The following is a 125622-nucleotide window of genomic DNA, read 5'->3' as shown; positions in this document are numbered from 1 at the left end:
CATGCCTCTGTGTTCTATATAGGTATAGTCGCATTTGTCATCTTTACTTATGATTATTCAGTTTGGGTTACTTTGGGAGGAAAACGAAAATAAAGGTGTCAGACCACCAATTAAAAATCCCTATCTGTTAAACCGAATCTTGCAATTTTCACAGCTATCTGAATATTTTACCTTAAGTTTAACTTCAAGGAAACCAGAATTGTACATGTATCACCTTTCTACATGCCAATTTTCAACCAATGTTTAAAGTCTTATATGAAATTTCTGATCTTGAAAATACAGGTACTACCAAAATAACTCCCGGTTTTCTGGAAATCTTAAATTAGTGTACTATGTAGCGCATTAATCCAGAATTTTTAACGCAAACTCATAGACAAGTGAATTTTAACTCAAAATGGTCTTAATATATTTCCCTTTCACCAGAAGTTTCATTTCTGCATATTTGTTGTTAGTTTAAGTAAACAATGACATCAAAAGTACTATTTTGTGTCAGAGTTCAATATACTGTCGAGACTGTTTTTTCTCATCACAATTATGTAGAAATAGTGGTGAGCAACAATAATCAACAGTTTTCACACTTGTTTTAACTGGTCGGCAGATATCCAAACTCAAACACCTGATTTTCGTTTTGAAGATCGTCGTCATGACTGTTTTAATATTCATTTTCAAAATCCTGTAGTATTTTTTCAATTTAAGCAATCAAGTTCATTCTCCTAGAAGTTACATACTTTCCGTCATATTTACTGTTGTCCCATTGAAAAGTCGCCGGTTGAAATTTTAACATTGCAAAATCTGGTCAAAGGGACGTAATTCGTACAAAACGTCGCAATATTTCGCGGAATCCGCTAGACGGCGTTCATTTACTGTTACTTGACCTTAATTAAAGGCCAACACAAATATGAAGTTGAAGAGCATTTTAAATGGAAAATTTCAAAACGTGAACTGTATCATAATATTTGTGCTGTCATTGGAACCATAAGTAAATGGCAAATTTGAATCTCAGTGAAACATTAATACTGATCAACGCAGATTGGTCTTGATTACTAAAAAAATAGTTGAATAGAAAATTTGAAAATCATAAAGAATCCCTGAGAACAGATGAATTTAATGTACACTGCAGTCATTACAGACTTTTCAATGGTCACTCTCAATATAGTGAGCAGAATTGCACAGCCCACTTGTATATAAGTTACCATAAATTTACTATAAAATGGGTCCCTGTTTACCGGTGTAATTTGAAATTGAAAGCTTCCAGTCAGAGCTGTGACATAAACCAGTAAGAATCAGCATAGGTCAAAAATTAACAATGATTTTATTCAAATGAGCGTTATAAAATCAAATATAACAAAAACAAATTTTAAACTAGATGCAATACCGCATACTGGGCACATTGAAATTGCAGGTTCCACACTGACTGTAGTGTATGTAAAAATAATTATTAGTATTACATATGGTGTAGCATTCTCCTGTTTTCATTGGATCACGTGTTTCAAAGGTTATTTTATGTATCCGAAGCTTCAAGTAAATTGACGCTATTTTTCTATTTATATGTATATTGACAGTCAATATAAAAAAATTTGAGCAGACGAAAAGACAATTTACATTTTTATCAGAAGGGGACATCAAGAATTTTATGTTAAATGCAGACGCTTAGAATACAAGAAAGATAACGCACCAAGCTATAAAGTTGTTAAAAACAAAGAATATTGATATTTCAAATAACAGGTTAAAATTCTTGCAAAATAAAATTTAGAAATATACAAAAAAAAAATCAGTAGATAACTCTTTGGTCAGATTGACTGCATATTTATACAGGGAAAACTGGAATCAATATACCAAAAACCTCATATTATAAAAATGTTTTATTTGAAACGTTTTTCCAACATTGTGTGTCATTCTTTAGAGTTCTTCGTTTAAATATATGCTAGTCAAGAGGGATTAGATCAAAGTGTAAAGTACAACAGTGTGGTGTATTTCCTCAATGGACCAGGCTCTAAATTTATTCAGACTTATTTTTATGCCCCACCTACAATAGTAGAGGGGCATTATGTTTTCTGGTCTGTGGCTCCGTTCGTTCGTCCGTCCGTTCGGTCGTCCGTTCGTTCGTTCGTTTGTCCGCAGGTTAAAGTTTTTGGTCAAGGTAGTTTTTGATGAAGCTGAAGTCCAATCAACTAGAAACTCAGTACACTTGTTGCTTATGATATGATCTTTCTAATTTTAAAGCCAAATTAGACTTTTGATCCCAATTTCACGGTCAACTGAACATAGAAAATGAAAATGGGAGTTTCAGGTTAAAGTTTTTGGTCAAGGTAGTTTTTGATGAAGCTGAAGTCCAATCAACTAGAAACTCAGTACACTTGTTGCTTATGATATGATCTTTCTAATTTTAAAGCCAAATAAGACTTTTGACCCCAATTTCACGGTCAACTGAACATAGAAAATGAAAATGGGAGTTTCAGGTTAAAGTTTTTGGTCAATGTAGTTTTTGATGAAGCTGAAGTCCAATCAACTTGAAACTTAGTACATTTGCTGCTTATGATATTATGATCTTTCAAATTTTAAATCAAAATTAGACTTTTGACCCAATTTTACGGTCAATGGAACATGGAAAATGATAGTGCCAGTGGGGCATCCGTGTACTTTGGACACATTCTTGTTTTTAAATTATTGTGGGGCCAAAACAAGTTATAGCTAATCATACATGTAATACAAACCTGGGGTAAAATAAATTGGCATTTCTTACGAATAGATTTTGTTTTATTACATAAAACGACTGAAACAATTTGTTTTGGAGCATTTATAGTTCGTTTAATTTATCTTTTTCCCGGATTATAAATAAAGGTCCGTCCTTCTGATGTGATATGAGGTCTATCAGGTTTTAATTGTCCAATAAAAACATTCATTTGAAGTTTGCAATTATAGCATTGGTTCCTTTTTCAGAAGGATATGACATAAACAAATTAATACACGATTTTTTTTAGTACTTCTTAATAAATAAAAAGGTAAATGCACACGCAAAAATACAATTTTCAAAAATATTGAAATATTGTAATGCAATTAAAGTGTGACTTTGAAAACTATAAAACTAGATGTTGGTGTACGTCAGTGAAACAGCAACCGAACAACGCAAAGAACTAAAAATCATCTACAGGTAGGGACACAGTACAAGACAGTTTTTACTGCTGAAGTTTAGCTCTTTTGATTAAGTTATCTTATTATTTTAATTGACTTTAAAAAATAATTTACCTCATGAATGTTATTCCAGAAAATATATCTGAGATTCTTTCACATTTAAAAAAGATGTCATGTCTTGTTTCATAACGGCCATCAGCACAATGCTTTGACAACTACACCACGTTTAACCTAACAATTTTATTTAATTATGACATCAGTACTGACATCAACATACAAGTACATACTTCCTTTATTTTCATGGTACATTCAACCTATACCAACCATTTTGAAATTCATATATAAAATTGTAGGGGGGAATGTAGATATAGGTTGAATAATATATGCAACAGATTAAGTGTTATGAAATTATCAATTGATTAGGGGCTAATCAATTAGCAACCAGTTTAAACTTAGCGTTTAATACTGAAGCCTTTCAGGGCCATTCTAGTCTACTTTTTTACAATTTGATATTACAAATTATTGATTTGATATGACAAACTATTAATTTGATATAACAAAAAGGGCCCCAAATATAACTAGTGTATAACGACAACTACTGTTTATCAGATTCCTGACTTAAGACAGGTGCAAACATTTGCAGCGGGATTAAACATGTTTTTAAGAAGGAAAAACATTTTTTATCCTTGCATGTCCTTATATTCCTAGAACACTAACATCTCAATGGAACTTTTCGTTTCGCTTTGTCTTGAAAATATGCAATATATTTGATCAAATAGACCCCCTTTTCTCTTTTATATTTGTTTGTTCTAAAGCACCAGGTCCCATATGCGAACTTAAAAAACAAGTACCGAATATTGTCCCAAATAAAAGGGAAAGGGGGATGGTTGGTTATAGAAACATTAAACCTATAAATTGAGTTTTGAAAATGCATTATATATTTGTTTCTGGATGTCAGATGAACAATCAACTAATACACGACATGCGCCAGTTCGGGTTATTCAACTTTTAACTCATCATTATTATGATAAAAGCACACTATTTGTAGAGAAATTTACAATTAGTTTTGTTATATCAAATTGATAAATTGTTATATCATTTTAATTTACATATTTTTTCAATACCTCCGAGTAAAAATAATGCCATTTTATGTAGCATATTTACCTGACGATATGGTGATAATTATCGGTCTTTAGTCGGATCTGAAAATGTACTTGTGATTTGTAAGTATAAGGGTATTTAAAAAAAAAATAAACAACCAAATGTCGAAATGTTCAGGACTTAATTAAATCTGTATTTGGGTAAGATGATGCAAGTATACGATTTTTATTGCGTCTAACACTTTGAGAAGCGAATAATATTTTACTGCTTTATTAAAATATTGTGTAAAAATGTTAATTTTGAGCTATGGAAGTCAAGTGATTCACAAGTGGCTCGAGCATTTTTCTGAGAAAGTTTTACAAAATTTTAAAGAAATATTTTTACAGTCGGTTAGCTTTTATTCGTCTTCACTATCCTATAGATTAACAACTTTTGGTTATATTTATAATTTAGAATCTCCATTGAAGGTTGAGCACAAATGCAAAGTTAATTAAAAACCAATTGTTCAGAAAACAATTGAAGGTCTTTCCACCAAAAACAATGTATTTAAATATGAAAGTAGTAAAGTTAAGTTTAAAATGTCATTTCAATTGTCAAATGATAGCTTATTGTACGCTGATTCCAAAAACATATGGTTTCTATAAAATATTTTTTAAATAAGGGAGATGGTTTGTTACTTCCGGTTTGAAAAATGTTACTTCCGATAATATTTGAATATTTACTTGACACTGATTCCAAAGATATCTGGTTTTATATACTTTTAGATTAATAAAGAACAAACAATTGCTACTTCCGCTTTACACATGGTCACTTTCGGTTATTTTTTTAAGGTTAAATGGTTTAATACCTTTTGCAAAAAGTCTCATGGCTGTATCATGTATACATATGAGGTAAAAGCAAAGGTCAAAAACTAGAACTTCAAATTAAGCTATGACCATGAGATCAATTTCAAGGTCATAAACCAAGGACCTCAAATCAAAAGACCATAGGTCTTAATTAAGATTGGTTAATGAGTTATATCACCATACGCATATTTTTAAATACAAGAGGGGAGAAAACTACCTTTTACGTTCAACGTACCATTGTAATCAAAATTATCGTGTTACGACATGTCGCAACTTACAATTTAGTAAACATAATTTGTTGATATTTTATACGGTTTTTGGGAATAAGTGAAAATAATCCAAATTCAAAAATTAGAATATGACCGTGACCTTTGACCTTGATCTAAATTTCCTTTTTTGGACTAAGGACCTCAAATCAAAACATCCTAGGTCTCTATCACTTATGGTTTACAAGATAGAAATGCATATCACTTATATTAAATGCATAAGGGGAAATAACTCTCATATGGAGTGTTTATGTCGCTTCGGTCGAAATAGGACAAATCATGCGAAAGATTTAACGAGCAAATTTGTCAAATAAATTTATCGCAAGACAAAATTAGGCAGAAGAAAAAAAATAAAAATAAAAAAACAATTGTTCAGAGATTAATTGAAGGTCTTCCCACCAAAAACAATATGTTCTTATATGAAAGTTGTAAAATTAAGTTTAAAATGTCATTTCAATCGTTAAATGATAGCTTAGTATACGCTGATTTCAAAAATATATGGTTTCTTTACTTTTTTTTTTTTAGATAATGCAGATGATTTGTTACTTCCGGTTTGAAAAATATTCATTCCGATAATAATTAAATATTTACTTGACACTGATTCCAAAGATATCTGGTTTTATATACTTTTATATTAATAATGTACCAAAACTAGCTACTTCCGGTTTACACAAGGTCACTTCCGGTTGTTTTATTCAAGGTTAAATGGTTTGATACCTTTTGCCAAAAGTCTCATGGCTTTATCATGTATACATGTGAAGTAAAAGCAAAGATCAAAATCTAGAACGTCAAATTAAGCTATGACCTTGAGATCAATTTCAAGGTCATAAACCAAGAACCTCAAATCAAAAGACCATAGCTCTTAATCATATTTGGTTAATCAGTTATATCACCATACGCATATTTTTAAATGCAAGAGGGGAGAAAACTCACATTTACGTTCAAAGTACCCTTGCAATCAAAATTTACATGATTCTACTTGTCGCAACTAACAATTTAGAAGCAATAATTTGTCAAAATCTCATACGGTTTATGGAAATGAGTGGAAATAAGAAAAATAAGAATATAACCTTGACCTTTGACCTTGACCTAATTTTCCTATTTTTGGACCAAGGACCTCAAATCAAAAGATCCTAGGTGTCTATCACTTATGGTTTACAAGATAGAAATGCATATCACTTATATCAAATGCATAAGGGGAAATAACTCTCATATGGAGTGTTCATATTGCTTCAGTCAAAACAGGACAAATCATGCAAATGATGTAACGAGCAATTTTGTAAAATAAATTTGTCGTAATTTTTTACGGTTGCGAAGGAGTTGTGCACACAAAGAAAACAGTGTTTGGGAAGATAACTCCTACAAAGAAAAGTATTCGGTTGTGCAGGGTAAATTTCAAAAGCGCATAAACTGTTTGATATCATATACCAAATATCTAAGCGACATATTGCAAAACAAATATTTATCGCATAAACAAAATTAGGCGGAAGAAAAAAAAATAAAAAAAAAAAATAATCAGAAGAAAAACAATAGGTCTTTCCAAAGAAAAGTAGAAAGACTTAAATATAAATCAATTGTTTTAAAACAATTGTTGGCGGTCTTCCCCCCCCCCCAAAAAAAAAAAAAAACCAACATGATTGATTGATTGATTGTTTGATTGATTGATTGATTGATTGATTGATTGATTGACTTATTACACACGTGAGGTAGGGTAGCTTGAAACAAGCAAACACGAAACAAATGAGATATTGCACACGAATTAAACACAAGGGACCACAACATGCATGTAATAGTTGGTTGGTTGTCGGTTAAACACATGGACAACGCGAAAAGGGAATTGAGAGTCAAGTGCTCGTGTTTAAAAACGGAACAAGTAAAATAGGCATTGAGAGCCTAGTGTCCGTGTTTAAACACTAGAGAACCGGCAGCCTCTAGGAACACGTAAAATAGGCATTAAGATCCTAGTGTCCGTGTTTAAACACTTGAGACCTAGCCTCTAGGAACACGTAAAATAGGCATTGAGAGCCTAATGTCCGTGTTTAAACACTAGAGACCCAGCCTCTAGGAACACGTAAAATAGGCATTGAGAGCCTAGTGTCTGTGTTTAAACAGTAGAGACCCAACCTCTAGGAACACGTAAAAAAGGCATTGAGAGCCTAGTGTCCGTGTTTAAACACTAGAGACTCAGTCTCTAGGAACACGTAAAATAGGCATTGAGAGCCTGGTGTCCGTGCTTAAACACTAGAGACCCAGCCTCTAGGAACACGTAAAATAGTCATTAAGATCCTAGTGTCCGTGTTCAAACACTAGAGACTCAGCCTCTAGGAACACGTGAAAACGGCACTGAGAGCCTAGTGTCCGTGTTTAAACACTAGAGACACAGCCTCTAGGAACACGTAAAATAGGCAGTGAGAGCCTATAGATAGTGTCCGTTTTTAAACACTTGAGATCCAGCATCTAGGATTACGCGAAAACTGGTCTTTGAAATATTTTAGTTCTATTAAAATTGTGACATTTGTAGGAACATGCAAGGATATATACACGCTTACAAAAAGAAATCCTTGCATCTTCCTTTATAAAAGTGTTTTTTAAGTAGGCTTTCCAGAACGTGTGTCGTGTCTTATTTACTTATTGATCTTATTGTGTGTGCATTGTATTCAATTTTATATTTAAAGGAAATCGGACCTGACCTGCATGGTTTTAAATGTACGTGCACATTTTATTTTTTTTCGAAAAGGGGAGACCCCTATTTCATTTAAGGTAGTACCGGATGCAGCGATTGTGACGTCACGTGCACCAAGCAGATATGCTCAGAGAGATAGTTTATTTTAATCCTTTGCAGAGAGAGACGAGGTTTATTTTAATCCTTTGCAGAGAGAGACGAGGTCCTGACCACACCTATGTATAAAGAATGTGCAAACGGATTTAATTTTCTTTCTTTACAGGTCATTGATGTCGGATCATGCATGCTTTTTTCGTTTACATATTTACAGGTACACACGACAGATTTATTTTAAAATTTAAATGCATGTTTGATTCTAGGATTTTACTACTATTTACGAACTTTGGAGGGAATTCTATGTCATAGATTTGAATTTCTCAACCTAGATTAGGACGTCAGGCAGACTGCACGTGATTTATACTGCTAACGGAAAATATAAATATATTTTCTCGATTTATTTTGCAGGTAAACTTTTGTCCAATCGCTGACCAGTGGTCGACTCATTCATTGCATGCACACAAAAAATAATGCTGGTGCTATAGTACTTTAACAAATTTGTTTCGATTATTTTTCAGAAATACATGTACATGGTTTGGAGCAGATATTTTTTTAAAGCAATAGATTTGTATTTCAGAAAGAAACTTATTCAATAAAAGAGAAGGATTAGCATTTTTATAATAAAATAGAAATGGGATTTCTAAAAAAAAAAGGGGGAAGCGGTGGTGGGGTTGGGAGGGGCTAGATTGGTGGTTGTGGGCATTGGATGATTTATAAAGATAAATTGCATGAACGCATCATGAGAGCTGTAAAGTTTGAAGCTATAATTAGTCAATCTGTTCATTTTTTCATTTCAGTGGCACGAAATTCGCCTAAATACTTTGCGTATAATTTCGACATTTTTTCTCGACTACGTTTATGTCATGACTAATATTTTGCTCACATTTTAAAAATTTTACTCCTAACTTTTTTCTGAGTAAAAGCAGTTTGAAGTGAAAGTTAAAATTTAAAACATGACCTTGACCTTTGAATCTCAGAAGAAAACCAATAATGGTCTTTTCACGGAAAAGTGGAAAGACCTAATAATCAGAAGAAAAACAATAGGTCTTTCCACAGAAAAGTGGAAAGACCGAATAATAATAATAATCAGAAGAAAACCAATAAGTCCACAGAAAAGTGGCCACTGAAAAGTGGAAAGACTTAATAAAAACCAATTGTTCAGTGATTCTGAACAATTGAAGATCTTTTCACCAATAACAATATGTTTTGATATGAAAACATTGAAATTCAGTTTAAATGTCAATGTTTATGGCTTGATGATGTATAAATATGAAAGTGTAACGGAAGAACTCAACATGTAGATGATGAATCAAACTTGGAGCTGTTAATGACAATTTAACAAAAAGCTACCAAAGTCTCTACTCCAAGGAAAATTATTCATCTTAATGGTCCTAAATGGAAGGCCTCTCCTACAGCAAAAATCCTCATAGACATATGTCAAAATACATACAGAGAATGGTGTGAGAATGGCAAACCAGAGGGCCAACTGAAACACAAAAAAATCAAAACTCAAAAGGAACTTCGTCGACAGTTACGAATGGAAAAAAACCTGGATCGACAAGACCTGTACAACCAGATTATAGAAAACCCGTCTACAGAACTATTCCATAGTCTCATCAAGAGGAATATAGGGGAAGTTCAGCGGTCAAAACACCCTGGCTAAACATAGACAATTCCGAAGTAAATGATCAAGTTAAGCAACGTGGATGCTTCATGAAATACTTTGAAGACCTAGCAGTACCGAAGGATAAAGGGTATGACGAAAAATACCTCGAGCTTTGTACTATAAGACATAAACTTATTTCTGAGATCTGTTCCAACAGTACAGATACTTTTGTACCATTTACTGAGAATGAGATCCAGAGCGGTATTAATCACCTACACATATACTGGTAAAGCAATAGACGAATTCGATATATGTGCCGAACAACTGAAGGCAGCAGGAGACATTTTAGTGCCAATTAAAACCAATGCATTTAACTCAATACTTAGTAATGGTGCCTTCCCTGATGCTTTAAAGTCTGGAATCCTAACACCAATTCTGAAGAAATTAAAAGATCCTTCCATTTTGGATAATTATAGAGGTATAACGGTAACTCCGGTCTTCACTAAGTTATTTGAATGTGTATTACTACCAAAAATTGAACAACATTTTGATAATGATCAAAGTCCGCTTCAGTTTGTGTTCACAGAAGGCCTATCTATGCTACTAGCAGCATTAATTATCTCAGAAGCAAAATGTGAGAGCAAACTTACTCCTCTGACACCGTTATGTCTTATTACAGTTGACAGTATGAAGGCTTTTGATGTTGTCAGTCATATTATCGTTCTTGACAAATTGTACGAAACAGGGGTGCACCCTAAGATATGGACTATCGTAAAAGACCTATATAATGGTATGACTTCTAAAGTAAGATGGGCTGGTGGAATTAGTGACAACTTTAAAATTCTTCAAGGAGCGAGACAAGGTGGGATTTGTCGCAATTGTTATACAAAATTTATAATAACAATCTGCTAATGAAATTAGAAATGGCAAGACTTGGATTTAGAATAGGTAACATTTATATGGATTGTCCAACATGTGCCGACGATATTGCTCTTCTCTCAAGAGATACTAATGAACTACAATGTATGCTATCAACTTTACATAGACATTCTTTACAAGATAGAGTTACAATTCATCCCACAAAGACAAAAGCAGTGGTATTCAGCAAATCAAATAGTATAAAATCTTCACTGTCCTGGAAACCAGGAGACGCGGACATATCGCCAACCAACCAAGAAGTACATCTTGGTATTCTTAGGTCAGAACTGAAAGAAAATGTATTAAATATAGAGGATCGTATCAGTTTATCTAGAAGGACAATGTATGCCTTACTTAATACAGGCCTCCACGGATCAAATGGTATCAATCCTATTGTCTCTTACAAAATATATCAGTATTACATCATACCGAAGTTATATATGGTTTGGAAGTTCCCCCTCTGAATAACTCTCAATTAGACATCTTGAAAAGATTTCATATCTCAAATCTGCGACGATTTCAATCTTTGCCCACACGTACGGCAACATGTATAGTCTATTTACTATTGGGTGCACTACCGATAGATGCAGAGATACACAAGAGGCATCTTAGTCTTCTCCATAACATTCTCACCTGTAATAACACAACAATACGAAATCTTCTGCTCAGACAACGTGCAGTAAATGGTGATAACTGTGAGTTTTTTTGGTAGAATTCAAGAAATTCTTGAACTGTATGAGTTACCAGATATTGATTCTCTATTACTGGAACAACCATCAAACTTAGCATTTAAATATCAGTGTAAATGTGCTATCCAGAAGACATGGACAAACTTACTCAAAGCTGAAATTGACAATAAATCAACTCTTAAATATATAAATGTAAATGCACTGTCTATTGGTACTTGGCATACATTATGGAAGTCCCTCCGTTCAATGGTATCAGAAGTGAAGATGGGCATCACAAAAGCTAGGATGCTGACTGGCACATTTATGTCACAAGCAACCAGATATAAATTTGAAATTGAAAACGCTGATCACATTTGACAGCTATGTGCGATATATTCAGAGGATATTAAACATATTTTGTTAGAATGTCCAGCTCTTCATAGTGTAAGACAGTTATACTACAGCCGGTTGAAATTATAAGTTATTCATGCAATTGGGGAAAAGAAATGGCTTGAATTCTTTGGAAACCACGAATCTATATTGCTTCTGATTTTGGACTGCTCAAATTTTAGTGTAAATTTTAATATCGATCAAATAACAGTCATTACAAAAATATCTACCGAATTGTGTCATCAGCTATATATTAAAAGACTTAAACTGTTGGAAGGACTCAAAATAACATCAACAATTACCAAAGGGACAAGTTCATTAAATGTGTAATATTTCTAAGTGATCAGTAACTTTAAAACATAAATATTATTTGTCTTAATATATACATATCAGTGATTGAGGTGATGGCAAGGTAGTCTGCTTCTTTTTTATATAAACTTTACTTATAGTGTTGAGACCAGCTTTAGTAGTATAGGTCGTGTATACATGTACATATTTCCCTGAGAGGACCTATGGATTACTTGTGTATATAGTGTATATATGTTTAAAGTGCTAAACAAGAAATTCTTGGTGTTCCTAAATGGAAGTATAATACATACAGAAGAAGAAGAATATATATTTGGACTAGGACTATACATTACACACACACACAATTTGACAAAAGTGCATGGTGCAATTTGTTTAATGATGCAAAAGGTTATAAAGAACTGATGGAGGAATTAATTGTGGTCCGTGGCCAAGTATGTGGAATCTAGACGCTACCGTGTTTTTATCTCCAAATTGAAGAGTTCAAGTGCTACCATTGGTCAAGAATAATGTATTCGGAATGGGCGTGCTTTTTATCTTCCGATAGATGGCGTAACATTTTTATCACAAATGTTGGCTCAATCCGCCAAGGGTGAAGAGAGCGCGGGGAGTGGATCGTAACCCTTGGCTAGCGAAGATGTCCTTTCTCAAGCCCCTTCTCTACTTTCTCCCGCTCCCTCTCTAACTGTCTCCCTTTTAACTGTCCACGCTCTCTTATATCTGACAATGAAGCATAAACGTTACAAGCTGAATTAGTGCACCATTCCCAGAGCATGATTCTGTATATTTTTTTCGCAGTTATCATGAGGTACGACCAAGAAATTGTATAAAATGTCCCAAAATTGCGATATTGTTAGATCCCCTTTTGACCTTTGACCACAGATTTTAAAAATCTGCATCACTTTGGCATTCTACGACACATTTTAATAAAGGGTATTATATTTATATTCAAAATAAGATCGAAATTACCCCTGAGTTATTTCGGACTATTTTTTTTTTAAATTACCTTACTTGTCACCGTTCTATCACACATCATTGGGATTTGAACAAAATATGTGTAAATGAATTCCGCATTCGATTTTTAAATGATAACTTTTTATTTGGAAATCTAACATTGACGTCATACACAAAACGATACCACTTCATTTGAACTAATACAATAGAAATATACAGCAGTATTTGTTAAGATCATTTATTTAAGATGATGATCCCCCTCTCTCTCTCCCCACCCCATACAACCGAAAAAGTTTGAATGACAAAGTATCATTGATTTAAAATGTTTATAATATTCATACATTTCTATTTCTTTGTATATAATATGCCTGATAATGTGTTACAGCAACTGATATCACCCCTAGATTTTGGTGAGGTTCGTGTTGCTTATTCTTAGGTTTTCTATATTGTGTCGTGTGAACTTTTGTTTGTCTGTTTGTCTTTTTTCATATTTAGCCATGACGTTGTCAGTTTATTTTCCAATTATGAGTTTGGATAATTATAGAGGTATAACGGTAACTCCGGTCTTCACTAAGTTATTTGAATGTGTATTACTATCAAAAATTGAACAACATTTTGATAATGATCAAAGTCCGCTTCAGTTTGTGTTCACAGAAGGCCTATCTATGCTACTAGCAGCATTAATTATCTCAGAAGCAAAATGTGAGAGCAAACTTACTCCTCTGACACCGTTATGTCTTATTACAGTTGACAGTATGAAGGCTTTTGATGTTGTCAGTCATATTATCGTTCTTGACAAATTGTACGAAACAGGGGTGCACCCTAAGATATGGACTATCGTAAAAGACCTATATAATGGTATGACTTCTAAAGTAAGATGGGCTGGTGGAATTAGTGACAACTTTAAAATTCTTCAAGGAGTGAGACAAGGTGGGATTTGTCGCAATTGTTATACAAAATTTATAATAACAATCTGCTAATGAAATTAGAAATGGCAAGACTTGGATTTAGAATAGGTAACATTTATATGGATTGTCCAACATGTGCCGACGATATTGCTCTTCTCTCAAGAGATACTAATGAACTACAATGTATGCTATCAACTTTACATAGACATTCTTTACAAGATAGAGTTACAATTCATCCCACAAAGACAAAAGCAGTGGTATTCAGCAAATCAAATAGTATAAAATCTTCACTGTCCTGGAAACCAGGAGACGCGGACATATCGCCAACCAACCAAGCAGTACATCTTGGTATTCTTAGGTCAGAACTGAAAGAAAATGTATTAAATATAGAGGATCGTATCAGTTTATCTAGAAGGACAATGTATGCCTTACTTAATACAGGCCTCCACGGATCAAATGGTATCAATCCTATTGTCTCTTACAAAATATATCAGTATTACATCATACCGAAGTTATATATGGTTTGGAAGTTCCCCCTCTGAATAACTCTCAATTAGACATCTTGAAAAGATTTCATATCTCAAATCTGCGACGATTTCAATCTTTGCCCACACGTACGGCAACATGTATAGTCTATTTACTATTGGGTGCACTACCGATAGATGCAGAGATACACAAGAGGCATCTTAGTCTTCTCCATAACATTCTCACCTGTAATAACACAACAATACGAAATCTTCTGCTCAGACAACGTGCAGTAAATGGTGATAACTGTGAGTTTTTTTGGTAGAATTCAAGAAATTCTTGAACTGTATGAGTTACCAGATATTGATTCTCTATTACTGGAACAACCATCAAACTTAGCATTTAAATATCAGTGTAAATGTGCTATCCAGAAGACATGGACAAACTTACTCAAAGCTGAAATTGACAATAAATCAACTCTTAAATATATAAATGTAAATGCACTGTCTATTGGTACTTGGCATACATTATGGAAGTCCCTCCGTTCAATGGTATCAGAAGTGAAGATGGGCATCACAAAAGCTAGGATGCTGACTGGCACATTTATGTCACAAGCAACCAGATATAAATTTGAAATTGAAAACGCTGATCACATTTGACAGCTATGTGCGATATATTCAGAGGATATTAAACATATTTTGTTAGAATGTCCAGCTCTTCATAGTGTAAGACAGTTATACTACAGCCGGTTGAAATTATAAGTTATTCATGCAATTGGGGAAAAGAAATGGCTTGAATTCTTTGGAAACCACGAATCTATATTGCTTCTGATTTTGGACTGCTCAAATTTTAGTGTAAATTTTAATATCGATCAAATAACAGTCATTACAAAAATATCTACCGAATTGTGTCATCAGCTATATATTAAAAGACTTAAACTGTTGGAAGGACTCAAAATAACATCAACAATTACCAAAGGGACAAGTTCATCAAATGTGTAATATTTCTAAGTGATCAGTAACTTTAAAACATAAATATTATTTGTCTTAATATATACATATCAGTGATTGAGGTGATGGCAAGGTAGTCTGCTTCTTTTTTATATAAACTTTACTTATAGTGTTGAGACCAGCTTTAGTAGTATAGGTCGTGTATACATGTACATATTTCCCTGAGAGGACCTATGGATTACTTGTGTATATAGTGTATATATGTTTAAAGTGCTAAACAAGAAATTCTTGGTGTTCCTAAATGGAAGTATAATACATACAGAAGAAGAAGAATATATATTTGGACTAGGACTATACATTACACACACACACAATTTGACAAAAGTGCATGGTGCAATTTGTTTAATGATGCAAAAGGTTATAAAGAACTGATGGAGGAATTAATTGTGGTCCGTGGCCAAGTATGTGGAATCTAGACGCTACCGTGTTTTTATCTCCAAATTGAAGAGTTCAAGTGCTACCATTGGTCAAGAATAATGTATTCGGAATGGGCGTGCTTTTTATCTTCCGATAGATGGCGTAACATTTTTATCACAAATGTTGGCTCAATCCGCCAAGGGTGAAGAGAGCGCGGGGAGTGGATCGTAACCCTTGGCTAGCGAAGATGTCCTTTCTCAAGCCCCTTCTCTACTTTCTCCCGCTCCCTCTCTAACTGTCTCCCTTTTAACTGTCCACGCTCTCTTATATCTGACAATGAAGCATAAACGTTACAAGCTGAATTAGTGCACCATTCCCAGAGCATGATTCTGTATATTTTTTTCGCAGTTATCATGAGGTACGACCAAGAAATTGTATAAAATGTCCCAAAATTGCGATATTGTTAGATCCCCTTTTGACCTTTGACCACAGATTTTAAAAATCTGCATCACTTTGGCATTCTACGACACATTTTAATAAAGGGTATTATATTTATATTCAAAATAAGATCGAAATTACCCCTGAGTTATTTCGGACTATTTTTTTTTTTAATTACCTTACTTGTCACCGTTCTATCACACATCATTGGGATTTGAACAAAATATGTGTAAATGAATTCCGCATTCGATTTTTAAATGATAACTTTTTATTTGGAAATCTAACATTGACGTCATACACAAAACGATACCACTTCATTTGAACTAATACAATAGAAATATACAGCAGTATTTGTTAAGATCATTTATTTAAGATGATGATCCCCCTCTCTCTCTCCCCACCCCATACAACCGAAAAAGTTTGAATGACAAAGTATCATTGATTTAAAATGTTTATAATATTCATACATTTCTATTTCTTTGTATATAATATGCCTGATAATGTGTTACAGCAACTGATATCACCCCTAGATTTTGGTGAGGTTCGTGTTGCTTATTCTTAGGTTTTCTATATTGTGTCGTGTGAACTTTTGTTTGTCTGTTTGTCTTTTTTCATATTTAGCCATGACGTTGTCAGTTTATTTTCCAATTATGAGTTTGACTGTCCTTTCCTGTTGGAAGGACTCAAAATAACATCAACAATTACCAAAGGGACAAGTTCATCAAATGTGTAATATTTCTAAGTGATCAGTAACTTTAAAACATAAATATTATTTGTCTTAATATATACATATCAGTGATTGAGGTGATGGCAAGGTAGTCTGCTTCTTTTTTATATAAACTTTACTTATAGTGTTGAGACCAGCTTTAGTAGTATAGGTCGTGTATACATGTACATATTTCCCTGAGAGGACCTATGGATTACTTGTGTATATAGTGTATATATGTTTAAAGTGCTAAACAAGAAATTCTTGGTGTTCCTAAATGGAAGTATAATACATACAGAAGAAGAAGAATATATATTTGGACTAGGACTATACATTACACACACACACAATTTGACAAAAGTGCATGGTGTCAAACTCATAATTGGAAAATAAACTGGCAGTCCCTCTGGTATCAGTTTTTTTCAGTATGTTATGTTGTGACTCAGTTCATACGACGGATGCAGTTTACATGTTACAATTATCTTTTTTTGTATATCTTTTTTATTTTAATCTCATGCTGCTTTATTGAAAATTTGAACATTTGTTAGTATGATACAGAAAGTATTGGTATCGTCAAATATATGCATATTTAATAGCACTGGTTAAGAAATTGTTAGTATTCTAAATTCTTATATATACATTTTTATATTATCATGTATCCATTGTTTCCATATCATTGTTCAATTAAGAGAGACCTACGTTTTAGAGGGAAAGAAAAAACAGATAAAAAGAACCAAATAAGTAAAAAAAAAAAAAGAAAAAAGAGCAAATTATATATAAAAAAGAAATTCCAAAACTGAAATTGGTATTTTTGGCAGTAGTATATTGTTCAAAACTAAAATGTGTATGAAAATACAACATTTAACACATTTGAGAAAGGATGGTTTTCTGTTGTTAACTTTTTACAAGTATAAACAGATAGTAGTAAGCATACGTGTGGTTGTTAGCACAAACATTTAAATAAGAAAAAAAACAAAAAAAAAACAATAAACAACATCTTACAATTTAAAAAAAATATAAAACATATATGGTGGTGTGGAGAAGACAATATACACTGTATCATTACGTAATGATAAGTTGTTTTATTATAGATAATTTCAGTAAAGGAAACCAGGGGTCCCAGCAGAGATTGGCTATGTGAAGAGGCTTAATTCACAAAAATAAATTCTTTTCTAGTATTCTATTTTTTCTCAGTTAATTGTTGAGACCTGAAAAATTTACTTCTTTCTTCTTTCTATAAATTGAAAAAAAAACCTTTTTCCCTTAGTTTTCAAAATAAATTATATCCATGTGTAACCGGACTTATTATTTGTGTTTGAGTATAAACGCAGTCACCGAGCTTTAACACACTATGTACACAGCTATCATGGTTAATTTAGCCTTATCTTACTATGCACAAAGCCATCAAAGCTTATATAATTATTAATCATAAGATGTATTAAAAAAATGAATCAATAACTAAAGTTTGGATTAGATTTCCCATTAATATCGTATTTGCTTGCTCGCTTTCTCGATGAATCACTACAACTGTAAACAACAATACACAATTGTAGAAATATAACTCCACACAAAGTTCCAACTACAATCCAGAAATTCTGCTTAGTGTAAAAATCTGGAAAAAAAAATAAACATGTATAAAAGTAATGTCATGATTAAAAAAAATACAGCACGAATAGGATGGAAATGTAACCAAAATATTTTAGTTTGCCTTGTCACATGGATACTAGCTAATAATTTTAGTTTCCCTTGTCACATGTATACTAGTTAATAACTTTAGTTTGCCTTGTCACACGGATACTAGTTAATAATTTTAGTTTGCCTTGTCACACGAATACTAGATAATAATTTTAGTTTGCCTTGTCATACGGAAACTAGTTAATAATTTTCAAGATGTTGCTGGAGTTTTATTTTCAAATTTAAACATTTCGGTGTATTCTCCTCTCGATTTTCCTGTCTCAGATTCACATATACTGCTCGGAGGATTGGTCGAAGACAAGTTTAGAATTGGCAAGAACTTAGCTTGATTACAAAAGAAAATGATTATTATATCCTAAAGTAAACGTTCCTAAATAATATTCGAATTGCATTTTATTTATTTGACCATTTGTTTAAAAATCATATTTAGTTTCGGCTTCCGCTATTTTAAGAAATCATTCACTAACTCTTTTTTTCAAAATTATGTGCTATTTTGTGTGATCATGAGATTTCAATCTACACAGAAACCATTCCTGAATACCCTATCGTACGAATAATGCCAGTCGTTACATTCCACCAATCTCCGACTTATCACCGATTACTACATTAACCCTCGATAGGCTAAAGGCCGCTATAAGAGAAATTAGAATTATTCGAGTCACCTTTTGCCAATCGAAAAAAAATCGACAACAAAGATAATCTTCAATAGTTTCAAACAAAATAATGAATATTTCAACCAAGATCATCCTGACCATTGCGCACTTGATTTATGAACAGTTTTAACTATAAAAAGAAGATTTAAAGTAAACGTCTGTAAGGACGCAATTGAACGGTCAACAAACATACAACTATAGAGGTCAAAATACGTTCCAGAGGAAAAGGCCTTTGCAATATGTCACAGAGACTATCCAAAGTATCCTTATAGAATAAACCTAATAAGGGGGATACCTTTTTATGTTAACGTGTTTTGGACCCTTTCAAGGTGTTGTTAACTGTTATCTTAGATAAATTAAAGCTGTTAACTGTTATCAGCCCACTGTGTTAACTGTTATCAGCATTTTTGCATTTTTGTTAACTGTTTGTGCCATGTGTTGTTATCATGTTAACGAACCCGCTATTGCCAACCCTCTAATAATACGAACTAAAGAAAATCTCTATCTGAAGACAGCCACCTGATATCTCGATCTGTGGACAAAAATGTATAAAAAAATCTGTTTCATTCAAAGCACTTGACTACATTATTAAATAGATAACTGCCATGTCGCCATCATTCGATGTTAGATTGTAAGACTGCACGTTATTCAACATGCACTGTCAGCATTCTGTGATAAGATGCTTAACTTCTGTGTTTTGGTGTCTTATAAGCGGGTATATGTATTGTAGAGTGACATCTACCTTTTATATGTCCACTGACCAAGGTTAAGAGGGAGATGCATGAATACAAGTCTAGATTAATCGCGTCACATGTCATTCTGAGTTTTCTAAATCAAGAACTTGTTAATGATTGACTTGTTCTTTTACGGTATTTTGGCAAAATCAAAGTTCTATACTTGGTTGTGATAAAATTGCTTGACCTGCTTTGTTTAAACTCTTTCGGTTTTATACTTAAAACACGTTTGTTATGATTTTCAAAACTTTCATTAACATTATCGTAATGTCCATATCAGAATAGATTTATCTATTTCAAGCGTTCTATTGATAATAGTTTGTTATTGCATCATTGAAGTATACATCGGTTCATGAAAATGATACTTACCACCATTAGTCGTTCCTGTTTCTTGATTGATGGGAAATTTGGATGTCGTTAATGAAGGGGTTGTTGTTGTAGATGGTGGTGGTTCGTTGTCAGTATAACTATGACAATTAGGAAATCCCGTGGGTGGTGAAGGGTGATGAGGAAACGATTCATTAATAAGCATGGCCATTCCATCATTCGCATGAAGTTGAATATGACAATGTAAGAACCAAACCCCAGGATTATCTGCTTTTATACGGGTTATCACATAACCTCCACTTGGAACAATTATTGTATCCTTCCTTACTGGCTTAAGTAATTCCAATCCTGGCACATTTCCGTTAGCCCATGCTGGATTACTCCATGTAGCATTGTTGCACCAACTGTTGGCACGATCAGTTCCTCCTCTACAATCGATATCATAATTTCCCTCTAGTTTTAATCCTGTTCTGTTGTTATGGTTAGCATATCCCATTTTAAGGACATAAAACGTATGCCCATGCATATGAATTGGATGGGCCCAGCCAGTTCCCTGTCCCATATTTAGAAAAATCATTTGGACTGTATCACCATGATTTATAGATAAAGAATGCGTACAAAAACAATGTTTCTGTTCGCCACAATCTGCTTCCTCACATGGAAAGTTGGCATAATCAGGATCAGCCAAAACATTCTTTGTTGGAAATACGAACCTTCGTCCATTGATAGTACTAGGAAAAGACTTAATTCCGGGAAAAGCAAAGTTTAAAAAATATTCTTTGAATTTTCCTTGATGAACAGGTGGAGCCGGGTCAGTATCAGATTTTAGTTTTAAACTACCAATAGGTAAACAATCGGTAAAATAGTCTTCTGGGTAATATGGAAAGAAACAATTTACAACAACACATCGGTCATCAGCTGTACACTGCCGAGGAACAGACGTTGGTTGGGCATTTTGATTGGCGCCATGATACTGAAGTATAGCTTCCGCTGTCGTGTTGCGGTTTATTTCGAGAGTTTTAGCTCTAATGTAATAGTTCTCCACGGTTTGGTTAGCAGTAATGACGAAATCGTATCGTTCTCCGGCATTTATAACAAATGCATTTGCTATCTGTGGTTCAATATCAAACCCGTCGGTGGCTACCATTGTTAACGGGTGGTTATCTACAGAAATAGACCAAGGAAATAACTGTCCTGCTGCTATTACCCGGAACCGGTACTGTTGGCCTTGTTCTACCGTGAACACCTCAAGTGGAGCCTCATTATGACTATTTTCATTAGAATAATATCTTCCACGTCCATTAATAAGACCACTTTGCGCTTTTATATTACTAAAAAATTGACCGTCAAGTGACTGAGAGCTTTGGAATTTTTTTCTGTTTTCATAAAATCCAAACACCATTTTTGCATCTTCCAAATCTGCGTCAAAGTCATGATTCCATTCCTGTATAGTCATTATATGTTCCTTCATTTCCAAACTTGTTCTCTCACGAACAATCAACGCACCAATCAATCCCTTTGCTCTTTGAGTCCCAACGTGAGAATGATACCAGTAAGTTCCTTTGAGTGATGCAACAAATCTGTAGACAAACGTTTGGCCAGGCGATATTGGGCACTGTGTTAAAAAGGGTACTCCATCCATATACGGACTTCCCTTTTGAGTGATTCCATGCCAATGAATTGTAACCTCTTCCGATTTAAGGTGATTTGTTACGTGAACAATGATTGTTTGCCCTTCGTATACAATAATAGGCGGACCTGGTAATGTACCGTTCGCCACAACAACCAAACGAGAATCCTCCCATCCATCTGCTGTAATAACATCATTTATGGGTATAGGGTTTGATTCATTTACATTAATCACGTCGTATTTATACAGCCTCCCTTCTGCTGAGTATACAGCGACCTTCTTATGCATCATTGTCAGACGATGAGATACCAATAAAGATGTTTCACATGTTTCAGCTGACTTTTCACATTCATAACTGTTAGCACCATGAATTAAAAAGACTGCACAAATGGAGAGAAACCTCAACATTGCAGAATATCTAGAAAATACAAAGATAAGGTTATAAATATCACAGCCATACAATTTGAGCTAGTTGTAAAAACAGTGCACTTAGAGAAGGCAACTGCACAGCAAGGTACTGAGCATCTGAGATTAACTCAAATTGTTTCATGTTAGCTCATTCTCTATTAATTGGGGTTGATTCCTTTTTGTCAACTTTTTATGTATTTAGCCATTTGTTTTAGCATGGCTTTATATTTCCTCGTACAATCTAATGATATTCTGATTGTCATTTTGGGTTTGCACGTTCGAAATGAATAAACAGCCCCCCCTAAATGTTCGAACTAGATAATTAGTCCTCCTGAAACTGTATATTATATATTCTTTTCGTTTGCTAATGTATATTATAATTGTTTTTCGTTTTTCACTGTATAGTATACTTGTTTTTCGTTTTTTGTACAAAAATCATTCCATTGGTTTTTTTCTCTCGTTAGCATTGTAATTGTTTGAATTACATTTCGAGATCTTAATGTCAGGCTATTTAGTATGCGAAATGGGTTTTAATAATTGTTGGAAGCCGTACGGCGATCTATAGTCGCTAACAACTAAGTCAAATTGGTGCCTGGTACATAGTTGTCTCATTGGCAAACAAACCACATCTCCTTTTTTTTTCTTTTAAATTTCTTGGAGTCCCTATCGGATTTCACGAATTTGGGTGGGAGTCAATAAACAGATTTATGGATAGACAAAGAATTGCATACTACGCTAGATTAAAAAAACCTGCCCAATTATCGGCTGATTAAATTATCCTAGATGAAAATGTATCTGTTAAATGTAATGAATGGAAATGTATAGAAAATATCGTAACTATTTTACAGACTGCGGGTCTTAACCATTATGCAAATGGAAACATAAACGTCAATATCTTTAATAAATTTTATGGTAACGAAACGACCAATATTCAACTATGTAATATTTTAGGAAAGAGTAGCCTAAACTTGTACCAATCATTTGTAATTGTTAGTCGTAAGCAGCCGTATCTATCAAATGTTGACGACTTCCGCTTAACAGAGCTAAAATATTTGGCAAGAACGAATTGTCTGCCTAATGCAACGCTTCAACGAATGAATCTGACAACAAATAATGAGTGTCAGCTATGTTCCTCAAATGCGATTGAGAATATCTTTCTCGTAATGTTAGATCGTACTTTTTTCTTGGCAATCAGGAAAAGAATAAGTACTAACATACAAGCGTGTTTCGAGAATTTAAAAATGGAGATCTGTTTTTCAGAGTTGCCACCCTTATCACAAATACAGTTCATGATAGGTGATCTGGGCTACTTGTATTCTCCAGGCTTAGGTAATAGTTTAGATAAGATCGTTAAACATACCCTGTAGACGTAATGAATGAACATTCTTTTCAAATCGATAAGATTTCCAATGTATAATATCTCGAACTGTGTGAGTTTTAAGTTTTAAGTTTAAATTTTTCAATCTTTTATGGATGAAAGATTTCAAAATATTTATGCATATGAAATAACCAATGTTATGTACTTTTACGAAATAGTCAATTTATGATGACATTTTAACGTTAATGTATTTATAAGAATTTTAAAGCCTTTTGTAAGTATCTTATACCATTTTTACTACAATCATATAATGTTGTTTGTAAATACTAGGATGTTCATTTTTGATGACGCAGGTGTCAGTACCCCGCTGGCGCTTGCCCCCGTTGTAAAGGGGTAGTTTCACAATAATATATATGTTTTATGTACACAGTCATGTATCATCATCATTGATGGCGATCCGATGGATACATCTGTTGTAGGGTTGTCACTGACTCAGACGTACTTATGAATATAATTATTTTCTGTGACTGTATCTTACATTAATTTGTAGGATCCTTTACTAAAGATAATTTAGCTGATCTGTAACAATAACATCTTCATGCCTTATATATCATGTCTTGCAGTACGCCGCTAGATTAAAACTGACGTGGAAAGGTAACACACGGCCAGCGAAAACTCTATTTTAGTAGAGCCCAGGTGGTCGTGCGGTCTAGCGGGACGGCTGCAGTGCAGGCGATTTGGTGTCACGATATCACAGTAGCATGGGTTCAAATCCCGGCGAGGGAAGAACCAAAAATTTGCGAAAGCAAATTTACAGATCTAACATTGTTGGGTTGATTTTTAGACGAGTTGTATATATATATATGATCCGTTCATCCTATATTGACTGTTACAATTCAAGAGTCTATCTTAAAATAAGTGTACTTTTTCATAAAAAAATAGTGTACTTTTTATATGGCATTGCAAATACCGATTCGATCCCTAACATCACTGAAGAGACATTTATTGTCGAAATCCGGATCTGGTGTACTAAAAACATATTGACACCTTATGTTTGTGGCATAACATCGTGTCCACAAGTACATTTTTTTCTGTTTAGTATTAAATTTATATTGAGATCAATTTTATTACATCTTGTGATCAATTTTATTTGGCAATCGCCAATGGCAGTCAGCAGGGTTAAAGAACATCAGTTGTTCTACCTGTTAGTCAAATGCGTTTTGTTTAAATATACTTTTTCACTTTTTTGGTCTTTTGGGAAATGTTTTTTGTGCTGTTTTTAGACCCTTCTACAATGTAATTTGTTTTACATGCACACGTATATATATATATATATATATGTGTGTGTGTAAAAGAAATGGTCTTCAGTTGTAGGTAGGATACGTTGAATGTCGTGGTTTTAAATTGTATTAATTCTGTTCCTATGACTGAATCTGACATTACTTATTAAAAGACTTTAAATTTGTTGTATACAGAAAACTATGGAATATTCTTTAAAAAAAATGTTTCCATGTATTTTGTCATTCACTTTTTGATCATCATCCGGTTTGGTCAATTAGACTTTTTACCTCTCAATATGCATGGTCAACAAATTAGATGTTTGCCTAAGATATCTTGTTGGTTAAAATAGTATGAGTTTAAGCATTGCCCTTTTGCATATAAAGAATACTGAATTTCTTAAAAGCTATGAATTTCATCAGTTCTTTGCAGTTTTTGACGATGTTTTTACCAAATTTAGCTTTTTTCACCAAAAATCAGTTAATTTCATATTTGTTTTCGATGAATTTGTTTTGATCTGGTTATCTTTTTATTAAGATTTGCATTTTTCCATTTTGAAATGATTTATAAACAGTTAAAACTCCAAATAGGTGTGCATAAAAATGCATAATATTTCCTAATTTGCGTATGTGAAAATGTAACCTTTTTCCAATTTGGTTTGGTTTCATGAGGTTTGCGGAAAAATTGCCTACCAAAGTGACCGAAAATTTGTGGACTGAAACACAGCCATGAACACCCAGACTCTCGACTGTGACAAAAAAAATACCGGGCTTTTTATTTAACTAGTAATGGGATTTTTTTTTTAATCTGATCATATATTATAGATATTTTCTCCTACCTATTCACATATCATTTAGCAGAAATAACTGAAATATTCCAGTGTACAACATGCTGAAAGCATTTATTTTTCGATATATAAGTGTTATTATTTTTTTCAGGTGGCAGCCAAAGAAATCCTATGACATAAAAGAAAGCATAATAGATTGCGACCGAAACAACAGAAGAGCCCATATTGAATTTTATACGTCCGTCAAATGTCCAGCGTCAGTCTGTTCGTTCGTCCGTTCGTCCGTCTGTCCGGCGTAAACATGTCGCACCGTAACTTGAGAACAACTTATCCAAATTTCAAGAAACTTAACATAGTTGCTTCTTATGATGGTCAAACGATCTGTATACTTTTTTGTGAAAATCAGATTAAACCTCTTTGAGTTACGGGACTTTGTAACTAAAACAGAGGGGTGTTTTTTTCATATGTTGAGGGGATATATCTCCACCCTTAATGCTATGGTTATTGTTACCATAAGGCAGCTGTGGCTTTTCATATTTTCAGCATATTGTCTTCTCAACTTAGACCTCTAAATACTACGATACTAGGTCATAGCAAGGTTACTTTAAAAATCTTTGGTTATAGGACGACCGGGCGGCTGGAATATGTCACATTTTTCTGCTACTTGTTAGGTAGTAGAAAATATCAGAAATATATAATAGGTTAAAAGAATATTCTATCACTTGTAGCTCTTCATCTTTTATATAGGCGTTGGATTTCAAATATTTTGGCCACGAGCATTAATGAAGAGACATGTTTTGTCGAAATGAGCATCTGCTGCAGTAAAATTGGTACCGTAAATGTTATTCTTAAATAAAGAGCTCGGTATTTTTTTTCACAGCCACAAGTTTTGGTGTTCACAATTTCCCCCCCTTCATCTCTTTGGTAGTAAATTTTTCAACACACCTCATAAAACCAAACCAAAATGGGTAAAAGTGTGTACGCAAATTTGAAATGTTTATTCATTTGTAGAATCTTAATTATACGAAAAGGTTAGGGTACCGGAACCCCATGGTCACCCTTATCAAGAGTATTGAAATGCACCCCTCCCTTTTGTGTTTCCGTTGTGTCGTTTGTTTCCCTTATATTTGAGTGTGAATTCACATTACTATAAGACGTGTTATGGCACTTTTTTTTTATCCCAAATTCATGTATTTGGTTTTGATGTTATATTTGTTATTCTCATCGGATTTTTTCTAATGTAAATGCTAAGTCCGTTTCTGTGTTTGACATTTTAATGTTGTTTCGTTGTTCTTCTCTCATATTTAATGCGTTTCCCTCTTTTATTTTTGTTATCCCGATTTTGTTTTTTGTCCATACATTTACGAGTTTTGAACAGCGGTATACTACTGTTGCCTTTATTTGACCCGAAGCTGTCTAGCTAAGGTATAACGTTAGATAAAATCGTAAAATTAATATAGAAAAGTAAAGATTGATCAACTTTCAGCAAGGATTTGTTTACTTCGTTTAAAAGATCATTATGCTTTTAACAATGGTTTCATTTTAAACATATGCCGATCTGGCTCTCAGCCACTAGTTGTAATGGGTACGGGATATGGGTTACACATTTTGCATTGTACCTGTCAACATGATTTGCAAAGATGTGCTCTAAGTAAACCATCTAAAACAAACAGGTTGCTGTCATGATAACTAAAATTTGGCGAAAAGAATATAGACCATCTTTTTGTTTTTGTCTTGTATGTTATTAAGTTTTTGTTTACTTATTTTTAGGAGGAACCAATCTGTTTGTGTCGCCTATCTTGTCGACACCAAGTCTTTGCAACTCAAATGCAACATTAGAGTCAATTAATTCATTCATCTTGAAAGGGATTCCCGAAGGTCCGCAAAAAGATTTCCTTCACGTCCTTTTTTTCTCATTACAATCGATTTTGCGGATGAATTTCTCGGTATATTTTCGCCGCTTTTATATAATTGTCTTATGGTATGATGAAATGGGTTTGATATGGTGAAATGGTATTATGATAACATGATAAAATGGCCTTATGATATGCATGGTGGAATGGTATTATGGTATGATGAAATGGTCTTATGATATGGTGGAATGGTCTTATGATGTGACATGGTATTATGGTATGACGAAATTGTTTAACATTACAAGTGTAATCAAATAGTTTACTGGTATATAGAAGACACCTCGTGATATAAGAACTGTTAGCTATGATTGTATAGTATGCAAAATTTCTTTTTAATATACTGTGGTGACAAAATAGTATGGACAAGTTGCTCCATATTTTATTAAGATAGTATAACATGTATAAAATGTATAAAATGTATAAAATGTATCTTTATGACCTAGCACTATCACATAATAGTTCAGTTTAATGACAAATGTATGAAAATGTAGCTCCATGTTATCTCAAGATGTCTTCATAGTATGAATTATCATCTTCATAACAAAGTGAAATGACAGAATAGTATGAAAAGGCAGCTCCATGTTGTATCAAAGTGTCTGTATAGTATATAAATGTATCTTAGTGGGTAATTTAGTTAAATATATGTTTTGAGATAGGAAATCCAATAACTGGAAATGAAAATAAATCTTGGTTATTGGTTGTTAAAACTTTCGAATTGGGATATAAATAGAAAATACTATCTGATGTTTATCTTTTAAAAGAAGTCCTATAGTAATAAGTATTAAAAAAAATGTAATTCTTGTGTAAAATATGTCAGATATGTACAGAAATATTGTGAAAATTGAAATAAAAGCTCGGTTTTTCATGATTATTCATGGTTAAAACTCTTAACAGACATACTTTATTATCTTATGTTTATATGCATATGTATTCCTCTTGTTATGGATATCATTAAAAACCAATTTGTTGTGTGAAATATTTTGATTTACGAACTAATTACAAAAGAGAATATGTCCATATTACATGGATACCCCACCGCACTATCATTTTCTATATCCAGTGGACATTGAAATTGGGGTCAAAACTGTCATTTGGCATATTAAAATTAGAAAGATCATATCACAAGGATCATGTGTACTAAGGTTCAAGTTGATTGGACTTCAACATCATCAAAAAAAAACCTTCATCAAAAACTACCTTGATCGAAAACTGTAATAGAAGCAGGACAGACGGACGAACGAATGAACGGACGCACCGACTGAAAAACAAAATACCCCCGGCTAAGTGAGGGCATAACAAATAGAAATTTAAAAATCTTGGTTACTCCCAGCTTGAATTTTAAAAACGAAAAATTGAGAATGGAAGTAGGAAATGTGTCAAAGAGAAGACAAGGCACCTATAATAGCAAGTAAAACCGGCACATAAAGGTGGGCTTCGGCTGACCCCCTTAATTATTGTATACACTAGTTCAGTGAAATGGAAACCAGTCTTGAAACTCAAATACATACAAATGAACCAAAATTGTCAACAACAACAAACATAAATGCAAGACAAACTAAGGCTAGAGGTTCTTGACTTGGGATACATGCAATAATGTGGCTGGGAGAAAAAACATGTTGTGTGAGAACTCAACCCGCTCAGAGTTTCTCTGGATAATGAAGAATAATTAAACACACAGTAAAACTCAGTTTTAAAGAGGTGCATTTTGTGGAAGTTTAAAATTTCTATCTTATGTAACAGTTATGTATTTATAGTAATTTGTAGGTATGCTAAACAAACAAAAAATAATTGTGTTAAAAAATAACTGTGAATAAGTTTGGTTACTGCCTTTGATTTTGTCATGGTAATTGCTGGAAGAGTTATTTTTCTAGTGTCATTGCATCGTCATTTATTCAAGTCCTTTTTTGTGTATTTTTTCATATGCTGTTTTTTTTAACATTTGAACTGCATAAAGTCACAGCTAAACACAGACCAATTTTACTTAGCAAGCTTTATCAATATCCAGGTTTAATTTTAGATAAGTAAGCTTTCTATTTTTTGGAACATACACTAGTTCACTGAACTAGCATGAAATGTAGATATTGTTTCAGGCAAGTTCAAGGGAAGCTTTGTCAATTTGATTCTAATTTTACCTCATTAGCTTGAAGAGTATTTGTACCAAAAAGTTTGGTATTGAAAATGAGATAAGCCGAATGTTGTATGAATTGATTGGATCACTTCTTGGAGGAAGTGTTAATAGAAACAGCGCCTTTTGTGTGAATCATGTAAACCTGTATGTGGTGGTCTGAAACATTAATCAAAGGATGATGACAAAGAACTAACATGGGTTGTCTGCTATGAAATATTATTGGCAAAGATGTATATGTTTATCAAGAAAAGCAATAAAAGTTCCTTCTTTAAGATATCTCGTTGAATTAATTTAATAAAAGGAAATCAGTTCTAGCTTAAAGAACTGTAAAAAAGTGGGCGACTTATGGCCAAAGACAGTCCTGTCTAATCTGAAATTTTTGTAAGTTGTTTATGTTGCAATCTAATTGTCTTCAAATGCCTCGAATCTCTCTTTAGTCATAATTACCATGATATTTTGTAAAATCTCCCCACTTTAAAAGCATAAGAAGATGTTGTATGATTGGCAATGACAAAAATGTCCACAAGAAAGAACGATGATGAGGGTGTGAATGTTAACAACTATAATAGCTCATCGTTAAAATACAAAACTGTTAAGACAATGAATGGAAAAATAAATATGACAGACAGCAAACAGTAGCCACAATGTAATAAAGGGCAACTTACTTGTGATAACCATGTTTGCGAGCACTCTGACAACCCTCTCATAATCAGGAACAGTTGTGAAATAGCAAACAACACATAAGTGCAAATTGTAAAACTCAGTTGGAAAGGGCTCAACTAAAAAAGGTCAGCACAGAGTCTATAATAAACCGTTTGAATGGTTTTACACTAGTAATTTTGGGGCCCTTTATAGCTTGTTGTTCGGTGTGAGCCAAGGCTCCGTGTTGAAGGCCGTACTTTAACCTATAATGGTTTACTTTTTAAATTGTTATTTGGATGGAGAGTTGTCTCATTGGCACTCACACCACATCTTCCTATATCCAATTAACAAAATGACACTGAGTTCCAATAGCTAGTCGATGCTAATTACAGTTGATAAATAAATACTCTTGGCACCGACAGAAAATATAAATCAGTACACATCTGATTAGAAACCAGAGAAAAAATAGGTTCAGTGTTATTATCATTTATATCATATTGATGTTTTAGGAGACGACTTTCCTGGTACGTAACTTGTTCCCTTGTGTGTTTAGTGTTACAGCCAAAGCTTTACTTATATGGTGTGTAAGTACTGAGATAATCGATTATTGCATCAGTAGTTATTTGCTTCAGGAGCCTGGAATTTTCATTTGTGAAAAAATATTTTACATACAATCATTTAACACTCATCATTCTTTTTGTTCTGAAAAACATTGTTCGATTCTATATATCTAAACATGGTTGTTCAAGAAGAAGAAAAAAATGTTGTTTTTTTTAAATTGTGGTAAAAAAATTTGAATTTTAAAAATGAAGTCTTGTAAAAAATATTTGAATGGTCAAAATCTTGTGCTTCATGAACACCTCCCCCAACTAAAATTAAAAACACCGGGGTATATTTCTTTCATTAACCTAGTAATGTTATAGGTTATATACCATCACTATTGTGGAGAATCAGATCTTTGAATTGTAAAATAGCAAAACACAATCTCGGTCTATATCTTTATTTAAATATACAAATTTGAGGCAGGAAAGTGATGCATTTGTAATATTATTCCCTGGAATTGAGATACTTATGCATTGTATTGTATTACTTGAACTGTTTTAAAAAATACAGAACATTTTTTGTATATTTGTTTTCTTCAACTTTGGCAAATAAGGGGAAGCATTCATATAACCTTACTTTTTCTACAAAATGTTTTCATGAATTAAACCACTTTCCGCAAAATATTTTTTTGTATAGTTTTAGTGTGTTGTTCAGAGATACACGTAGTAACAGACTTGTTTTTTTTAGAGAAAAACCTTGTGCTATAATTAGTTGCATGTTGTTCACTAAATTGACTAGACTAAGTTACAAGTTACAAGTTAAGAATTCTGACCCCGTTGGCTTTCCAAACTTGTCGGGTAACTAACATAAACATTATAATACAATGATTATTGTGAAACAATTTTTTTGTGAGATACCTGATTATAAGAAAAATTCTCACGTCAGTACAGATGGATGGATAAAAAGAACAATCGATGTAATTAAACAATTTTATCACGCTTAAAAGTTTGTTTTTATTGCAAAAAATATCGGTTGAGAGATAAACAAATTTCCCTTGGCTTACGGATCTGGAAATTTGTTAACCTCTCAACTAGTATTGTTGGAAAATACCCTCTTTTATGCATGATATATTTGTATAATAAGACAAAATAAATAGAGTTCTGCTATATAAGTAAACAAAACATTTTAAAAAAATGCCTACCTTTTTCAATAACGGCCCACTTTAAATTGAACTCTTTTAAAAATGTATTTGATACTTAATAAACTAGTTTTTAAATATAAGTGTGTTAATGTTGATATCTCGACTGAGACGTTAAAGGAATAAAACACCCACCAAGGTTATATATGTTCCACATTACGAACATTTCTTTGTTATATAGCCGATTTAAAGGGTCTTATTATGTTCCCCGAGAATAAAGATCGTGCAAGAATACCCAACGGTGGTTAAATATTAGGATTGGATCGTGAAAGCTCTGGTATAAGATCGTGAATTCCACAGGTGTAATTAGGTTTATCGAGATAATTGGTGGTGAAAAAATACCTAACGGTGGTCAAGCATTGCGTTTGGATAGTGAAAGATCTGGAACTGGGTCGTGAATTCTACCTTAAAATATGTGGAAAAATCGCTGAATTTTCAAAACGCGGAACAAATCCGAAAAAAAGCGAAATACATGTCTATGGGTTACATTAAAAAAACGCTTTTTGTTCCTTTAATGGTCACATTCCAATAGATCATGAAACTTCATCTTTGGTGTGTCCGATAGTACAAGGAAATATAAGTATGCTCTTCCCTCGAAACCGTTCACTTTTTTCCATCAAACTTGATCGTGAACGATCTAGCAACGCTTTTTTTTTATCGTGAAAGACAATGCATGACCAGACTTACTAATTAGAAAACAATATATTGTTTACCAATTAATATACTTGCAACTGATGGAAGCGTGCAACTATTCTAATAAGAACGAACATTTATTTCTAACTTTCAAGTTTTTTTTTTCTAAATTCAATATTTTACCTCGATAATTAATACAAATAACTAAAAACGTGTCTAAATAAGTTGATTTCCGAAAAAAAGGACTTCTTCTCCGAGTGTAAATTGTCGAAAAAATGTATTCATGTATCCACCTTTGTAAATATAATTATGCATGTGTACGGATTTTTTTTGTAAGGGTTGTTACCTTTTATTCCTTTCTACTTCGTACTTTGTTGTGCCTTTTTTGTTCGGGCGTCACTGATGCATCTTTTTAAGACTGACCTCACGTTCGTCGTACAACGTTTTAATCCTGGTATCATTTATATCTACATATCTTTATGAATTATGATTAGGTTCTTTTTAGAGTTTTTTTTGGCATTCTTAAAACTTCTGAAAATAAGATATTCTTCAAAGCCAAATTTTTCTGTAGACTACTGGATTGATTTAAGTAACTTCAGGAAATTCTTAAAATTTGAGAAGTTTTATGTATAAGATGTTCCAATAAAGGTGGTGTATTATTCTCAATAAAATATACGAACCTTAGGCATAAGTTGCATGCCACTAGGCTTCACTAATTCATCTGTAAAACATCTACCATTATTTCATCCAAAAAACTAAATATAAAGATATGATAGATAAAGCAAATGCATCCTGATTATAAAGCAAGCCGAGTTCTTAGATTTATTTTGCGATTGTATGTGCAATTTGCATTCGATATCCGGTTTACAGAAACTGGGATTTGCAATAGGATTATGAAACCATGATTAGCACTTCAAAGAAAACAAATAAAAAATCAAGCCTTAACATGTAAATTCAAATATTAGCTGTATGTATGAAGTCAAATGTAGTATACTGCTGTTCAACAGTCATAAATCGAAGAAGAGAAAACAAATCCGGGTAACAAACCAAAACTGAGGGAAACACATCAACTATAAGAGGAAACCAATGGGTCAACCGAAACACTGAACTGCAATGAAAACAAACGCCAACATACCTAGAAACGGACTATATGATAACAACTGCCATATTTCTGAATTTGTACACGACGTTTAAAACAAATGGTATTGGTAGGCAGAACCTGTTATTATGTCTAGTCATACATTTTGCTTATATGACAATGTTAAAAATACTGCTTTGATGACAAAATTATCTGAGAGGAATAAAAAAAACTTAGAAATGAAGACAAGGATATTCAGGACAGGGATTGTATAAATAAGTAATATGATTGCACATTAGTCATTACGACATGTAAACCACATAATTACAATTGCCAACTCCCATAAATTAACGCCAGTATGCTAGGAGATCACAATCGAATTATAATCTGTGTGTCACTCAAATGTACCAACTTTTTTCATATAACTTTGTAAGCGATGAAAATCAATAATTTAGGGGGGAGCCTTATTGTCACCATACAGATATGTCAATACTAATATAAATGCATACCAAATATTGACAAAGTCATATGAAAAACGTATCGTATTTCTATAAGAAAAAATCGCACTGGAAAAGTTTTTATATTAGAACATATCGCCATTCTATTAAAATAAGGTCACATTTATATGAGGAAAAAATGCATTTTTAACGAAACTAAAGGGTATTATGGCGTTCATTAGCAATTCTTATGTCTTGATGACGTCATGGACAAAGTATTTTGGCACCTCAAACTTCTATATCGTACTCATAAGTTTAATTCATTGCGAAAGCATACTACTCGTACATGCTTAACATACTTCTGATAAGATGTTAAATATACAATTGTATATATATCGTCACATTTGTCCTGTATTCGGTTATTACTTTCATTATTTGTAATTTGAACTGATCAAACTATGTAAACAGCTTTCATGGTTAATTTTGTCTGATCCTAAAATAAACATAGCTATCATGGTTCATGTGACATGATCATACTATGTACACAGGTATCATGGTTAATGTGAACTGATTCTAATATGTACACATAGCATAATCTTACTATGAACATAGTAATCATCATGGATAAATTAGCCCTGATCCACCATTGTACATAGCTATTCATACAACAAAGGTTGATTTCTTCGCGTGCAAGTTCTATTCGCGCATCTTTCGGGTTAAAGAACAAACACGTTGACATAAATTCCGTATTAGATTTTAAAAAAAGATAAATTAAGATTGTTTTAAACTACCATCGACGTACAGCGTTTTATGCTAAGATCATAACTTTGAATTGACAATAAACATTCCCCTTTTCCATGTTTTCCAACGGCAAAACACAATAAAATTGATTAAAAATATTCCATAGGATTCACATTCTATTCTTATTTATTTAACATGTTTGAAAATTTGTCTACACTCCAGTTGCTGTAGCAGCTTTTCAGTGTAGTATGGTGTGGGTAAGGTCATACGAGGATTCAATTTGGATCATTGTAAATAGTCCGTTGATCTATAAATAAGTTAATTGTTGAAGTTTGGATTAGATTTCCCATTCATATTGTATTTTTGTTCTCGCATCCTCGATGAATCACTACATTTGTATACAACAATACACAGTTGTAGAAATATAACTCCACACAAACTACCAACTACAATCCAGAAATTCTTCTTAGTGTAAAAATCTGGAAAAAATAAACATGTATAATAATGGTTTTGTCATTATAAAAAAACACATATGCAAAATAGCACGACTTCTTTTCTGTTTCTGTGTAAATATGATTGAAATGTAACAATAAACTCATCATAGATACCAGGACTAAATTTTGTAAATACGCCAGACGCGCATTTCGTCTACAAAAGACCCATCAGTGACGCTAGAATCCAAAAAAGTTAAAAAGGCCAAATAAAGTACAAAGTTGAGAGCATTGAGGACCGAAATTCTTAAAAGTTTTGCCAAATACAGCTAAGGTAATCTATGCCTGAGGTAGAAAAGCCTTAATATTTCAAAAAATACAAAACTTTATTTTAAGTTGTCTTATATAAGGAGGAGATAGATAGAAAATTAAATTACGATACCAACACCATAAATAATTGGTGTTTGAACAAAAAAATGGTTACAAATCCTTGAAAAACTACATCTATGTTGATTGGAACAAATAAAAAATGATAGGAAATTATTTTAATATATCATTACAAGATGGCACAATCACATCCGTTGAAATGCAGAAACTCTAGGTTTTTACCAAAATTTGGACTGGAAATTTCAAATTTACTATGTAAGTAAAAACGTAAGTTTTCGTATCGCACTGCTATCTATAATCAAGAATTTTTTGGATATAAGAAGAAGAAAGCTGTTTTATAATGCTTATACTCTGCCCATTTTGGATTTATTTTTGTTGCTCAGTATGGGGAAATTGTTATGAAGATGGATATAAAAAAACCTTAAAATTCAGACAGGAGCACCGATTACTCAAAGCAACTCTATTGTTAACCTACACAGTAGAAATATAAGGTCATTTGCAAATAATAACTAAGCTGTTGTGCGACAAAACACTAATCCAAAGAAGAAATATTTCGCATATAGATCCTCAATATTTTAAAATAAAATATCAAAGGAATAAAACGTTGAGAAAATCGGCAAATGATTTATAATAACTCACTCATATATTTAAAAAAAAATATGAATTTAAATTTCTCTTGTTCTACAGACAATGTATAGTTTGCATGTATATTGCATCTACATGATATGTTTAAATTGTACGGTCAATGTAGATAGTTGAATGCTAACTGAGTCACCATCTTTATATAAAGTCATAACTTACTTACTTACTTACTATATACAAATACTAATTAATAATTTTCAAAATGTCGCTTGAGCTTTATGATTTAAAGTTATAATGCCGCAGAAAACTTTTTAGTTTCAATGTCATATGTTAGTTTAAGAAGAATTTAATAATGTAAAATTACAAGATATATATTACAATGTTACTTAACGTTCAAATGTGGGATTCGGAAACAAGTTATACAAATCATATGTTGACAGACACTATCCCTGTAAACCCTATATCTTACTCTTTTTATTAATTCCAACAAATGCTGATGGGTTGTTGTCTAAGATACGTTATAAGTCTCAATAGAAGCAACACTTCGGAATCGTTTTAATTTTTTGTAATGTGTTATTGCATAGAGAGCTATTGATTAAACTTATTCGTAGCATATGCCATATCGAAAAATATCATGTGAATGATATCGTATACGAAAATACATTTCTGTTTGATTAAAAATTATAATTAATAATAATTTGTAATTGTAAAAACAATGCAAATAAAGAAGCAAACTGTACACCAAATTACTGATTTTTCTATCAATTGGGATTGAAATTCTTTTTTCTACTTTTCTAAATTTATCCAATTTTTTTTTATCTTATCATGTTTTATATTTCCTTGTACAATCTATTGATATTTTGATTGTCATTTGTAATGCACCTTTTAACTTGAAGGTGGGTTTTTGCAAGTTTGAAATAGATCAAAAGTCGAAAAATATTCAGATTTACTGAACATTAACATTAAACAGCAAATGAGATAAGTGTATATGAGTAAAGCATCAGTTTTATTTTGGATAGAATGCTGCAGAACACTTTTTAGTGTCAAAGTCATACGTTAGTTTAAACAGTATTTATTAATGAAAAATTACAAGATATATATTACAATGTTACTTAACGTTCAAATATGGGATCCGGAAATAAGTTACACAAATCATATGTTGACAGACACTATCCATGTAAACCCTAAATCTTACTCTTTTTCTTAGTTCCAACAAATGTTGAAGGGCTGTTGTCTAAGTTATGTTTGAAGTCTCAATAGAAACCACACTTCGGAATCGTTTTATTTGTTTGTAATGTGTTTATGTATAGAGAGCTGTTGATTAAACTTATTAGTAGCATATTTCATATCGAAAAATATCATGTGAATGATATCGTATACGAAAATACATTTCTGTTTAATTTAAAATTATGATTAATAATAATTTGTAATTGCATCACTGAATTAAACGTTGATATATGCATATGGAACTTACCATCAACAGTGATTCTCGGTTCTTGGTTAAAAGGAAATTTGGATGTCATTGATGAAAGGGTTGTTGTTGCAGATGATGGTGGTTCGTTGTCAGTATAACTATGGCAATTAGGAAATCCCGCGGGCGGTGATGGGTGATGAGGAAACGATTCATTAATAAGCATGGCCATTCCATCATTTGCGTGAAGTTCAATGTGACAATGTAAGAACCAAACGCCAGGATTATCAGCTTTTATACGAGTTATAACATAACCTCCACTTGGAACAATAATTGTATCCTTCCTTACTGGCTTAAGTAATTCCAATCCTGGCACATTTCCGTTAGCCCACGCGGTATTACTCCATGTAGCATTGTTGCACCAACTATTGGCACGATCAGTTCCTCCTCTACAATCGATATCAGAATTTCCCTCTACTTTTAATCCTGTTTTGTTATCATATTTAGCATATCCCATTTTAAGGACATAAAACGTATGCCCATGCATATGAATTGGATGAGCCCAGCCAGTTCCCTGTCCCATATTTAGAAAAATCATTTGGACTGTATCACCACGGTTAATAGATAAAGAATGCGTACAAGAACAATGTTTTTGTTCGCCACAATCTGCTTTATCACAAGGAAAGTTGGCATCTTCAGGATCAGCCAAAACATTTTTTGTTGGGAATATAAACCTTCTTCCATTGATAGTACTAGGAAAATACTTCTTTCCGGGAAAAGCAAAGTTTAAAAAATATTCTTTGAATTTTCCTTGATGCACAGGTGGAGCCGGGTCAGTATCAGATTTTAGTTTCAAACTACCAATAGGTAAACAATCGGTAAAATAGTCTTCTGGGTAATATAGAAAGAAACAATTTACAACAACACATCGATTGTCAGCTGTACACTGCCGAGGAACAGACGTAGGTTGGACATTTTGATCGGCGCCATGATACTGAAGTATAGCTTCCGCTGTCGTGTTGCGGTTTATTTCGAGAGTTTTGGCTCTAATGTAATAGTTCTCCACTGTTTGGTTAGCAGTAATGACGAAATCGTATCGTTCTCCGGCATTTATAATAAATGCATCTGCCATCTGTGGTTCAATATCAAACCCGTCGGTTGCTACCATTGTTAACGGGTGGTTATCTACAGAAATAGACCAAGGAAATAACTGTCCTGCTGCTATCACCCGGAACCGGTACTGTTGGCCTTGTTCTACCGTGAACACCTCAAGTGGAGCCTCATTATGACTATTTTCATCAGTATAATATCTTCCGCGTCCATTAATAAGACCACTTTGCGCTTTTATATTACTAAAAAATTGACCGTCAAGTGACTGAGAGCTTTGAAATTTTTTTCTGTTTTCATAAAATCCAAATACCATTTTTGCATCTTCCAAATCTGCATCGAAGTCATGATTCCATTCCTGTATAGTCATTATATGTTCCTTCATATCCAAACTTGATTTCTCACGGACAATCAAGGCACCAATCAATCCCTTTGCTCTTTGGGCCCCAACGTGAGAATGATACCAGTAAGTTCCTTTATGTGATGCAACAAATCTGTAGACAAACGTTTGGCCAGGCGATATTGGGCACTGTGTTAAAAAGGGTACTCCATCCATATACGGACTTCCCTTTTGAGTGATTCCATGCCAATGAATTGTAACCTCTTCCGACTTAAGGTGATTTGTAACGTGAACAATGATTGTTTGCCCTTCGTATACAATAATAGGCGGACCCGGTAATGTATCGTTCGCCACAACAACCAAACGAGAATCCTCCCACCCATCTGCTGTAATAACATCATTTATGGGTAAAGGGTTTGATTCATTTGCATTAGTCACGTCGTATTTATACAGCCTCCCTGCTGCTGAGTATACAGCGACTCTTTTATGCATCATTGTCAGACGATGAGATACCAATAGAGATGTTTCACATGTTTCAGCTGACTTTTCACATTCATAACTGTTAGCACCATGAATTAAAAAGACTGCACAAATGGAGAGAGACCTCAACATTGCAGAATATCTAGAAAATACAAATATAAGGTTTACAAATATCACAGCCATTCTATTTGAGCTTTTGTAACAGCAGTGCACTTAGAGAAGGAAACTGCACACTAAATATTTTCATGTCAGCGCATTTTTCTATTAATTCGGGTTGAAATTCTTTTTTTCAATTTTTTGTGTATTTAGCCATTTTGTTTTTATCTTAGCATGGCTTTTTGTTTGCTCGTTTAATCTATTATTAATTCTGATTGTCATTTTTAATGCACCTCTCAACCTTGAAGGTGGGGTTTTGCAAGTTTGAAATAGACCAATTTTCGTCTCCCTAAGAATAAGAATGTCGAAAAATACTTAGATTCACTAAAAATTTACATTAATCAACAAATGAGCTTGCGTATGAGTAAAATATCAGTATTGTTTTGGACACAATGCTGCAAAAAACAATATTATTTTGTTAAGTTTTTTTATGCATCTTGGTTAACAACAGTCATGCCAACACTAGTTGATGTATCCCATCTGGTCTGTACGGAAAAAAAGATGTTATCCAGTATTTTAATTTAACCCATGTAATGATTAAGCGACAAATTTGAATAAAATGTTTAACACCGCACAATTCTATAGTTATATGCCTGTCTCAAGTCAGAAGCCTGTACTTTAATTGCTGTCAATTTAGGGCCTGGTGGATTGTTGTCTAATTGGCAATCAAACCATATTTCCTTATTTATTATGTTTTTGTTCCAATACATAAAATGGCGACTGTTACTGTTGATCCTGTTTCATTACATTTTTGTCATTTGAACATTGAACATGGATTTTGGACGGAAACAAACTTGCAGTTTTTTTGTTTTTTCACGTTGCTTTTCTTTGATCTCTCAATTTTTTTCATTTTTCCCTGCCTCCCTTCACCCTGTCCTCCCACTGTTAATTTAACTAAAACATAAAACATCACATAGAGCCACGATCAATGAATAAAAATGTTAGTCGTCTGACCAGTGCATTGAGTGATCGGAGGGCTTTCGCGTGTTTGGGCAATTAGTAACAGTAATATGAATGTTACTCACTTTATCAGTGCATTACGTGTGTGGAGGGCTTACACATGTTTGGGCAATGAGTAACAGTTATTTAAATGTCAGGCGTTTGATCAGTGCATTAAAAGTGTGGATGGCTGGCACATGTTAGGGCAATGAGTAACAGTAATTCAAATGTAAATATCGGTCGTTTAATTAGTGCAATAATTGTGTGGAGGGCTGGCACATGTTAGGGCAATGAGTAACAGTAATTTGAATGTAAATATCGGTCGTTTAATCAGTGCAATAATTGTGTGGAGGGCTGGCACATGTAAGGACAATGAGTAACAGTAATTTAAATGTTGATATCGGTCGTTAAATCAGTGGCGCAATTGTATGTTTTATTTTTGGCGCAAATGATACCATGTAATTTTAAAACAGGTGGCGCAAACGTAGCATTTGAGAAAAAAGGTTGTGGCGCAAAAGGATCTCTCCCAAAAATTGGGAATTTTATTGTTAAAATACATTTCACGGAACTTGAATTGGTTGACTTTTGTAATACAATCACTTATATTAATAAAAATATGTTTATTGATACAGTCATGTCAAGAATGTTTAATAATTATATTGAAGAATGGAAAAGTCTTGTTAGTTCATCCTCTCCTAGACGGGAAAATGGGAGTAATAAATCGAGAACCTATAATATTTTTAAGCAGGATTATGATGTTGATAACTACTGCAAACTGTTAATAAAATTGAGAATGGAAATGGGGAATGTATCAAAGAGACAACAACCCGACCATAGAAAAAACAATAGCAGAAGGTCACCAACAGGTCTTTACTGTAACGAGAAATTCCCGCACCCGGAGGCGTCCTTCAGCTGGCCCCTAAAAATCTTTTTGTGAAAGAAGAGCTTTCGCAAAATTTGGATACGCCTCCTATAAGACGGGAAACTGGGAGGTATAAATATTTGTCGATGGAAGAAAGATGTTTATTTAATTGTTTTAATACTGTCAAAGATGAATATCATGTCATTTTACTGTGTCCTGTTTACAATGATCTTAGACAGGTTCTTTTTACTGGGTCTCTTAAAATTGATGAGCACTTAAATAGTTTTACAGATGGTATTTTTATTTTTGAATCAAGATATTATAAGATTATGTGCCACAACCAGTAATTTTTTATTAAAATCCACCGAGAAGTTTTATATTGTAAATAATAATTTTGTTGTACAATTTTACCATTAAGGCTTATCATTTATTATGTACATATACATTATTTTAGTTGATTATCGTCTCTCATAAATCTGTACAGATTGGCTTATGTATATAAAATGTATCTTTTATAAATGTATTGTGTAATTTTATACATAAGGTGAGGCGTAAATAAAATAATAAATTGAATTGAATAGTAACAGGAATTTAAATATAAATGACAGTCGTTTGATCAGTGCATTAAGTGTGTCGAAGTCAAACTATGTTTGGGCAATGAGTAACAAGAATTTAAATGTCTGTCTTATGATCAGTGCATTAAGTTTGTGGAAGGCTATCATGTGTTTGGTCAGTGAGTAACAGGGATTTTTTTCTCTAATTCAACTGTAAGCATATACATGTATGTCTCGTGGTAGTCAACTTTTGTTGGTGGAGGAAACCGAACTGGACCTTCGACATCTTGACGGATCGATTGTTTTTATAAACTACTAGTGCATATTCATTTTTTAAACAAATTTGCCTTTATTTAAATGAAAACAAAAATGCATTGTTTCAAAGCTTCTAAAATGTGCAGATAAAGTGCATTAGTTTTGTACTTTTCAAAAATGCCTCCAAATCGTACGTCTGACTTCCTAGAAGACAAAATTTCTACACCCCAGTCACAACAAACCGGTAGTATTATAATTTCGTGTAGTGTTAGTTAAACTGACAAACAGATAAACCGACTTTGACTACACTTCGACTGCGGCAGTCATTTAACAATTGGTCTAATAGCTGATATGATATATGTTTCCCTTCTTTTACGAGTGATTAAGGACATAATTATTATTGATACAAGGTAAACATATGGATACATTTTTGTCAAAGAATAGACTTAAATAAATTTAGTCATTGCTATGTCTATCTTTTTTTCCCGTTTTCGTTGGCATCTTTTAAAAATTAAGCAATTGTCAATTTGAAATTAAAATTAAACAGCATGGTATCAAAAATTGACATAAACAGATTGAATTGTATGGCATAATCCGCGAATGAATCAGTTATTATAATAATATTTTAAATCATATGCCACCCGCAATGACATTTCAAGGTTATTGAGGGAAGGCTTCATTGTGATAGAAACATCGTTAAGTATCAGAGTTAAGACTTTTAAATATAACTAAACATTCTTTATCTAAAAAGGATAACCTAATAAAGAAATTGTCTAATTTTCTATGAGGCGCTTAATAATTCAGGCATGCATACTCAGGTCCTCAATGCTCTTCAACTTCGTACATTATTTGGCCTTTTTATCTTTTGTGGATTCAAGCGTAACTGATGAGTCTTTTGAAGACGAAACGCGCGTCTAGCGTAAATACTAAATTTAGTCCTGGTATCTATGATGAGTTTATCAACAGAAAAAGTATAGCATATATAAAGTCAATTATACATTCCAAAAGCTACGATAAAACAAAAATCATGTTCGTACCAAAATTGAAAACACCATTAGATTGTATAATGCCATAAAAATATTATAATGACTAGTGTTTTCTGACTTCAGATAACTTGAGCGTACTCAAATTACACCTATTTTGATATTTTGTTCACCTGCGTTTTTTATGATCCTGACAAAAACTTCCATTTTTATTTGTAGACCTTTACTCATTTACTTTATAATTTTCTATATAGTTACGCTAATTTAATTTTGAATCCATATGGAATGATCAATCATAGAAAAATGGACTTTAACCGACCTCCAAACTATCCACGATTCTGTAATGGGGAGTAACTAAAGTGCATCAATAATTAAATTCACATTCTTAAAAATAGAATGTTCTGTTCTATTTCTTAACAAAATTGAATAACTTTGACATCCTTTTTTAAGAAATGGATGCTAGAAGCATATGTTTTGGTCCTTATTGAAAGATGACTTTATGTGAATGTGGCATGATTTTATTCATCAGTTGATAGATACTGTGAACGTTTAGTGTTTTTCTAAACATGTTAACTTATGTAGAAAGACGTGTATAGTGCCAGAAAAAAAAAACATGTACGATTTCCGCGTGTTTTTTTGTTGAATAGGTGCAATTTGGGTACTCGGTGCAATGTAGGTAATGTGACGTTAGTGGTACGTACATTTGTATTAATTTCTTCCCTAAATATATTTAATAAGCTATTCAGTTGGATTACTTTTCAAATTTTTTTTAAACTAACTTACATCTTTTCATTTACATTGGCTTAAATTTTTAACAAGTGCATGCATACCGTTTTTTTTCTGAAGTAGTAATATTTGTAATCATACCGATAAGATTTTATGGTTTTTCCTGAAGTGGTAATATGTGTCCCCAGCTGATAAGATAATAATCAAATTTTAAATGGGTTTTAAAATTAATTTGCTCTGCGGAATTTTCAATGTAAATTATGTGCAGCGTATCAAATTCATATTAACTACTCATAGAAACCAGGATTAAAATTATGTTAGCCAGACACTTGTTTATTCTACAAAAGACTCATCAGTGACGAATTTGTAAGACGTACTTTTGTTAATGACTTCTTCTTTTTAAAGTGATCATTTCGCTTTGCATGATATATATGCAAGTAAAAGTTAAAGGGAAAATAAGATTATACTAATTTGATTTCGTCGAGACAAATTGTATACCTACTCTTAACAAGCAAATTGAAATCAAATGTACATGGGGACATGATAATTTAACCTCAAGGACAGAGTCAGCTTTTCTCATCCCTTGGTGTACGTCGACCGTTAATCGTCCGTTAACTTATACAAAAATCTTCTGCTATGAAACTTCTGGGTCAATTGAACCAAATTTGGCAACAATCATAGTTGTGGTATTTAGTTTATCAAATGTGTCCGATAAGCCCGCCTGCCAACCAACACAACCGTCATGGCTAAAAGTAGAACATAGGGTTAAAATGCAAGTTGGTTTTTTATTTTGAAAAATGTCCAGAATACTGAGCTCTACAAATTGTCCTTATACGTCAAAATTGTTGGGCGTTTTCTTACAGGAGTTATTACCCTTAAATGACACATTTTATTATTTAAAAAAAAATTGTTTTGCCTCTTATGTTTGAAACTATTATAGATACAGAAAAACATTAAGACACAAAAACGATCAATAAGACATGTTCTACAAATAGGTTAAAAAAATTGAAATCGTCAGCCGACTTCTTTTTAGAGTAATCGCCCTTTAATGAGGATTTCTACCATTTTTCCATGTTTTTGTCTCAATATATCTTCAAAATTATAACAGATAGATATACTCTTAAATAAGGCAAAATAATCAGGAAGACAAGATTTACAATTTGGACAATAAAGAGGAAATTGTCCGACGTCTCCTTGGGATTACAGTCCTTTGCACGTTTTTTTTTATCATTTATTGAGGTTTTTGCTTTTTATGATAAAAAAATATGATAGATAAGTTGGTACTTCAAATCACAAAAATGACCAGCAAGGCAAGATCAATTAACAAGTGACATTTCGCTGATACGGATAGAAGACTGTCACGTGTTAAAGGATTGTTTGCCCTGTCTCTAAAAAGGGGATTTTAATTTTATCCTTTTTTGTGTTTTGTTCAAAAACTGAAGAAGATAGAGAGAAACTAAACAGAATGAATGAACAGCAATACAAGATCAACAAAGCAGAGATTTTTGTTATGAATTTCATTCTTTATTACAATGCTTGGGATTCTCCTTTGTTGAATATACATAGACCAAGGTGAGCAACAAGCTCTTTTTAGAGTCTCTAGTTTTTAATTGTTTTTGTTATTTATTTTTGCCTTTTCTCTCTGATATATTAACATAAATATACTTGAAATAAAATGTATTTACTATTTATAATCAATTCTAATTAAATTTTACAGCGGTTACTTATAATATATATATATATAAAATTAATATATACAACTCGTTTAAACATCAACCCAACAATGTTAAATCTGTAAATTTGCTTTCGCAAATTTTTGGTTCTTCCCTCGCCGGGATTCGAACCCATGCTACTGTGATATCGTGACACCAAACCGCCTGCACTGCAGCCGTCCCGCTAGACCACACGACCACCTGGGCTCTCATAAAAAGAGCTTTCGGTGGGCATGTGTTACCTTTCCTAGTCGGTTTTAATCTAGCGGCGTACTACAGTACATGATATATAAGGCATGAAGATGTTATTGTTACAGATCAGCTAAATTATCTATAGCAAAGGATTCTACAAATTAATGTAAGATACAGTCACAGAAAATAATTAAATTCATAAGTACGTCTGAGTCAGTGACAACCCTACAACAGATGTATCCATCGGATCGCCATCAATGATGGTGATACATGGCTTTGTACATAATGTATATACAACTCGTTTAAACATCAACCCAACAATGTTAGATCTGTAAATTTGCTTTCGCAAATTTTTGGTTCTTCCCTCGCCGGGATTCAAACCCATGCTACTGTGATATCGTGACACCAAACCGCCTGCACTGCAGCCGTCCCGCTAGACCACACGACCACCTGGGCTCTCATAAAAAGAGCTTACGGTGGGCATGTGTTACCTTTCCACGTCGGTTTTAATCTAGCGGCGTACTATAGTACATGATATATAAGGCATGAAGATGTTATTGTTACAGATCAGCTAAATTATCTATAGTAAAGGATCCTACAAATTAATGTAAGATACAGTCACAGAAAATAATTATATTCATAAGTACGTCTGAGTCAGTGACAACCCTACAACAGATGTATCCATCGGATCGCCATCAATAAAATTAATATATGAAATTAATATATATATATGCACATATACCATTCTTGTCAACTCAAAGTTAGAAAACAGCATTTTCCTCTATAATATACCGTATAGCGTGTTATTTATGTGGGGTGTAAATTTTTGTTTTTTTTCGCGGACAGAACAAAATCACCTAAACATGCTCCGCCAATTTAAAAGTGCACATGCAAACATGCAAAGGTATTGATGAACGTTTTGAATCCGCCAAAATATTTCGTATACCTTATTCAATGAAATCGCGAAATTTTACTACCTCGAAAATAACCCTCTATACGATAGTAGTATTCAATGACACCAGGTTTTAAGGTTATAATGAACGACAGCATCAGAGAAAATAAAAGCAAGTTCAAATACTGTTTGTAATCTTTCTATATAAGTAGTCAGTTTGTATAGTTAAAAGCCTTGAATAAGACAATTATCATGACTGTGAAAATAAAATAAAAGTCGATGGTTGTATAAGAACAGCAACTGTAAAGTATCATTTCTAGAGCAACACTATTTGATTGAGGTTATATTTCCTATGTAGTGGTACCGGTGTTTTGACTATTGTGTGTTTAATTGAGGAAAATAAATCCTTTTCTATGTAGTAATTTGGTGGTCTGTGGACTTTTGTTTGTAATATTTCCTATGTAGTGGTATATGTGAGCCAAAATGTGTTCCTGTGAAAAAAGTTCCAGTGGAACTAATTTCACAGGTATTATGTTCTGGGAGAACTTTTTACACAGACAATTTCTATATAATTTGTTCCATATTTATGAAATAAGTTCCACACTTTACCTTGTGAAATAAGTTCTGGGTTGGTGAAATTGTTCCTTACCTAGTGAAATAAGTTCCATGTTTGTGAGATTTGTTCCTTACCTGGTGAAATAAGTTCTTGATTTGTGAAATTTGTTCCTCACCTGGTGAAATTAGTTCATTGTCTGTGAAATATGTTCTACTGGTTAAACAAGTTATCTTATATACTGAACACTTGTCATCAGTGAGTTTAGAGTCATTATAAAAAAATATGTATTATATTGATAATGCACTAAATAACCTTTTTAAAGTGTAAACATCCAATTTGGATCATGTGGAGTAAAGCAAAAGTTTAATAACATACTCAATTAATAATACTAAAAACACTTATGATCCAGGAGAGAGTAGAATGAGAAATAATAATAAAAGTCTTTCCAAAAAAAATATTATAACGGTTAAAGATGAACAAAGTGACTGATCAATTATATAAAAAGACATAAAGAAACAAAAGACACACTCTTCAAAAACTATGCAATGACCATAACTAAGTACATGTATGATTAGAACACCCATGACGGATTAATAGGAAACAAGGAGGTCGAATACCGCATAACCGATAAAACATAGATACAAATTACGATACATTATAATCGCTTTTATTTCTTATCTTCATCCTACAGTCATGCCTTCAATTGCAAATGTACCCCATGCAAGAACAGAACCTTTTTTCTGTGAAATAGGTTAAAAACAGAACATTTTCAGTGACTTCTATAAAATACCTTCATTCAAAACTAATATCACAGGAACTTATATCACTTTTAGTTTTAAATATCAAAATTGGAACAAAACTCATGGTGCTGTGATTTTTGTTCTGGAACTTATTTCACACTTGGTTAAAAAATTAGTTCCGGAACAAATTTTATAGTGCTGGAACATATTTTTTGTGACATAAGTTCCATCGGAACATACTTTCTATGAAATTTGTTCCGACGGAACAAATGTCACGCCGGAACAAATTTTTTGTTACATATAGCTGTCTGTACTTTCGTGTGTTTGATTGATGTAGTATTTTCTATGTAGTGATACCAGTGTATGTACTTTCGTGTGTTTAATTGATGTAGTATTTTCTATGTAGTGATACCAGTGTTTGTACTTTCGTGTGTTTAATTGATGTAGTATTTTCTATGTAGTGGTACCAGTGTATGTACTTTCGTGTGTTTAATTGTTGTAGTATTTTCTATGTAGTGGTACCAGTGTATGTACTTTCGTGTGTTTAATTGATGTAGTATTTTTATTATGTAGTGGTACCAGTGTATGTACTTTCGTGTGTTTAATTGATGTAGTATTTTCTATGAGTGGTACCAGTGTATGTACTTTCGTGTGTTTAATTGAGGTAATATTTTTATTATGTAGTGGTACCAGTGTATGTACTTTCGTGTGTTTAATTGATGTAGTATTTTCTATGTAGTGATACCAGTGTATGTACTTTCGTGTGTTTAATTGATGTAGTATTTTCTATGTAGTGGTACCAGTGTATGTACTTTCGTGTGTTTAATTGTTGTAGTATTTTCTATGTAGTGGTACCAGTGTATGTACTTTCGTGTGTTTAATTGAGGTAATATTTTTATTATGTAGTGGTACTAGTGTATGTACTTTCGTGTGTTTAATTGATGTAGTATTTTCTATGTAGTGGTACCAGTGTATGTACTTTCGTGTGTTTAATTGATGTAGTATTTTCTATGTAGTGGTACCAGTGTATGTACTTTCGTGTGTTTAATTGTTGTAGTATTTTCTATGTAGTGATACCAGTGTATGTACTTTCGTGTGTTTAATTGATGTAGTATTTTCTATGTAGTGGTACCAGTGTATGTACTTTCGTGTGTTTAATTGTTGTAGTATTTTCTATGTAGTGATACCAGTGTATGTACTTTCGTGTGTTTAATTGATGTAGTATTTTCTATGTAGTGATACCAGTGTATGTACTTTCGTGTGTTTAATTGTTGTAGTATTTTCTATGTAGTGGTACCAGTGTATGTACTTTCGTGTGTTTAATTGATGTAGTATTTTCTATGTAGTGGTACCAGTGTATGTACTTTCGTGTGTTTAATTGATGTAGTATTTTCTATGTAGTGGTACCAGTGTATGTACTTTCGTGTGTTTAATTGATGTAGTATTTTCTATGTAGTGATACCAGTGTATGTACTTTCGTGTGTTTAATTGTTGTAGTATTTTCTATGTAGTGGTACCAGTGTATGTACTTTCGTGTGTTTAATTGATGTAGTATTTTCTATGTAGTGGTACCAGTGTATGTACTTTCGTGTGTTTAATTGATGTAGTATTTTCTATGTAGTGGTACCAGTGTATGTACTTTCGTGTGTTTAATTGATGTAGTATTTTCTATGTAGTGGTACCAGTGTATGTACTTTCGTGTGTTTAATTGTTGTAGTATTTTCTATGTAGTGGTACCAGTGTATGTACTTTCGTGTGTTTAATTGATGTAGTATTTTCTATGTAGTGGTACCAGTGTATGTACTTTCGTGTGTTTAATTGATGTAGTATTTTCTATGTAGTGATACCAGTGTATGTACTTTCGTGTGTTTAATTGATGTAGTATTTTCTATGTAGTGATACCAGTGTATGTACTTTCGTGTGTTTAATTGATGTAGTATTTTCTATGTAGTGGTACCAGTGTATGTACTTTCGTGTGTTTAATTGATGTAGTATTTTCTATGTAGTGATACCAGTGTATGTACTTTCGTGTGTTTAATTGATGTAGTATTTTCTATGTAGTGGTACCAGTGTATGTACTTTCGTGTGTTTAATTGTTGTAGTATTTTCTATGTAGTGGTACCAGTGTATGTACTTTCGTGTGTTTAATTGATGTAGTATTTTCTATGTAGTGGTACCAGTGTATGTACTTTCGTGTGTTTAATTGATGTAGTATTTTTATTATGTAGTGGTACCAGTGTATGTACTTTCGTGTGTTTAATTGATGTAGTATTTTCTATGAGTGGTACCAGTGTATGTACTTTCGTGTGTTTAATTGAGGTAATATTTTTATTATGTAGTGGTACCAGTGTATGTACTTTCGTGTGTTTAATTGATGTAGTATTTTCTATGTAGTGATACCAGTGTATGTACTTTCGTGTGTTTAATTGATGTAGTATTTTCTATGTAGTGGTACCAGTGTATGTACTTTCGTGTGTTTAATTGTTGTAGTATTTTCTATGTAGTGATACCAGTGTATGTACTTTCGTGTGTTTAATTGTTGTAGTATTTTCTATGTAGTGATACCAGTGTATGTACTTTCGTGTGTTTAATTGTTGTAGTATTTTCTATGTAGTGATACCAGTGTATGTACTTTCGTGTGTTTAATTGATGTAGTATTTTCTATGTAGTGATACCAGTGTATGTACTTTCGTGTGTTTAATTGATGTAGTATTTTCTATGTAGTGGTACCAGTGTATGTACTTTCGTGTGTTTAATTGTTGTAGTATTTTCTATGTAGTGATACCAGTGTATGTACTTTCGTGTGTTTAATTGATGTAGTATTTTCTATGTAGTGGTACCAGTGTATGTACTTTCGTGTGTTTGATTGATGTAGTATTTTCTATGTAGTGATACCAGTGTATGTACTTTCGTGTGTTTAATTGTTGTAGTATTTTCTATGTAGTGATACCAGTGTATGTACTTTCGTGTGTTTAATTGTTGTAGTATTTTCTATGTAGTGATACCAGTGTATGTACTTTCGTGTGTTTAATTGATGTAGTATTTTCTATGTAGTGATACCAGTGTATGTACTTTCGTGTGTTTAATTGATGTAGTATTTTCTATGTAGTGGTACCAGTGTATGTACTTTCGTGTGTTTAATTGTTGTAGTATTTTCTATGTAGTGATACCAGTGTATGTACTTTCGTGTGTTTAATTGATGTAGTATTTTCTATGTAGTGGTACCAGTGTATGTACTTTCGTGTGTTTGATTGATGTAGTATTTTCTATGTAGTGATACCAGTGTATGTACTTTCGTGTGTTTAATTGTTGTAGTATTTTCTATGAGTGGTACCAGTGTATGTACTTTCGTGTGTTTAATTGAGGTAATATTTTTATTATGTAGTGGTATCGATGTCTGGACGTTCATGTGTTATATTGTGGTAATGTGTCCTATGTAGTGGGACCAGTGTTTGGACTTTCGTGGTCTTTTTTTATCGAGGTTATATTTCTTATAAAATGATACGGGTGTGCATACTTTTGTGTGTTTAATTGAGGCAATATTTACCATGTATTGGTACCGGTGTATGTACATTCGATTGGTTTTTTGAGGTACTGCTTGCTATGAAGTGATACCAGTGTTTGTACGTTCGTGTCTTTATTTGAGGCAATTTTCGTATGTAGTGATACCGGTGTGTACTTTTATTTGTATAATTAAAGAAATATTGTCTATGTCGTATACGTGGTACCTATGAGTTGACTTTTTTTTTTTTTTTTACTTTTTCATGTTATCATTTTTATGCCTCTATAGTATCATTCCATTTTCTTTCTTATACGGGTTTATAATGTTTTATAAATATGACATTACATGATGCAACATTTTGATAATTCTCGTTAGTTTAAAATTTTGATAAATAACTAATCCCATTTTCAAGAGAAGTTGATTAATATAGAACAGAAAAACAGGATTATATTTTGGTGCGAAAAATAGTATGGAAATATGATTTTTTTTAAAGTCATTCAAAGAAACCTTAATTCTGCTCAATATTATGTAATAGAAAATCAGTTTATAAAATACCTACCTTGTCAATGGCGACTGACTTAAATCTAAATTCTTCGACAAATTTGATACTATTCAAACAACTTGGTTTTTTAATAGTTATATGTGTTTTATGTTTGATATGCCATCTGAGACGGATTAGCTGGTTTAGCAAATACAAAATCGAACATATTGTCACTTCTTATTTTAGAAAGACTACAGTTTAATATGTAAAATGATATTTAAAATGTTTATCAATAATTTATAGAAATAAAAAGCATCATGTACTTGTTAATCAACACAAAAATAATGAAAACCAAAGAAAATCTTTACCAGAAATACACATTCAATTATTAAGTGTGTTTCATAAAATGAGGAATTTTATATTAATTTCGGTTACCCTAAAAATGAAATATACAATAAAACCTTAACTCAAATAAAGCAAAAAAAACAAAAACAACTTACCAGATGTAAAACAGAGAGATTAGGAGTGTAAAAAGATGTCAGTGTTGAAAACTTTAAGTTTGTCTTTACAGGCTTGATCACATGATCACTGACACTGATTTCGTAACTTTCTCCTGTTTTCACCAATCAAAATGTACCTTGCATTGCTTCCTTGTCTATGTCCTATGTCTGCTTTATTCATGTATCGTTGTAAATATAATGGAATTTAATGCGACTGTCATACAAGTGAGAGGTTTAGCGCTATAAAACCAGTTTCAATACACTATTTTCTACACTTAAAAATGCCTTTACCAAGTCATGTATATGACAGTTTGTGTCCATTCGTTTGATGTGTTTTATTATTTGATTTTGTCATTTGATTAGATACTATCCGTTTTGAATTTTTCTCGGAATTCAGTATTTTTTAAATTTGATATCATACAACATAAGCTCTGATGAGCTTTTGATCGAATATGAAAAAATAGACATAACATAAAAACAGTCGAAGATATACAACAAACTGTAATACAAAGTTAAATTGCACACACAAAACATGCTATATTTATAATAAAGTAAATTAAAATATTAAAATTTAGAATAATTTATATGGTGTTCTATTTAAATAATTATATTACTATTATTTTCTTCTCATCTATGACGTTCCACTTCCTCTTAACACTGCCTTGGATCATTCATTTACCAATACCGTTTTCTTCTCATCTATGACGTTCCACTTCCTCTTTACACTGCCTTGGATCATTCATTTACCAATACCGTTTTCTTCTCATCTATGACGTTCCACTTCCTCTTTACACTGCCTTGGATCATTCATTTACCAATACCGTTTTCTTCTCATCTCTGACGTTCCACTTCCTCTTTACACTGCCTTGGATCATTCATTTACCAATACCGTTTTCTTCTCATCTATGACGTTCCACTTCCTCTTTACACTGCCTTGGATCATTCATTTACCAATACCGTTTTCTTCTCATCTATGACGTTCCACTTCCTCTTTACACTGCCTTGCATCATTCATTTACCAATACCGTTTTCTTCTCATCTATGACGTTCCACTTCCTCTTGACACTGCCTTGGATCATTCATTTACCAATATCGTTTTCTTCTCATCTCTTGTTTCACCAATTTAACAGTTTCTGTGATCCTATAATCGGCTGAGGAGTTGTAATTAGATCCATGGATATATCGGCACAGTCTGTCGGTCATCGTCATGCAAAAAATAAAACAACCACTGACTTCTAATATTTTTATACATAAACATGTGTACTATTTTAGTAGTTAACAAACTACACAGACAAAACACTACAAAAGCATGATAACTAATCATGTTTGCATCCGTGTATAGTCAATCTCAATACATACCATTTTTTTATTGATCTGGTAAAACAGACGGGTTCGCCGTTGGATTTTGGGATGAAGGATTTAAACAGTTCCTTTTAACTGTCTCATGAAACTTCTGGTTTCTAACTGGTATCTGTTAGACGTCCTTGTTTGTAGAGTAGATAATGCAATTCGGGGAAATAATCATATGATATAAACTGAATGCAATTCTATGACATTTGGTCTCTTGTACAAGTTGCCCTGTTGCGAATCACATAAGCACATCTTCTCATTTTAGTGAATTGAACATAAACATTAGCCGCTGAATGTGATCGGTCAATCACTTTATGTTATAATAGTAACTGATTGATGGGTACAGAAATAGAAAGGACTTGTTTTTTTAGTTACTCTGGTATAAATCTAGTCTTTGAATCCATAATATTCTATAATCGGAATTTAACTAAAATCCTTCTTCTCCTGATTTCTATCAACATTTGACTTGTATGGTTATATTAACGATACTGTGTATGCCTCAGAGTGAGTCTTTAATACATAATTCAGTTGAACACTGTGACAGAGAGTTAATTCATGTAATATTTTGTTATTAAGTATTATGTGTTAAGATATATAACATCAATTGCCTTCCTTTGAGTTCATGCCATTCCATCGGGTTTAGTATTTACATTAGTTTGTGTTCTGGGTCGATTTGAGATCGGTAAACTACTGTCACTGTTGCTTCAAATGTTTTCTATGTTTCTCATAATAATCGTTAAAAATAAACCCAATCAATGATACCAGGATAAAACAAATTGTACGCCAGACGTGCTTTCATCGACAAAATGTCACGTCACCAGGGACGATCGAATCCAAAAACTTAAAATAAAGCCAAATAAAGTACGAAGTTGCAGATTATTGCAGACCCGGAATTTCAAAAAGTTATAGCTAAAGTGATCTATTTCTTGGTAGAATGGTCTTGGCATTTCTGAAAAATACTGTTTGTAATCTGTTAATTTATGATTATGACCATATAAACGAGAATCCATGTAACCACAGAAGTACTGACAACTAAGCTGGTACTTCTTGTTAATTGTCATTTTTTAGTTTTCTTAATATTTTTATGGCATATTAGTTAACAAATTAAACTATCATAGTGTGACATGTCTTGAAGTTGTATAAAGTTTTTATAAAACAATACAAATCAGAACACATCAAAGACATGTATCTAAAGATTTTTAAACTTTATTTTGGTATCTTAATTTTGAAATCGTATTCAACAATGCACTAGCTATATTTTTTGTATGCTCTATACTGAAACAAATTAACCCATGAACGAAGACCACAAATAGTACGTTTGTTTTTGGCGGCTTTCGCTTTTACAAAGTAATTTACCTAAAAAGTGCATTGTTATTATTCATCATCTCCTGCTTGTGTACACTCCTGTTATGTTGGAGTCTGACTTGCATTTGTTTTGTAGTTTCAATTTTGATTGTTTCAGTTGCTACATTTAGTCTTTCATATCCGTATATTTCACCCAATATTTTCTACAATCTTTAACCTTAATTTCAATATAAAGGTATTTTGACGATTCATGTTAATTGTATCAAATCAATAACAACAAAATGTGTATTAGATAGGATATAAATTGCATGGTTTTATTTACATTAAATTTAATTTGCCCGTACAAATAAATGACTGTCTGAAATCCATCGCAGTGTAAATTCTCCTACGTGAAGCAGTGGTAAATGTTTATCATTTGAACTTATTTCATATTTCCCTTTGATAAATTCGTCGTTTGCTTTCTGTCCATTATACAGAATACTGATAGTTCGGTTTTTAGTAAAACTATTAGCTTGTAATGCAACTGTATTATTCCCAGCACAAAATCCTCTGAAAACGAAATTTCCGTAATAGCTGTCATTGCCTGTTCCTTTTATCTCTCCGTTATCTGGTTGTGAAAGAATGTCAACATTCAATTCACTGCACCCTTCATATAAATCTCGATGGCCTCTCCATTGGCCTGCTTTAGCTCCAACATATTTCTGCAAAAATTAAAAAAAACTTTGAATTTGTTTTTCTACTCTAGAAAACAGACCTTGATCAGAGTTTAAAAATTCTGGTAACGAGGAGGCGAATATAAAGTAATAATCACAAACGAAAAGAAGGTATTATTTGTGTAAAAATTCATGTCGTTCTGATACTAAAAAACGAAAATGCCCTTTGATCTAAATAATATTGACATAGTACTTACTTAAAAAAGGAGGAAACCATAAAATCAAATTCTCGACTTTATCAATCATCGGAATAAACGATCGGTACAGGAACTTTCTCAATGAAATTGTATGCTAAAATTTGTTCAAAGCTAGTTTAACCTCCAACTTTTTTTGAAGTGTGTTTTAGTTCCGTTACATTAACAACCCAAACAGGCATAATTGGTTAACGTGACAACAATTAGAACTCATGCGCATCACCCAAGACTGTGTAAACAAACCGATATCATACAGACATAAAACACAACTGACTTTAAAAAAAATGCACGACAAACTAATGAAAAGTTCCGTTCATCACGTCCTATAAACGTGAAGAATAAGTTTTAATCCTTTAAACAAACAAAAAAATCTCGAGCATCTTCATGAATCAGATTACAATTTGATAGTAAGTTTTGTTTTTATCTTTACATATATGATATTTTAATATGTGTAAGTTGTCAATGTTGATGAATGAAACAAAGCCGGGTTATTACTTTTTTGTATTGGCGCTCCGTGTAGAATGTTGTTTACTTTTATGAAGAGAAGGGAGGCTTTTTTTAATTTTAGATTTTACTCGATCTTTTGGATTGTCACATGACCGTTTTTCACATTGGTTCACACCGTCCCTAAAACGTATGTAGTAGAATATGAGTATTTGATAAGCCCAGTTGATTATTTGAACACCAAGAAGAAATGTCTCTTTCATAAGACATTCTGTCTTAATCTAGAGTACACGATGCAAGGTCTTGTCCAAAGAACAAAAATCGGATTTTGAAATTGAGATGGAAATTGTGAATGTGTCAAAGAGCCAAAAAGAAGAAAACATCTCAGGGCCACACATACGTCTTCAACTCAGCCATAAAATTCCGCTACTAGAGGCCGGATTCAGCTAGCCACTAAACATAAATCTTTACTTGTTCTAAGAAATGGACATCACACTAAACTTCGAAACTTTTAAAATTTAAAGGCACAAAAAAAAACCAACAACATATAAGTCATACAAAGGCCAGAGGTTCTTCCTGACTTTGGGACATTTAAAAAGGTTATCAGACAAACGATGTTTCTCAGTGCCATCCGTAGGTCCATGGTTGCTATAGAAGAATTTCCCAAAAGTAAGGTTAATCCTTATAGTGTAGTTATTGAAAAATTAAAATAACAAAAATACCGATCTCTGAGAAAATAAAAAAACCAACCAGAAAGTCTCTTAACAAAATGCAAAATCAAAAGCTAAAAAAACACCAAACGAATGTAAATTTAGTGCTTCTTAATTTTATTGTTTCTAGTAAAGGACATTATCTTTATTTGGCAAGATAAACTACACCGAATGAGCTAGTATTATTGCAGTGCCTATTAAAAGTAACAACAACTAGAAACATTGACCTGTTATGTCTAGTGTACTAAGAACATATAAATATTATCACATAGATGATTGCTAACAACAGTTCCATTCCAATCTGACTCACCTTTTCTTTCTTTTTTAAATTTTCTAGGATGCTGTTCATGTTTTGAAAATGTATTCCTGCAAATGAACAGAAACACTATGGAAAATGCTAGATAGCTAATATTTTGTTTTTTTCAGTGAACTCGCTTGTTTCCTTTTCGACAGTTTATGACGTCTTTACACTAAATCCATTGGATGTTGGATGTGTACTGATTGATAATTTAGTCTTAGATACATGATTTTTTTATTAGTTGTTAGTGGCGTTGAAAAACCTGTCAGTGGCTGCGAGTAATCGGAGATCTTTACTTAGTGTCTTTTTCCACTTGTATATGTAGCATTTGTATTTTTATTCATCTGATGAGTTAAGCCTTTTTCAACTGATTTTTCTAGTTCGTTCTTATATTGCTGTTACACCACTGTCACAGGTTAGGGGAGGCTTAGAAACCCGCGAACATGTTTAAACCCGCCACATGCTGTATGTATGTGCCTGTCCCAAGTCAGGAGCCTGTTATTCAGTGGTTGTCGTTTGTGTATGTGCTTCATATTTGTTTTTTGTTCATTTTTTGTACATAAATAAGGCCGTTAGTTTTCTCGTATAAATTGTTTTACATTGTCATTTCAGGGCCCTTTATAGCTGACTATGCGGTATGGGCTTAATTCAATGTGGAAGGCCGTACGATGACCTATAGTTGTTAATAGCTGTGTCATTTGGTCTCTTATGTCTCATTGGCAATCATACCACATCTTCTTTTTTATATCTCAATGAGCTGCCTTATTAAGACACACGGGATTATTCAATTTGTCAGAAATTGATATGGATTGCCATAAAACATAAGGAAAATGAAGGGTAATGATAAGTTTTTCATGTCAAAACTTAAACAAGTTAAATAATAGCTTACTCTCTGTTTTTTTAAATCTGATCTGCTAATAATAGATAAATTGTTAAATACTATATCTGAAGCTCTATATATGTTGTTTGAAGGTATTTGTATTTGGTTGCTATCTAAATGATCATATATCCCAAACTTACTTTTGTTCCCTTTTAAAAAAACCATTTGTACAGTTTCATTTTTAAGATCTAGATAAATAAAAAAGAGTCGGGAATATTTATCCACCAAAATTAAGTTTTTTTTAATATGGTATTTACCTGGTAAAAGAAGACACTGTTGATTCTGTTATAATTATCCTTTTGTGTACAGTTTAGGATGATATGAAAACCATTTATTTACATTTAAATCATACAATAAAATCTGTCTTGCATATTTAAATCATAAAATAATAGGTTAATTAAAATCTAAATGCATAAATGTATTGGAATTCTTTATGAGTACATTCTATGATGCGGCTATGATAGATATATAACTAATTAAATATACATTATGATCAAATTGATAGTAATTATGACTCTTTATAACTTGGCGGTACCAGAGCGAATAATACCCGTAACAATATAATTTCATCGCTTTATTCAGAAATACGGGACTGGATAAAATCGGCTGTATGTCAACTGAAACAAATTATCCATCTGACCGAATTGATGACACGATACGTCAAAAATAAATTATTTTATATTTGTGAAACATCGAAGAAGAAAATCAAATTGTAAACGTATCGTAGGTAAATGTTAGATTCAAGTTGGCTACAAGTTTTCCGCTATAACATATATGTAAACTGTGCTACATGTACTGTATATAGGATTAAACGCCTTTTTATATACTGACATTTACTGTTTTATCTGTAAATATTATAAATTTTTAGTTCTGAACAGTGATTTTTAATTGATATATTAGTATGACCATGTATGATTTTTATATTACAAATTGATAGTTTCATTTTAATAATAAAGACTTATCCTGCTTGAATTCTTACTTCCACCTCCTCGTTGTTGAGCAGGGGGCAACATGTATGCCTGGCAAACGGAAGAGGCATACATTTGAAATTGAAATGCGGAAACGTAAATAACCTTTAGCAAAATCAATGTAAAAGCGATGCAGAAAAGAGTACTATAAAAATGCGGAAACGTAAAACGCCGCATAATTTCCGGTATATTTATTGTATGAACCAATTTGAGGTATACAAATACAAACTTTTGAATTGAAATTCGTCAGAATTACACATAACAGTTTACAATACACTACATAGAATCTATAACAGTCAATCGGTCCTTAAAGCTTCAACAATTTAAAAGTAAGTAAGTTAGGCCGAGTTCACTTGAAACTCTCGAGTCCACCTCAGAGTTTGAAGAGTATCAAGTGAACGCACTCGAGTTGCTTTTCGGAACAACTCTAAGTAACTCTACGGTAAGGCCCTGACTAAGCATAAAAAAGGGAAAATATCTGATTGGTTTGACGTCATTCAAGGGTGTCTCAAGTTTAACCCAGGCTCATTGAGGATTGAAACCGGGGTAAGAGGGGTTAACTCGAGAGGTTCGAGTAAACTCGGATTGTTGAAACCCTAGTTAGTAAAGTTAACTCTAAAGTTTAAAGTGAACTCGGTCTTAGAGTCCATTAACCTCACATGAACCGAAATATATAAGGAAGCATCACTCGAGATTGAGTAGTTTATATTGACCTACAAACATAATCCTGTCAAGGAACACTTCTATCTATGAGTTTTTTTACAACCACTGGGTCGATGCCACTGCTGGTGGAGATTTATTTCCCCGAGGGTATTACAAGCCTATTAGTCAGCACTTTATATTAGAAATTTTGGTCCTCAATGCTCTTCAACTTTTTTGGATTCGAGCGTCACTGATGAGTCTTTTGTAGACGAAACGCGCGTCTGGCGTATATACTTAATTTAGTCCTGGTATCTATGATGAGTTTATAATTTACAACCACTGGGTCGATGCCACTTCTGGTGGAGATTTAATTCCCAGAAGGTTTCACAAGCCCTGTAGTCAGCACTTTTTGTGCTGACATGAATTGTCATTGATATTGTTATATTTATAAATTTACTGTTTACAAATTTTTGATTTTTTTTAAAAAACTAATGCTTTTCTACCTCAGGCATAGATAACCTTAGCTCTATTTGGCAAAACTTTTAGGAACTTTGGTCCTCAATGCTTCTCAACTTCGTACTTTATTTGACCTTTTTAACTTTTTTGGATTCGAGCGTCACTGATGAGTCTTTTGTAGACGAAACGCGCGTCTGGCGTATATACTAAATTTAGTCCTGGAATCTATGATGAGTTTATTCACAGATTTTGCATTATTACCAAGTTTAATGAAATAAACAATTGTAAAGTGCTATATTCTCTATCAAGCATTGCTTTATACAAACCAAAATACGAGTTTCGGTGTTGTTGGTGCTTTCCTGTGGAACACATATCTGATATTAATTTTCCATTAATTAGCCTGTATATTCACAATAGTATATATATAGAGATCGGAGCATTTATTTCAGTCTATTTATCTATTTACGCAGTCTCCGTAAAAGTTATTACTCATTTAATAGATATCTTCTTACTGCTTTTCATTCAAAGTTGACTTTTCAGGTTTTACCTCTATACTCTCTGTACAAGGTTTGTATAATTTTGCAGCAAATAATAAAAATACTATTCCAATAATTTTAACACATATCCACCAAGTCATTAGACTGGTTACTAGGTCATATTTTCGATAAATCCAACAGGAACCCTTTTTGCCACAGGTATCTTGCCATAAATCACACGAACTATCAATGATGGCACCCAAAAATATAGGTCCAGGCGTAGTACCTGAAATAAGAAAAGTTTTAAATAAAAACACGTGATTAAGCTATTTACAATGTGAAACAAAATACTAATTTTGACTTTATCATTTGAGTCTTTTATCAGAATCAGACTGCTATTATAAATAAACGACATAATAGATGCATGCTTACATGGATGTCTTGTTTTTTTTCATTCATGCCACTAAAGTACAGAAACCAAAAACATGGATGCTTTCGTTCCAACACGTCTTCTTGTATTTTAAACACGCATATAATTCACGAGTTACTAGTACTAGAATATTAACTAGTGTTCAAAATTCAATAAAAGGGGAAAAAACAGCTAGTGCAGAAGACACAATTTGAACACGACGAACTTATTGCAAGCAACGGTATTTCAAAATAAATATACACCAACCAATATGTTCAAATGTATTTCTGTTTTTAAATCATTAGTACAAACCTAATAAACGAGCTGCTAAACATTGTATAGCAAATGCAAACGATCGTTGTTTTTGTGAAACACATCTGGAAAATAAAAAAGTATATACAAAAATTAATTTCATATCAAAACCCATCTTCGCTATCCAATGGTTACGACGCGGTCGCCTTCTCCCCACCGTAACCATTGACTAGCAAAGGTGAAAAAAGACACAGGTGTTTCTTTCTCTAGTGATCGAATTCCATAATAAACTAAAGAAGATGCGGGATAGTATTACAAAGTGAAATAACAAAAGAAGACAGCAATCTTAAACAAGAACATAACTCAACTAAAGAATAACGCTATATAGTATATACTGAGGAAAGAAAAAACGAATACTCTAAGTAAAGCCTCACAAAAAGTCGAAACGCGAAAGATTTTAAAGACATTTACTTACTTATTAACAATATTTAAGAAGAAAACGATTATATAAAAATAGCTAGGGTCCATTGTATGTAAACTTCAAAAGAAGGATTGAACTGATACCAGTATAAACATTTTGTGTTTTATTTTTATTTTCTATACTAGTATATACAATGTTTTCTTTTGTGGGTTTGTTTAAATTCTTTTTCAGAAAATTTCTTACTTTTCCTGTGTGAATTGTTTTAAAAGATGACTGAGGACAATGACTTCGTTATACTTGTTGAATTTTGTTAGATATTTATGAATTTACATATATAGGGTGGGTTGTTACTTTTTGGTCATACCCGATATACCTTTCTATAAATACCTGAATGTTGTTGTTACTATCGGTGACATCGTGGCAAAGGTAAACCATAACAGAAAGAATAGTAACCCACAAAACACATAAAACCAGTAACAGTCCTCAGAACAGTTACCCGATACTGCCACAACTACGTTCTTATTTGCACTGATGCAGCTACAATCAGCATAACTCTGAAATATAAACATCAGACCAAATTTATAAAGACATACCCTTTGCAAGTGTAACATTTTACGGACGAGTTGATTGACCGTTATATGAATTATCCGTTTCACAGATGACAACGGATTTCTTTCAATTGTCATAAATAGCCTCCCGTCCTCTTTCTTGTGTGACATCGCCGAATTTGTATGAGTAACACCACATACAAGTGCATATTATTAGTGTATGGGGATTGCTGTGTCCGTTCGTTCCTTTGTTTTTCTCGTCTGTTCGCACTATAAGTGATATTTAATTCTGGTAGTCATAAAATGTGATAAATTTCTATCAATTAAAAACACAGAATAAGTCACAATTATGCATGCATACTTTTTTCAAATTGCATAAAGCATTATGTATCCAACTCCTTTCTTAAAAAAAACCCTCTAAGAAGCTTTTGACAAAACATTTATCCATTTTGAATTCCGCCTCTCCCCCCTTAAAAACCCCACAATAAAACATCAATAAATCAATAAAAATATGATACAGTACTAAAATGGCAGACATTTTCCGATGTAATACTCTTATAAAGTGAGTGCATTGAATATACGTTGCATACATGGAATAAACGTTGCACATATGTTTGAATCCCGATTTTTTGCAGTTTAAGCGTTATATTATATATGTATGGGGACTGCGACTGTATTACCAATATAATCTATGACAGATCCAGGAAGTTGAGGATTGAGGCCTTAATTTCAAAGAAATAATCCTACCTTCGTACCATTTAGTAGTATAGTTTCTGTACAACCAGCATGACAAGGTGAGAAGTAAACAGTTTTGTTGAGGTCACATATCGGTTCATACCCAGCTGTTGTGCAATGACAGTGTATATTACAGCTAGAAACAAGGTCGATCTTTTCACCACTAAAACATTAGTATAATCATAGTTAATATTTGGTAAATGATCGGCTACATTTGAACATTTAGAATTTGGACAAAAGGGAATGATTTGATGGTATAAAAGACTTTTCAATTTGCAAGAAAGACACATATTTTTCTGCATTAGTTATGGTTGTATATGATAAGTTATATATGGTGCAGATCATTGTTGACGGCATCTGTTTTCGGAGTACTTCTTTAAAAGCACAAACAAGCATATTGTCTAAAATGCTAATGTTAAAAAAAGGGGAGACGGATTAATGTAAGTTTTTCCAAACTTGTTTCCAAATCCCAAATTTGAGTTTTATGTTGCATTGTAACATTGTAATATTTTATCATTTTTCAATAATAAATAACTGTTTAAATTAAAATGTTCATCGTATGAATACTTAGTAATATTTTTTTTCATGGGTTGTTCTTTAGATAACACGTTTTACATTATAATCCTAGTACCTTTGATAACTATTTACAGTAACACCTTTTTATTTTTTATTAACATTAAACAATGACTGTCAATGGTTCTCCTTTGTAAAAAGTTATTTATATTTGTATTAGTGGCTTTGATTTTCCATATTGCATATTTATCGTTGTAACAATGTGACTGGCCATTGTTAATATTCAAAGCAACCGTTAACATATTAAATCAAATATGTGTCTCTTTTACATTTTATGATGTTTATACTTGCAGTCTATAGCTAGTAGATATTCCAGCGACTGGCTGGCTGGGACATGTCATCAGAAACGACGGAGCAAGTACGGCAGCAAAACACATGCACACACAACAAAAGTAAATTATTCCTCGTAGTCGAAGTTTAAGTTTCTTTACCATGTATCCCCCGAACACCATTCCACCTCCTGCTCCAGGAATGCTTATAGCACCTGTATAATAAACATGATGTACATTGGAGATCTCATTGTTTGATTATCTTGAACATTATTGCAATGATATGAAGTGTCGTGAAGTTATTATAAGAGGTGTACTAACGAACAAAGTCAAACAGTTTTCTAAGTGTTCAGTGAAATTATGATATGATTAATCCTGACTACAACACCTGTTGTGGAAATCATCTTCGCCAGTTAAGTTAGAAAACTAAATGTCTTGAAAGTAAGAAAAATAGAAGAATATGAGACGTGACGGTGACGGTGACTGTTGGCGAGCTAATAATCTTAACTTTCCCCTAATTTATATTTAGTTGGTTCTTCTACATTTAATGATTTAAGTGACACTTCAGAGTAACTTCTCTTTTTTGTTCACTTTTTGAAAATAAAGATATAACTCTATACTTTGTATAGTAAAATTTACGATATTTCCTGTAACAACTACCTTAAACAAAATAATTATAATGATATTACCGATTACAGTTCCAGCTGTAGCCAGGTCAATGTTAAATAGTTGTTGTGCAATTTTCGAACCAAAGGTTGTCACACCACTGACCAGCAACGTTTCACACACACTACTCAGAGTGACCAGAATGAACGTTGGATTTTTTGCCTGGAATACACAATTAAATGAATAAGTCTAAACAATTACCCGTTCTGACAAACTAAATAATAAGTTGTAAATGATAAAATTGTTTAAGGCCATCTTGCCTGAGTACCCGAGATTTTCATTTGGAATTTTAGCACAATTGCACACTTAATTTAACGTTCAAATTCTTCAATCTATTTGCAATACTATGAAAATGTTAGAATAATCCATTTAAACAAGTATTCTAAGTATCACTTTAGACAGGATTGAATGAACTAATTTGATTGCGTGGTGTTAATTAAGGTTTGTGATTGCTTTATAGGGCCATAAGGTGTCCTTTAATTTTTTTTGCAACACCGATATGCGAAGGGAACATTATGTGTTACCATAGTCCGTCCGTCCCGTTCGTCGTGTACATCCCCAAAACTGATTTGCTTTCTCTAACTTTAGTTTGCCACAACCAAATGTTACACGATTATTTTAACCACAACACACAGACCTGGTTTCAAATAGAGTGGCGTCACTTTTACTGTTCATGTTACGGCCCTATGTAAACATAAAACTTGCGGAATTTGTTATTTCTGCTCTATGGTTTTAGTTTGTCTCACTCAAATGTTATGAAACTTATTCAAAATGCTGGTAATCATGGCATTGTCAAACGTCTGGACTATTTGAATGCTGTATCTGTTTGTGAAGTTGAATCGTGTTTATTTACACCCGGGAGCATGTGTGTCCCATAGATATATTCTCCATTCATTTTCATCGAAAAATTGTTTGGTGATTTTGTTGATTGCACCTTAACTAGAGGAAATATACTATCAGCTACGACAAAGGCATTCATTACTTTATCAATCTACAACTAAAATTCGGAAGAGAGAAATTATTATATAGGCAAGCTCTTGGCCATCACAAAAAGATGATTGAAAGGGAGCTACATTTAACCCCTGAAATTGCAAAAAAAAATGTGAAATTCTCAGCGTTTTCAACGTTCTTTACTACACTTCGTTTCCCACCCCACCCCCAATCATATAACACGTATCTTAAGATGTTTATTTCATATACATCGGCGTATATGGAGCATCCTTACCAACAATTGTATCGATTTAGGAAAATCTTTGAATTTCTTCCCAAATGACGGTTGTGCAGTTATTTCTTCAGAATTATTGTCATAAGCTTCAGACTTTCTTTCTTTTTGTAGCTCCTTGTAACCTTAAAAAGACAGTATTTAGAGGGAAGTTATAAAACAATACAAACATGATGCCTCGAGGATTAACGCCTTTGTCCTTTAATTTACGTTAAATAATTCCAGAATATGATATAATCTTAACTATTATCTAATACAGCCAGTTCTACGTCGTTTTGTGATAAAGTTGTAACGATATTGTTATATTATTTATCAAATTGTAACGATATGATTATATTATTTATCATTGAAATTGTAACGATATTTGATGAATTATTTATCAAATTTGAAATCTATTTTATTTCTGTATTTACCTGGAAGTCGACGAGGATAACCATGAATGGGAACGTTATTGTTTTATTATTTATCAAATTGTAACGATGCAAATGGTTATATTATTTATCAAATTGTAACGATATGGTTATATTATTTATCAAATTGCAACGATATTGATGAATTATTTATCAAACTTGAAATCTATTTTATTTCTGTATTTACCTGGAAGTCGACGAGGATAACCATGAATGGGAAATGAAATCAAGATAAAGGCCGGTACAGCGATAACAATTCCAATCCACCAGGCTCCTACCCACTGTGGATCTGATGATGTAAGAGGTATACTGAAAGTAAAATCACAAGGATGTGGATAGAAAACGTACAAAAAATCTTAACGATGAAATTATATGTACAAGATGAATAGACTTCCACCACATACAATCGAAATCTAAATTTTGAAAAATAAAATAAAAAACTTTTGACACAGGTCATAAACATTTCCGTCTAATGTAAAACATATATATAGCGTAGATTTTCAATATGGATCGTTTTACTTTGTTATTCTCTCTAATAGACGAAGAAAGAAATGAGTTTCAAAAGAGACGATTATTAATAAGTTGTTGCATTACATAGTGGATAGAGTTTAAATTTTTATTGTAGGTTGCACTTTGTAAATACAGCTGTTTCTCAAACCACTCCTCTTTTGGGGAGATCTAGAATCTTCATAGAAAATTAATTTTGTTTACATACTGGTTCCCAGTTCTGATCTTTATATTGCATCTCATAAATACATAACTTGGGAATGTTGCCAGTAAATATACATGTGCATATTGATTATATTGAAATCTGTGGTAACCCTTCATTCGAGGTAAGGGTAGTTAAGAAAATAAGTGTTAGTTTAAAATCTGAGAAGTTCAGTACATATAAACGTTGAAAATATGCCGCACAGTTCTATAGTTTGACCTTTGAAAAAAATTGTAGTGCATATGAACTTTCAATTCTAAGATAAAAAAAAAATCAAAACTTCATAGCAAAAGTGGTAGAGCTGTAGCCGAAAAGGGAGTTCCTATGGGAAATTGCATTGTTAATATTTACAGAAATGGGACTCAAATTTATAATAAATGAAGCAATACAAATTAGTCATTAATGAATACAAATTAGTCATTAATGACAACAAATAGTCAGTACTTTTCTTACGTTGTAACATCCAAAGTATTAGCATCAACAAATATATTGAGAAGGTTTCCACCAACCACAAAACCTACTGCTGAACCGATCGATCCTGATGCGAAGATTAAACCTAACAATAAACAATAATTTAAAATTAGGTATAGATATAGGAAGATGCCAATGAGACAACTCTCCATTCAAATAACTGCATTAAAAGCCTTATAACAGTAACGTTTCAAATAGAAAATGGTATTGAAAAAGAAAGGAAAACAAAATATATATACTAAATTAATTAAAAAGTATATATAATTTAAAACGGTTGTTGAAATGCATGTACATGATAAAAGGCGTTTCTTTCGAACATAATCTGTGTTGCAAAACAAATAATGAAGGTGTGCGTCGTTGTTATAATTCTATATTATGGAGCGAACATTTATGTTATAACAGTGGGTATTTGACATGAAAATTAAATAAAGCTGGTAGAGAAAGTAATTTTAAAATATAATTTTCTCATTTTCATTCTTATTATTCTTGTAGTTCTTACATAGCTATTTCAACAATTATACAGTCCAGTCCTTACGCGTACGGTCCAAATACTCATATGGTCGAGAACATATAATACTACAATGCAGATATATGATATATTCTACACAAAGTCAATAGGACACAATACCAACTAGCTTAAACTATTGTTGCTTTACAAGTTCTTTCATATCCTGAAAGTTTGGACAATAAGCTTACAAGGTCATTTTGAAATGACTATACTACATGCACAAACTTGTATGTTTTATGTGAACTTACCGGTATAAAATGACGTTAACTTTTGTTTACAGTTTTCGTCTAGGTAGGTAAGGCCTATGGTATATACAGGAACAGCCCCAATACCAAGAAACATTTGTCCCACGATAAACATGGCGTAATAAGTTTTGTAGTTGTCTTTGATGTCCATAGATGTAGACGAACAGGATGTTGCAGTTGTATTTTTCTGATTACAAACATTGTCTGTGTTGTTAGATGAATCTTACAAAAAAGAAGCACATTTTATTATGTATCAATATGTTGGATGAATTCGCCATTTAATTTTGTTTGTTACATTTGTTTGCGTTTTGATTTTTTTCTATAGTGGTTAACCCCGTCCCCTGATATCGTAAATGATTAACATATCAAAAACTGTTCAGAATCCGACCACCGAAATTATATTCTAAAATGCCAGGACAAGACATTTTAAGTGCACCGACATTTTTCACCTCTGTTGTGAGGTTTTGGGTGATAGGCATTCTGCAACCTCTCAATAAATTGTCAGATATACTGAAATTAGTTATGGTTCCCACCAATTACACATATATTTTCTTAGATGCCACCGAAATTATACATTGTTATTGGGAGAAGACCTTAGAATACGATTGTTGGACATTTTTTCACTGTGATGACTTCTAAACATAAAGGGAAGACATAGCTTTTTGTCCACTAAAACAGATCCACTATATGTCTTGAGATATCATATATTTTTTATAAGTCTAAAAGTCTAAATAAGTCTCATAGTCTACCTGAAACTGTGTAAGCATAACGTCCTCCTATGAACTGTGGCAGAGAAAACAAGAGACTTCCAAAAGCCAGCAAAGAAATTCCTACTCCCATTATTCTAGGTTTGTGACGTCTCTCTCCAAAATAACCCACAAAAATCAAAATCACAAAAGCTCCGAAATCGTTTGCGCTTGAAATAAGACCCGATTTAGAACTTGAGAGGTCATATCGTTTCTCCAAGGCAGGAATTATAACACTTATCACACCATACACCATGAATCCATCGACGAAATTGATAACACACTGCCAAAAGACGAACCATCGTATAGAATTCATCCACTGTAGACAGCTAGAGGAAGACAGTACAATGTAATAGAAATAGAAACATTTAATAAGAGTTTGAAATCATGATTCCATAATGTTTTAAGCCAAAGAATAATATATAATACAGCAAAAACATGATTTTACAAACGGTTTAGTTACGTACTTAGAGTTGGAAGCAATTGAATGTTCGGATGCATCGTTTCTGATATTAAGGGACCATGTCCTATTTATTTGTGTACTGTTTCGCCGTTCAGATGTGTTACATGTGTAGCAGGATCTGCTTTCCCTTCCGGAGCACATGGCATCAAGCATGGTTTTTTATAGCATTCGTGTTTCTCAGTTTTTATTTTTTTCTATGTTGTGTTTGTAGTCTTGCCATTTGATAATTTTTCGTAGTTTACCTTGGTATCGTCAGTCTAGTAATGTTGACTTATATGTTTGACTACGCCGATGTTATCTTCTGTCTATCTTTTAGAGTTATGGAAATGTTCTATTCATTGCTGTACATTTTTTTAAGATCTAGAGGATCACGGTTCTATACATGGCTTTATCGTTCATGATTTTTATGGCTGTACCGTTCGCTTGAAGGAACAACGTTGCACATATATAGAAAATAAGGTGATGTGGTATGTTTTTCAATGAAACAACTACTAGCATCTTCTAATAAAATTAACGGTGCCAATTTTTTGCACCAGACGCGCATTTCGACAATACATGTCTCTTCAGTGATACCTGGACAGTGGTGTAACTGAACAACATAAGAACAAACTATAGAAATCAGATGAAAAGGTTAACTCAAAACAGAAAACATTTAACGAAAACACATTTCTCACAACAACAAAAACTGACACGAAGTAATGATCCTCTAGTTCAAAGCCAATAACATCATGTATCTCAGACTAAGACATTAATTAGTTCACATCCAACAGCCAAGGGATTTGGTGTAAAAATGTCATTAACAGTCGGGTAAGGGACAAACATAACCTTCTCGATTACACCATTTGATGTGTTTGATCTTTTGATTTTGCCCTTTGATTACAGACTTTCCGTTTTAAAGTTTCCTCGGAGTTCAGTATTTTTGTTGATTTACTATCTTTGTGCACTGCCAAAATATTTGTGTCGATAAAAATTAATTGTGGTACCGTGAATTTGCATATGTGTATGACAATGTTTTAATTTATTGGTACAAAATAAATGTTTGTGTTCAGTTTCTACGAGTTAGGAAAATGATTTCATAATGCATAGCGGTACCGTTTCTTATATTTGTTTTATTCATAGCTGTATAATTTCTAAATGTTATTTCATCGTTACAAATCCGTTATATAAGAATAACGAGATGCGATTGCCTACAAGCCAATTGTAAATCTGTTATCATTCCTATTGACAGTAATTGCATGCGTTATGGCGTAAATATACGACATTGTCTCTTCTGTTTACTATTCCTATTGGTCATTAATTCAGCAGTTATTCCGATGTAAGTTGAAAGCCTTACTTATAACATAACATCCCCGCGATATAGCCTTTTTGTGCGAATGCGGCGTAAAGCAAACAACAATCAATATAACATATAGCATGGCCAGTGGAAATTTGATCCTGGTATCTATGATGAGTTTATTTACAACCACTGGGTTGATGCAACTGCTGGTCGAGTTTTAATTCCCATAGGGTATCACCAGCCCAGTAGTCAGCACTTTGTTCTGACATGAATTATCATTGGTATGGTCATTTTTATGAATTAACTGTTTACAAAACTTTGAATTTTTGAAATACCAAAGTTTTTCTACCTCAGGAGTAAATTACATTGACTTGCATGCATTTACCAAAACTGTTAGGAATTTTTGGTCCTCAATGCTCTACTTTATTTGGCCTTTTTTTTTTTACATTTTTGGATTCGAGCGTCACTGATGAGTCTTTTGTAGACTGGCGAAACGCACGTCCTGCGTAAATTCAAAATTTATCCCTGGTATCTATATGATGAGTTTTAATTCTCAGAGGGTATCATTGATATGTTTATATTTATAAACTATAACTGTTTACAAAATATAAAAAAAAAATGAAACATTAAGGCCTTTCTACCTCAAGAATAGATTACCATGACTGTATTTGGCAAAACTATTAGGAAGTTTGGTCTTAAATGATCTTCAACTTCGTACTTTATTTGGCCTTAATTGTTGCCTTTTTCGGATTCGAGCATCACTGATGAGTCTTTTGTAGACGAAACGCGCGTCTTGCGTAAATACAAATCTTAATCCTGGTGTCTATGACGAGTTTATTTATATGCTAAATGTATCATGATCAATCATATGATCTTCTCTGTACCTTTTCGTTTAAGAGAATAGAGTTCGTATCTATAAAGGTAGAATGTGTTTGCCCTATTATTGACGTGAGTTGCTTATGGTCCATTCCATGACATATTCTTCATTTGTTTACACGTGATTCGGCAATTCTTATCATAGATGAAAGCTTTGCTTTGACATTAACATTGCTCGTTACTTTTTCAAATGAATTTAGTAGCAATTGCTATCCACTACGTTTGCATGACAGACGGATCATGCAAAGGAGGAGATGTGTACCATATCAATTCACATGAGTTGACTTGTTGATGGAACAAGATATTCTATTGCTCATTCTTTTGTTAACTATTCTTACTGCACATTATTTTGTTTACTATTCTTATTGCACAATCCTTTGTTTACTATTCGTATTGTACATTAATGCAGCAGTAATTTTACCCCTAGGTTTTTATAGTCTAACTTTACTATTCAGGAGATTTACATACCTTGGTTTTAACTTTCCATATCCATAACGCTCATCTTCTTTCTGGTTGCGAGTCATTTTAATAACAATATATAATTATCTTATGCAAATTAGTTGTTTTTCATTAAATAATCCAACTTCATAAAACGGAAATGTTTATTGTGATTGGAGGGAAGTGTGTGGGATATAAACGTTAACAATTTAGATGATGGGTAGACGACGATAAGTTATACTGACATATATAAGATAAAGATAAGAAGTGTGTCTTATTCAAGTATCTTTATAATCGTTTTAAAATTATGTAAGAGCTAGAACAAAGCCGAATATCTTTATCAAGTTGCAAGTGTACTGATTTTAAGCCTGGTTAGGATATAGGCGTATTCAAGGGTATATAATATTGGTTCGCCTTAAACCACATTATCATTGTTTTGCAAACCATTCAAACTTTTACGAAAAAATACTCTAAACACAAAACGATCTATCTACATCGAAAAGAAACTGCTAAAATGCAATAAAAAACCTTTGGAATATAAAATAGGCACAGGGAGAAAAATCCAAACACAAGCACCAACCATTTATATGGTTTTTGTCATTGAACAAACATTCTTAATTATTTTTTATAAGCAACAAATCGTGGTTTTTTCACATACACAGCAAACATTATAACAAAAAAATGGGAGAATGATTTTATTGTTACTTTTTAATAAAATGACAATTTTAACTGATACTTTTAAAACGGCAATTATAAGACTAAAACAAGAATTCATGATAATTTGGTCAAGCCGTCTGTCAGTGAAACCAGAATATAAAGGTATAATCACTACATTTGTGGTAATTTTTTTTTTATCATACATGTCATTGATTATAGTGATCGAGAATCCTTGATCATATCAAATAAAAAAAGATATTAATTGACCCATGCCCTTTTTATACCAAATGTTAATCTAATTTGGCGCTTAATGATGTACTTGGGTGAGGTTTTGGAATGTGTGTCAAATGTTCGGACTCCTTGGTATTTTCCCATACAATACAATGAAAAATATTTTGCCCCATAAGTTAACATCCATTTCTTATAAGACTTTAAAATAGCTCATAAAAGGTCATTTACCAAAAATTTAGAAGATTCTTGATTTTCTTTCTTTTGACATGAGACCCAAATGATACCAATGCAAATATAAGGTAAAAGTCCCAGTCAGCCTTTTCACGCCATATTTTTAATCTCAAATATCTCAAAAAGGAGGTCCATGAACTATCTTTTTAGCTTATCTTTATATCTTTATGCTCTACCAGATTGTAGTATCAATTTAAATTTCTTAATTTCTTAACTTTTGCATAACCTCACCTAAGTACATCTTAAGGTAGTAACATTGCTGATAAAATTACATTTCCGAAATTTTCCAAGTATTGGTATTAAATAATCCAAAACGAAATACTGAAATTCTATGTTAAGAAATATGTCTTTTGAGACAAAGTTACAAGGAAAAATATCACCTTGCAATGCAGCAAATGTCTTGTCTCGTTTAGACTCGTATTTCTTTTTAATACTGTTGTGTAACACAGTTGATGATATCTTAATAGATCATCCTATCCTCCCTTTCACAAAAAAATAGTTTTGCTGGTTTGTCTTTCCATAATGTTTGATATGTTATATTTACAGTCTTCATGCAGAGCCAGTCGGACTTATAATACACAGATTATATGTCTCTTCTTCAAGTAGCAATTTTCTGGTATGATTTAGAATTATGTTACTTATAAAGCTCTACAAACAGGGTTCGATTGATTATTTTTGTAAGTTGTCGTTAAAGAAATTATATACCGTATGATACTGCCTTGCGAAAGTTTATCATAGTTCAGCGGAGGATTTCATGCTTAAAAACATTCTAGCAGAAATACTGATATTTTCCAAAATAATGATATTTGACACCAACTGAATCAACTAAGGAAAAACGATATGATTGTGTGGATTGAACAGCAAATCGGACCAGTATGTTACAAATAAAATTATACGTCTGTAACATTCCGACCGGTCACGGTTTTAGTCAACTGTGTTTTAGCATAATCTCACGGTTATCTCCCTTGTAGCAAAGGAAAACAAAGTTGAAAGAATTTGAAAGAATGCGAAATTACATTAAGGTTCAACTTATGGAGACAGACTAACTAGTGCCTGGATCGCCATGAGATGGATGGACTAGCATGACTAGGTACAGATGATATCAACTTGGGGATAACCAGAGAAAAAAATTTCCAGGCATGTTTTTACATCCCAAAACTTGAGAATTTATGATAAGTGTACAATGTAATATTATTTACTTCTTCAAGTAAATAAAAAAAATAACTTGTACCCTGAATGCTAGTATTTTATAGTTGATATTCATGATCAGGCAGATGCTACACATAGGAAGATAATTAAAGAACATAATGTTTAAGGTTTATGTACTCTTCTGTAGCCATTTTTGTACGAATTTTTCAAACCTCAATTGTATCAAAACTACAGATATAATGAATAATAGAGATAGGTCATTTAGTACATATTCCAAGGGGAAACGTGATGCAAAGCATTATTTTTTACTGTTTCATTGCATTTGATAGAACAAGAGGACTTTGTGGCAAATAAATCAAGATTTTTATAGAAAATCCACAGCCTTTAATACAGAGATTTTTGTTATAAAATTTGAAACATAAATTACTCACTTGATTTTCTATGATGTGCTAGTGTTTATTTTTTACAAAAAGTTCTAAGAAACCTGTAAATTCCAAAACACCTCGTGTTGAGTCACTAAAGTTGAGCGCACCCTAAAAGGTGTACTTGATTTTGGTCATATTTATATTTGTTTTAACCAATAACTACATTTATAAACTTGTTTTAAGGAAATCAATGCTAGCACTGCATACAATAATCCTATATCTGTCAGTCATCAAATTGCCAAATTTGAAAGTACATGTATATGTACAAGGATAAAGGCTGTGGATTTTCTATAAAAATCTTGATTTATTTGCCACAAAGTCCTCTTTTCATATTTAATGCAATGGAACAGTAAAAAATAATGCTTTGCATCACGTTTCCCCTTGGAATATGTACAAAATGGCCTATCTCTATTATTCATTATATCTGTAGTTTTGATACAATTGACGTTTGAAATGTTCGTACAAAAATGGCCACAGAAGGGTACATAAACCTTAATGAGATATAAAAATGTACAACCTTTAAGATTATAGAAGGTAGGGTAGTAGTACATGTAAACAATAGCACAAATAACTAGGAAAGGAGCAGTCACCACAGCTGCTTTATTTTTCTCTAAAAAGTGCATGTCCCTACTTACATTTGTATTTATTTTTGCATCCAATTAGTCATTATTTTGAGTACAGTATTCCAGTGATTTGCTAGCACTGGCCACTTTCCTAATTAACAAAACAGTTTTCGCATTGACAAAAGTATTTCAAATCAATTTCGTCACATTATTTTGCAAGTGTTAAAATATTTTTTGCATTAAGTACTATAAATCTACCTGTCTTTATGTTTTTGACAAGTTTATGACCCCCTGGTAAATAGTATTTGCCGGCATTTTGCATTTGCACCGATCTGCATTTCATTTGCGTTGATTTTTTCTTTCATTTGCACCGATTTTTCTTTTCATTTGCGCCGATATTTTACAGGTAAACTACAGGTGAATGTTATTTTTCATTTATCCTAATAGACCTCTTCCGTTATCCAGTTGTACAAATGATATAATTGTCATTCATTACATGTATATGACTGTTGTCCTCTGCTCAACATGTACGGGGAGGTGGAAGTAGGATGTCGAGCAGGATAAGTCAATTCAAACACACTATATTCGGACGCATACTTTAACAATTGGAGCAAATGTAAAATTGGCGCAAATGAAAGAATGACAATTTTAAAAATTGGCGCAAATGTCATACGCCCAATATTTGATCTAAGATAACAGCACTCTGTTTATACTAAAATCACAAATTAAAAATCTAAATACAACATTAACATGATTAAAATCATAAATCTTTTTTTGCCGAGTATATTTATATGCAACACTGTTGACATCAGACTCGGACTTCTCTTGAATTGAATTTTAAATGTACCTATTGTTTATATGAGTTTACTTTTCTACATTGGCTAGAGGTATAGGGGGATGGTTGAGATCTCATCAACATGTTAAATGCCGCCACATTTTTGCGCCTGTCTCAAGTCAGGAGCCTCTGGTCTTTGATAGTCTTGTATTACATTGTATTTTAATTTTAGTTTCTTGTGTACAATTTGGAAATTAGTACATGTATGTTACTCATTATCACTGAACTAGTATATATTTGTTTAGGGGCCAGCTGAAGGACACCTCCTGGTGCAGGAATTTCTCATTACATTGAAGACCTGTTGGTGACCTTCTGCTGTTGTTTTTTCTATGGTTGGGTTGTTGTCTCTTTGATACATTCCCCATTTCCATTCTCAATTTTACATCTAGTGTATTCCTTTCTTGTATTTTCGTTTCTCCTATAATTTTCTTAATTGTCAATAACGAATATTATCTTTTCTTTCTCTGGCTTACGCATTGATGGCATCATGCAGGCATTTCTAGAGTTCGCCTTTTAACACACATAACGGCTTGAATTTTCTTAACTTATAAACATAAGTGAACAACGTTTATAACCAAGTTTTACAAATATACCTTCAAGGCATAGTACATGTTACTCACCTGTGTTAACCTGTAAATGCAATTGGAGCAAATGTAAAATTGGCGCAAATGAAAGAATGACAATTTTAAAAATCGGCGCAAATGTCATACGTCCAATATTTGCAACAGGTGTTTACAACTAATCTACATATCGCCATTGGATGGGTCACTAATTCGTTTATTAATGACAAACCTAAAAATTGACCATCATAATTAATTTCCCCATTAAATAAAGTCTGTCGGTATTTCAACAAACAGGAGTACATTGTATCATGAGTATAGATTCGTCATATGATAAAAATTGTTTCTCCTCTGACAGTCATGACAATTCACATTTGTATTTCGATATTTCTCAAACATTCACAATTTGAAGTTCTTTTGTTGATGATTCGTCATTCGAATGCATTTTCTTCATATTTGATGTAAATTTTCATCAAATTTTTCAACAATTTCCATTTGAAATATAGAACTTTATTTAAAACATTCCCAAAAAGTTTTCATGAGCCAAACAGGTGCTTCCTGTCCTGTGTGCTACGCATGCATGAAAGTATTCCTATGAATATATACATGTATAGACACCAAAAACGTAAAATATGAAATCCTTTTGTATCAATAAATGAGAGAGACAAATATATATTTCTTACAGTTTAGGGAAAGGAATTTAAATTGAAAATTAATCATTTCCTGATGATTCTGGACTAGTTTTGAAATATTATCCATGTGTCACTTGTCTTCCCGTTTTCATTTCATTTTGAAACTGAAAGTAGATGACATGATCTAATTTTATTTGTTTACAACCTCCTTAACCTTAACCCACTGATTTCTGTGTATAGAGGTGTTACACAGTGAAACACAGATTTGACTCTCAAATTCCTCAAAAAAAATTTGGAAGTTATAAAACTCAAAGAGGGATTGCTGCAAATTTGATAAGCTACAAATGTACATTAATTTTTTCCTATGGCTCGTATGAGATCAATCAAATCCACAATTTTATTTTTGACACTACACATTGTTGATATATTATTTTTTTTATAGATTTAGATGGTGTTAAAAAGTACTTATAATTCATTCCTTTCTTTTCATTCATGTTTCCTTTAAATAAGGACAAGTGAAGTTTTGTACAAATAAAAATATGAAGAAAATTTGTTATATTAACATTGAAACTTTTAAATGTTACTTGTTCATTTTGTTTGTATTGTTTTCTGTCTATCGTTTTAGTCTATGATATGCTTTTCTATTGTTTTCATTTAAACTCATAAAATTCTTATTCTTATCAAATATGATATTGTAATTTGTAGATTAGCACTTTTCTGCTTCACTGATCCAACTGCCATCTACTCCATTTTCCCCCTTCAGCAGTACTACATGTAGTAAATATAAGTGGCAAGTGGGAAGTTGACATCTTGAATCTATTTGGTAGTGTTATCATTTCCGTGTCTGACTGAAGATGGCAAGCTGCATGGGAGAAATTTTTATTTTGTCCCTCAAAGATCAATTTAATATTCCAGGTAAGTTTGATAAAGTTCCTAAAATTTTATAGGTATATGTTTTTGTGAAAATATACACCTATCATGAATAAATATAGGCAACAGTAGTAAACTGCTGTTCAAAACTCATAAATCCATGGACAAAAATCAAAATCTTGGTAACAAACTAAAACTGAGGGAACACATTTAAAAAGATAAGAAGAGAACAACGACACAACATTAAGAAGTAACACACTTATCTGTTGAATGAGGGTTGTAATGCACTTTATCGTCATGCATCAAACTGTCATTTTTGGCTACTGTTAACGTCAAATTGTTTCCAATTTTACTGTGATTCATTAAAATATCCTTAGTGTGATTGGTCAGAGGTCTCAAAAAAAAACCTGATGTGTCAAATCAGTCAATTTTTTATTTTCTTAAATAAAGTGTACATTATCGTGTATCGTCATGCATCAAAAATTAACACTTACGTCATTTGGCAAGAATTTTTACTGTTTTTCGTCAAGAAGTTACCCTCATTACTACCCTTTATCATAGCATAATTGGTGAAATAATTCAAAACTTCATCAGAAAGCCTTTGTAAAAGAGGGGCCAAGGACACCAAAGGGTCATTAAAACTCTTTAAGTTGAAAATAAACTGACAACAATGTAATATGCAAATTGATAAATGTGATCTTTGTTTTGTAGATGATGTAATTGGCTGTCACAGTTATCATGATAAATCACAGTCAGGTATTAATATATACTTGTTAAAATTTTAAGTTTTGCCATCAAAATTCATATTCATACAGATTATCTATGATACATTGTTTTGTAGGTCACATATCAACAGTTAAATAGTTCACAGACACTTTAAATCGATAAATAAAAAGAACAGAGCATGCACCCAGTTTCCACATTGTATATTTATGTTCACAGCCTTTCCATCAAGCTATATCAAATGTTATAAAGATGCATTTTAGGAAGTGTTGCCATGTCAGATTTGACATTTTTATCATGATTAAGTTGCTTGTATTAAGAGGACAGTTGTCATGCTAAATCCTGTACATTTGATACTCTCACACTTAGTCCAGGAGTTATTAGCTGTATTTCATTGATGTCTGTCCAGTGGTCAGTTTGTATAACAGATATTATCTCCCACACTTTTGAACTGTTGAACAGAATGATTTTAGATTTGGTCAGCAGCTGGACAGTGATGAGGTCATGTGATGACTGATCACTTTTTAAATCTGTCAGAACTTACTTCCAGTTTGTAGATGTTTGGAATTTTTTATTATGTACAATGAACTAAATATTTTTGTCACCTATTACTATTGGATATTATATTCATGTACTGTGGATTCATTTATTTTCGTGGGTATCAATATTCGTGGATATTTGAATTCGTGGTTTGACGATTTCTGTGTACAAAGCGTATAGAAAATTTGTAATTCGTTGAACATATGAATTTGTGGTTCACCTGTACCCACGAAAGCCACGAAAATTGGTATCCAACGAATAATAATGAATCCACAGTATTGGGTTTCACTTAATGGTATGCCTTTTGACAGTGTTGACTTCAAATTTAAAGCACTTTTCAGAGTTGACAGACACCTTACTTCGTGTTTTCAGATACATGTACTATAATTTAGTAAAAGGTGTAAGGTTAGCACGAAAACAGCATGCAACCGTTTGCTAGGAAGTTAAAAGAGTAAAATAATAGTGATGTCTTTATTTTATTTTCAGAACTACTGTACAATGATGAGAAGAAAGCATTCACTGAAGGTAGGTCATCTAGTGTCATGTTTATCCATCAGTAGTTGTCAATTATTGAAAACAATTATCAGTTTTAAGATGGATTTGTTTTTAAAGGCAGACATGTTATTGAATGGTTAAAAAAAATCATAAATTGAAAGTTACTGTAAAATCTTCTAAAATTATTGCATAATCATGATAATATAGAAATGTATAATTTTTCTCAAAATTTGTTGCATGTTTATATCATATATATAATGACATGCACAGTGTAATATTTGTGTGGCACTGCTTAACTGACAGTGTTTGTTTGATGTTTTTATGTGGCAACAGAATATATACCCCTACTTAAAAAATACTGTATATAAGAGTGGAAAACAAGAAAAACATAGAAAAGGGCTCAAGTGACCTAAGAATACTTTTAACTTAAATTTATCTCAGTATACTAGCTGTATATATAGTCAGAAGATTGAAAATTATTAGATATACATTGTAAATCAGATCTGATGGTCGTTTCATAAACCATTATAGAAGTTGCTGATTGAACATTATATTTTTTTTTTACATAGATAACATGTATAAAATACAATATTGTGTTAATTGCATTTTGAATGTATATAAAATATTTATTTGTAGCCCAGGATATGATTTGGTCACCAAAGAATAAAAGACCAGAAAAGTTAAAGGATGGTTTAAAGGAAGTAGAGGTAAAGTAAATTACAGGATATAAAATTTCTCTTCAAATTTGATTGTAACCATGGAAATGAATCTTCTAATTTTAGAATATTAAAAAGTTCAATATTGCAATCCCATTCAGTGCTCTTCCCAGATATTTCATATAGCATCCTGATAAAAAAGGAAATTTGAATTCTAAATTATAGAATCACATCCATAACCATGATAAGACAATCTATAAGAAAATCAAATCCGATAGCATCACATTCAGAAATATAGCTTCATATTACCATGATGCTAAAAGGTCCTAGAGAGAACTCTGTGTGACATTGTCTGTATCACTTTTCTCTCTGAAACTGATAAACCGATTGACTTCAAACTTGTTGAGTGGCTTGACAGTGATGATTTGTATTATCTGATCTGTCAGAAAACTTTTTCCTGTTTGTTGATACTTTTAATTACAAGTGGGCTATAGGCCCTTAGTTTTTTCGTTTGAATTAATTTACATTGTCTTATCAGGGCCTTTTATAGCTGACTATATGCGGTATGGGCTTTGCTCATTGTTGAAGGCCGTACGGTGACCTATAATTGTTAATGTTTGTGTCATTTTGGTCTTTTGTGGATAGTTGTCTCATTGGCAATCATACCACATCTTCTTTTTTATATAATCTTGTATTGGAGATGAACCTGTTATCTGAAGACCACTACATTGCATTGGCTGACTAATGAAGTTTTGGACATGTACTTTGGCAATCTGCTGTATACTATTGGCTTAATTGATACATTTGGACCACTATAAATTGAAAAAAGATATATACATTTATTGTTGATACTGACTTGAATTTAAAAAATACCGGTTAAAAAGAAAAACCAAAAATAGTCTAGCTGTCAATCTAAACTAATTTTTGTATTGTAACACATACTGGACAAGCAGAGTTATTGTCTTTATACAAATTAAGTATCTATAATAAATACACTTATTCTACCAATAGGAGTTATTGTTTAAATAATAATTCAGTATTTCTAAAAGGCATTTTTATTTAATCAACAGGAGCTACTGTCTCAACACAAAGTTGTTCATATAAGATGGAGAAGTAGAAAAGTATTGCAGGTAAATCAAATACTTATTTTATATATTTCTATTATTGTTTGTATGTAGAAGTCTTCTGCTCCAATGCATTACTGGTTTGAACTTTAAAACCAAATACTTCTATATGCCAACTTCTGCTAGATAGATTGGTTAAATACTGCCATTTTAGTATTTGGGTTCCGATTGCCTTAAACAATATGACCACTAGTACTGTAACCTTTCTTTTGAGGTTGCTTTGATGCCTTTAATCATATGGCCATTGTCATCTTTGTTTTTAGGTTGCCTTGAGTAATATGGCCATTGTTATCTTTGTTTTTAGGTTGCCTTGAGTAATATGGCCATTGTTATCTTTGTTTTTAGGTTGCCTTGAGTAATATGGCCATTGTTATCTTTGTTTTCAGATAGCCTTGAGTAATATGGCCATAGTAACATTTGTATTCAGCTGTTTTAGTGGTGATGCGGAGAAAGTTTTTATAGACAAATCATTGGTTGGTAAAGGTATTGGAGAAACAGTATCAGATGGTTAGTGTAATGTATGGTAATGTGTAGACAATTGACATCATGTAAAAAGGTATTTCCGTAACACAAAATCACATATCATGATGACCTCTTGTGATCTTGAACTTTCACTTCAGGGTCATACTTAATGTTTGTTTTAGGATATTGTGATGTTACAATAACATAACTCTTTTGTCCTTTCACACAAGCTTTTGATATTTGGCACATTGGTGTAGCACCTCAAGACCATATTCTGCATATCAATGAAGATAATCTGTCTGACTTTGACCTTTGTCCTTCATGGTAAAATTATTGACTCTTTGTTTAGCAACTATAAATCCATATATATTCAGTCTTACCATGGTCAGACTTTTAAATTTATTTAAAGGTTTGCATCTGCTAGTCCTGTCCAACCTTCTCAAATAATTAATCTTCGATTATATCTATAAAATGATTTAGATTCCTAACCCTAAACAATTGATATTCTTAATTGACATGGTAATACATTTTTAGCTCACTGTAGGGTTTGTTCCTAGGAGAATGCTTTATTGTAGAACAATTTATTTGCTTAACATATCATAAGAAAACTGCTTCTTTAAAATTAACTTTTATGGGTCTTGAATGGCCCCATCACTGAAAAGAAGGAGTGCTAAACTTAACACTACTGTATTTGGTTTATGTTATTGTAAGTATTTGTTTATTTTATAGCTATAAATACGTTACCATCATAAATTCTGAGTGTAACCCCAATTGCGTCATAGGTCAGATGGAAAATCCCAACTAAAAATAAACGTATTCTCACTGGTCCGGACATATACCCCTGTTTGCCCATATTCTTCCATTCAATTTCCATCTGCGACATCGGTCACACGTGCACATCAAACAGATTCAACAGAGAAGTGTTTAGTTTTTTGAATAGCTTAATTGCTTTTCATATATATTGTGTATTTTATTGGAAATATATTCCCTTGTTTTGTTTAAATTTCTAAACAAATTATTTGTGTTTTTTTGACTAAAGTAAAATTTATTATGGACTTTAATTTGAATAGTCCGTATGTAAGTATTCCTGGTTCGGACTATCTCTTAGATGGGTCACTACCTTTAAGTCCCCCCCAAACTACCAGTACATTGACCGGAGTTTCGACAACGGTGTCTGGTAATGCTACCTATCCGACCCTTTCACAAGGTTCGGCCATGCATTTTGGGGGGGTACCTACGTCAACTTCGGTGACTCATACTTTATCTAGGTCTGTTAATTCAGCGGGTACTATTAGTTCTGTCCCAGGTACAGCTATGGGCTTGAACTTGCCAGGTTCTAGACCCCCATTATCCTATTGTGGGTATATGCTTCCCAACACGGGCACACAACCTTTACCCTCATGGTCTCAGCCACCTTGGCCACAGTCTTACCCTTATGGTGGGTTTATGCCAAACCAACCTGGTTTTTGGCCTTATAGGGACAATTTCTATGGTCCCCCTTCTGGGGTAGCTACTGCACCACCTTTAGCTCCTGCTCTTCCCGTAGCAGTATCTTTGACTTCTGCAGTAGCTCCTTCTACCACCGTACCTGACTCTCAAGCTTCTAGTTCTTCACATGGTACTCAGGTTTCTGATCATGCATCACCTTTGGATGGTTTACAGAAGTTACTTTTAGACTTTGGTGAGTCTTTCAAGGCAGAATTCCATACTCTATCCAGTCGTATGGCTCTACTGGAAAATAGAGTTTCTTCTCATCAACCTTCTCCAGCTAAGTCTGTAGAATGTGATGAGAGGGAGGATGACGAGCTTTCTGTTTCCCCTGGGAGTCATGAAAGGGCTTTCCTCACTGATGAGGATGTTGAAAGTTCTTCTTCTCCCAAGGTATCGAAGACGGCCCCTGAGCCTTCTTCTAAGTCAGCTCAACAACCTCCCACCAAGGAGACTGAGGATCCTCCTTCCTTGAAGGATCTTAGGGATAAGGTGTATACCTTGATGAGGGATGAAGCACATATCCCTTTTCTCTCTCCTTCCAAGCCCAAGAAACCTTCTTCAACTTTTGAGGCTTCCTGTGGTATTTCTCAGGATACTGTGACTTCTCACAATTCTTTTCCTGAATCTGGCCATATGGCTTTTGCTTTACAATTTATTAATGAAGGTATCGCTAATTCTGCTAGTGAAAAGGTTTCTAATAACAATATCTCAGGATTTGGAATGTCATCCTTTACTGATCAGGTTAAGTACAAGGATTTTGATATCTTTGATTCTTCACTGGGTAGACTTGTTCCCAGTTGTGACAAATCTATGTCATCTTTATTGGGAAAAAAGCCAGTAGATGGTCTTCGTCTCACTCAACCTGTTTGGTCAAAGACTGAGAATCTCCTTCGTAGTGCTTCTCAAGTTCTTGGCACAGCCGAACATTTTCTAGCTGCAACCGGACATTTGCTTAACAGCGAAGATTCGGTTGTTCCAGCAGAAGTACGATCCTTCTTACTTCAACTGGATAAAGCTTTAGGTTCATCTCAGTTGCTTTTAATGGGTTCTATTGCTAATTGCACCCTATCTAAAAGAGCAGAGTTTCTTGAAAACATTTCTATAGCTGAGCCTTTGAAAGATTCTTTACTGAAATCTCCACTCTCTGACAAGATGTTTGGTTTACCCTTACAGCGGGTTCAAGAGGAACTCAGCAAAAACCCTCCTCCAGTCAAAGTTAGTGTACAAGTTACTAATGGCAAGAGGTCGGTTAATGCTACATCTAGTTCTAATAGTACTTCTGCTTCAGGTGGTCCTCCTTCTTCTGCTAAGAAAAGGAAGAATAACTACGGCAAACCGCAGAACAAACCCAATAACTCAGGAAAAAGCTCAGGTAAGCCTTCTGGTGGTTTTAAGGGTTCCAAGAAACCTGGGTCTAGTACCTAGGTTCTTGCCCCCTCGTACGTTATTGACAGCTTCCCCAGGGGAAAATTTACAACAAGTTCCTCAAAAATCAATACCAGTAGGGGGGAGGTTAAGTTTTTTCCTAAATCAGTGGAAGAAAATTACCTCAGACTGTTATGTGCTGTCAATAATTCGAGGGGGATTAACACTTCAGTTCAAGAACCCACCTCCTCTATCTGCAGTTCCAATAAGTTTGTCTCATACACAAGACCCAGTCAAGTGTCAACTTCTATCAGTAGAAGTGGACACTATGTTACAAAAAGCTGCAATAGAGGAGGTGTCGATCTTAACTCTGTCTCCGGGATTTTATTCCCGTCTTTTTCTGGTTCCAAAGAAGACTGGAGGAATGAGGCCAGTCATAGACCTATCTATTCTGAACAAATTTCTTATTGTTCCCCACTTCAAAATGGAAACAAACAGATCCATCAGGGCTTCAATCCTTCCAGGAATGTGGACTACTTCTCTGGATCTTTCAGACGCGTATTTCCACATTCCCATTTCCAAAACTTACAGGAAATACCTTCGCTTCGTTTGGAACAACAAAGTTTTCCAGTTCAAGGCTCTCCCTTTTGGCCTGTCTACAGCCCCTTTGGCTTTTACAAAAATCATGCAGGCAGCCATAGCTCACCTACATTCCCTGTCTATTCAGATTCATTCCTATCTGGACGATTCCCTTCTCAAGGAATTTTGCCCAATCAAATTGAGGGTTCAGACAGATTTGGTCATCAATTGTTTTCTGTCCCTAGGCTTCCTTATCTCTTGGAAAAAGTCAGAGATAATTCCGTCTCAAGACTTTGTTTTCCTGGGAGAACATTTCCTAACCAGTGTAGGCCTAGTCCTCCCACCAGAGGAGAAATTTACAAAACTATGTCAGAAAATACATTTATTCCTGACGGTTCAATCAGTCACAGCACGTCAATTCTTGCAACTTCTGGGTCTATTGAACTCTCTGGCAGATGTAATTCCATTGGGACGACTTCACATTCGTCCGCTTCAGTTTTATCTGCACAAGTTATGGATTGCAGCTTCACAAGAATGGGAAGCATTGATTCCAATCACTCAGCCTTTATTTCCACACCTTCAATGGTGGTTAGTACGGGAAAATGTAATGAGGGGCCTATGTCTGTCCCCTCAAGTTCCCAGTCTAACATTATTCACAGATGCCTCCACCCTCGGTTGGGGAGCATATCTGGAGGGGCTTACAATCTCGGGAGTCTGGAGTCCAGATCTTTTGGAAGAGCATATCAATGTATTGGAAATGAAAGCAGTTCTGTTTGCACTGAATCATTTCCAAATGTCTCTAAAGAATCAGTCTGTCATTCTGGCCACGGACAACACAACAGTTGTAGCTTATCTCAAGAATCAGGGAGGAACTCATTCACCTTCTCTTTATCAGATAGCCAGAGACATTCTCCTTCTGTGTTTTCAACTCCAGGTTCATCTAGTGGTGAGACATATTGCGGGGCACCTCAATATTCTAGCCGACACTCTATCCAGATCTCTTGCTCCAGTAAACACGGAGTGGGAACTACTTCAAGTAGTTTTCAAAGCTGTGACTCTTCATTGGGGGTCACCTCAGATAGATCTGTTTGCGACCAGTCTCAATCACAAACTTCAAACATTTGTGTCTCCGGTTCCAGATCCAAAATCTTTTGCAGTAGACGCAATGAGCCTATCTTGGAAAGGAATGTTCGGGTACGCCTTCCCTCCTTTCAGGTTTCTCTCCCCAGTACTTCAGAAAATAGCAGGGGAAAATTGCAAGATCATAGTTATTGCTCCAGCATGGCCAAAACAGTCTTGGTTTCCAGACCTTCTGCGCCTATCATGTGCTTGTCCTCTAGTTCTACCTCTGAGACCAGACCTTCTGTCTCAAATCAAGGGCAAGGTTCTTTATCACAATCCAGAAAAACTTCATCTTCACGCCTGGCTTCTCTCAGGGTTAGCCTCAGAAAGAGAGGTTTTTCTGAAGGAGCAACCAAGCATCTCACAAAGTCTGTCAGAGACTCCACTAGCATTGTCTATGATGCAAAATGGTCAATCTTCTCAGATTGGTGTAGTGAGCGGGAAATTGATCCTTTCCAAGTCACTGTACAACAATTAGCAGACTTTCTAGTTTTTCTTTTTGAATCCAAAGGATTATGTCCCTCTACTATTAAGGGATATAGATCAGCTATCTCAAGAACTATTCATATTTCTGGTGGCCCAGATTTTGGAATCAATGAACATATTTCTCTTTTGGTTCGTAGTTTTAGTCTTGAAAGACCAAGACAAAAAACTTTAGTTCCTAAGTGGACTAGTTTTATCCTTTTTAAAACTTCCTCCTTTTGAACCAGCAGAAACAATAGATTTAAGGTTTCTTTCCTATAAATGCTGTTTTCTTTTAGCTTTGGCTTCTGGACGGAGAAGGAGTGAAATCCATGCCTTCTCTATTTCTGATGCTTGCCTTCGATTTAACAGGGATAAATCTTCTGTTACTCTTTTAACGGATCCTGCTTTTTTGGCAAAGAATCAGATTCCAGATAAGGGTGCAGAACCAGTTGTGATTCCTGCACTCCCTAGCGATTCTATTTCTGTACTTTTATGTCCAGTAAGAATCCTTTCAATTTATCTGGAAAGAACGTGTAGTTTACGTTCTGTTTCTAACTCAAGACTCTTTATTCCTATTAAAAAAGGAATCTCAGATCTTTCTGTTAAAACTATTTCTACTTGGATATGCAAATGCATATCTTTAGCTTATGGTTCTTCTAAGGCAGAACTTTTAAATAGTTTTAATGTTAAAGCTCATGATGTTAGGGGTATCTCTACATCCTGGGCTCTGTTTAACAGTGCATCTTTGGAAGAGGTACTGTCTGCAGGTTTCTGGAGAAATGAGAACTCTTTTATATCTCACTACCTCCAATCTATGGCTACTTTTGCCGAGAGTTTATACTCTCTTGGACCTATAGTTTCAGCACAAAGATTGAACTTTCCTCCTGTTTCTTCTGTTACAGGGGATTCAGCTTTACGTTAGATTCTGTTACTCAGAATTTATGATGGTAACGTATTTATAGCTATAAAATATTCAAATTTTAAAGTAAATTTGGATTTTATTAGATAAATACTTACCATCATAAATTATAGGTCCCACCCACCTCCCCTTCATCCCCTTTCCTTATGTTTTCTGTCTTGAGGAAATTGAATGGAAGAATATGGGCAAACAGGGGTATATGTCCGGACCAGTGAGAATACGTTTATTTTTAGTTGGGATTTTCCATCTGACCTATGACGCAATTGGGGTTACACTCAGAATTTATGATGGTAAGTATTTATCTAATAAAATCCAAATTTACTTTAAAATTTGAATAATTTCAGCTTTTGTCTCTGACCAATTTTTCATTACAACCTATCCTGATAAACCTAAAGTTGACTATGGATTCTTCATCAAGAGGCCCCCTATAGGGGAGGCTATAAAGAGATTAGAAAAAATATCAGCTTGGGAACCCAAGGTAAATGCACATCATTATATAATTATTTCATGCAAACCACCTAGACATGACAAAATTAGAAACCATCCAAACGGAAAACCAATGCCCTGATTTATTAGATAACAGCAAACGTGAATATATTATTACAGGCAGCAACCATCTACAACCAATTAATAGGATCTGACTTGGGACAGGTCAATATAGAATGTGACATGTTAAACATTATAATAAACATTCATGCCGTATAATGCTATTGAAAGACTTGTAATAAAAATTAAATCAATATACAGTCGACTCTCGTTATGTCGAAGTCGGCCGGACCAGAGAAATATTTCGAGATACACGTAGTTCGACTCAAACGAACACCGGAAGTTCGACAATCTAGGGGACACAACTCTTGCTTAGCTTGGTAAAGCTAAAATAAATCCGGGTGAATATGGCAAGGGGATCGATATTCTAGTATCAGATGTCAGAGTCTTTTATTATTATAATGACATTATTTTTACTTATTCAATTGTTTCAATTAAAAATAAATCCTATGGCTTTTCCAAGAGAGTAATTTCCAATCGATAGTTTCGTTATTCAGGTCGGTTATAGCTGACAAAATTGTTTATTCTCGGATACAAGAGATTTAAGAAAAATTTGATTTCTATTCATTTTGTTTTATCTCACTCTTTCTTTTCAAAAGAAAATATAACAAGATTAAAGACGCCGTTTGGGTAGTTTTTGGGTGATCATCAACGGAAGCCATAATCCTCACTTTATACACACCCAAGCTCATTAGCGTGAATCACAAATTAATTGTTTTGTAAACATTTAAAAATACTTTTTCATGAACATCAACAATGTCTCACTAATTATTTATAAAAAATCTATAAAAGATAATCTTAGGTAAACACTCATGGAAATAGCATGTCATAAATCAATACAGTGGTCAGTGACCGGAAACTTAATTACACGTGTATTGTCAGATTAACTCTCCAATCCATTTAAATCCCGGAGGTCATGTTTTGACATATGTGTATTAGTTCGAGATAAAAAATGAATTTTGAATGCTTTTGTTAACCTTGGGACAGTAAATTTAGTTCGACTCAACCGAAATTTCGACTCATCCAATTTCGACTCATCAAGAGTCGAATTACATTCTTTTGTATGGAATAAAGTTCGGGACCACGTGAAAACTTCGGCTCATCCGAAATTTCGAGTCAACCGAGTTCGAGACAACGAGAGTTAACTGTATAATAAAAATAGTATTAGGTAGTCTTTCATGTACAAGATATTTATTTTAAAATAAAATCATCATATTAACAATGTATCACCATGCTAAATTTTACATATAATTTTATTGAAACAGACTGTACAGATGGACATTCCAGGACCATTAGGTAGACGTTTGGAGAGAAGGGTATCGGTCAATACTCGTCAAGATATGGTGAGTAAAAGAAATATTCACTAAATAGTTTATTCTTGAAATAAACTTCTGAGCCAAAAATCATAGTTAGTCTTACAATATGTATCTACCTGAGAAAAGGCATTTCTATGCTCTTATCCCTTTATTTAACTTTCATCATTTTCATAAAAAATACTTATAATCCATAAATACTAAAAGGATCATATTTTTGATGCTGACACCAAAATAAAAATTCATCAATGGACTATCAATGATTTTTTTTTAGAGAGAGACAATATGATTATGATGAAGTGTTATCTATTTTATCAATAGTTTGTTTTTCCTTTTTCTTGTCAGTTTTAGACTTTTGTTTTTTTATCCTCTCAGATTTAGACTGTAATTTCTCAAGGCCTTGATATTCATAGATTGAAGCTTTTATACTATCTTTTGTTTCTGAAAACTGATGAACAAGTTTATTTTCATTTTCAATCCATATGTTGATATAGGAGTCAAGGTCTTGATGTTCTTCACCTTCATTTTCCTCAGATATGATGTCACGGTTGGTCGTTTTGAGACCATCTTTGCTGCTAATATATTGATAAAGAACAATTTCCTGGTCCCTAATCAGAGGACCAAGGTGAAATACCATTAGCATATTTCTTTGTCTATTTAAAAAAAGTCTGGAGAAGTATTGTTTAAGCATGATGTCTGCTGGGATTGACCTTCTTAAGCTCAAAACAAAATTTAGAATAATTGTATGACATTTTGCTTCTGTTTCTGTATCCTGGATTTGATTGGTTGAATCATCTTCACTATCTGTGTCATCAAGCTCAACGATTGGCTGAGTAAAAGTCTCTAATGAATCCACTTGTTTTGGTGTCTTTAAGATACCCTTTCTTTGTCTTGTAGGATTACTTGAGACCTCATTATGACAAATGATGTCAATTTTGATTCCTGTTTTATTGTCTAAATTATGGTCAGGATAGTCTTTTGTTGATTTTCCTTCATTTATTGTTTTTGTTGTCAAGCTTACATTGTCTTTCCATTGAAAATCTTCACTACTTTCTTGGGGACATATAGCATCCAGATTGATTTTAAGATTAACCGTTTCACCTTTATATATAACAAAAATCTCTGTGGAATTGTCTATCTCAACAAAATCCTGAAAAACATCCTCTTTTTGTAAAAACTCTAATCCTCTCTCACTCATAACTTGTAAGAATGTTTTCATTTTAGTTGTTAGTTTCATTTCTTCTGATTTAACTCTAACTTCCCACAAGTCATTGCCAGTTTTATATCTGACCCTCGGCAGTTTAGAAACTATTTCTCTCTTCAGATACATATTCAAAAGATCACTACAGAGGTTATATTTACAGACAAGCTCTTTGTGTATGTCAGTTGAGCTATCAACAACAGTTTTTGATAGTTTCTTCAAATACATTTGGCGAAAGTCTGATATACAAGAATTCTTTGGAAGAATATCCTCAAAGTTAAATTCTTTTATTTTCTTTGTATCTTTTATATCCATTCTGTAAAATATTTCATAATTATGAGCAGGTTTTTTCATAATAATTAGTGTTCAAAAGTAATGAATCTTTAGCATAGCTTTAAATTAAATATTGACACCCTCAAAAGAACAATAGATCTCTGATCTATGAATTTGCCAAAATATAATTTTTTCTATGCATAGTTTTAAAGAATTTTTGGCACTATGTTACTTTTGTTAACTGTACTTTTAAAATTAGCAAATCTTTTGCTGAAGCATTGCAAAATTTCCACTTACCATGTTAAATTATAAAGCAAAAATCTACATTTCCCTAAAACCTTTCATAACAATGAAGATTTGTGATAAATAATGGTATCTTGAAAGTTTTTATTTTTTGAATATACTTGATCAATTAAGCAAAGAAGGAACCTTATTCTAAAATCATACCATGAGGACATGAAAGGGTGTGGTAGATATATTTCTAATTGATATATGTTTCAACAGGATTTTTTTCTTAAAATCTCAAAATTTAAATTGCATTTAAAAATGACCGAATCCCTATAATACAGTAATGAAGTCATCTTCATTATGCAGATATATTAATTATAGTACAGGCTGTACACTAACTTGACAAGATTTAACTGAATATCTTAGGTAGATGATTGATATATCTTACCTTATATTGTTATGTATATAATCGCTGAATGTTCAGATTAGTAAAATAAGGCTATTAAGGAATGATTGCCAGGGAGACAGCAATTTGCCATAGAATGTAAGCAACTATAAATAATCCTTTAACAGTGAGTAGAATAAGTTCCTTGTACATGTAATACTTTTCTAATAACAGATTGTGGGTTAATACATTATTAATTAAGACAATTGATTTTAGAGAAGTAACAGTATACCTATAGAAAAAAATAAAATACCAGAAATACAGAAATCAATAAAGTTTTCTAATCAAATTCTCTAACCATATGTCTATCAGATTTTAAGGGAGATAAATGTTTTCCAAAAAGTTAAGGGAGATAATTGAATTCTAAAAATGTAAGGGAGATAATTGAATTCCAAATATAAAAAAATTGATTTGGATCTATTCATTTACATGTAATACTTGAAACCAGTTACAGAGGCAAAAAGTTGATAACAGTGAGCTATTAATGCTTTATCAGAGAATTAACAGTTCAATGCAAAGTACATTGTTTACTTTGTTTGCTTGTTTTAATATTAGATTATTATGAAATAGTGATGCATAGTGAATTTATTTAACTGCATCTGAATATATAAATCCTCATTGAATTGCATCTGCATATTTAAAAAAAGTATTGGAGCAGTTAACTTATAAATTCAATTATAGAAATTATGAAAAAAATTATAAGATACAAAAGTCATACATATGTAAAATGCTGCTTAAAAAAGGCAGTTTTTCATTTTAAATTTCAACTCTCGACAGTTTTAAAAAATTATATGATATTGCTGTGAACATTTCTGTTTTAAAATGATATTAAAGAGTCGCAGACTCACAGTTTTCATTTTGCAGAAGAATTGAATTAAATAAATTTAAAAAAAATATATATAAGCATGACTGTGTCAGGCTGTAAAATTGTAAATTTTCATATTTTCATACATCACTCAATCTTCATAAAAATTTAATTAACCACAGTTATGTTACTTTGCCTGAAATAAGACAAATACATGTTACTCAATTACAAAACACATTGGGAATATAATCCTGTGGACTGTATCTTCTTAAACATATTAAAAGAGATATATTGCTAAGTTGTTTATTTTAGTTTTCTTCTCTCTATTTCTGCAAACTATAACAACTAACAGTTGTAAAAAAAAGTGCAAATTTAGGAGGATAACAATTTTACTATAATATTGAGACATTGGTTTTGTTAGTGTTAATGAATACTAGTTGATGAAAATATTTTAGGTTTTAGTTTGGTGGCCAACCTCCAGTATTGAAGCATGGCCATGGAGTCCTATGTCAACTGATAGAGATCGAGCAAATCTGATAGTTCTATCAATACATGGGTAGGTAAAATAAATCTGTTAAAGAAAAGAAATTGAAAGTTTAGTCATCCAAATATTAAATCATTCCCTTCAATATACAAGATTATATATATGTTTTCCCCAAGCAAAGATACTTTTTTGAAATTAAAAATAAGACCTCTAAAACAATCTGAGATATTCAGTGTTTTAATTTAACAAGTTCTTGATGTTAATTTTTAGAGATTTAAAATTGATTAATTAAGCATCTATAAATTGCTTGCATATGACCGAATGAATGAATATTTTAATGTTAAAGTGCAACCTGAATTAAACCAAACAATTACATTCAAATATACAAGTTATTTTCAGCCAGCAAAATAGGCTTATGATGTACTGTACATAGTGTTTCCATTGTTGAAAATAGAAACAAATAACTGAAAAAATGTTGTTCAAATTTACACGCAAAATATAGTAAGACACAATATCAATTGATCACAGAATGTCCGATTGAAAACAGTTCAAAATAAAGTAAGAAATAAGCTTGCTGTAATTACAAAATAAATGTATATGTGTAGATATTGTAGCCTAAAAATGATCAACAGCAAAGTTATAATTAGCATACCTGTAGCCAGGGGGGGTTCGGGGGTTCGGACGAACCCCTCCCCCTTGAAACAAAAAAGCACTGTGAAAGTCAATGTTCTGTTCGAAATTGTGACTTTTAAAGTTGAGTTTGTGTATAGAAATAACCCCCCTTTGGAAATTCCTGGATACAGGCCTGATTAGCTTAGCATTTATAAAAAATAACAAAACTTGTATCTATTGAATTGTATTTTCAGGCCAAATATAGACTTATTGGCTTATAATAGGACAGAGTGTGATCCATTTCATGCAAGCTTCAGGTATGTCATTTATCTTAATATTATTATTCAAGTTCAGATTCAATGGTGTATACTATTTTTTAACACAAGAAGACAATTTTCATTTTTTCCAATTCAGTTCAGAAAGGTTATTTAGGTACTGATTCACTAATATTGCATTACATAGATGACATCAATATTTTATCTAGTTGGAATAAATGAAAACTGCAATACTATTTATACAATTGATTTTTAAAACATTTTTTCTTTATATCTTGACTGTTAACTTCAAGACAGATTTGTATGCCCCTGTTTCTACAAAGGGGGCATTCAGTGTTACCCTTGACCGTCGAAACATACCAACATTAGTTTCTATTCCCTTACTTTAGTTTGATTCGAACTAATGTTATGAAACTTATACACAATACTTTTTACACAAAACACATCATGTTTTAAATTGGGTTGAATCCAATTTTAACACTATTGAGTTATGCCACTTTTATAACTTTATGCAAGCAGAGACCTCATCTGTGTCCCAAGGACACATTCTTCATTTATTTTTTGGCATGACAGAGTTATGATCAAATAAACTTGATGTTACAGTTATTACCCAGTTTTATTTTTTTTTGCAATGTTGGTTTTCATACTATAAGTAAAGATGCATATGTTTCAGCTGTTTACAACCACACAGATTTTTCACTATTGAACAGTCTCAGAGTGGTGGTGGCGAGACAACAGCTCATACTTCTACGTATGAGATAATTCAAGGAAAGGTAAGTCTCAGAGAAATGGCAGTGAGACAACAGCTCATACTTCTTCATATGAGATCATTCAAGAAAAGGTCAGTCTCAGAGTTGTGGTGGGTAGACAACAGCTCATACTTCTACGTATGAGATAATTCAAGGAAAGGTAAGTCTCAGAGTGGTGGCGATGAGACAACAGCTCATACTTCTTCATATGAGATTATTCAAGAAAAGGTAAGTCTCAGAGTGGTGGCGATGAGACAACAGCTCATACTTCTACATATGAGATAATTCAAGGAAAGGTAAGTTTCAGAGTGGTGGTGGTGAGACAACAACTCATACTTATACATATGAGATAATTCAAGGAAAGGTAAGTCTCAGAGTGGTGGCAGTGAGACAACAGCTCATACTTCTACATATGAGATAATTCAAGGAAAGGTAAGTGTCAGAGTGGTGGTAGTGAGACAACAACTCATACTTATACATATGAGATAATTAAAGGAAAGTAAAGTCAGAGTGATGATGAGACTGCAGCTTATACTTCTACATATGAGATAATTCAAGGAAAGGTAAGTCTCAGAATGTTGATAAGACAACAGCTCTTACTTCTACATATGAAATAATTCAAGAAAAGGTAAGTCTCAGAGTGATGACTGTGAGACAACAGCTCTTACTTCTCCATATGAGATAATTCAAGGAAAGGTAAGTCTCAGGGGTGGTAGTGAGACAACAGCTCATACTTCTTCATATGAAATAATTCAAGAAAAGGTAAGTCTCAGAGTGATGACTGTGAGACAACAGCTCTTACTTCTCCATATGAGATAATTCAAGGAAAGGTAAGTCTCAGGGGTGGTAGTGAGACAACAGCTCATACGTCTACTTATGAGATAATTCAAGGAAGGTGAGTCTCAGAGTGGTGGTAGTGAGACAACAGCTCATACTTCTACTTATGAGATAATTCAAGGAAAGGTAAGTCAGAGTGGTGTGAAACAACAGCTCATACTTCTACTTATAAAATAATTCAAGGAAAGGTAAGTGTCAGAGTGGTGGCTGTGATGAGATTTGATTTATTTATAGAAATAATTTTAAAATCACCATGCTATGTAACATTAGAAACATTTAAATTAAGAACAAGGTTCATATATGCATCAATATTTGCACTAAAAAATATGTTTTTAAACGTAGTTTTTACAATTGGTCAGTTTTGAATTTAACAGAAAATGATTTTTTTTTAGCTGGAAAAATTATTGTGACTGTTTAATGATTTAAAGATATATCTATATGAGAGCAGATTCTTTCATTGTTGCTATTTTGCCACATAGATTTATTTGCTTAAAGTAATTCATATTAATTATATTGTTATTATTATTGCAGATTCAAAGAATTTCAAATATTGCCATTCCACTTAAAAGTAAGTTTAAACATTTGCAACAAAGACTTATTAAAACAGGCCTAAAATGTCTAAAACAATAGAATTGAGCTTAACAAGAACCTAATGCAGTCTGAACTGTAATGTGTACAGTAATTATACAATATTGTGCTCTCCTTGACAGTCTTTCCTTACTATCTGACTGTCCACCGCATAATTCAATCACACATGTTCTACTAAACAAAATGATCTTGTTTGGTCGACAGCTTTTAAAACAGCTTACATGAGATAATGTGTAATGTATGAGCTGTTCAGATATGTGGGACGCCTACTTCCAATTTTACAATATTTTTTCCCTTGTTGAAAGAACTGGACATTTTTCATGTAGTTCCTCTGAACAGAATGACTTCGTATTTAACCAGTAGCTTAACAGTGATTAATGTGTTGTTGCCTGTCAGACTCATACATGTACATACAGTTTCCCCTATACTTTGAAATACCGGTGGGTTATTCTAAGCATAAAGTGTGTATATATTTGTTGAAATAAGATTAATGAGGACTTAACTCAATCAGATCTTTAACTTAACAACAGTCAAACACAAACTGTTATAGTAAGGACATAATTCAATCTAATCCAAATTCAAAGACTGCTGTAAAAATTCAGGGTTCAATATACACCAATAATAAAATTTATACAAGCAAATTTCCATTATAAATGTTTCATATCTTAAAATTCTCTTTGCTTATCTTATGAAATAAGTCTATAAAGGCACTATCTATGTCTAAATGTTTACTGAATGATTCACATAAACTATAATATCAAATTGAAAGATTAGAGATATTGTCTTTTCTGGAATCAAATGTTGAAAGCAATCAACATTAAATATACTTTTCATTTGATTTCATTTTAACAAAACAATAACTTGCCTTACTCATGGAATCATGATACATGTACATTTACAGGCATATTTTGTTTCTTTAAATTTCAGGTCATGTAACTTGTTTAAGTAGAAATCATCTAGAAGATAAATTAGTTCTTGGCTGTGCTGATGGCTCTATTGTATGTATTATATTACTCAGTTAAGAGAACTTTCTAGTTAAAGGTAACAACATTTCCCCTAATGTTAACACATTCAGAGCTTTCAGAGATCTTCTAAAAATATTATTTTAGAAATACGTACATTAACAATATGATAAGGAAACTATCTGAAGTAGCTTTTGTGGCAAATTCGATTCTAGAATACCTTTTTCCCATATTATTTCATTATTTAGATGTTGAGGAAACAAAGGGTAATCTTCAGTGAGTAAATATATATAAAAAAAAAACATAGCTTGGTGACATAACAGTTATTATACTGTATTGACATCACTATTTTTAAAAACCTGTACAGTGACTTTGTGTTGAATCTATGTGATTTGTACTCATTCTATTGCACTCCATAAACTATGCAATCTGTCTAAAATTAACCTATCTTGAATGTTAAGGTTCAGTGTCTGAGTGAAACATTCTTATTTTATTTTATTTTAGGTGTTATATGATGAAGGAAGGAAGTCTACATTTTATGTCAGGGCTGCATTGGTGAGTTGTGTAGAGTCAAAACATCTGGATACATGAATTACATTTCACATATTATTATACAAATCCTTTGATTAGAACTATAGCTTTTCAGGTATACAAGTACAAATGTAAAGTATGTAAGGTTTGTAAACATAGATGTCTTATTATGTATTTATAGATTATTACATGGCATTTTCCATATGGCCCTGGTATCAGCCCTAGACTCCCATATCAAGCCAGAGGGCTTTAGCCCGAGGGCTTGATATGGGTCGTGGGCTGATACCAGGGACCATATGGAAAATGACATGTAATAATCTATTTATCACATATTTTCCAATAGCTTACACCAAATTATGTTTGATACTTCATCAAAAATCAAAAAGATAATTAATGAAAAAAATAAAGAAATGAATCACTGTGAGTTAAAAAAAAGTTTGTATCACAGTAGATTAACAACGTTTTATGAAAGGTTCAGATATAAGTAACAATCAATAAATTAATTCTATGAATATTGCAAATATTAAACAACTTTAAAGTGTTACATTACAAATGTTAAAAAAATGCTTAGGAAGAATCCTATATCGCTATATATTCATTCCAGTGTGGCGTCATATATTTTCTATAAAATTCTTCATGAGGTCAACATTTTACGGGAACTTTTGTGATTTTCACTGTTGATTTCTTCTTTTTTATTCTACAGCACATTTGTAACTTTTTTAATTTCTTTTCATTGTGTTCAACTTGTTTACAAATTGCCTTTGATTGACAGGTTACCGGAAGTTCAACTCAGGGGCTTGATATGGATTTCGAGGGCTGATATCGATATCGGCCCTGAAGGCTGATAACCAACCATGACTTCCGGCTATTATTGGCCATGCAAAAACGTACATATCAGTACAAAATATGTGATAAATAATGGTATACACATTAAAAAGAATGGATGTTTATATTTTTTCATGAATTTTAATGTCAAGTACATGTGCATATGGCACATGAGATATAAACATTGTAATAATACATTATTTGTTTACAGATACCAGCCTGTATATCGTGGCATCCTACAGGGACAGTATTCTTTGTAGTAGGTGCTAGAGGAGATATTCAGGTAAAGTGAGATAGCAAAGGCAGTTAAATTATACATCAATCAGTCTTATACATAGAATTTAGTAATTTTAAAATAGAAGATGTGGTATGATTGTCAATGAGACAACTCCCCATTTTGGTTAAGGTAGTTTTTGATGAAGTTGAAGTCCAATTGACTTCAAACTTGGTACACATGTTCCCTATGATATGATCTTTCTAATTTTAATGCCAAATTAGAGATTTTACCCCAATTTCACGGTCCACTGAACATAGAAAATGATAGTGCGAGTTGGGCATTCCTGTACTGAGGACACATTCTTGTTATTCTATACGTTTGCTCTCATTAATATGTACAACCTCATAACAATCATGTAACAAAAGATACTGCAGCCTGTAAATTCAGTTAAGAAAACTATTATAATTTACTTGTTACAGGTTTTTGATATGGCATTATCTCCCCTGAAAGTGCAGTTGGTGTCAGAAGATCCATGTACACATAGAATTCTACCCATAGGCAAATTTTTCAAGTAAGATATGATTATGGTTTTATGTTAGCTTTTAGATTTGTGAATGTTATAGTACACATATTTGAAACTGCTATTTAAAGCGAAGCATATTAAAGTGTATGAAAAAGGGGAGATAATATATTATAGATGTTTGCGATGACCTTTCCTCTGTAGGAAAAAGTCCTATCAGTCTTAGCGACATACAGCATGATAACATTCTTGAATTACTACTTTAACTGTGGAAGTATTTCCTTACTGTGTTTTTGAGTTGTTAAGATTTTGATATCCTCCTTTAATTGGTGAATTTATTGCTGTTTGCCCTGTCTTGTTTTCAACTCTATTAAAGATGTAAATTTTGACACTATTTTAGAGTTAATTGAGGATATTTTTAAGGTATACTCATTTTCTGAACCATATTATTTACTTAAACATTTATTTTTTTTAAATTTACAACAAAAAAGTTTAAATAAATTTTGTCAAAACTTATTTTATTTAGGATGCAAATTTTGAATAAATGTCATTTGTAAATTAATATTTTGCAGGGTTCCTTACACATTAAAGGATATTAAATGGTGTTTATATGATCCAAAGTCTGTAGAATGGAATGGTGACTACACTGATGCTATGTACATGCACTTTGACAGGTAAAGCAGTATACTGAAATATGGACATTTTGATTTAGTTTAAAGATGGCCAATATTCTGAATACTCAGATTGTCATTGTTTCTCCATGTAATTTTAAAATAAAGCCAGGTAAATAAGGATACTGAAGTATATATACCCCGTGATCAGCACTTATGATCATTTTGGTGAATTAATGCTTTCAAACATCTGTCTCTGTTACCTTCACACCGTGTTCACATTTACTGTAAAAAAAACTATTTTTGTGAGCCTTTTGTTTGTTGCAACTTTCCCAATGCTCTTCAACTTCATACTTAATTTGGCCATTTTGACTTTTAAGCTCACCTGGCCTAAAAGGCCATGTGAGCTTTTCTCATCACTTGGCGTCCTTCGTCGTCATCGTTGTCGTCGTCGTCGTCGTTTGTCGTCGTTAACAATTTTTCAAACATCTTCTCCTCTGAAACTACTGAATGGATTTGGATGAAACTTAGCACAATTGTTCCTTAGATTATCCTGCACAAAGTGTGTGCTTCAATTTTTGATCCGTCAAAAAACATGGCCGCCATTACTAAAAATAGAACATAGGGGTCAAATGCAGTTTTTGGCTTATATCTCAAAAACTAAAGCATTTAGAGCAAATCTGCCATGGGGTAAAAATGTTCATTAGCTCAAGATCTATCAGCCCTGAAATTTTCAGATGAATCAAACAAACCATTGTTGGGTTGCTGCCACTTAATTGGTAATTTTAAGGAAATTTTGTAGTTTTTGGTCATTATCTTGAATATAATAATAGATACAGATAAACTGTAAACATCAAAAATTATTAGCAAAGTAAGATCTACAAATAAGTTAATATGACCAAAATTGTCAACTGACCCCTTAAGGGGTTATTGTCCTTTAATGACAATTTTTTTACAATTTGTTCATCATATTTGCTAACTGTAAAAAATCTTCTCCTCTGAAACTACTGAATGGATTTGGATGAAACTTAGTATGATTGTTCCTTAGATTATTCTGCACAAAGTGTGTGCTTCGATTTTTGATCCATCAAAAAACATGGCCTCCGTTACTTAAAATAGAACATAGGGGTCAAATGCAGTTTTTGGCTTATATCTCAAAAATGAAAGCATTTAGAGCAAATCTGAGAAGGAGATAAAATGTTCGTTAGGTCAATATGTATCAGCCCTGAAATTTTCAGATTAATCAAACAACCCATTGTTGGGTTGCTGCCACTTAATTGGTAATTTTAAGGAAATTTTGCAGTTTTTGGTCATTATCTTGAATATTATTATAGATAAAGATAAACTGTAAACAGCAAAAATGTTAAGCAAAGTAAGATCTACAAATAAGTCAATTTGATCAAAATTGTCAATTGACCCCTTAAGGGGGTTATTGTCTTTTAATGACAATTTTTCACAATTTATTCATCATATTTGCTGACTTTAAAAAATCTTCTCCTCTGAAACTACTGAATGGATTTGGATGAAACTTAGTATGATTGTTCCTTAGATTATTCTGCACAAAGTGTGTGCTTCGATTTTTTATCCATCAAAAAACATGGCCGCCGTTACTTAAAATAGAACATAGGGGTCAAATGCAGTTTTTGGCTTATATCTCAAAAATGAAAGCATATGCATTTAGAGCAAATCTGAGATGGAGTTAAAATGTTCATTAGGTCAATATGTATCAGCCCTGAAATTTTCAGATGAATCAAACAACCCATTGTTGGGTTGCTGCCACTTAATTGGTAATTTTAAGGAAATTTTGCAGTTTTTGGTCATTGTCTTGAATATTATTATAGATACAAATAAACTGTTAATAGCAAAAATGTTAAGCAAAGTAAGATCTACAAATAAGTCAATTTGATCAAAATTGTCAATTGACCTCTTATGAAGTTATTGCCCTTTAAAGACTTTTTTCACAATTTGTTCATCATGTTGACTTACTTTTCTAAATCTTCTCCTTTGAAACTGCTGTATCAATTTCAGCCAAACTTAGGCTAAATGAGTTTCAGAGTTTCAGAGTATCTAGTATAAATTTTATATTTCATTTCCTTGTATATCAAGAAACATAGCTCCTATGGCTAAAATAGAACATAGGAGAAAATATTTTTTTTTTGCTTGTGAAGATAATATGATGATTCAAAGAACATTTAAATAAATTGAAAAGCCAAAATAATCATTGATGAGAGATTAAACCAAAAAAAATCAGGTGAGCGATTCAGGCTCTTGTTTGGATTCAAGCGTCACTGATGAGTCTTTTGTAGACGAAACACGCATCTGGCGTATATACTAAATTTAGTCCTGGTATCTATGATGAGTTTATTTATTTCCATGAGTAGAAAAATAATGTGAATATAAATTGTCTGTAAAACTTGGATCTTTCTTCATTTAAATACATCAACTGAATTTGAAATTACAAATTTAAAATCGCCACTAAAAGGGCTAGAATAAGCATTGGCTTAAACAGAAATAAAGTATTTGCAAAAGTGAATTGGTATTTTATAAAGATCCAGGTGAGGGACACATGCTCTTTAGAGTCTTAAGTTTAATGATTTGGTCTGTTTTGGCCAACATCTCAAGAAAGATTGTAATTTCCTCAGTTTTGCTTTAATGGAGGATATCTTTACATTACAACCTCGCTATTTTCTACAATATAAATATATATACTAATCTTCATTGAACTTAACTTTGTTCTTTGTAGAGGCCCTCCAGTTGTGTTTATATTACATCTAGGAGTTATCAGTAGAGAGAGACTGTCAGGTCTAGAATTAGTCAAAGAGTACCTAAAACATAGACAAGAGGAAGAGGTGAGGACTGTTTGACAATTTTCATTTTGTTGTAGGAACAATTAAACAACCAATGATTGGTTTATATTAAAAAAATACCTTTTTTGTGAACTTTTGGATTTCAACCAGCAAGTGTTTTGTACCCCTAATTGTCCTATAAATAAGAAGATGCAGTATAATTACCAACGAGTCAATCTTCAACTAGAGATCTAATGAGTAGAATTTATAACTATAGGCCACCAAACAGCCTTTATTTATCTAACTTGTTTTGATACTGTATATTTGGGAGATATATTTCTATAAATGTTTAGCTTAGTAAGTAAAATGTTACAGCTCTTACAAATAATGTTTGTCTTAGGTTAATGTCTTTTTAAATCACATCAAATCATCCTAAACTTGAGGGAACCCTTTTGATTGGGAGATGATGACATGTTTTATGTTGTTTTTTTAAGGTGGTACCTAACACTACAGGGAGATAACTCTGTAAAATCAGCTTTACATTTAAATTACTTAAGAGTTGTTAAGAGAATATTAAGCTTCTCAATGATCAAAATCAAACTCCTATATAACCAGTGTAATTTTCTGATAAAACGGTTGGTTAAATTTTTTTTAAATTTTTATATTTTTATCAAAGGGTCAAAGTAAATACTTTGTCAAAATTTTAGAAAAATTAAACTAGCCAAATTGATTTTAATTAAAGTGTTGGGTACCACCTTAAGTCAAATAACACCTACTATACAGTCTGAACATAGATATAAACTGACCAGAGATTAATGGACTGCTAGTGAATTGGCTGAAAGTACTGAAAAAGGCTACATAACTTAATATATATTGTTCAGTCTTTCAAGAGGTGTTCATATCAAAATGTCAATATTTATAATAGGTTACTAATGCTAGGAGGCAGTGCACACATAATTATCATCATCATACTATTCTTTCTGCTACTTACTCATAAATGATGATTAAGCATTTGGATTTTCAAATGAAATAAAATATGACTTTAAAGTTCAAGAAATAATGAAGCAGGCCTGACCAATTTAATTCATTAATATGAATCAGTTTAACATATATCTGACAGCATACTTGCATATTTCATCTTTTATCTTTATTTTGAGCAGGCTGTACAGTTACTGAAAGCTATGAATTGGGACATGGAAGGTCCTGTGTGTTACTCAAGTTTGTCTGCTATTGTAAACCATTTACTTAGACAACCACTTAATGCTGAAAGAGAGGGTAGGTATAACAAGTTACAACCATTTACTCTTAAAATAATTCAAGTCTGTCATCCATTTTCAAGCTTAAATATCAATGTTTAAAGAGAGGTTTAAAAAATTAAGGGGAATTTTCCAGTTTTCGGTCAATAACTAAAATATGCTTCCATCAACTTTAATGAATCTTTGGTGAATTGTTTATATCTATTGACTTATTCTCTCTTTCAATTTTTATAAATTGCAGATTTCACATTTTTATACTTTAAAAAGGGGTATTTTCCCAGCTTTTGGACAAAAACATTCACCAACTTTTATGAAACTCTGAGCAATGCCAATACCACACAGTCAGCTATATAAGACCATGAAATGACAAATGTAAAACAATTTAAATGAGAAAACTAAACTTAATTTATGTACAAAAAAAATCTTTTAAGGATACAGACAAGCTAAATAGGCAATTTGCATATCATGTGCTTATAGCGCAGCTTTTTATTATATTTGTTTTTATATTTATTTTTAAAAGGTCAGCTAGAGTCAACATTAGGGACATTTTATGCACCAAAACGAGCTTTATCAGAAGTAACAATCATGGACTATAGAGATCCTATCAGTCGATTGGCTAGACGGTTCTTTCACCAGTTACTCAGGTACATTAACACATTTTATACCAGATATGATTTATGTTTTTAAAAATTATGAAATTTTGTTCAATAGTGCAATCATTCAATAGTTCTACAATTCATTTTGAGCATTATTAAAAATGTATGTAGACTAATAATAGTTAAATCATTCTTGGCATTTGTTTATATAGATTATTAACTAAATGAATTATCTTTTGACTTATTCAATGTTTGATTGAAATAATGTTTGTTGTCTGACAGTATAGTTTGTATTGTGTAGGTCATACTCTAATTGAAGATATTTTTGTTTACCCATTCATGACACAAAATCAATCCCTACACGTATATAAACAAATACAAATGCAAAAACACTGCTGTTTCCCATCTTACAGTAAGAGTGATGCTTTAAACATGGATTAAAAACTCTCACCTCACTGCAATTTTAAGACAGTAATCAGTGCTATAGTTTAAGCAGTATTGTTTACTAAATGTTGGTCACACTGCATCAGTTCACTGGAGAACATAGCTGAATTGTGTGCACATGGTAACAGCAACATAATTTATCTGAATATCTCTCATAAAACTGTAGACTTCAAAAAAAAAATTCTAATGCATACAGTTTTCTGTAAGTCTGATACTAGGGTATGTATGATAATAAATGAATATTCATATTTTTTACAGGTACTCCAGGTTCGACAAGGCATTTTTATTGGCTGTAGATATTGGTTCAAGGGATTTATTTATGGTAAGCATAGGTACAAAATGTTATATATTATTCAAAAAGGTTCTAAGAAAGAAAAAAAAACAGTTAGAAAATACCAAAAGAGAATTATTGAAAACTTCAAAGCAAGTAAATTTAGATATGATGAGAATAGATCTATAACACATATTAAAAACAAGTAATTTTCCCATACACAAAAAAATTATACTTTCAGAACATGGTTAATTAATTAGATCAAACTCAAATATATGATTTAAATGCAAACAAAAATGTATTGAAATAAAAATGCACTTGACTGAAAATAGCAGAGAAGTGTTGGCTAGAGCAGGTGTATTTCATGTGGATTAAAACTCCTCTTTGATCAAACATACAGTAGTGACTTTAAATTTCTTTCTTTACACAGATTGGATATATAAGACCACCATGGAAAAATTATGCTCTGACAAAGCTGAAAACTACAATAGAATCGTAATTTTTGTATAAAGTTCCTTACACAAATTTATCTTTTAATAGGATATACATTATATGGCATTAGATAAAGGAGAGACAGCATTGGCAGAAGTGGCAAAGAGGAAAGCAGAACAGATTGAATCAGAGTCATTGGGTAATTTAGTTTTACTTAAAAGTCCAAAAGATTACTTGTATTTGGTTAAAGTTATTATTTCTTTTCATTTGGATGACAGCACATAAAAAAAATTAAAAAGCACAAAATCATGCATTGCTTTGATATCTGCATACATCATTACATGGTTTTAAGATTCACAGACTACACTCTTATTGAATTGAATAATATTATGCACTTTGTGTTGTTGGTGATGGATATCACATTGTTTTATATTGCACAGATTCATTTGATGACTATGATGATGATTTTGTGGATAATGGATTTCACCAGTTAAACCAGCAACATTTATCACACAATGAGGTATTTTATTTAAATTATAGATTGTTAAATTGTTTTATTTTATCAAAGACACTTTTATATTGTATAACTGATAGACTAAAGTTTAAAATTAAAGTTTTCAAGAGCAGCTTTAACCTATTACTGCAAGTGTTCAATTTCATAAAAATCTCAGTTCACTTTCAAATCACTAATTGATACAGTTATTATGATTCCCACACCAAACTTTCCAAAGAAAAATAAATCAACAACCATTAAAAAGGTTCCTTAAATGGAATAGAAACATGAATATATGACAGGGTTTCAATAGTTATTGGAGATCTCACCATTTTCAATCTTGCTCAGTGCATAACTAAAGATACATCAAAGAATCTACAATAAAAGTTGGTTCAAGTATTATACTGTGGATTCATTATTATTTGTTGGATACCGATTTTCGTGGGTACAGGTAAACCACGAAATTTAATTTTTAACGAATGATGAATTCTCAAAAGGTTTGTATACCCACTTCAGCAAAACCATGACATTAAATAACCACGAGTATGCAAGTTTTCCTTAATCCACAAAAATAGGTACTCACTAAAATTAATGAATCCACAGTAGTACTTTTGTCCCTAAAATCAATAAACCAGATAACAAAAAACACATGTCTGAATGAAATATAGATACTAACGGTAAAACAAACCTAGTCAAATAATGTTGGTAGTTATTGAAAGCAAGCATAGAGTACCTGCTAATATGAAATCAGGTTGTCCAATGATCTAATATAGGACTACATAACAGAAGGGTGCATATAACAAGGCCATACACAGCCTAGAAGGTCACCATCTTTTGCAATGCACAGAACAAATCTCTTGTATTTCAATTTTAATTTTATGTTAAGATTTTATCTAATTTCCTATTCATAAAGATAAGATTTAACCACTTTTTGTTCATTATCAGGGACACTTGTCTAATGGAGATATAAGGAATGGTGGTATACATAATGGCTTCCATTCACATCATAGTTATGGCAACAGGGGAGGTAATATAGCAAATGGAGAAAACAGAAATAGTCATGTGTAAGTATTGCTTAAGATTACAATGAAATTCTAACATAAGCCTATGTATCACAATTGTTTTATTTTATTTATACAAAACAATACTATTAAGCATATTAAAATCATTTTCATGCTTAAACTTGTCTTGGTTAAACCAAGGACTTAAAATACGTCCCTGGTTAAACAAATTTAATGTTAGGGTACTAAAAAAAAATGCTTTTTTTCCTTCACCAGACCCTATGGGTCACATGATATTTTGCCATTTATTGGCATCCTATGTTGTTGTCTATTATCATTATATTGATAACTTTATCGATTGCATCCAAATTAAAGAAGAATTATCAATAGAGTATCAAAATATAAATCACTTTTGATTCCTCCAAATCATTCAACAAGGCCACAATGGCTTAAAATAGAGCATAACGGTATAATGCATTAATTGTCTTAAGCCTCGGTCACACCTTACCGGATAGCTCGAACAGACACCTAACGGATAACTTTTTTTCAATCCGTTCATGTCCGTTAGACGTCCGTTCTTATCCGTTAGGCGTCCGTCCATATCCGTTGCATGTCCGTTAAGCGTCCGTTTTATCCGTTGACGTCCGTTCTGTCCGGTGGAAAATTTTGAGCATGTTCAAAACTTTGAACGGACGTCCAACGGACAAAATGTCCGTGGAACGTCCGTTAGGCGTCCGTTAGGCGTCCGTTTTGTACGGTACTCGTCTGTTTTGTGTCCGTTACGTGTCCGTTATGCATCCGTTGGAGATCCGGTAGACCAATTCACCAACGGACGTCTACCGGACGCCTAACGGACGCCTACCGGATAAAACGGATGTGAAACAGACATTAACGGAAGGATAACGGAAAAAACGGATGCCTACTGGATGTAAAACGGACAAATGCCAATTGAAATTTCGCATGGTTTATTGCCTATGATTTTATAATGGTTTATTGCCTTTTATTGTCAGATTATTTTGTTCATCTGTTTTATCCGTTACGCTTCCGTTAGGTGTCCGTTTTATCAGGTACTCGTCCGTTGGATGTACGTTCGACGTCCGTTCTGTCCGGTACGTATCCGTTTCACGTACGTTCAATGTCCGTTAGGCATTCATTACATGTCCGTTAGTACACCAACGGACTCCCAACGGGTAAAAATTTTGTCAACGGATAACTTTTTTTTATCTGTTAGGCGTCCGTTTGAGTTATCCGGTAAGGTGTGACCGAGGCTTTATAACTTGAAAACAAACAAAAAAATCCAGAAAGGTCAAACATGCTCAAAATAATATTATATACCTGTTTCTGATTTTTACAAAAGTGGTCAGTTGACTCCAGGGTTTCCCCTGGGTCCATTTTTTTTTTCGCCACCTCTTTCGCCAAAACAATATTTTTTTCGCCAAATAACATAACTATATTTTTCGTTTAAAATTTACCTTTTTTCTACCCCCCTTCCCCTCCCTTAAATAAGATGATTTTGCCCGATTGTATCTATGATTATGCTCTCATACTTATTTTAAATTTTACATTTTATAAAACAATAAACACTAACATTTACTTTAAAACGACAGATTTTTTTTTAATTTAAAAGAGAAAAATACTCATTGTATATAAAACAACTTTTCTAATTGATTGGCCTACTATACTTGTAATAATAAAGAATTAAGATATAAGTCCAGGAATATAACAAAATTAATGGACATCATGTTTTGATGATTATATAATACCAGTATAGTTCGTAGGCAAAGTTTCTTTAAAAGAAAAATACTGATGTTCCCTTTTGTACTAAGAAGTGTTTTTTACATCAAAACAAAAGCTTTTATCACTTGAAATTGATCCCTCGTTTCATGTGTAGTCATTACATGGAAGGGCTACTCTCATTTCAGCCAACCTTTTCGATAGATTTCTTCATAACGACAGTTTTCTTTTTTTGAACATCGTAAATGAAAAAGTTGAGACGTAAAACTATGCTTGAAACACTTGTGTCACTCAAACGACTTTGAAAAAGTCTCCCTTATCAATTACCACTATTTAAGTCAAAGGATAATTAAAGTTTTGAATCCGCGATTTTTCTTGCTTTTGAACATTTTTCGTCACAACAACAGCTTTCAATCTAAAACTATCTTTAAAAGCGGAGGAGACGTCAAAAGTTTGCTTCAAACACGTGCGTCGCAAAGTGGTAAATTAATTCTGTATGTGACATTTAGAAGAAGCCATTTAACCATATCATTTTGTCAAACAATTCAATCAACACCTTTAATAATAGTCCTTTGTTGTCGATAGCTATAAAATGCAATCAGCTCATTATTGATTTTCTGTCTAAACCTTAATGAGGTCAAGGTGAATTCCGAGTATTGTCTGAACCGGTAAAGTCCGAGAAACTCGAAAAAAGTAAATAAACAAGATGGAGGAAAATAAATCGTTCTATATATTTCTTTCGCCAAATTCTTTCGCAAATGAGGAATTTTTATCGCCACAATTATTATTTTTTCGCAAATTGCGCAAATGGCGACCGCCAGCGGAAACCCTGGTTGACTCCATATAGAAGGTTTTGCTCTCATTTGACAGTTTTTTTTTTTTAACAAATTTCAAGGTTTGTCTGTTATTTCAAAAACTGTAATGCATAAGGGGAAACTATAAGCAGCAAAAATGATCAACAACATATTACTTGATTTAGTGATTGGGATTTAACTACAAGTTTTAGCACTATATCATGTATAGTGTTATTTCTTGGTAGTAAGTTTTATATTAAATGAAAAAGCCTAAGGAAACCATCATTTTAAATTCTTTGTTCACCTGTACCCTTTGAAATCCTTGAAAATTGGTGTCCAATGAATAATAAGGAATCACAGAAGAAAATAATAAGGAAATCATCTCTGTTTGATTAACTTTTGATATAATTAATGAATGTAAATATAAAATTTTCAGAAATTCTGTATTATCTGACATAGAAGCTGATTTAATATCAGATTACACAACAGCTTTACAACTAGAACCACAGTGGACAAATCATGGTAAGATTGATTTGAAAAATATAAATTCAAAAATGTTCAAGTACATTTTGCAGTTGAAGCAAGAAAAAGTTTCAAACATGAAAAGTATTCATGAATCAAAGATAAAGACATTTATACATCTAGGCATCTAGGCACAATATGTCAATTTGAATAAAAGAAGTAATGCAACTGAACAGTTCATAATGCTTTTCATCAGTTTCTGTTTTACACCTTTCATGATAAGTCTTAAGACAAAAAAAAAAATGCTGCAATAACAAAATAATCCCAACAAAAACAGACAATACCATGACCAAAGAGAAAAAAAAAGACAACAATAGGAAAACACTACACAGAAAGCTAAAGATTGATCAACACAAATCCCAATAAAAACAGGAGGTAGAAATTAAGTGCTTTGAAAGAGAAAGCAAATCCTTGTAAGGACATGTGGAACACGTCTGGTCTTCTATTACACAAAGATATTCCTTAATAGTCAATCCTATATTCTGATGGAATTGCTAAAACTAACTTAACCATTTGAAACCCTTGATGTAATGTAGTGAAAAGATAAAAGAAAATTCTCTACATTGTTTGGTTGTGCTGTATTGATTCTATTATTTATTTTGACAGATCGGAGTACACCAGATAGGAATAACTCCTCAGTAAGTATAAATCAATTTGTATGTGCAAATGTCAGAATTAGATCCAATGTTCCAACCACTAATTCAGAAACTTTTTGAATAAACAGGTAATTGAAAGAAATACTTTTGATTTGGCAGAAAGTATGCTCATCATTATGCCTTCTAAAAAACCTTCAATCGGGCACCCAATCCATAAGAGACTTAGTCATGGAATTGCCATCTCTACTTTATGTGAATGGGTATTTATACACCCTTTACTATCAAATGGACCCCTGTTCTAAAATTTTAATTACATGTAATGAAAAAATTACATATATAGTCTTTGGATAAATGATAATTTTGAGATAACTTTTAAGAGTTATGGTTGATAACCCCAACAGTCTTCAAATGACTCCTTCCCTTAATAACTAAATGAAAATTAGGCAAACAATTCAATTACAGTATTTAGATAAGTCATTTCAAGGACAAATTGGAACCAACCTTTAGTTGACTAATTTTATGATTGTCTTTTAGAAACTTGAATGGTGACCCTAAACTGCCTACAAATAAAACCACTTCTGTTACTGAAGTTTATGAAAATTACCATATGAATATATGAAAAATGACAGGAAAACCAATATGCATGAAACTTTAAGAAAAAAAATGATGAATGTAAGATCATTTAATAGCTAAATAGTCTATGAGCCTTTATGCCATCAAACATAGTTATTGCAAGAACTTTGCATAGACGCTTTTACTGCAAATAAATAGTAAAAAATCTAAACAAAAGACCCATTGCTACCAAACTTTTCAAGTGATATTCTAAAAATTTTCATTTTGAATTTAGTGCTGAAACATTGCTGTCACCATTATTTAAAATTACTGCAATATTTTGAAAAATAATGTTTTCTGGATAAATATAACATTTATGACTTTCTTTAAGAACTGTGGCTATCTAATTCACCTTTAAAAATGATGCAACCATGACTTGAAATAGTTCATTTGATTAAAAATGCTAGTAAAACTTCTGAAATATGGTATAAAAGACCAGCTGCTGGAAAAAAACATGATAAAATATTACATTTATTATCTGTACCACGATATGTTCCAGTCAGTTTCAGCTGGATAACAAGACACTGCCACTACAAGCAACAAATATAAGTTCTTATAATTTTGAAATGCAAGAAAACTTTCATAAAATCCAGTATATGATACGAAAATTGCATTTGAAATAAAGCAGTTTTGAAATAGGGAAAAAGGGTAATACAATAGAAATTATATTTCAAGTTCACGGGAATGTTTCTGCAAGATGATTTGTAGTTATACTCTGGCAATCTATCATGATTACACATGTTTTAGTTTCATAAGTTTTAAGATGAATTGATGATTTTTTTTATAATTTGGGTTATTACTTGTCAAACCAGAAATGTGTCATTTTAACATTTGATGTGGTAAATGAACCTTTCATTATTTATTTTTGTCTTTTGCAGGAAGAAGAAGATAAACCAAAGTCAGTGAAAGTTATACATTTTGGAATTGTTTGATTTTCATTACCCTTTGGATTTGTATGAATGTCATCATTATTCCCGTTAGTTTATACTCATTTAAACTGTTTATAAGAATGATAATGTTGCATATACTGGTGAGGTTTTGTAGTTGTCTAATGTTGCACACAGAAAGGTTAATTTGTTAGAGGAATGTGCCATATATTGGAAAATTATCATTTAAATTAATATAAGTTTATAATATTTGAGTACTTTATAATCGCAAGACTGCAGATCTAGAACAAACGTTTTTGCTATTAGTTAATGATTTATTGAATCTTTGTTCAAAATGTTATCAAGAAGATATTTCTTGGGTTTTTGTCTCACTTGTGTTAAATGTATGTCAAAGAATGCATGGCATAGGGATGCTTATCCAGCAGCTAATTCAGTGATGGTGATAAATGAACTATTTTTATAAAAAAATATTTTTTTCCTGTATTTTGAAACTGCATATCTTGTATACAGATGTGTTAGTCTGTATATATAGTCTTATGGTCATATGTCAATTTTGAGTTTCTTTATGCAATAATTGTATGATGAACATTTTTATCTGATATTGAACTTATTTAAACAGATCATTGATTATTTAAAGTTATGTGATACCTGTAGTAAAAACTTGATTTAAAAGAATATCAATATAAAAGTCAATTATGATTAGTAAACATACTTCAGTGTGCACTATTGTTTGTGTCATTTGATTGCTGTATTATTGACACATAAATTCTCTCTCTTTGATACACATGTTTTGTAGGGAAATCTACTGAACTATCATTCTTACACCATTTTCTGAACACCTTAGCTATTCAAAACAATGACTGCAAAATACATATATATTTATATGAGGAAGTGCAAATTACCTCTATTTTTGTGGTTTACATGAGAAAAATATGATGCTACTAAAAATTAATCTAGACACTCATATTAAATGTAATTGGGCACAAAATTTGTATGAAATGGAGGATGCTTAAGAACTTGTTTATCTGCATCTAAATTTGAAAACAAAAAGTATGGAAAAAATAAATTTTGACTCATTCACTCTTTATATCAAGATAAATTGAGTTTTACCCGAAAAAAACGAATATCTGGCTAAAATCAAGGCACATACAATTTTTTTTTTCTGTATATCAAGAGTGAGAAAGAAGAATGTGGCAGCTATATAAAATAAAACCTTTTTCCAAAGTTTAAAAAAACCATGTATGTGGGTCTGGATGGTTTTCCAGAATAAAGAATAATGGGTAGAATAAAAAGCATATTATTTATCTAGTATTATTTCAAAGTACAGGTATCACTAGTTATATTAAAATGATGTATAATTTTGTATTTTTGATTGTATATCGACTGCCTTGATGAAAAATGAAAATCCTGTAAATCATATATTCATAAGCAAATGGTTGTGCATTTGTCTCATAGTTGATATTTCAAAATAATTTTTAATGTTATATTGGAATATTTATATTGTTTGTTGAAATTCTAGATACTTCTTATGGGGCATATTAATGTGACTTTTAACTGTTAAGACTTATTTATATTTATATGTATATTAAAATGCAATGTTTTATAGAAAGAATATAACAATTCATTTGTATGAAATTGGTTTCGAACTAGATAAGAGAGATAATGAATTGAAGGGGCTTTAGATAATTATATAAGTTTCTTCAAATCAGACTACCAAAAAGCCTCTAGAGTTTGTTCTGATTGTAAACTTACCTATAAAAAGTTAACTTTAGGTTTTGTAACTACTGTACATGCACAATATAAATCAAGTAACTGAAGCGGTCAATGGAGAAAAGGACAGAAACACAATACCAAAACCTTGGATATAAAATCCTGATGTAACCTAAACCTCTTAATTTCTATCTAGATCTACAGACAAAACAAATGACCAACCTCTTGTTATTTGAGTCATAGGACAAAACCTGATCTCCTGTTAAAACTCTTTAAAGAACTAAAAGGGGATTCTGTATACTGACAGCAAACAATTCATATTCATAAGTTGCAAATACTTTATTTCTGACATATGTATATATATCGTAACAATAATATAATGAGATCATAATTTAGTTAAGCTCAAGACCAATTATAACAACTTGCAAATTTATCAATACTAAGTACACCTTTAGTGAATTCTAGACTGTTACCTAGAGTATCTTTAAAAAGGTTGATCCAAAAATTATTCAAATCCTCATAAAGAGTAAAACACTAACTGCTTTAATGATCTCTCGGGTATTGAGATTATGAGCAGATATGCACCAAAGTACATCTGGCCTCATAGAACAAAATATTGGAAATTCATGTATTACACAGAAAACCATTGAGATCCCCTAAGAGCATATAGGAAATGGTCTATTTAGGAAGTGGGTATGAATCTTTGATTGGTTTACTGTTTAAGATTCTAAAATTTGTGCATATTCTCGTTGAAGAGTCTTTCTTTACACAAGACTTGTTGACAAAGGACTCTTAGATGGTTCTATTCTGTCACAATCTAGGAGTCATTGTACCTCCTTGTCGCCCTCTCTCTTTTATGAAAAGGTAATATAGGGGGCTGTAATTCAACTGGAGTAGCCGTTACTGTGGTTTTTTTTTTTATGTCTTATGTCTATTGCTCTACTTACTTGATCTTTTTATTTTATGCCGTACAAGTACTTGTTTCAATTTATCAACATGAGACTCTGAAAGATTTGAACTACTTCTGTCAAACACATCTTGTAAGTACAAGGGAATATCTTTAGTAACCATCTGTGATACTGTACAAATCTATGAGTCATATCAACTGACTCACAAACAGCAGTGCAAGTTGATTTAAATACCGTGTGTACTTCATCCGTCAAGTTTGCTATCCTCAAGGGAACATGACCCTGACTTGGGTCAACTGAAGCCTTAGCAATCAGAAGATAACTAGTATGATTTGACGTCACTGGTTCGACTATTTCTCTTAATTTTCGGAACACGTTTTATAAATTTATATGTGACATCACTTTGGGCTCTGCATTGACAGGGCTGTGATTTTGTAATTTATTCGTTTTTTATTCTATAGCTATAGTGCCTTACAAGATTTTGTGAGGTAGACGAAATTGACTTTAAAGTCATAAGAAACCTCAAGTCAAAAAAAAATAATGCATATGTTTTTTTATAACTCAATGGATAGTTTTCATTATAAAACTTATGTAGATATACTTTTTTCTGAAGAAAATTCTTCAATTTATTCATATTTAGAAGAAGTTTACTTATATGAATTGCTTCCTTCCAGCAAGCAATTCCCCCGACATATTTTCCGTATGCAAGGTGACCTCAGTGTGACCCATCTCGTAAAAATCCGGTGACCACAATACGCATGGATGTCCTTAAAATAAACTATTATCTGTATTTACATGTTATACACGTGCTCAATTTCCATGCTTTTTGTTTATTTTTCGTCAATTGTTGACAAACAGGTGACAATCGTTAAACTTCGGCTTTAAAACACGAACTTTAATTACCTGCCATATTTTCACAACAACACTGACCGATTGAAAAAAAAATTGACGATTATACGAAATTTTCACGAAAAAAATGATAAATTCGAGTACAGAAGACTAAGTTTATGTGTTTGTATGCGTTGGTTCGAGAATTGGAAGAACATTATTTTTCACCGGTCACTCGTTTCTTATGACTTTAAAAACGATCGTATTAACTTTTGATGTCCGGAAAAAGGCAGATCGGACATATTTTGACTTTATTTACTTACTTCTTAAGTTTGGGATTAATTGTAATTAACATATTCCAATGAGAATGAAAAATGCTTTTTTTTGTTGAGATAAATAATAATTTTACCTGCCGTGGTCGTGCGTAATCTATATTTCGGCATTTCTCTTACGAAAATGACTTGTTCAATGGAACAAAACGTATTATTTGTAAACTTTCTCATTTGTCTCCACAATAGGCTTTTAAAAAATAATCGTTCAACTGTTTATTCCAAAAAAATTGTGAAAATAAAAGAAGTGGCAATTCTTACCTTTCTTACCTTAACATTCATTGATAAAACATAATATTGACTCGTCCAGTGTCCAGTTTGAAGTTCATTTCAGTTACCGTACATATTCATGCACGTTCTAATTAATCAACAGTTATGTATGAAAAGCATAAACAAGTTTAAAGGTAAACTAATGACAACCTAATCCAATCAAATTGCCTACGATTCAATAACAATGACCAGTTCACATCATAAAAATGGGGAAAGATCCGTTTGCGCCAAAAATGCGTCCTTTTGCGCCACAACTTTTTTTCTCCAATGCTACGTTTGCGCCACCTGTTTTAAAAATGCATGGTATCATTTGCGCCAAAAATAAAATATACAATTGCGCCAATTTAAAGAAAAATGACTTCTATTTTCTTGTCTTTTGACATATCCCGTATTAAATCTTCAGCAAAGCAATCACCTACTTCATCTGGGTTCAGAAAAGCTAATAAAAAATATATGGTGTAACCACTTGCTAACATCACTGCCAACCTTTTTTTTATACTCTTTTGCTAGTCCAAGATTTTGTATTTTCCGACCCCATGTCTGGCCAAGGTGAAAACGACATGCCTCTAGTGATGATAATTCCTGGGGAAAACTCTTTAACGACAACGTGCATTCTCTCCTCAAAATCTACATGCATAGATGTAAAATTCATTTAAAGATTAAATCTTTCACAACATTCCTTGAGCAAAGAAACACTTTTCTATAACAGTCTCCTGATTTTTGAAGACAAAAGGCAATATTAAAGTGGAATAAAATGTCCATTCCTGAATCCATGTATTGTATACAATTGCTGGAAATCACCTTCCACCAACAACAGTAACAATTATTTAATGAATAAAAATTTAGAAGACAAAAATGATACTAAATATATATAAGTACGATCAATATGTGTTCAGGTAAATTGGCGCAAATGAGTTCCGAAAACTGGCGCAATTGATACATTTGAGAGAAAAAATATTGGCGCAAATGATACCCATGAAAAACAGTAATTGGCGCAAAAGGAGTGCTGCCTAAAAATGTATAGGGGTAATATGGGTAGGGAGAAAATGTCAGATATTTTAAGTTCATTATTTTGCAATATTGAATAAAAATTTGTTAACCAATAGATTTGCTATTATTTCATAAACATGTTGTTATGTATTGGTATAGTTTTTGGATCTTTCATTAGCGTATTTAAGGCTGTAGAAAGTTTGGCCTTCAAAAGTCAACATAATTATTGACTTTATACAGAAAATATGCCCTTTTAAAACATAGAATGTTTCACAAATAATACGCAACAACAAAGTAAATTCATTTCTTAAAACACTGCAAAAAAAATCATTCTGATTGATGCAGTGGTATTGTCATAAATTGCGCTGGAGTGAACAGTGGTACAGCAAACGTCGAATTCCCTCACACAATATTATCACACACTATAGTCGCCACTTCAGTTTAATCATGTATATCTATTATATAGTAATTTTATAAAATTTACTGTTTGCAAAACTATGTATTATTCTTGATAATAATGATGTTTTGTACCAGCGAATAACCCTGGCCTCACAACTTTTTCGAACTTTTGGTCCTCGGCGATCTCCAACTTGGTAGTTGTTATGGTTTTCAAACTTTTTACATGTGAGCATAGTTTTGGGTGGACGTAGCGCGTCTGGTGTATAAAGATATTATTTTAACTTGTTACCTTTGGATGGCTATTATTCGTTTGTTTCTCTGTCCTATATTTTCTCCCCTTTATTTGTTAATTTATTGTAACCCTGTCGTGTAATGTTGTAATTTTAATGTTATAATTAGCACTGCCATTACAGCGGGAGGTTTGGCATGCCACAAAACCAGTTTCAACCCACCATTTTTTTCATAAAATGCCCTTTACAAAGTCAGAAAAATGGCCATTGTTACATTATAGTTCGTTTCTCTGTGTGTTACGTTTCTGTGTTGTGTTGTAGTTCTCTTATATTTGATATGTTTCCATCAGTTTTAGTTTGTAACCCGGATTTGTTTTTTTCTCTATCGATATATGAATTTTGAACAGCGGTATACTACTAGCTGTTGCCTTTATTCGTCCATGATGTGGGATGAGTCACCATGCATAATTTCATTGACAATCATGTCAATATGGGCAGGGAACGTCATTTTTATGCAGTTAAGCTGCATTATGCGAGCTCCCTAGATTTATGGTCTACCCAATAAATGCTGAATTACTTGCTATTGTTATTATCTAGCTGGCTATTATGTTTATTATACCTAATTGAACACTTTTAACTTTAAATTCTGGATTACAAAAAAAAAGACCAGAAAAACATTTAATGATCGTCGAATCACCCAAAAGTTTTGAAGTTGCACATAGGAAGTAGTGCTCATAAGAATCCTTATGTAGTGTATTATCGCCTACAGGTGCATTTGGCCAAGATGTCAAAGAAAAATTGTATGAAATATTTATATAATAGCCGTAAATCTTTAAAGACAAGTAGTTTATAATTCATAAATGGCACAAGTCTTAGGAATATTGTTTGTCGTCAATACGTAGTACTACGTCAGTAGTCTTTTATATATTAAGTTCAACTGTTCATGCTGTTGACGGCAATTTCAAATTAGAAGACGAATTAGCGGGGGTCTGATGTCCGTGACCTTTAACTTTCGACTTGTTTACTAGCAACGCCCGACGGTCCTTCCACTCTGAGACAACTGTATAGTAGTCTCAGTTCCACTTGAAAGAAATAAAAAATAACTTTGCAAACCTTTTCGCCAAAGTCTCCAAATAAACGATATCAAAACTTATTTTAATTAATATTATTTATGACAGCGATGTCCATTTTATTCAACCACTAGCTAAATTCAGAAAATCGCCGACAAATAAATGTGTTTATTCGAGTAAAATCGTATCTGAATGACAAAAACAACATTGTTAACACAATGACAATGGCTGCCGTGAAGAAGACAAGTACAATATCTGATCCGATTTCGGAAGCGGATAAAGGTAATTCCCGGTTTTTGGCGATCAACTACAAACACAATCTAGGCAGGTGACAAAATACATCTATGCTTTGTAAATGAATATAAACACTAGAATTGAAAACCAAAATATATATGTTAAAGAAAGAAAAAGCAGAAAATATTTTATACAGAAACTCTAAACTATTTTTTGACAAATTTTAATGCCAAAATCCTATACAATTTGACAGCTGGGTACAGTATATCTTACCAGATATATGTTCCTGGTCACAGTATACATTTTCTTTATCAGTGATAAATGTTGATAATGCATGTAAGATGATTTTGAAGTGTTAACATATTGCTGCAATTTTTTTTCTAAATTTTGAAGGGTCAGTTATATCAGAAATATAGGGGGAGTTCCTTGAGGTGCCCCATCCCCTAACATTTGAGAACTTTGAAATTGTCGAGTTCAAAGCTCTCAAAACCATACATACTCACGTATGGGACAATATAACTAATCAAATGAAATAAAGGGGGAGTCCATGGGTCACCCCTTCTCCTGGTTGGGAACTTACGAAACGGTCGAGATCCCCACCCCTAAACACAATATATGTTCAAGTATTGGACAATATAATAAATAAAATGAAATAAAGAGTTCCCGGAGTCCCCCCCAACCCCCACCCTCCCGTTTGAGAACTTGGAAACGGTCGAGATCCCAACCCCTAATCCATTTATATTCAAGTATGGGACAATATAATAAATCAAATAAAATATAGGGGGAGTTCGGGCTGTAGTTACTGTACACCCTTCTGTTTGAGAACTTGGAAACTGTAGAGACCCCCTCCCCTTAACCATATATATTCACGTTTGTGACAATATATAAAAAAAAAAAAAGAAATATAGGGTAAGTCCCTGGGGGTCACCCACCCCTCCTGTTGTATAATTTGAAAACGGTCAAGATCACCACCCTAAACCAATTATATTCATGTACGGGACAATATAACAAATCAGATAAAATATAGGTTGTGTCCCTTGTGTTACCCCACCCCTCCCGTTTGAGAATTTGAAAACCGTTGAGATCCCCACCCCTTAACTATATATTTTCATGTATGGGACAATATAAAAATTCAAATGAAATATAGGGGGAGTGGATCACCCTACCCCGTCCTGTTTGAGAACTTGGAAACCGATGAGATCCCACCCCTAAACCATATATATTCATGTATGGGTCAATATTACAAATGGAATGAAATATAAGGAAAGTCCCTGGATCACCATACATCTTCCTGTTTTGGAACTTGAAAACCCTCGAGATCTCCACCTCTAAACCATATATAACAAACTATTTACATTTACTATTGGCAGGTCAGTCAGACCTCATCTTTGTTACTTGTAGTGATTATTTGTGTGATTTGTATCTTATAACTTTTGTACTGTAGAACAAAAACTTAGTTTTCTTTACAGGGAAACCAGTCCATTGTCATACTATTACATGTTGGTACTAAATCAACACGAAACTAACAGTCAACTTAAACCAACGTTAACTACCAACAAGAACAACTGCAATCATTGCGAACTTGTACCACTGCAGACTCACCATAAAAACATAGATGTATGCATTGCTTTTGCCTTGATAACATATGAATTATTTGCCTTAATAACTTATTCACATAAATGTACAATACATGACTGTTTAATGTCGAAGGAACATGGCCACAGTTTTCATAATTATGTTTGCCTTTGTTTTTATTGTCGAGCCTGCGACTTTAGTTGCAGAAAGCTCGACATAGGGATAGATTTCCGGCGGCGGCGGCGGCGGCGGCGGCGGCGGCGGCGGTGTTAGCTCACTTCTTAAAAGCTATTTATTTTAGAAGGTGGAAGACCTAGATGCTTCATACTTTGTATATAGATGTCCCATGTTACGAAGTTTCCGTCAGTCACATGTCCAATGTCCTTGACCTCAGTTTCATGGTTCAGTGACTACTTGAAAAAAAAGTTACAGTTTTTTTGTAATGTTAAATTCTCTCTTATTATAAGTAATAGGATAACTATATTTGGTATGTGCGTACCTTGCAAGGTCCTAATGCCCGTCAGACAGTTTTCACTTGACCTCGACCTCATTTCATGGATCAGTGAACAAGGTTAAGTTTTGGTGGTCAAGTCCATATCTCAGATACTATAAGCAATAGGGCTAGTATATTCGGTGTATGGAAGGACTGTAAGGTGTACATGTCCAACTGGCAGTTGTCATCTGACCTTGACCTCATTTTCATGGTTCAGTGGTTATAGTTAAGTTTTTGTGTTTTGATCTGTTTTTCTTATACTGTATGCAATAGGTTTACTATATTTGGTGTATGGAATGATTTTAAGGTGTACATGTCTATCTGGCAGATGTCATCTGACCTTGACCTCATTTTCATGGTTCAGTGGTCAAAGTCAAGTTTTTGAGTTTTGGTCTTTTATTTTAATTGTATCTGCAATATGTCAACTATATTCTATGTATGGAAATATTGTATGATCTATATTTCAGTCGCACAAGTTTTATTAGACCTTGACCTTCTTTTCATGGTTCATTGCACAGTGTTAAGTTTGTGTGTTTTGGTCTGTTTTTTTAATCTATAAGCAATAGGTCAACTGTAATTTTTGTATTGAAGAATTGTTAGCTGTATATGTCTGCCAGCCATTGTCCATCTGACCTTGACTTCATTTTTATACGGTTCATTGCTCAAGAAAATTGAGAATGGAAATGGGGAATGTGTCAAAGAGACAACAACCCGACCAATGTTTAGTTTTCTTGGTAAATGTTAAGTTTATGTGATAATTGTAATAAAGCTATATAGTTAGTACTATCAACATAATATCAATGATAAGTAAAGAAGGCGAGACATTTCAGCGTGTGCACTCTTGTTTAACTGCCTCCAGCGCTTACAGCGCTTTGATTCATTAGTCAGATACCAGTGCACATTTTATTTTTAATATTAGTATAATAATGGTGAAAGTTTGTAAAATACACCAAAATTAAGCAGCTAGTATTGGTTTCCCCATAAAATTGGTCTACACATCTGCAAGTAAATAATATAAATTATATATGTTATATTTTCCAAAATACTTTAACTGTAACTTTAAACCACAAAAATTCACTCGTGCATGAACTCATTACCAGAATCGAACCGACCTCACTATAATTAACCAAACACATGTCAACAATAAACAAACAATATTTTTACATGTTTGATTTTTGTCAATTTTTATAACTACATATATATCTATTCACTGCGGTAAATTTACCAGGATAATAATGTATAAGTACGTCTGAGTCAGTGACAACTCTACAACAGATGTATCCATCGGATCACCAGCAATGATGGTGATACATGGCTGTGTACATTATGTATATACAACTCGTCTAAACAACAACCCAACAATGTTAGATCTGTAAATTTGCCTTCGCAAATTTTTTGTTCCCCTCGCCGGGATTCAAACCCATGCTACTGAGATATCGTGACACCAAATCGTCTGCACTGTATCCGGTGTGCTAGACCACATGGAAAACGAGCAGTATATATACAAGATATTTAGTACAAAGTTCTTGTGACGAAGATTTTACTTCTATATTTTATAAACCCCAGAAAAAAAGGCAACAATAGACAACTCCAACTAGAAAAAAGGTAAGACATTCCAAGCATTGGAAGCTTTAGAAGGTAAAAAAAATAAGTTTGTACTCAAAGTGAAACTTGTGATCTAAATACGGCAATATTTGCCGAAAGGTTATCTTGAACCTTGATATACAAGTAACTCATAACTTATAAATATATGGTGCTTTTGTCACTTTCGTAGAAATAATCTAAGGATACATGGTCTATTTTACACCAAACAAACCTAGAAGTTAGTGTCTTGACCTATTTAAGTGATAGTATAAAAATAAACACACAAATCAATAATTACAAGGTAGATAAAGAAAAATAAATGGGACATTCCTTTAATTATTTCCGCATAGGGAAGCTATCTATAGGTATGTGTAACCATGTAATTTCAGTAATTAGGACAGTGTTTGTACAAACATTGTAAAGGTTAGCACAAAATGAATGTAACTTTAAAATTGAGAATGGAAATGGGGAATGTATCAAATAGACAACAACCCGACCATAGGAAAAACAACAACAGAAGGTCACCAACAGGTCTTTCCTCGTCAGTTTAAATCTAGCGTCGTAATACAGTACATGATTCATAAGGCATGGAGATGTTATTGTTACAGATCAGCTAAATTATCTATAGTAAAGCATCCTACAAATTAATGCAAGACACAGTCACAGAAAGAATTTATATTTATAAGTACGTCTGAGTCAGTGACAACTCTACAATTGATTTATCCATCGGATCACCAGCAATGATGGTGATACATGGCGGTGAACATTATGTATATACAACTCGTTTAAACATCAACCCAACAATGTTAGATCTATAAATTTGCTTTTGCTAATTTTTTGTTCTTCCCTCGCCGGGATTTGAACCCATGCTTCTGAGATATCGTGACACCAAATCGTCTGCACTATATCCAATGCTAGACAACTTTGGCTTCACAAAAATAAAGCTTTCGATGGCCGTGTGTTACCTTTCCTCGTCAGTTTTAATCTAGAGTCGTAATACAGTACATGATATATAAGGCATGGAGATGTTATTGTTACAGATTAGCTATATTATCTATAGTAAAGCATTCTACAAATTAATAAAGATACAGTCACAGAAAATAATTATATTTATAAGTACGTCTGAGTCAGTGACAACTCTACAATAGATTTATCCATCGGATCACCAGCAATGATGATGATACATGGCGGTGAACATTATGTATATACATCTCGTCTTAACATCAACCCAACAATGTAAAATATGTAATTTTGCCTTTGCAAATTTTTAGTTTTTCTCTCTCCGGGATTCGAACCCATGCTACTGAGATATCGTGACACCGAATCGCCTGCACTGTATCCGGTGCGCTGGACCACACGACCACCTTGGCTTCACAAAAATAAAGCTTTTGGTGGCCGTGTGTAACCTTTCTTCGTCAGTTTTAATCTAGTTTTATAATACAGTACATTATATATAAGGCATAGAGATGTTATTGTTACAGATCAGCTAAATTATCTATAGTAAGCATCCTACAAATTATTGCAAGATACAGTCACAAAAAATAAGAATATTTATAAGTTCGTCTAAGTCAGTGACAACTCTACAGCAGTTTAATCCATCGGATCACCAGCAATGATGGTGATACATGGCTGTGTACATTATGTATATACAACTCGTTTAAACATCAACCCAACAATGTAAGATCTGTAAATTTGCCTTCGCAAATCTTTTGTTTCCCTCGCCGGGATTCAAACCCATGCTACTGAGATATCGTGACACCAAATCGTCTGCACTGTATCCGGTGTGCTAGACCACATGGAAAACAAGCAGTATATATACAAGATAGTTAGTACAAAGTTCTTGTGACGAAGATTTTATTTCTATATTTTATAAACCCCAGAAAAAACGGCAACAATAGACAACTTCAACTAGAAAAAAGGTAAGACATTTCAAGCATTGGAAGCTTTAGAAGGTAAACAAATTAAGTTTGTACTCAAAGTGAAACTTGTGATCTAAATACGGCAATATT

At 32.7% G+C, this 125622-nt stretch overlaps 5 protein-coding genes across 7 annotated transcripts; 1 reads left to right on the top strand and 4 right to left on the bottom strand.

The window, feature by feature from the left end:
* Positions 1 to 17645: 17645 nt before the first annotated feature.
* Positions 17646 to 22298, bottom strand: LOC134709726 (uncharacterized). The gene is made up of 2 exons (XM_063569872.1): positions 20301 to 22298; positions 17646 to 18461 (listed from the first exon to the last, which is right to left on the bottom strand). The coding sequence occupies exons 1-2, from the start codon at positions 22294 to 22296 to the stop codon at positions 18301 to 18303; spliced, it is 2157 nt and encodes a 718-aa protein (XP_063425942.1). The 5' UTR covers positions 22297 to 22298; the 3' UTR covers positions 17646 to 18300.
* A 12141-nt stretch (positions 22299 to 34439) lies between these two features.
* On the bottom strand, positions 34440 to 52862 carry LOC134709725 (uncharacterized). Its single transcript, XM_063569871.1, has 3 exons — positions 52781 to 52862; positions 37867 to 39872; positions 34440 to 35471 (listed from the first exon to the last, which is right to left on the bottom strand). The coding sequence occupies exons 2-3, from the start codon at positions 39860 to 39862 to the stop codon at positions 35311 to 35313; spliced, it is 2157 nt and encodes a 718-aa protein (XP_063425941.1). The 5' UTR covers positions 39863 to 39872; positions 52781 to 52862; the 3' UTR covers positions 34440 to 35310.
* Positions 52863 to 55764: 2902 nt separating this feature from the next.
* LOC134709723 (uncharacterized) lies at positions 55765 to 57902 on the bottom strand. Its single transcript, XM_063569870.1, has 2 exons — positions 57807 to 57902; positions 55765 to 56136 (listed from the first exon to the last, which is right to left on the bottom strand). The coding sequence occupies exons 1-2, from the start codon at positions 57843 to 57845 to the stop codon at positions 55765 to 55767; spliced, it is 411 nt and encodes a 136-aa protein (XP_063425940.1). The 5' UTR covers positions 57846 to 57902.
* Positions 57903 to 61013: 3111 nt separating this feature from the next.
* LOC134712405 (solute carrier organic anion transporter family member 4A1-like) lies at positions 61014 to 72682 on the bottom strand. Of its 3 annotated transcripts, XM_063573915.1 has the most exons (12): positions 72484 to 72638; positions 69404 to 69729; positions 68658 to 68876; positions 67884 to 67986; positions 66909 to 67030; positions 66315 to 66436; positions 65113 to 65251; positions 64446 to 64638; positions 63594 to 63744; positions 62686 to 62852; positions 61938 to 62002; positions 61014 to 61502 (listed from the first exon to the last, which is right to left on the bottom strand). In XM_063573915.1, exons 1-12 carry the CDS (start codon positions 72537 to 72539, stop codon positions 61249 to 61251), a joined length of 1917 nt encoding a protein of 638 aa, XP_063429985.1. In that variant the 5' UTR covers positions 72540 to 72638; the 3' UTR covers positions 61014 to 61248. The 3 variants fall into 3 exon arrangements, with proteins under 3 accessions (XP_063429985.1, XP_063429987.1, XP_063429986.1); XM_063573917.1 differs by lacking the exon at positions 69404 to 69729 and having other exon boundaries at positions 72484 to 72682; XM_063573916.1 differs by lacking the exon at positions 61014 to 61502 and having other exon boundaries at positions 62672 to 62852.
* A 1851-nt stretch (positions 72683 to 74533) lies between these two features.
* LOC134712404 (WD repeat-containing and planar cell polarity effector protein fritz homolog) lies at positions 74534 to 116057 on the top strand. Its single transcript, XM_063573914.1, has 28 exons — positions 74534 to 74662; positions 78442 to 78651; positions 79318 to 79362; positions 80356 to 80394; positions 81001 to 81071; positions 82091 to 82150; positions 82531 to 82651; positions 88892 to 89025; positions 90359 to 90436; positions 93814 to 93914; positions 94709 to 94771; positions 95403 to 95502; positions 96847 to 96883; positions 97831 to 97901; positions 98370 to 98420; positions 99433 to 99504; positions 99918 to 100009; positions 100531 to 100632; positions 103313 to 103418; positions 104516 to 104630; positions 105132 to 105255; positions 105910 to 105973; positions 106463 to 106553; positions 106795 to 106874; positions 107793 to 107911; positions 110813 to 110898; positions 111505 to 111536; positions 112985 to 116057. The coding sequence occupies exons 2-28, from the start codon at positions 78591 to 78593 to the stop codon at positions 113036 to 113038; spliced, it is 2169 nt and encodes a 722-aa protein (XP_063429984.1). The 5' UTR covers positions 74534 to 74662; positions 78442 to 78590; the 3' UTR covers positions 113039 to 116057.
* The last annotated feature ends 9565 nt before the right edge of the window (positions 116058 to 125622 follow it).

The sequence above is a fragment of the Mytilus trossulus genome, chromosome 3, assembly GCF_036588685.1.
Source record: "Mytilus trossulus isolate FHL-02 chromosome 3, PNRI_Mtr1.1.1.hap1, whole genome shotgun sequence".
Taxonomy (NCBI): Eukaryota; Metazoa; Mollusca; class Bivalvia; order Mytilida; family Mytilidae; genus Mytilus; species Mytilus trossulus.
The sequence above is the reverse complement of the archived record's forward strand: the minus strand, read 5'-3'. Positions and strand labels throughout refer to the sequence as shown.

What these genes read in the sequence shown, in the direction of transcription:
- LOC134712404 (XM_063573914.1), top strand. Translation starts at nt 78,591, where the DNA reads ATGGCAAGCTGCATGGGAGAAATTTTTATTTTGTCCCTCAAAGATCAA. An exon ending in GAAGAAAGCATTCACTGAAG is followed by an intron (nt 80,395 to 81,000) that starts GTAGGTCATCTA and finishes ATTTATTTGTAG; the next exon opens with CCCAGGATATGATTTGGTCA. An exon ending in GTTCAAGGGATTTATTTATG is followed by an intron (nt 105,974 to 106,462) that starts GTAAGCATAGGT and finishes ATCTTTTAATAG; the next exon opens with GATATACATTATATGGCATT.
- LOC134709726 (XM_063569872.1), bottom strand. Translation starts at nt 22,296, where the DNA reads ATGTTGAGGTTTCTCTCCATTTGTGCAGTCTTTTTAATTCATGGTGCT. An exon ending in AACAGGAACGACTAATGGTG is followed by an intron (nt 18,462 to 20,300) that starts GTAAGTATCATT and finishes TTTTTTTTCCAG; the next exon opens with ATTTTTACACTAAGCAGAAT.
- LOC134709725 (XM_063569871.1), bottom strand. Translation starts at nt 39,862, where the DNA reads ATGTTGAGGTCTCTCTCCATTTGTGCAGTCTTTTTAATTCATGGTGCT. An exon ending in ACCGAGAATCACTGTTGATG is followed by an intron (nt 35,472 to 37,866) that starts GTAAGTTCCATA and finishes TATTTTTTCCAG; the next exon opens with ATTTTTACACTAAGAAGAAT.
- LOC134709723 (XM_063569870.1), bottom strand. Translation starts at nt 57,845, where the DNA reads ATGAACAGCATCCTAGAAAATTTAAAAAAGAAAGAAAAG. An exon ending in ATTTAAAAAAGAAAGAAAAG is followed by an intron (nt 56,137 to 57,806) that starts GTGAGTCAGATT and finishes TAATTTTTGCAG; the next exon opens with AAATATGTTGGAGCTAAAGC.
- LOC134712405 (XM_063573915.1), bottom strand. Translation starts at nt 72,539, where the DNA reads ATGACTCGCAACCAGAAAGAAGATGAGCGTTATGGATATGGAAAGTTA. An exon ending in TATGGAAAGTTAAAACCAAG is followed by an intron (nt 69,730 to 72,483) that starts GTATGTAAATCT and finishes GTCTTCCTCTAG; the next exon opens with CTGTCTACAGTGGATGAATT. An exon ending in TTTAGCAGCTCGTTTATTAG is followed by an intron (nt 61,503 to 61,937) that starts GTTTGTACTAAT and finishes TTCTTATTTCAG; the next exon opens with GTACTACGCCTGGACCTATA.